At 34.1% G+C, this 144,179-nt stretch overlaps 2 protein-coding genes and 1 long non-coding RNA gene across 8 annotated transcripts; 1 reads left to right on the forward strand and 2 right to left on the reverse strand.

Moving 5' to 3' along the window:
- The first annotated feature begins 28,102 nt into the window (after nt 1–28,102).
- Nucleotides 28,103–34,930, forward strand: LOC139519957 (uncharacterized). The gene is made up of 5 exons (XR_011663773.1): nt 28,103–28,182; nt 30,822–30,927; nt 31,840–31,903; nt 32,412–34,023; nt 34,277–34,930. It is a non-coding gene; the product is annotated as an uncharacterized lncRNA (long non-coding RNA).
- A 2,689-nt stretch (nt 34,931–37,619) lies between these two features.
- LOC139519959 (coiled-coil domain-containing protein 186-like) lies at nt 37,620–116,314 on the reverse strand. Of its 6 annotated transcripts, XM_071312272.1 has the most exons (19): nt 115,906–116,314; nt 115,803–115,835; nt 113,299–113,436; nt 107,016–107,103; nt 90,166–90,263; nt 82,400–82,571; nt 76,587–76,661; nt 60,993–61,073; nt 58,835–59,038; nt 57,178–58,452; nt 56,474–56,572; nt 55,108–55,250; nt 51,521–51,910; nt 50,922–51,092; nt 50,310–50,394; nt 47,582–47,706; nt 45,330–45,489; nt 43,750–44,582; nt 37,620–39,332 (listed from the first exon to the last, which is right to left on the reverse strand). In XM_071312272.1, exons 3-8 carry the CDS (start codon nt 113,346–113,348, stop codon nt 61,026–61,028), a joined length of 531 nt encoding a protein of 176 aa, XP_071168373.1. In that variant the 5' UTR covers nt 113,349–113,436; nt 115,803–115,835; nt 115,906–116,314; the 3' UTR covers nt 37,620–39,332; nt 43,750–44,582; nt 45,330–45,489; nt 47,582–47,706; nt 50,310–50,394; nt 50,922–51,092; nt 51,521–51,910; nt 55,108–55,250; nt 56,474–56,572; nt 57,178–58,452; nt 58,835–59,038; nt 60,993–61,025. The 6 variants fall into 6 exon arrangements, with proteins under 6 accessions (XP_071168373.1, XP_071168372.1, XP_071168374.1 ...); XM_071312271.1 differs by having other exon boundaries at nt 115,803–116,314; XM_071312273.1 differs by lacking the exon at nt 115,803–115,835 and having other exon boundaries at nt 116,166–116,313.
- LOC139519958 (uncharacterized) lies at nt 65,699–75,608 on the reverse strand. Its single transcript, XM_071312268.1, has 7 exons — nt 74,860–75,608; nt 73,337–73,517; nt 72,668–72,753; nt 70,810–71,010; nt 69,223–69,362; nt 68,328–68,503; nt 65,699–67,691 (listed from the first exon to the last, which is right to left on the reverse strand). Exons 1-5 carry the CDS (start codon nt 75,299–75,301, stop codon nt 69,358–69,360), a joined length of 915 nt encoding a protein of 304 aa, XP_071168369.1. The 5' UTR covers nt 75,302–75,608; the 3' UTR covers nt 65,699–67,691; nt 68,328–68,503; nt 69,223–69,357.
- Nucleotides 116,315–144,179: the final 27,865 nt, after the last annotated feature.

Raw genomic sequence — 144,179 nt, forward strand, 5'->3', positions numbered from 1 at the left:
GGCCTTTTTTTTTTTTTTGCAGGGCGCGACGCAGATTGAGGATTCCCAGGTATGTTTTCTGTTAAGACCTTTGTGTATGTCTAATTGCGCCTTTTCTTTTTTTCTAGCAGGGCGCGACGCAGATTGAGGATTCCCAGGTATGTTTTCTGTTAAGACCTTTGTGTATGTCTAATTGCGCCTTTTCTTTTTTTCTAGCAGGGCGCGACGCAGATTGAGGATTCCCAGGTATGTTTTCTGTTAAGACCTTTGTGTATGTCTAATTGCGCCTTTTCTTTTTTTCTAGCAGGGCGCGACGCAGATTGAGGATTCCCAGGTATGTTTTCTGTTAAGACCTTTGTGTATGTCTAATTGCGCCTTTTCTTTTTTTCTAGCAGGGCGCGACGCAGATTGAGGATTCCCAGGTATGTTTTCTGTTAAGACCTTTGTGTATGTCTAATTGCGCCTTTTCTTTTTTTCTAGCAGGGCGCGACGCAGATTGAGGATTCCCAGGTATGTTTTCTGTTAAGACCTTTGTGTATGTCTAATTGCGCCTTTTCTTTTTTTCTAGCAGGGCGCGACGCAGATTGAGGATTCCCAGGTATGTTTTCTGTTAAGACCTTTGTGTATGTCTAATTGCGCCTTTTCTTTTTTTCTAGCAGGGCGCGACGCAGATTGAGGATTCCCAGGTATGTTTTCTGTTAAGACCTTTGTGTATGTCTAATTGCGCCTTTTCTTTTTTTCTAGCAGGGCGCGACGCAGATTGAGGATTCCCAGGTATGTTTTCTGTTAAGACCTTTGTGTATGTCTAATGTTTTCTTTTTTTTTTCCTTTAGGACTTGTGGCCTTTTTTTTTTGCAGGGCGCGACGCAGATTGAGGATTCCCAGGTATGTTTTCTGTTAAGACCTTTGTGTATGTCTAATTGCGCCTTTTCTTTTTTTCTAGCAGGGCGCGACGCAGATTGAGGATTCCCAGGTATGTTTTCTGTTAAGACCTTTGTGTATGTCTAATGGTTTCTTTTTTTTTCCTTTAGGTCGTGTGGCCTTTTTTTTTTTTGCAGGGCGCGACGCAGATTGAGGATTCCCAGGTATGTTTTCTGTTAAGACCTTTGTGTATGTCTAATTGCGCCTTTTCTTTTTTTCTAGCAGGGCTCGACGCAGATTGAGGATTCCCAGGTATGTTTTCTGTTAAGACCTTTGTGTATGTCTAATTGCGACTTTTCTTTTTTTCTAGCAGGGCGCGACGCAGATTGAGGATTCCCAGGTATGTTTTCTGTTAAGACCTTTGTGTATGTCTAATTGCGCCTTTTCTTTTTTTCTAGCAGGGCGCGACGCAGATTGAGGATTCCCAGGTATGTTTTCTGTTAAGACCTTTGTGTATGTCTAATTGCGCCTTTTCTTTTTTTCTAGCAGGGCGCGTTGCAGATTGAGGATTCCCAGGTATGTTTTCTGTTAAGACCTTTGTGTATGTCTAATTGCGCCTTTTCTTTTTTTCTAGCAGGGCGCGACGCAGATTGAGGATTCCCAGGTATGTTTTCTGTTAAGACCTTTGTGTATGTCTAATTGCGCCTTTTCTTTTTTTCTAGCAGGGCGCGACGCAGATTGAGGATTCCCAGGTATGTTTTCTGTTAAGACCTTTGTGTATGTCTAATTGCGCCTTTTCTTTTTTTCTAGCAGGGCGCGACGCAGATTGAGGATTCCCAGGTATGTTTTCTGTTAAGACCTTTGTGTATGTCTAATGTTTTCTTTTTTTTTTCCTTTAGGACTTGTGGCCTTTTTTTTTTTGCAGGGCGCGACGCAGATTGAGGATTCCTAGGTATGTTTTCTGTTAAGACCTTTGTGTATGTCTAATTGCGCCTTTTCTTTTTTTCTAGCAGGGCGCGACGCAGATTGAGGATTCCCAGGTATGTTTTCTGTTAAGACCTTTGTGTATGTCTAATTGCGCCTTTTCTTTTTTTCTAGCAGGGCGCGATGCAGATTGAGGATTCCCAGGTATGTTTTCTGTTAAGATCTTTGTGTATGTCTAACTGCGCCTTTTCTTTTTTTCTAGCAGGGCGCGACGCAGATTGAGGATTCCCAGGTATGTTTTCTGTTAAGACCTTTGTGTATGTCTAATTGCGCCTTTTCTTTTTTTCTAGCAGGGCGCGACGCAGATTGAGGATTCCCAGGTATGTTTTCTGTTAAGACCTTTGTGTATGTCTAATGTTTTCTTTTTTTTTTCCTTTAGGACTTGTGGCCTTTTTTTTTTGCAGGGCGCGACGCAGATTGAGGATTCCCAGGTATGTTTTCTGTTAAGACCTTTGTGTATGTCTAATTGCGCCTTTTCTTTTTTTCTAGCAGGGCGCGACGCAGATTGAGGATTCCCAGGTATGTTTTCTGTTAAGACCTTTGTGTATGTCTAATGGTTTCTTTTTTTTTCCTTTAGGTCGTGTGGCCTTTTTTTTTTTTGCAGGGCGCGACGCAGATTGAGGATTCCCAGGTATGTTTTCTGTTAAGACCTTTGTGTATGTCTAATTGCGCCTTTTCTTTTTTTCTAGCAGGGCGTGACGCAGATTGAGGATTCCCAGGTATGTTTTCTGTTAAGACCTTTGTGTATGTCTAATTGCGCCTTTTCTTTTTTTCTAGCAGGGCGCGACGCAGATTGAGGATTCCCAGGTATGTTTTCTGTTAAGACCTTTGTGTATGTCTAATTGCGCCTTTTCTTTTTTTCTAGCAGGGCGTGACGCAGATTGAGGATTCCCAGGTATGTTTTCTGTTAAGACCTTTGTGTATGTCTAATTGCGCCTTTTCTTTTTTTCTAGCAGGGCGCGACGCAGATTGAGGATTCCCAGGTATGTTTTCTGTTAAGACCTTTGTGTATGTCTAATTGCGCCTTTTCTTTTTTTCTAGCAGGGCGCGACGCAGATTGAGGATTCCCAGGTATGTTTTCTGTTAAGACCTTTGTGTATGTCTAATTGCGCCTTTTCTTTTTTTCTAGCAGGGCGCGACGCAGATTGAGGATTCCCAGGTATGTTTTCTGTTAAGACCTTTGTGTATGTCTAATTGCGCCTTTTCTTTTTTTCTAGCAGGGCGCGACGCAGATTGAGGATTCCCAGGTATGTTTTCTGTTAAGACCTTTGTGTATGTCTAATTGCGCCTTTTCTTTTTTTCTAGCAGGGCGCGACGCAGATTGAGGATTCCCAGGTATGTTTTCTGTTAAGACCTTTGTGTATGTCTAATGTTTTCTTTTTTTTTTCCTTTAGGACTTGTGGCCTTTTTTTTTTGCAGGGCGCGACGCAGATTGAGGATTCCCAGGTATGTTTTCTGTTAAGACCTTTGTGTATGTCTAATTGCGCCTTTTCTTTTTTTCTAGCAGGGCGCGACGCAGATTGAGGATTCCCAGGTATGTTTTCTGTTAAGACCTTTGTGTATGTCTAATGGTTTCTTTTTTTTTCCTTTAGGTCGTGTGGCCTTTTTTTTTTTTGCAGGGCGCGACGCAGATTGAGGATTCCCAGGTATGTTTTCTGTTAAGACCTTTGTGTATGTCTAATTGCGCCTTTTCTTTTTTTCTAGCAGGGCTCGACGCAGATTGAGGATTCCCAGGTATGTTTTCTGTTAAGACCTTTGTGTATGTCTAATTGCGCCTTTTCTTTTTTTCTAGCAGGGCGCGACGCAGATTGAGGATTCCCAGGTATGTTTTCTGTTAAGACCTTTGTGTATGTCTAATTGCGCCTTTTCTTTTTTTCTAGCAGGGCGCGACGCAGATTGAGGATTCCCAGGTATGTTTTCTGTTAAGACCTTTGTGTATGTCTAATTGCGCCTTTTCTTTTTTTCTAGCAGGGCGCGACGCAGATTGAGGATTCCCAGGTATGTTTTCTGTTAAGACCTTTGTGTATGTCTAATTGCGCCTTTTCTTTTTTTCTAGCAGGGCGCGACGCAGATTGAGGATTCCCAGGTATGTTTTCTGTTAAGACCTTTGTGTATGTCTAATTGCGCCTTTTCTTTTTTTCTAGCAGGGCGCGACGCAGATTGAGGATTCCCAGGTATGTTTTCTGTTAAGACCTTTGTGTATGTCTAATTGCGCCTTTTCTTTTTTTCTAGCAGGGCGCGACGCAGATTGAGGATTCCCAGGTATGTTTTCTGTTAAGACCTTTGTGTATGTCTAATGTTTTCTTTTTTTTTTCCTTTAGGACTTGTGGCCTTTTTTTTTTTGCAGGGCGCGACGCAGATTGAGGATTCCTAGGTATGTTTTCTGTTAAGACCTTTGTGTATGTCTAATTGCGCCTTTTCTTTTTTTCTAGCAGGGCGCGACGCAGATTGAGGATTCCCAGGTATGTTTTCTGTTAAGACTTTGTGTATGTCTAATTGCGCCTTTTCTTTTTTTCTAGCAGGGCGCGATGCAGATTGAGGATTCCCAGGTATGTTTTCTGTTAAGATCTTTGTGTATGTCTAATTGCGCCTTTTCTTTTTTTCTAGCAGGGCGCGACGCAGATTGAGGATTCCCAGGTATGTTTTCTGTTAAGACCTTTGTGTATGTCTAATTGCGCCTTTTCTTTTTTTCTAGCAGGGCGCGACGCAGATTGAGGATTGCCAGGTATGTTTTCTGTTAAGACCTTTGTGTATGTCTAATGTTTTCTTTTTTTTTTCCTTTAGGACTTGTGGCCTTTTTTTTTTGCAGGGCGCGACGCAGATTGAGGATTCCCAGGTATGTTTTCTGTTAAGACCTTTGTGTATGTCTAATTGCGCCTTTTCTTTTTTTCTAGCAGGGCGCGACGCAGATTGAGGATTCCCAGGTATGTTTTCTGTTAAGACCTTTGTGTATGTCTAATGGTTTCTTTTTTTTTCCTTTAGGTCGTGTGGCCTTTTTTTTTTTGCAGGGCGCGACGCAGATTGAGGATTCCCAGGTATGTTTTCTGTTAAGACCTTTGTGTATGTCTAATTGCGCCTTTTCTTTTTTTCTAGCAGGGCTCGACGCAGATTGAGGATTCCCAGGTATGTTTTCTGTTAAGACCTTTGTGTATGTCTAATTGCGACTTTTCTTTTTTTCTAGCAGGGCGCGACGCAGATTGAGGATTCCCAGGTATGTTTTCTGTTAAGACCTTTGTGTATGTCTAATTGCGCCTTTTCTTTTTTTCTAGCAGGGCGCGACGCAGATTGAGGATTCCCAGGTATGTTTTCTGTTAAGACCTTTGTGTATGTCTAATTGCGCCTTTTCTTTTTTTCTAGCAGGGCGCGACGCAGATTGAGGATTCCCAGGTATGTTTTCTGTTAAGACCTTTGTGTATGTCTAATTGCGCCTTTTCTTTTTTTCTAGCAGGGCGCGACGCAGATTGAGGATTCCCAGGTATGTTTTCTGTTAAGACCTTTGTGTATGTCTAATTGCGCCTTTTCTTTTTTTCTAGCAGGGCGCGACGCAGATTGAGGATTCCCAGGTATGTTTTCTGTTAAGACCTTTGTGTATGTCTAATTGCGCCTTTTCTTTTTTTCTAGCAGGGCGCGACGCAGATTGTGGATTCCCAGGTATGTTTTCTGTTAAGACCTTTGTGTATGTCTAATGTTTTCTTTTTTTTTTCCTTTAGGACTTGTGGCCTTTTTTTTTTTGCAGGGCGCGACGCAGATTGAGGATTCCTAGGTATGTTTTCTGTTAAGACCTTTGTGTATGTCTAATTGCGCCTTTTCTTTTTTTCTAGCAGGGCGCGACGCAGATTGAGGATTCCCAGGTATGTTTTCTGTTAAGACCTTTGTGTATGTCTAATTGCGCCTTTTCTTTTTTTCTAGCAGGGCGCGATGCAGATTGAGGATTCCCAGGTATGTTTTCTGTTAAGATCTTTGTGTATGTCTAATTGCGCCTTTTCTTTTTTTCTAGCAGGGCGCGACGCAGATTGAGGATTCCCAGGTATGTTTTCTGTTAAGACCTTTGTGTATGTCTAATGGTTTCTTTTTTTTTCCTTTAGGTCGTGTGGCCTTTTTTTTTTTGCAGGGCGCGACGCAGATTGAGGATTCCCAGGTATGTTTTCTGTTAAGACCTTTGTGTATGTCTAATTGCGCCTTTTCTTTTTTTCTAGCAGGGCGCGACGCAGATTGAGGATTCCCAGGTATGTTTTCTGTTAAGACCTTTGTGTATGTCTAATTGCGCCTTTTCTTTTTTTCTAGCAGGGCGCGACGCAGATTGAGGATTCCCAGGTATGTTTTCTGTTAAGACCTTTGTGTATGTCTAATTGCGCCTTTTCTTTTTTTCTAGCAGGGCTCGACGCAGATTGAGGATTCCCAGGTATGTTTTCTGTTAAGACCTTTGTGTATGTCTAATTGCGCCTTTTCTTTTTTTCTAGCAGGGCGCGACGCAGATTGAGGATTCCCAGGTATGTTTTCTGTTAAGACCTTTGTGTATGTCTAATTGCGCCTTTTCTTTTTTTCTAGCAGGGCGCGACGCAGATTGAGGATTCCCAGGTATGTTTTCTGTTAAGACCTTTGTGTATGTCTAATGTTTTCTTTTTTTTTTCCTTTAGGACTTGTGGCCTTTTTTTTTTTGCAGGGCGCGACGCAGATTGAGGATTCCTAGGTATGTTTTCTGTTAAGACCTTTGTGTATGTCTAATTGCGCCTTTTCTTTTTTTCTAGCAGGGCGCGACGCAGATTGAGGATTCCCAGGTATGTTTTCTGTTAAGACCTTTGTGTATGTCTAATGTTTTCTTTTTTTTTTCCTTTAGGACTTGTGGCCTTTTTTTTTTGCAGGGCGCGACGCAGATTGAGGATTCCCAGGTATGTTTTCTGTTAAGACCTTTGTGTATGTCTAATTGCGCCTTTTCTTTTTTTCTAGCAGGGCGCGACGCAGATTGAGGATTCCCAGGTATGTATTCTGTTAAGACCTTTGTGTATGTCTAATTGCGCCTTTTCTTTTTTTCTAGCAGGGCGCGACGCAGATTGAGGATTCCCAGGTATGTTTTCTGTTAAGACCTTTGTGTATGTCTAATTGCGCCTTTTCTTTTTTTCTAGCAGGGCGCGACGCAGATTGAGGATTCCCAGGTATGTTTTCTGTTAAGACCTTTGTGTATGTCTAATGGTTTCTTTTTTTTTCCTTTAGGTTGTGTGGCCTTTTTTTTTTTTGCAGGGCGCGACGCAGATTGAGGATTCCCAGGTATGTTTTCTGTTAAGACCTTTGTGTATGTCTAATTGCGCCTTTTCTTTTTTTCTAGCAGGGCGCGACGCAGATTGAGGATTCCCAGGTATGTTTTCTGTTAAGACCTTTGTGTATGTCTAATTGCGCCTTTTCTTTTTTTCTAGCAGGGCGCGACGCAGATTGAGGATTCCCAGGTATGTTTTCTGTTAAGACCTTTGTGTATGTCTAATGGTTTCTTTTTTTTTCCTTTAGGTCGTGTGGCCTTTTTTTTTTTGCAGGGCGCGACGCAGATTGAGGATTCCCAGGTATGTTTTCTGTTAAGACCTTTGTGTATGTCTAATGTTTTCTTTTTTTTTTCCTTTAGGACTTGTGGCCTTTTTTTTTTTGCAGGGCGCGACGCAGATTGAGGATTCCTAGGTATGTTTTCTGTTAAGACCTTTGTGTATGTCTAATTGCGCCTTTTCTTTTTTTCTAGCAGGGCGCGACGCAGATTGAGGATTCCCAGGTATGTTTTCTGTTAAGACCTTTGTGTATGTCTAATGTTTTCTTTTTTTTTTCCTTTAGGACTTGTGGCCTTTTTTTTTTGCAGGGCGCGACGCAGATTGAGGATTCCCAGGTATGTTTTCTGTTAAGACCTTTGTGTATGTCTAATTGCGCCTTTTCTTTTTTTCTAGCAGGGCGCGACGCAGATTAAGGATTCCCAGGTATGTTTTCTGTTAAGACCTTTGTGTATGTCTAATTGCGCCTTTTCTTTTTTCTAGCAGGGCGCGACGCAGATTGAGGATTCCCAGGTATGTTTTCTGTTAAGACCTTTGTGTATGTCTAATTGCGCCTTTTCTTTTTTTCTAGCAGGGCGCGACGCAGATTGAGGATTCCCAGGTATGTTTTCTGTTAAGACCTTTGTGTATGTCTAATGGTTTCTTTTTTTTTCCTTTAGGTCGTGTGGCCTTTTTTTTTTTTGCAGGGCGCGACGCAGATTGAGGATTCCCAGGTATGTTTTCTGTTAAGACCTTTGTGTATGTCTAATTGCGCCTTTTCTTTTTTTCTAGCAGGGCGCGACGCAGATTGAGGATTCCCAGGTATGTTTTCTGTTAAGACCTTTGTGTATGTCTAATTGCGCCTTTTCTTTTTTTCTAGCAGGGCGCGACGCAGATTGAGGATTCCCAGGTATGTTTTCTGTTAAGACCTTTGTGTATGTCTAATTGTGCCTTTTCTTTTTTTCTAGCAGGGCGCGACGCAGATTGAGGATTCCCAGGTATGTTTTCTGTTAAGACCTTTGTGTATGTCTAATTGCGCCTTTTCTTTTTTTCTAGCAGGGCGCGACGCAGATTGAGGATTCCCAGGTATGTTTTCTGTTAAGACCTTTGTGTATGTCTAATTGCGCCTTTTCTTTTTTTCTAGCAGGGCGCGACGCAGATTGAGGATTCCCAGGTATGTTTTCTGTTAAGACCTTTGTGTATGTCTAATTGCGCCTTTTCTTTTTTTCTAGCTGGGCGCGACGCAGATTGAGGATTCCCAGGTATGTTTTCTGTTAAGACCTTTGTGTATGTCTAATTGCGCCTTTTCTTTTTTTCTAGCAGGGCGCGACGCAGATTGAGGATTCCCAGGTATGTTTTCTGTTAAGACCTTTGTGTATGTCTAATTGCGCCTTTTCTTTTTTTCTAGCAGGGCGCGACGCAGATTGAGGATTCCCAGGTATGTTTTCTGTTAAGACCTTTGTGTATGTCTAATTGCGCCTTTTCTTTTTTTCTAGCAGGGCGCGACGCAGATTGAGGATTCCCAGGTATGTTTTCTGTTAAGACCTTTGTGTATGTCTAATTGCGCCTTTTCTTTTTTTCTAGCAGGGCGCGACGCAGATTGAGGATTCCCAGGTATGTTTTCTGTTAAGACCTTTGTGTATGTCTAATTGCGCCTTTTTTTTTTTTCTAGCAGGGCGCGACGCAGATTGAGGATTCCCAGGTATGTTTTCTGTTAAGACCTTTGTGTATGTCTAATTGCGCCTTTTCTTTTTTTCTAGCAGGGCGCGACGCAGATTGAGGATTCCCAGGTATGTTTTCTGTTAAGACCTTTGTGTATGTCTAATTGCGCCTTTTCTTTTTTTCTAGCAGGGCGCGACGCAGATTGAGGATTCCCAGGTATGTTTTCTGTTAAGACCTTTGTGTATGTCTAATTGCGCCTTTTCTTTTTTTCTAGCAGGGCGCGACGCAGATTGAGGATTCCCAGGTATGTTTTCTGTTAAGACCTTTGTGTATGTCTAATTGCGCCTTTTCTTTTTTTCTAGCAGGGCTCGACGCAGATTGAGGATTCCCAGGTATGTTTTCTGTTAAGACCTTTGTGTATGTCTAATTGCGCCTTTTCTTTTTTTCTAGCAGGGCGCGACGCAGATTGAGGATTCCCAGGTATGTTTTCTGTTAAGACCTTTGTGTATGTCTAATTGCGCCTTTTCTTTTTTTCTAGCAGGGCGCGACGCAGATTGAGGATTCCCAGGTATGTTTTCTGTTAAGACCTTTGTGTATGTCTAATGTTTTCTTTTTTTTTTCCTTTAGGACTTGTGGCCTTTTTTTTTTTGCAGGGCGCGACGCAGATTGAGGATTCCTAGGTATGTTTTCTGTTAAGACCTTTGTGTATGTCTAATTGCGCCTTTTCTTTTTTTCTAGCAGGGCGCGACGCAGATTGAGGATTCCCAGGTATGTTTTCTGTTAAGACCTTTGTGTATGTCTAATGTTTTCTTTTTTTTTTCCTTTAGGACTTGTGGCCTTTTTTTTTTGCAGGGCGCGACGCAGATTGAGGATTCCCAGGTATGTTTTCTGTTAAGACCTTTGTGTATGTCTAATTGCGCCTTTTCTTTTTTTCTAGCAGGGCGCGACGCAGATTGAGGATTCCCAGGTATGTATTCTGTTAAGACCTTTGTGTATGTCTAATTGCGCCTTTTCTTTTTTTCTAGCAGGGCGCGACGCAGATTGAGGATTCCCAGGTATGTTTTCTGTTAAGACCTTTGTGTATGTCTAATTGCGCCTTTTCTTTTTTTCTAGCAGGGCGCGACGCAGATTGAGGATTCCCAGGTATGTTTTCTGTTAAGACCTTTGTGTATGTCTAATGGTTTCTTTTTTTTTCCTTTAGGTTGTGTGGCCTTTTTTTTTTTTGCAGGGCGCGACGCAGATTGAGGATTCCCAGGTATGTTTTCTGTTAAGACCTTTGTGTATGTCTAATTGCGCCTTTTCTTTTTTTCTAGCAGGGCGCGACGCAGATTGAGGATTCCCAGGTATGTTTTCTGTTAAGACCTTTGTGTATGTCTAATTGCGCCTTTTCTTTTTTTCTAGCAGGGCGCGACGCAGATTGAGGATTCCCAGGTATGTTTTCTGTTAAGACCTTTGTGTATGTCTAATGGTTTCTTTTTTTTTCCTTTAGGTCGTGTGGCCTTTTTTTTTTTGCAGGGCGCGACGCAGATTGAGGATTCCCAGGTATGTTTTCTGTTAAGACCTTTGTGTATGTCTAATGTTTTCTTTTTTTTTTCCTTTAGGACTTGTGGCCTTTTTTTTTTTGCAGGGCGCGACGCAGATTGAGGATTCCTAGGTATGTTTTCTGTTAAGACCTTTGTGTATGTCTAATTGCGCCTTTTCTTTTTTTCTAGCAGGGCGCGACGCAGATTGAGGATTCCCAGGTATGTTTTCTGTTAAGACCTTTGTGTATGTCTAATGTTTTCTTTTTTTTTTCCTTTAGGACTTGTGGCCTTTTTTTTTTGCAGGGCGCGACGCAGATTGAGGATTCCCAGGTATGTTTTCTGTTAAGACCTTTGTGTATGTCTAATTGCGCCTTTTCTTTTTTTCTAGCAGGGCGCGACGCAGATTAAGGATTCCCAGGTATGTTTTCTGTTAAGACCTTTGTGTATGTCTAATTGCGCCTTTTCTTTTTTCTAGCAGGGCGCGACGCAGATTGAGGATTCCCAGGTATGTTTTCTGTTAAGACCTTTGTGTATGTCTAATTGCGCCTTTTCTTTTTTTCTAGCAGGGCGCGACGCAGATTGAGGATTCCCAGGTATGTTTTCTGTTAAGACCTTTGTGTATGTCTAATGGTTTCTTTTTTTTTCCTTTAGGTCGTGTGGCCTTTTTTTTTTTTGCAGGGCGCGACGCAGATTGAGGATTCCCAGGTATGTTTTCTGTTAAGACCTTTGTGTATGTCTAATTGCGCCTTTTCTTTTTTTCTAGCAGGGCGCGACGCAGATTGAGGATTCCCAGGTATGTTTTCTGTTAAGACCTTTGTGTATGTCTAATTGCGCCTTTTCTTTTTTTCTAGCAGGGCGCGACGCAGATTGAGGATTCCCAGGTATGTTTTCTGTTAAGACCTTTGTGTATGTCTAATTGCGCCTTTTCTTTTTTTCTAGCAGGGCGCGACGCAGATTGAGGATTCCCAGGTATGTTTTCTGTTAAGACCTTTGTGTATGTCTAATTGCGCCTTTTCTTTTTTTCTAGCAGGGCGCGACGCAGATTGAGGATTCCCAGGTATGTTTTCTGTTAAGACCTTTGTGCATGTCTAATTGCGCCTTTTCTTTTTTTCTAGCAGGGCGCGACGCAGATTGAGGATTCCCAGGTATGTTTTCTGTTAAGACCTTTGTGTATGTCTAATTGCGCCTTTTCTTTTTTTCTAGCAGGGTGCGACGCAGATTGAGGATTCCCAGGTATGTTTTCTGTTAAGACCTTTGTGTATGTCTAATTGCGCCTTTTCTTTTTTTCTAGCAGGGCGCGACGCAGATTGAGGATTCCCAGGTATGTTTTCTGTTAAGACCTTTGTGTATGTCTAATTGCGCCTTTTCTTTTTTTCTAGCAGGGTGCGACGCAGATTGAGGATTCCCAGGTATGTTTTCTGTTAAGACCTTTGTGTATGTCTAATTGCGCCTTTTCTTTTTTTCTAGCAGGGCGCGACGCAGATTGAGGATTCCCAGGTATGTTTTCTGTTAAGACCTTTGTGTATGTCTAATTGCGCCTTTTCTTTTTTTCTAGCAGGGCGCGACGCAGATTGAGGATTCCCAGGTATGTTTTCTGTTAAGACCTTTGTGTATGTCTAATTGCGCCTTTTCTTTTTTTCTAGCAGGGCGCGACGGAGATTGAGGATTCCCAGGTATGTTTTCTGTTAAGACCTTTGTGTATGTCTAATTGCGCCTTTTCTTTTTTTCTAGCAGGGCGCGAAGCAGATTGAGGATTCCCAGGTATGTTTTCTGTTAAGACCTTTGTGCATGTCTAATTGCGCCTTTTCTTTTTTTCTAGCAGGGCGCGACGCAGATTGAGGATTCCCAGGTATGTTTTCTGTTAAGACCTTTGTGTATGTCTAATTGCGCCTTTTCTTTTTTTCTAGCAGGGCGCGACGCAGATTGAGGATTCCCAGGTATGTTTTCTGTTAAGACCTTTGTGTATGTCTAATTGCGCCTTTTCTTTTTTTCTAGCAGGGCGCGACGCAGATTGAGGATTCCCAGGTATGTTTTCTGTTAAGACCTTTGTGTATGTCTAATTGCGCCTTTTCTTTTTTTCTAGCAGGGCGCGACGCAGATTGAGGATTCCCAGGTATGTTTTCTGTTAAGACCTTTGTGTATGTCTAATTGCGCCTTTTCTTTTTTTCAAGCAGGGCGCGACGCAAATTGAGGATTCCCAGGTATGTTTTCTGTTAAGACCTTTGTGTATGTCTAATTGCGCCTTTTCTTTTTTTCTAGCAGGGCGCGACGCAGATTGAGGATTCCCAGGTATGTTTTCTGTTAAGACCTTTGTGTATGTCTAATTGCGCCTTTTCTTTTTTTCTAGCAGGGCGCGACGCAGATTGAGGATTCCCAGGTATGTTTTCTGTTAAGACCTTTGTGTATGTCTAATGGTTTCTTTTTTTTTCCTTTAGGTCGTGTGGCCTTTTTTTTTTTTGCAGGGCGCGACGCAGATTGAGGATTCCCAGGTATGTTTTCTGTTAAGACCTTTGTGTATGTCTAATTGCGCCTTTTCTTTTTTTCTAGCAGGGCGCGACGCAGATTGAGGATTCCCAGGTATGTTTTCTGTTAAGACCTTTGTGTATGTCTAATTGCGCCTTTTCTTTTTTTCTAGCAGGGCGCGACGCAGATTGAGGATTCCCAGGTATGTTTTCTGTTAAGACCTTTGTGTATGTCTAATTGCGCCTTTTCTTTTTTTCTAGCAGGGCGCGACGCAGATTGAGGATTCCCAGGTATGTTTTCTGTTAAGACCTTTGTGTATGTCTAATTGCGCCTTTTCTTTTTTTCTAGCAGGGCGCGACACAGATTGAGGATTCCCAGGTATGTTTTCTGTTAAGACCTTTGTGTATGTCTAATTGCGCCTTTTCTTTTTTTCTAGCAGGGCGCGACGCAGATTGAGGATTCCCAGGTATGTTTTCTGTTAAGACCTTTGTGTATGTCTAATGGTTTCTTTTTTTTTCCTTTAGGTCGTGTGGCCTTTTTTTTTTTTGCAGGGCGCGACGCAGATTGAGGATTCCCAGGTATGTTTTCTGTTAAGACCTTTGTGTATGTCTAATTGCGCCTTTTCTTTTTTTCTAGCAGGGCGTGACGCAGATTGAGGATTCCCAGGTATGTTTTCTGTTAAGACCTTTGTGTATGTCTAATTGCGCCTTTTCTTTTTTTCTAGCAGGGCGCGACGCAGATTGAGGATTCCCAGGTATGTTTTCTGTTAAGACCTTTGTGTATGTCTAATTGCGCCTTTTCTTTTTTTCTAGCAGGGCGCGACGCAGATTGAGGATTCCCAGGTATGTTTTCTGTTAAGACCTTTGTTTATGTCTAATTGCGCCTTTTCTTTTTTTCTAGCAGGGCGCGACGCAGATTGAGGATTCCCAGGTATGTTTTCTGTTAAGACCTTTGTGTATGTCTAATTGCGCCTTTTCTTTTTTTCTAGCAGGGCGCGACGCAGATTGAGGATTCCCAGGTATGTTTTCTGTTAAGACCTTTGTTTATGTCTAATTGCGCCTTTTCTTTTTTTCTAGCAGGGCGCGACGCAGATTGAGGATTCCCAGGTATGTTTTCTGTTAAGACCTTTGTGTATGTCTAATTGCGCCTTTTCTTTTTTTCTAGCAGGGCGCGACGCAGATTGAGGATTCCCAGGTATGTTTTCTGTTAAGACCTTTGTGTATGTCTAATGGTTTCTTTTTTTTTCCTTTAGGTCGTGTGGCCTTTTTTTTTTTTTGCAGGGCGCGACGCAGATTGAGGATTCCCAGGTATGTTTTCTGTTAAGACCTTTGTGTATGTCTAATTGCGCCTTTTCTTTTTTTCTAGCAGGGCGCGACGCAGATTGAGGATTCCCAGGTATGTTTTCTGTTAAGACCTTTGTGTATGTCTAATTGCGCCTTTTCTTTTTTTCTAGCAGGGCGCGACGCAGATTGAGGATTCCCAAGTATGTTTTCTGTTAAGACCTTTGTGTATGTCTAATTGGGCCTTTTCTTTTTTTCTAGCAGGGCGCGACGCAGATTGAGGATTCCCAGGTATGTTTTCTGTTAAGACCTTTGTGTATGTCTAATGGTTTCTTTTTTTTCCTTTAGGTCGTGTCGCCTTTTTTTTTTTTGCAGGGCGCGATGCAGATTGAGGATTCCCAGGTATGTTTTCTGTTAAGACCTTTGAGTATGTCTAATTGGGCCTTTTCTTTTTTTCTAGCAGGGCGCGACGCAGATTGAGGATTCCCAGGTATGTTTTCTGCTAAGACCTTTGTGTAGGTCTAATGGTTTCTTTTTTTTCCTTTAGGTCGTGTCGCCTTTTTTTTTTTTGCAGGGCCCGACGCAGATTGAGGATTCCCAGGTATGTTTTCTGTTAAGACCTTTGTGTATGTCTAATTGCGCCTTTTCTTTTTTTCTAGCAGGGCGCGACGCAGATTGAGGATTCCCAGGTATGTTTTCTGTTAAGACCTTTGTGTATGTCTAATTGCGCCTTTTCTTTTTTTCTAGCAGGGCGCGACGCAGATTGAGGATTCCCAGGTATGTTTTCTGTTAAGACCTTTGTGTATGTCTAATTGCGCCTTTTCTTTTTTTCTAGCAGTGCGCGACGCAGATTGAGGATTCCCAGGTATGTTTTCTGTTAAGACCTTTGTGTATGTCTAATTGCGCCTTTTCTTTTTTTCTAGCAGGGCGCGACACAGATTTAGGATTCCCAGGTATGTTTTCTGTTAAGACCTTTGTGTATGTCTAATTGCGCCTTTTCTTTTTTTCTAGCAGGGCGCGACGCAGATTGAGGATTCCCAGGTATGTTTTCTGTTAAGACCTTTGTGTATGTCTAATGGTTTCTTTTTTTTTCCTTTAGGTCGTGTGGCCTTTTTTTTTTTTGCAGGGCGCGACGCAGATTGAGGATTCCCAGGTATGTTTTCTGTTAAGACCTTTGTGTATGTCTAATTGCGCCTTTTCTTTTTTTCTAGCAGGGCGCGACGCAGATTGAGGATTCCCAGGTATGTTTTCTGTTAAGACCTTTGTGTATGTCTAATTGCGCCTTTTCTTTTTTTCTAGCAGGGCGCGACGCAGATTGAGGATTCCCAGGTATGTTTTCTGTTAAGACCTTTGTGTATGTCTAATTGCGCCTTTTCTTTTTTTCTAGCAGGGCGCGACGCAGATTGAGGATTCCCAGGTATGTTTTCTGTTAAGACCTTTGTGTATGTCTAATTGCGCCTTTTCTTTTTTTCTAGCAGGGCGCGACACAGATTGAGGATTCCCAGGTATGTTTTCTGTTAAGACCTTTGTGTATGTCTAATTGCGCCTTTTCTTTTTTTCTAGCAGGGCGCGACGCAGATTGAGGATTCCCAGGTATGTTTTCTGTTAAGACCTTTGTGTATGTCTAATGGTTTCTTTTTTTTTCCTTTAGGTCGTGTGGCCTTTTTTTTTTTTGCAGGGCGCGACGCAGATTGAGGATTCCCAGGTATGTTTTCTGTTAAGACCTTTGTGTATGTCTAATTGCGCCTTTTCTTTTTTTCTAGCAGGGCGTGACGCAGATTGAGGATTCCCAGGTATGTTTTCTGTTAAGACCTTTGTGTATGTCTAATTGCGCCTTTTCTTTTTTTCTAGCAGGGCGCGACGCAGATTGAGGATTCCCAGGTATGTTTTCTGTTAAGACCTTTGTGTATGTCTAATTGCGCCTTTTCTTTTTTTCTAGCAGGGCGCGACGCAGATTGAGGATTCCCAGGTATGTTTTCTGTTAAGACCTTTGTTTATGTCTAATTGCGCCTTTTCTTTTTTTCTAGCAGGGCGCGACGCAGATTGAGGATTCCCAGGTATGTTTTCTGTTAAGACCTTTGTGTATGTCTAATTGCGCCTTTTCTTTTTTTCTAGCAGGGCGCGACGCAGATTGAGGATTCCCAGGTATGTTTTCTGTTAAGACCTTTGTTTATGTCTAATTGCGCCTTTTCTTTTTTTCTAGCAGGGCGCGACGCAGATTGAGGATTCCCAGGTATGTTTTCTGTTAAGACCTTTGTGTATGTCTAATTGCGCCTTTTCTTTTTTTCTAGCAGGGCGCGACGCAGATTGAGGATTCCCAGGTATGTTTTCTGTTAAGACCTTTGTGTATGTCTAATGGTTTCTTTTTTTTTCCTTTAGGTCGTGTGGCCTTTTTTTTTTTTTGCAGGGCGCGACGCAGATTGAGGATTCCCAGGTATGTTTTCTGTTAAGACCTTTGTGTATGTCTAATTGCGCCTTTTCTTTTTTTCTAGCAGGGCGCGACGCAGATTGAGGATTCCCAGGTATGTTTTCTGTTAAGACCTTTGTGTATGTCTAATTGCGCCTTTTCTTTTTTTCTAGCAGGGCGCGACGCAGATTGAGGATTCCCAAGTATGTTTTCTGTTAAGACCTTTGTGTATGTCTAATTGGGCCTTTTCTTTTTTTCTAGCAGGGCGCGACGCAGATTGAGGATTCCCAGGTATGTTTTCTGTTAAGACCTTTGTGTATGTCTAATGGTTTCTTTTTTTTCCTTTAGGTCGTGTCGCCTTTTTTTTTTTTGCAGGGCGCGATGCAGATTGAGGATTCCCAGGTATGTTTTCTGTTAAGACCTTTGAGTATGTCTAATTGGGCCTTTTCTTTTTTTCTAGCAGGGCGCGACGCAGATTGAGGATTCCCAGGTATGTTTTCTGCTAAGACCTTTGTGTAGGTCTAATGGTTTCTTTTTTTTCCTTTAGGTCGTGTCGCCTTTTTTTTTTTTGCAGGGCCTGACGCAGATTGAGGATTCCCAGGTATGTTTTCTGTTAAGACCTTTGTGTATGTCTAATTGCGCCTTTTCTTTTTTTCTAGCAGGGCGCGACGCAGATTGAGGATTCCCAGGTATGTTTTCTGTTAAGACCTTTGTGTATGTCTAATTGCGCCTTTTCTTTTTTTCTAGCAGGGCGCGACGCAGATTGAGGATTCCCAGGTATGTTTTCTGTTAAGACCTTTGTGTATGTCTAATTGCGCCTTTTCTTTTTTTCTAGCAGGGCGCGACGCAGATTGAGGATTCCCAGGTATGTTTTCTGTTAAGACCTTTGTGTATGTCTAATTGCGCCTTTTCTTTTTTTCTAGCAGGGCGCGACACAGATTGAGGATTCCCAGGTATGTTTTCTGTTAAGACCTTTGTGTATGTCTAATTGCGCCTTTTCTTTTTTTCTAGCAGGGCGCGACGCAGATTGAGGATTCCCAGGTATGTTTTCTGTTAAGACCTTTGTGTATGTCTGATGGTTTCTTTTTTTTTCCTTTAGGTCGTGTGGCCTTTTTTTTTTTTGCAGGGCGCGACGCAGATTGAGGATTCCCAGGTATGTTTTCTGTTAAGACCTTTGTGTATGTCTAATTGCGCCTTTTCTTTTTTTCTAGCAGGGCGCGACGCAGATTGAGGATTCCCAGGTATGTTTTCTGTTAAGACCTTTGTGTATGTCTAATTGCGCCTTTTCTTTTTTTCTAGCAGGGCGCGACGCAGATTGAGGATTCCCAGGTATGTTTTCTGTTAAGACCTTTGTGTATGTCTAATTGCGCCTTTTCTTTTTTTCTAGCAGGGCGCGACGCAGATTGAGGATTCCCAGGTATGTTTTCTGTTAAGACCTTTGTTTATGTCTAATTGTGCCTTTTCTTTTTTTCTAGCAGGGCGCGACACAGATTGAGGATTCCCAGGTATGTTTTCTGTTAAGACCTTTGTGTATGTCTAATTGCGCCTTTTCTTTTTTTCTAGCAGGGCGCGACGCAGATTGAGGATTCCCAGGTATGTTTTCTGTTAAGACCTTTGTGTATGTCTAATGGTTTCTTTTTTTTTCCTTTAGGTCGTGTGGCCTTTTTTTTTTTTTGCAGGGCGCGACGCAGATTGAGGATTCCCAGGTATGTTTTCTGTTAAGACCTTTGTGTATGTCTAATTGCGCCTTTTCTTTTTTTCTAGCAGGGCGCGACGCAGATTGAGGATTCCCAGGTATGTTTTCTGTTAAGACCTTTGTGTATGTCTAATTGCGCCTTTTCTTTTTTTCTAGCAGGGCGCGACGCAGATTGAGGATTCCCAGGTATGTTTTCTGTTAAGACCTTTGTGTATGTCTAATTGCGCCTTTTCTTTTTTTCTAGCAGGGCGCGACGCAGATTGAGGATTCCCAGGTATGTTTTCTGTTAAGACCTTTGTGTATGTCTAATTGCGCCTTTTCTTTTTTTCTAGCAGGGCGCGACACAGATTGAGGATTCCCAGGTATGTTTTCTGTTAAGACCTTTGTGTATGTCTAATTGCGCCTTTTCTTTTTTTCTAGCAGGGCGCGACGCAGATTGAGGATTCCCAGGTATGTTTTCTGTTAAGACCTTTGTGTATGTCTAATGGTTTCTTTTTTTTTCCTTTAGGTCGTGTGGCCTTTTTTTTTTTTGCAGGGCGCGACGCAGATTGAGGATTCCCAGGTATGTTTTCTGTTAAGACCTTTGTGTATGTCTAATTGCGCCTTTTCTTTTTTTCTAGCAGGGCGCGACACAGATTGAGGATTCCCAGGTATGTTTTCTGTTAAGACCTTTGTGTATGTCTAATTGCGCCTTTTCTTTTTTTCTAGCAGGGCGCGACGCAGATTGAGGATTCCCAGGTATGTTTTCTGTTAAGACCTTTGTGTATGTCTAATTGCGCCTTTTCTTTTTTTCTAGCAGGGCGCGACGCAGATTGAGGATTCCCAGGTATGTTTTCTGTTAAGACCTTTGTGTATGTCTAATTGCGCCTTTTCTTTTTTTCTAGCAGGGCGCGACGCAGATTGAGGATTCCCAGGTATGTTTTCTGTTAAGACCTTTGTGTATGTCTAATTGCGCCTTTTCTTTTTTTCTAGCAGGGCGGGACGCAGATTGAGGATTCCCAGGTATGTTTTCTGTTAAGACCTTTGTGTATGTCTAATTGCGCCTTTTCTTTTTTTCTAGCAGGGCGCAACGCAGATTGAGGATTCCCAGGTATGTTTTCTGTTAAGACCTTTGTGTATGTCTAATTGCGCCTTTTCTTTTTTTCTAGCAGGGCGCGACGCAGATTGAGGATTCCCAGGTATGTTTTCTGTTAAGACCTTTGTGTATGTCTAATTGCGCCTTTTCTTTTTTTCTAGCTGGGCGCGACGCAGATTGAGGATTTCCAGGAATGTTTTCTGTTAAGACCTTTGTTTATGTCTAATTGCGCCTTTTCTTTTTTTCTAGCAGGGCGCGACGCAGATTGAGGATTCCCAGGTATGTTTTCTGTTAAGACCTTTGTGTATGTCTAATTGCGCCTTTTCTTTTTTTCTAGCAGGGCGCGACGCAGATTGAGGATTCCCAGGTATGTTTTCTGTTAAGACCTTTGTGTATGTCTAATGGTTTCTTTTTTTTTTCCTTTAGGTCGTGTGGCCTTTTTTTTTTTTTGCAGGGCGCGACGCAGATTGAGGATTCCCAGGTATGTTTTCTGTTAAGACCTTTGTGTATGTCTAATTGCGCCTTTTCTTTTTTTCTAGCAGGGCGCGACGCAGATTGAGGATTCCCAGGTATGTTTTCTGTTAAGACCTTTGTGTATGTCTAATTGCGCCTTTTCTTTTTTTCTAGCAGGGCGCGACGCAGATTGAGGATTCCCAGGTATGTTTTCTGTTAAGACCTTTGTGTATGTCTAATTGCGCCTTTTCTTTTTTTCTAGCAGGGCGCGACGCAGATTGAGGATTCCCAGGTATGTTTTCTGTTAAGACCTTTGTGTATGTCTAATTGCGCCTTTTCTTTTTTTCTAGCAGGGCGCGACGCAGATTGAGGATTCCCAGGTATGTTTTCTGTTAAGACCTTTGTGTATGTCTAATTGCGCCTTTTCTTTTTTTCTAGCAGGGCGCGACGCAGATTGAGGATTCCCAGGTATGTTTTCTGTTAAGACCTTTGTGTATGTCTAATTGCGCCTTTTCTTTTTTTCTAGCAGGGCGCGACGCAGATTGAGGATTCCCAGGTATGTTTTCTGTTAAGACCTTTGTGTATGTCTAATTGCGCCTTTTCTTTTTTTCTAGCAGGGCGCGACGCAGATTGAGGATTCCCAGGTATGTTTTCTGTTAAGACCTTTGTGTATGTCTAATTGTGCCTTTTCTTTTTTTCTAGCAGGGCGCGACGCAGATTGAGGATTCCCAGGTATGTTTTCTGTTAAGACCTTTGTGTATGTCTAATTGCTCCTTTTCTTTTTTTCTAGCAGGGCGCGACGCAGATTGAGGATTCCCAGGTATGTTTTCTGTTAAGACCTTTGTGTATGTCTAATTGCGCCTTTTCTTTTTTTCTAGCAGGGCGCGACGCAGATTGAGGATTCCCAGGTATGTTTTCTGTTAAGACCTTTGTGTATGTCTAATTGCGCCTTTTCTTTTTTTCCAGCAGGGTGCGACGCAGATTGAGGATTCCCAGGTATGTTTTCTGTTAAGACCTTTGTGTATGTCTAATTGCGCCTTTTCTTTTTTTCTAGCAGGGCGCGACGCAGATTGAGGATTCCCAGGTATGTTTTCTGTTAAGACCTTTGTGTATGTCTAATGGTTTCTTTTTTTTCCTTTAGGTCGTGTTGCCTTTTTTTTTTTTGCAGGGCGCGACGCAGATTGAGGATTCCCAGGTATGTTTTCTGTTAAGACCTTTGTGTATGACTAATTGCGCCTTTTCTTTTTTTCTAGCAGGGCGCGACACAGATTGAGGATTCCCAGGTATGTTTTCTGTTAAGACCTTTGTGTATGTCTAATTGCGCCTTTTCTTTTTTTCTAGCAGAGCGCGACGCAGATTGAGGATTCCCAGGTATGTTTTCTGTTAAGACCTTTGTGTATGTCTAATTGCGCCTTTTCTTTTTTTCTAGCAGGGCGCGACGCAGATTGAGGATTCCCAGGTATGTTTTCTGTTAAGACCTTTGTGTATGTCTAATTGCGCCTTTTCTTTTTTTCTAGCAGGGCGCGACGCAGATTGAGGATTCCCAGGTATGTTTTTTGTTAAGACCTTTGTGTATGTCTAATTGCGACTTTTCTTTTTTTCTAGCAGGGCGCGACGCAGATTGAGGATTCCCAGGTATGTTTTCTGTTAAGACCTTTGTGTATGTCTAATGGTTTCATTTTTTTTCCTTTAGGTCGTGTGGCCTTTTTTTTTTTTGCAGGGCGTGACGCAGATTGAGGATTCCCAGGTATGTTTTCTGTTAAGACCTTTGTGTATGTCTAATTGCGCCTTTTCTTTTTTTCTAGCAGGGCGCGACGCAGATTGAGGATTCCCAGGTATGTTTTCTGTTAAGACCTTTGTTTATGTCTAATTGCGCCTTTTCTTTTTTTCTAGCAGGGCGCGACGCAGATTGAGGATTCCCAGGTATGTTTTCTGTTAAGACCTTTGTGTATGTCTAATTGCGCCTTTTCTTTTTTTCTAGAAGGGCGCGACGCAGATTGAGGATTCCCAGATATGTTTTCTGTTAAGACCTTTGTGTATGTCTAATTGTGCCTTTTCTTTTTTTCTAGCAGGGCGCGACGCAGATTGAGGATTCCCAGGTATGTTTTCTGTTAAGACCTTTGTGTATGTCTAATGGTTTCTTTTTTTTTCCTTTAGGTCGTGTGGCCTTTTTTTTCTTTGCAGGGCGCGACGCAGATTGAGGATTCCCAGGTATGTTTTCTGTTAAGACCTTTGTGTATGTCTAATTGGGCCTTTTCTTTTTTTCTAGCAGGGCGCGACGCAGATTGAGGATTCCCAGGTATGTTTTCTGTTAAGACCTTTGTGTATGTCTAATTGGGCCTTTTCTTTTTTTCTAGCAGGGCGCGACGCAGATTGAGGATTCCCAGGTATGTTTTCTGCTAAGACCTTTGTGTAGGTCTAATGGTTTCTTTTTTTTCCTTTAGGTCGTGTCGCCTTTTTTTTTTTTGCAGGGCGCGACGCAGATTGAGGATTCCCAGGTATGTTTTCTGTTAAGACCTTTGTGTATGTCTAATTGCGCCTTTTCTTTTTTTCTAGCAGGGCGCGACGCAGATTGAGGATTCCCAGGTATGTTTTCTGTTAAGACCTTTGTGTATGTCTAATTGCGCCTTTTCTTTTTTTCTAGCAGGGCGCGACGCAGATTGAGGATTCCCAGGTATGTTTTCTGTTAAGACCTTTGTGTATGTCTAATTGCACCTTTTCTTTTTTTCTAGCAGGGCGCGACGCAGATTGAGGATTCCCAGGTATGTTTTCTGTTAAGACCTTTGTGTATGTCGAATTGCGCCTTTTCTTTTTTTCTAGCAGGGCGCGACGCAGATTGAGGATTCCCAGGTATGTTTTCTGTTAAGACCTTTGTGTATGTCTAATTGCGCCTTTTCTTTTTTGCTAGCAGGGCACGACGCAGATTGAGGATTCCCAGGTATGTTTTCTGTTAAGACCTTTGTGTATGTCTAATTGCGCCTTTTTTTTTTTCCTTTAGGTCGTGTGGCCTTTTTTTTTTTGCAGGGCGCGACGCAGATTGAGGATTCCCAGGTATGTTTTCTGTTAAGACCTTTGTGTATGTCTAGTTGCGCCTTTTCTTTTTTTCTAGCAGGGCGCGACGCAGATTGAGGATTCCCAGGTATGTTTTCTGTTAAGACCTTTGTGTATGTCTAATTGCGCCTTTTCTTTTTTTCTAGCAGGGCGCGACGCAGATTGAGGATTCCCAGGTATGTTTTTTGTTAAGACCTTTGTGTATGTCTAATTGCGACTTTTCTTTTTTTCTAGCAGGGCGCGACGCAGATTGAGGATTCCCAGGTATGTTTTCTGTTAAGACCTTTGTGTATGTCTAATGGTTTCATTTTTTTTCCTTTAGGTCGTGTGGCCTTTTTTTTTTTTTGCAGGGCGTGACGCAGATTGAGGATTCCCAGGTATGTTTTCTGTTAAGACCTTTGTGTATGTCTAATTGCGCCTTTTCTTTTTTTCTAGCAGGGCACGACGCAGATTGAGGATTCCCAGGTATGTTTTCTGTTAAGACCTTTGTTTATGTCTAATTGCGCCTTTTCTTTTTTTCTAGCAGGGCGCGACGCAGATTGAGGATTCCCAGGTATGTTTTCTGTTAAGACCTTTGTGTATGTCTAATTGCGCCTTTTCTTTTTTTCTAGAAGGGCGCGACGCAGATTGAGGATTCCCAGATATGTTTTCTGTTAAGACCTTTGTGTATGTCTAATTGTGCCTTTTCTTTTTTTCTAGCAGGGCGCGACGCAGATTGAGGATTCCCAGGTATGTTTTCTGTTAAGACCTTTGTGTATGTCTAATGGTTTCTTTTTTTTTCCTTTAGGTCGTGTGGCCTTTTTTTTCTTTGCAGGGCGCGACGCAGATTGAGGATTCCCAGGTATGTTTTCTGTTAAGACCTTTGTGTATGTCTAATTGGGCCTTTTCTTTTTTTCTAGCAGGGCGCGACGCAGATTGAGGATTCCCAGGTATGTTTTCTGTTAAGACCTTTGTGTATGTCTAATTGGGCCTTTTCTTTTTTTCTAGCAGGGCGCGACGCAGATTGAGGATTCCCAGGTATGTTTTCTGCTAAGACCTTTGTGTAGGTCTAATGGTTTCTTTTTTTTCCTTTAGGTCGTGTCGCCTTTTTTTTTTTGCAGGGCGCGACGCAGATTGAGGATTCCCAGGTATGTTTTCTGTTAAGACCTTTGTGTATGTCTAATTGCGCCTTTTCTTTTTTTCTAGCAGGGCGCGATGCAGATTGAGGATTCCCAGGTATGTTTTCTGTTAAGACCTTTGTGTATGTCTAATTGCGCCTTTTCTTTTTTTCTAGCAGGGCGCGACGCAGATTGAGGATTCCCAGGTATGTTTTCTGTTAAGACCTTTGTGTATGTCTAATTGCACCTTTTCTTTTTTTCTAGCAGGGCGCGACGCAGATTGAGGATTCCCAGGTATGTTTTCTGTTAAGACCTTTGTGTATGTCGAATTGCGCCTTTTCTTTTTTTCTAGCAGGGCGCGACGCAGATTGAGGATTCCCAGGTATGTTTTCTGTTAAGACCTTTGTGTATGTCTAATTGCGCCTTTTCTTTTTTGCTAGCAGGGCACGACGCAGATTGAGGATTCCCAGGTATGTTTTCTGTTAAGACCTTTGTGTATGTCTAATTGCGCCGTTTCTTTTTTTCTAGCAGGGAGCGACCCAGATTGAGGATTCCCAGGTATGTTTTCTGTTAAGACCTTTGTGTATGTCTAATTGTGCCTTTTCTTTTTTTCTAGCAGGGCGCGACGCAGATTGAGGATTCCCAGGTATGTTTTCTGTTAAGACCTTTGTGTATGTCTAATTGCGCATTTTTTTTTTCCAGCAGGGCGCGACGCAGATTGAGGATTCCCAGGTATGTTTTCTGTTAAGACCTTTGTGTATGTCTAATTGCGCCTTTTCTTTTTTTCTAGCAGGGCGCGACGCAGATTGAGGATTCCCAGGTATGTTTTCTGTTAACACCTTTGTGTATGTCTAATTGCGCCTTTTCTTTTTTTCTAGCAGGGCGCGACGCAGATTGAGGATTCCAAGGTATGTTTTCTGTTAAGACCTTTGTGTATGTCTAATGGTTTCTTTTTTTTTCCTTTAGGTCGTGTGGCCTTTTTTTTTTTTTGCAGGGCGCGACGCAGATTGAGGATTCCCAGGTATGTTTTCTGTTAAGACCTTTGTGTATGTCTAATTGCGCCTTTTCTTTTTTTCTAGCAGGGCGCGATGCAGATTGAGGATTCCCAGGTATGTTTTCTGTTAAGACCTTTGTGTATATCTAATTGCGCCTTTTCTTTTTTTCTAGCAGGGCGCGACGCAGATTGAGGATTCCCAGGTATGTTTTCTGTTAAGACCTTTGTGTATGTCTAATTGCGCCTTTTCTTTTTTTCTAGCAGAAAAACAAAAAAAAGTAAAAAAGCAACACAATCTATCTATATGATTTATAAATATATTTTATAAATAAATTAAGAGTCCCCTGTCCTAAGTTCTAATGCCTGTTTAAAATAGGACCCTAAGCTTTCTACTTCTTTTGAGGTTGATGGGCAAAGAAGATATTTATTTTTTTCATTTTCTTGCCAAGACATAAAATCTGGCATATGTTTAATTACATTTCCTATAAAGTTATCTCTTAGCTTAGCATTTTTTTAGAAAGCTCTGTTCTCACAGCTATGTTTGATGAACAACAAATTGAAGTTTTTAACGACCTTGTCTGGCTATACAGCCCTTGCACGGTCAGTGTTTGATGAAGATTTTCTTGTTCCGAGGATATACTTACAGAAAGACAAATGTAATACAAGACTTGGCAAATTTTTGTACCAAAACCACTTAATTCATAATTCTCAGATTGGCTTTACAAAAAATGCCAGAACTTCAGATCATATATTTATTTTGAAAACACTGATAGACAAATACTGTCACAGTAAAGAGGGTAGACTATATACTTGTTTTGTAGACTTTCGCAAAGCATTCAACAGTGTAATTCATATAGGTCTTAAACTGAAGCTTATTAATATGAAAGTTGGTACTTTATTTTATAATATTATATCAGATATGTATAATAATAGTAAAGCATGTGTAAGAGTTGGAGCTTCTCTCACTGACCCTTTTAGCATTAAATTAGGTGTAAGACAAGGAGACAACTTGAGTCCTTCATTATTTAAAATTTTTATAAATGACTTCCCATCTTATCTTGACTCCTGTCTGGATGCAGTTTCCCTGCACTCAGAGAAATTAAATTGTTTGATGTATGCGGATGATATTGTGATTATGTCAACATCAGCCACAGGGCTTCAAAGTAGACTTGATCAGCTAGAAAAATATTGTGCTGACTGGTGCCTGAAAGTTAATATTAGAAAGACTAAAGTCATAATTTTTAATAAGGCTGGAAGGAAAATTCAGGCAAATTTTCGACTGCAGAATAACTTGATTGACTGTGTCGCTCATTACAAATATTTAGGTGTTCACTTTACTGCATCTGGAAGTTTTCATCTAGCTAAAACTGAACTTTATAATAAGGCTCTTAAGGCCTACTATAAACTTAGAAAGGATTTTATCAATTTGTCTCCTGGAATAAAATCTTGTGTTCATATTTTTGATCATACCCTTAAACCCATTCTGTTATATAATTCAGAGGTATGGGGAGGTTATAATGTCTCTTGTAATAAATTACAGTCTTCCTTATTTAATCTTGAAAATGTTTTTAAAAATCTTAAGTGTGAGAATCTCCATCTTAAATTTTCTAAATTTATACTTGGTGTACACAAAAGGAGTGTCAATTTTGCTGTATTATCAGAACTGGGACGTTTCCCTTTACATTATGATATTGTAAAGTCAATTGTAAAATACTGGTATAGATTTGAAAATCTTACAACTGATTTCAGTCTATTGAAAGATGCTTAGAGATGCAGCCAAGAGCTTCACAAATCTAACATAACTTCTTGGTTCTCATTTGTTAAAAAAGTATTAGAAGTTTTTGAAATTAAACAAGAAGTAAAACATTTCGGACAATATAAATTTTTGAACATATCTAGTAAATTAATTCACACTAAATATATTAGCAATTGGTATGCTAGCCAAAATAAAGCTTCTGATGGAAAACTGTTTAATTATGTAAAATTTAAGCAGAATTTTGGTTATGAAAATTATCTTTCTTTAATTAAGAACTTTGATTTTAGAAGATCTATATGCAAATTACGTATTTCTGCTCATAAGCTTCAAATTGAAGTTGGTCGTTTTTCAAATATTCCACGAAATGAAAGAATTTGCAAAAAATGCTCCTCTGGCTGTGTTGAAGATGAAATCCATTTTTTAACTAACTGTGAAAATTTTAAATCGGATAGAGATGCTCTCTTTGACTTTGTTTGCCAAAGAATTCCGAATTTTTCTACACTTGATAATCAGCATTAAATTTATTTATTTATTAAACTGTGAAGACAATCAGGTCCTTAGTGCTGTTGGTAAATTTATTAAAGTGAATATGAGTTAGTAATTGTATTGTAACTGTATGTAAAAAATTGTTTGTATCTATGTATCTATGCAAATCAATATTCTTTTGCCTTATTCATGTATGCTCTGTATGCCCCTTGTGGGCCCTTAATTGGAAATAAAATATGTTCTGTTCTGTTCTGTTCTATATTATTTTTATATTCCATCATTGAATCTTCGTGTGTTTTGGTGTCATTGTTTTGCCGATTTTTGCCATGCACTGTAGGTTGATTTACACAAATACAGTGATATACGGACATATAGTCTACATTATAAAAAAAAAGTTGGAACAAATTGTTAAGTCTGATTAATAATGATATAAATCAGTTAGAACAAATTGCTAAGTCTGATTAATAATAAACCAAATAAGTTGGAACGAATTGACAATTGACTTGGTACGAATTGTCCTAATCTGGAACGAACTGGCTTGGAACGAATCGGACTTGGAACGAATTGACTAGCATTCATTTTTCTACACTTGAATGATGTATCAGTAAAATTAAGGGGGTTTATATTTCTTACATTTTGACTATCCTGTAATGTTTTCTTTCTTATTTTTTTTTCCTTGACTTTTTTTTTTTTTTACTATTTGTTTGTATTTAGGTAAAAGATAAGACTTAAATATTTGTAATTCGTTGTGTCCATGTGTCCGGACACAAAATGCATGTCAACTTTTTGCACCGGAACCTTGCCCTTATGAAAATAAAGGTGGAATTTCCCCTTCTCGGAAGCTCTCCGGCTTTATCCATACCGGTGTCCTTATGTTTGAAAATGAGCAGCTTGAGTTTTCTGAATTTTTGGTATGTTTTGGGATAAAAGTCAAACTTTATGCACACCAAATCTTATCGGAAAAGAGCAGGTGGATTTTTTTTTTAATTGTCATTAGTATGTTTTGAAAGACAATTATTAAGGAAAATAACTGTGTTCTCCGGCCTAAGAAGACAATGGTCCACAGGCACTTGTTTCTATCCATACGAAGGTCGACTGTCCATATAAATAGATTCTATTTATATGGATAGTCGACCTTCGTATGGATAGAAACAAGTGCCTGTGCAATGGTCTCCTGATTTGCACCATTTGCTTCAAATTTGAAATGCAAAGATATTTTATTGTTAATTTATAGTAAATGATTGGGAAATACTTTTTGATGCCTATTTTACCATATTTTGGGTTTGTTATGTTTATATGTTGAAATTTTTGCGGCAAATCTCAAATCAGGGGCTCATAATTTTTCTGTTTTGAGCAAATTCCTACTCATTCTGATAAGAAATATTTCATTCAAAGGACTTATTCCAAAATATTGAGCAAAATTACAAGAAAAATATGCCCCTAAGTAATGTTAAATTAAATGTTTACTTTATTTAATTGGTGTAAACACCAAATTCACATATCTTTTTGAAGGATTTGGGTGGTCCTTAACGAGTTCTGTGCCATAGGGCCGATGATCGGCCCAAAGTCATACTCCTTTCAGTGCCAAGGGGCCGATTCATCGGCCGATTGAAATGATGTTATGAACTACGTAATGTACTATGACGTCGCCGTTTTTGTGATAAAATTAATTCCTCCGTCTTGAAACATTCGCACGTTTTTTTACCCAATATTAAAAGATATGAAAGGGGAGCTTTTTTATGAAATTTATGAAAATAAAATTATGTAAGGATGCGTTTATAAATATATATAAAATAATATAATATTTAGAACTATAGAGTTTCAAATCCACTCTTTTTTCCCGACGCTATTGCAGTAGGCCATTTAGTATATTTATATATTCTAGGCTTACTTTCCTAAACTGCCTAAAGTTTTTAAGCATTTACTTTCCAAAATTGTAAGAATATAATAAAAATAAAATTTTACATACATAAAATATAGAAGATAGAAGTTATTCAAATACCTTTACAAAGAATGGATTAGAAAAAGCGCAAAAAAATCAAAAACTTAGGACCTGTGGTTGAGTTGCTGGGTTGCTGTCTCATCTATGGTGCTGGTGGTAGTTTTCTCTTGCAGTTAGTACTATGGCTAAGAAAGGCAGGCACTGGGTCCAACTGTCCTTTTCTGTAAACATCTTGCTCTTTACTTTTTAGCTTGGCCTCTCCATGTTCCACTATTTTTTCCCCACTCTGTGTAACAATGTGTAAGACATCTATGTTTAACTTCAGTATTTTTTCCATAGTCTTGCTTGTAGGTCAACTTTTTGTCCATGCTTTGCTGAGGTTCCTGGCATGTTGTTGTTTCTGTGAATTCCAGATGCCAATCTGGCCTCCATGCCTCTTGAGAAGATTACATACATTCTTAGGTAAATTCACACTCAAAGACCTGTGCACAGCTTCATTCTTGTTGGTGGTGTTGTAAAGCTGCATACTACTAATTGCATCTTCGCTAAGCTTCATTCTCAAGATCTCTTGTAGTAACAACTTGTCTTTTTCATCCATTTGTAGCATTATTAGTAATGTTATTACAGCCAAGGATGCAGAAAACTGTAGGTTGAGTTTTGAACTTTTCATTGATTTTTCTCAAATATTCTGGGTAGGAATTTATGTGATTTGAAATGAATTTAGAAAAGTAACCTTAATTACACAATGATGTGTTCTTCTTTTGGAAAATTTTATTATTGATTTAAATTCATTAATGTTTCTACTTTAACAAACACTTTAGTTTTTCCAAAAACTTGCACTAATAAAAAAAGTTATGAGCATTTAAAAATAGAAGGTATTTTGAGGGAAATGAAAATTCCATTCCAGAAAAATGATAAAATTTTGGTGTGAAGGTTGTTCTAATTGTCTGCATTGGTCAAAGGCACTGGAAAGAAAACCTGTTGGGACTAATATTTATAACCTTTCCATCATTATTTAAAGCAAATTTGTGATATAATGAATACCTTGATGGATTACATATGAATATCCTGATGGAGAGCTTAGTCGATTCTGAAACTGAGGCACAGTCACTCGTCTCAGATTTTTCCCCGCTATATAAAGGTATATAGGAAAAAAAATTCTGAGATGAGTGCCTGTGAACTGAGGGGTACAACAGGTAATGGATAAAACCCAAAAGTTTACCTACTTGGTCGAATGAAAATGTCTTTTCTTAATAGTGTTGTTAATTATTATTGGAACATTATTAAGAATGGCATGCATGTATTAGATTGACTTGTTATAATATCACTTTTAACTTTTATAGGCAGGGTTTGTAAAATTGGGGCTTTTCATTATCAAGAATTTCCTGTTTGATCAAATATTGCTATTTAAAAAAAAACAAAAAAAACATAAAAATTGTAAACACATATATCATGTTATGGGGGTATTTGCGAAAAATATCAGTTATAACTTGAGGGACTGTAAATTTTTCCTAGTAAAGAAATGTTATATACTGTACATCATTATTGTAATGCTCAGTTACTTATTCTTTTGCATTAAATATTGTTTCAATTATTTTTCTCAAATAGTTTTTCCATATCGCAGCCAGCAGAGCATTATTCCATGGAAGATGGTTAAAGAAATCTTCAACCAAGTCAGAAATTAGTCTGCAGCTTTACCAAGATAATAAGAAAGGCAAGTTTATTTAAGCCTAACAATTTCTATACATTTATTTGATAAAAATTAAGAAACTTCTTATTCTTCTTCCGAATACCGGAGAAGACTCCTAGTGTAAAACTTACTGGGAAACAAGAAACAAAACTTTATTTTCTGCATGCAAAACACTGAATTATTTTACCTGTTAAATATTTAAAGATACGTGTACCAGGTATATCAACAAGATTTACTATTAAAATTATAATAAGTAAGCCTACAGATTGGAATATTACTCTCAAGGGGAGACAATTTCAACCAAGATTTGTTTATTCAATAAGAGATAACTCAGTAAATTATTGAGATTTTTGTGCAGTTGAAATCAAGTCATTATTCTTTTACTTCTTTTTTGTATTACATCTTTATAGGAATTTTACAAACTTAAGTGTTGATATAATACTAATCTGATTTATGTAGTAAGAAATCAAAACAATATTTAGTAAATGTTATCTTGACAAGTGAAATGGAGTCTCCCTTGACACCATCTGCGAGTATGGTCTTGAGGAAACGATGATAGTCCGTCGGAAGGGGACAATAAATGGCTGACCCGTGTTACGAGAGAGCCATATCTCTTGCACGTTAAAGACACCCTTGTAGATTTCGAAAAAGAGTAGGCTAATGCCGCTACAAGGCAGCACTCGCACCCGAAAGTGGAAAGGGATTAATATAAGTTGCAAAACTTGTTTCCCAATCCACTATAAATAAATATGTTTAAACTAAATGGAGTCTACTCTCATTTATCAGTACCATTATATGAGTAGATTAAAGGATATCTTCTAATTGCTTAAGTAATTGCTGTGTTGCTGGATAGCTGTCTAATTCATATATTCTCAACATGTATTACCTTTATATACTATAAAATAATTTTTGATGATAAAGCATTTTATATTTTAGGTTAGCATCACAGCTTGTCCATAAGGATTGAGGCTGGCAATAGCCATTGGAGCTGACCTTTATGGTGAGAAACAGGAGACAGATTTATGAACTATTTATCTAATAGCATGTCAATGTTGATTTTTACCACTATAATAAAATTAAGAGATGCAGTGTAATTGTCAATGCAATGAGTCAATTGACACATATGACAAGGATTTTAGCACCTCATATCACTTTACCACCTTCAACAATGAGAAAAAACCTATACTGTATTGTTAACTATAAAAGTCCACAACATGAAAAATGAGAAGCGTAATGGCCTGATGAATGATAAATCAATTATAAAGAAAAACATTATATTTAATGTCAGACATCAAATAACTTGTTGTTCATCCTATTTTGCTAATAAAGACTGGTGTTTTAACAATTAATAATTGCCACCAAACCATTTTAAAAAAAAGTAAAAGAAAGGTTATGTGTATATATTATTCTTATTGTTATTTTTAGATAATTATTCTCTTGCATTAAATAGTGTTTCAATTATATAGTTTTGACTAAGATATGTTTAAGAATCTATATTTCTTTTTCAGGTTACTTCTACTGTGGCTGCATAAAAGGTTTGTGTTGGATAACTATAACAAAAATACAATGTAATTCAGACAATTTTTGTGTATGCACAACAACAACAGACTTCATGGAGAAGACGGCAACTCTGACCTAAAGCCACAGCAGAACCAATAGCCAAATGGATTCCACCGGTAGAAGCTAGCACTAAACAGGAAATAACTCCAAAATTTAGAATCGTAGCAGCACCATCTAAATACACAGCCTCAACTCTGGTTAACACACAAAAGACACCAGAAAAATTAACCATAGATGTACTGACAGAGAATACTTAAACCTCAACAATCCTGAAGATTAAGATGACGATGTAATATGTGTTGAAACCGCAGGATCGCAGAAATACAGTACAAACCACTACTGCTATTTAGTGGAAGAATAACATACATACCAGACTACCAGTAGTTATAAAAAAATACGAGTAATAATTGATGGATAATTGAATGACACAAGTAACAGTATGAGGAATATATAACATCTTCACCAGTGGAAAACAATGGACAATAATATTTTAATTTCTAAATTATATTATTTTGAAAACTTTGCAACTTTATTACCATATTTTTTTTAACTAACTCAATACATTCAACACATAAGTAACCCATACTAAGAGAGACAATAGATAGAACATTATAATGTAAAAAACTTTAACCAAATTAGTGACATACAAAGAGTTGAATAAAACTACAGTTGATTACTATATTAAGGTGGTACCTAACACTACAGGGAGATAACTCTGTAAAATCAGCTAAACATTTAAATTACGTTGTGTTGTTTAGGGAATATTAAGCTTTAAAAATAAGATACAGGAAGAATTAAAATTTATAGAAAGAGACATGTCTGTAACTTTAGAAACTGATAAACCAATCACATGCGCTGAAATTAAAGAAGTCTTTATCAAAACTTAAGTAAGGTAAAGCCTCTGGTCCTGATAAAATAGTATATGAAGTCATTAAATACAGTAGTCCAGTTACATTAAAATCTTATGTTGAACTTTTTAATCTTATTTTAAAAACTGGTCATTATCCCAAACACTGGAACTCATCTTTTATTCAAATCTGGAGATAAATGCCATCCTGGCAACTACAGAGGTATTTCTTTAATCAACTGTCTGTATAAAATATTTAGTAGTGTTCTGAATAATAGACTAAAAATGTTTATGATAAATAAATTTTCTGCCTCTCAGTTTGATTTCAGGGAAAACCATAGGATATCCGACAGTTTGTTTATATTGAAAACTTTGATCAATGAATATCTGCATAAAAATAATAAAAAAATATATGCATGTTTTGTGGACTTAAAAGGAGCATTTGACTCTATTTGGAGAGATTGTCTTGTGTTCAAATTGGCTAAATTAGGGGTTGGCAAAAATTGATACCAAGTAATAAAAAAACATTTTTCAGGCACAGAATCTTCACTTAAATTTGATAATGCCTCAACTCCATTTTTTAATACGACTGCAAATTTTTTTGTTGTAGTATAATACAATCATGTCGTCTGCGTCGTCGTCCAAAGACGCATTTAGTGTCAGGACAATAACTTTAGTTTTAGTGAATGGATCTCTATAAATTTTTACAAGATGTCAATACCACTAAAGGAAGGGTTGGTATAAAACAAATATGGAACACATAAACAAAAACAACCACTGAATTACAGGCTCCTGACTTGGGACAGGCACATACATAAATAATGTGGCTGGATCTACTTTATTTGGCTAGGCTACACACTAAAGATACTAATCCTCTTTTTAAAGAATCATTTGAAATTTGTAAGATGTAAGATTCTTAAAATGTGTACTCCTGGTATACATATGCCAAAGATATTATCTTTAAAGAGATAGAGGATCCCAATAAGTTGTGTCTTCATGTAAAACTCCAAAGGAAGTCAAATCTCTAAAAAAATGTTATCAAGGAGGAATTTAAAATAAATATAAAAGCCTGTATAAAACTAGTATTGAAAATTTATGTGAACATAATAAACTTTTTCTTTACAAAGATCTCAAAACAGATACTGAGACAGAATTTTACTTGTTAAACTCAAACTTTGAATTTCGTAAACTTATTACCATCCTAGTCTGTAACTTAAATTAGGTAGACATAAAAAAAAGTACTACGAAATCTTAGATAATGTAATTTTTGCCCTATTAAAGATAATTGATGACAAATTTCACTTCTTTTGTTATAAAAAAGCTACAATATATACTTAATCCATCAAATTTTCAACATGTACAAAGTTTAGGTTCCTTTATAAAACAGTTAATGGAACTGAGGACAAGGGACTCTTAATATACCAGGGTTAAAAGTTTTGTGTTATATTATTATGTTGTAATTGGTATTTTGACTTGTCACTATATTTTATACTTGCAACAATTGATATATATATATATATATACTATATACATATGCATGAGTGTATGTTATTTTTGTTTTGTTTTAGTTTGTCACAAACATGTTTCATTTGTTTATATGGCAATAAAGATTGTTTATTATATTGTTTGATTTGTTTAAGCCTAAATATTTTAGGGGTAGAAGTTATAGTAACTAGATATAAAAAGATGTGGTATGAGTGCCAATGAGACAACTCTCCATCCAAGTCACAATTTGTAAAAGTAAACCATTATTATAGCTCAAAGTACAGCCTTCAACATAGAGCCTTGGCTGCTGAAATACCATTCAAACAGGAAAACCAACTGTCTAATTTATATAAAAAACGAGAAATGAGAAACACTTATGAACCACATCAACAAACAATGAACATCAGGTTCCTGACTATGGACAGGTGCAAACAAATGCAGCAACGCTATAATAGGCGCTTAAAAATACTGGTCAAGTCAGATTTTTTTACAATAATTGTTTAAGAGTTGTGGCTTGCCTTTGAAAATGGTATTTCATATATTTTTGGGCAATAGTTTTAGTCCCACTTGTGGTTTTTGTGATTTTACTTTTGACCCAATCCTTTGAAATTGTATACACTATTGTGGATCATCGAATGCAGTTTAAGGTCTATTTTTTATGGTTTTTGAAGACTTCTGTTGCAGAAAGCTCGACATAGGGATAGTGATCTGGGTAGCGTTAGTTAAATTATTAATAGCTTTATATTTTAGAAGGTGGAAGACCTAGATGCTTCATACTTTGTATATAGATGTCTTATGTTCCCTCTTTTACATGTCCATTGTCCTTGACCTCTTTTTAATGGTTCAGTGACTACTTGAAAAAAAAAGTTGAGTTTTTGTAATGTTAGTTTGTCTTTTATTAAGAGATATAGGATAACAATATTTGGTATGCCTGTCAAACTTTTTTCACTTGACCCGGACCTCAGTTCATGGGTCAGTGAAATAGGTTTAGTTTTGGTGGTCAAGTCCATATCTCAGATACTATAACCAATAGGTCTAGTATATTTGGTATATGAATGGATTGTAAGGTGTACATGTCAAACTGGCAGGTGTCATCTGAACTTGACCTCATTTTCTTGGTTCTGTGGTTATAGTTAAATTTTTGTGTTTTGGTCTGTTTTTCTTATACTTTATGCAATTATTATAGTGACTAAGTTCTATCATATTTGGTGCATGGAATGATTGCAAGGTGTATATATCTAGCTGGCTGGCAGGTGTCATTTGACCTTGACCTCATTTTCATGTTTCAGTGGTCAAAAGGTAGGTCCGGTAAGTGCTGATTTTGGCCTCAATTTCAGGTTCATCTGACAAAGATTTTGCACACTTTTTAAACACTTCAAAAGAGACCATTTCAATTGATTAAGTGAAAGATCTCAACTGATTTTTAAAATCATTAAAAGGGCTCCAATTCTAGCTGAAATATGAAAAATCTATAAAAATTATCACTTTTCAGATGTTTTTTGTCAAAAATGAAAGTGGACACAGGTTGGGATCCCGCTAACATGTTTAACCTGCCACATTATTTATGTATGTGCCTGTCCTAAGTCGGGAGCCTGTTATTCAGTGGTTGTCGTATGTTTATGTGTTACATATTTGTTTTTTGTTCATTTTTTTACATAAATAAGGCAGTTAGTTTTCTCGTTTGAATTGTTTTACATTATCTTATCGGGGCCTATTATAGCTGACTATGTGGTATGGGCTTTGTTCATTGTTGAAGGCCTTACGGTGACCTATAGTTGTTAATGTCTGTGTCATTTTTGGTCTTTTGTGGATAGTTGTCTCATTGGCAATCATACCACATCTTCTTTTTTATAGCATCTGTGCTCATCCTCAACCTTTATACATGTTATGTATTATCATCAAATACAACTTACATTTCAATATTAAGAATGAACACAAATGTGGCCACTATCATTTAAGACAGAAACCGTCTAAAATTCAGCTAAAATGCTTAAATTGTGAAAATTTCAGTAATTTGACATGACTCAATGATGCTAGTACACTAGAAATGTGCATTGAATTGTCAAAAATAGCCCATATTTATGTAGCAGAAGCATTCTACTTTCCAATAAATAACTGACAGGTTTCATTTTAATAATGTTGTAAAACTGCTATAATTTTGGACCTACTCCTTAAAGTTTTTGAGTTTTTTCTTATACTACTACTGTATATGCAATAGGTCAACTATATGTGGTCACTTTGGTGTATGGAAATATTTTATGATGTTCATGTCAGTATCACAGGTTTTATTTGACCTTGACCTCATTTTCATGGCTCATTGTTAGGTTTTTGTGGTTTGGTCTGTTTTTCTTAGACTTCAAGCAATAGGTCTGATATATTTGTTGCAAAGAAGGAATGTAAGCTGTACATGTCTGCCTGGCATGGTTCATCTGACCTTGACCTCATTTTCATGGTTCATTGGTCAATTTTCTTGGTTAAGCCTGTTTTTTAGAAACTATAGGTTGCAATTCTGTAAATATAGACAATGCAATTTGCCATAGGAACTTGGACCTTTGCAGCTAAAACTGTAACACTTTTACTAGGAAGTTTCTTGAAAAATAACATCACAGAAAGGAAAGTGTATATGCACTTCTACAGACATGTGACAGAGTTGTCCAGCCACAACAGTTTGGGTCTCATAACTGGGGATTTTTTATCAACTTTTTTTGGCGTACCCAATGTTTTTTGTGTGTTGAAACTGCATATCTTCCTTTTTTTGTAAAAAGAACTGATTCCATACCTTCAGACACCTGTATAGCCATTTTTACTTCATAATAATAGAAGATAAGGGGTTTTCAAAATTTTATTCATCATATATATTTTAAGATATGTATTAACAAGTTACAATAACAGAACAATATAAAATTTCAAACAATAGTCCCTATGTTGAATGTTTCTTATAATGTTTATACTAAAGCACTAAATCAATAAGTTATTTTACACAACAGTTAATAAAATTAACGGTACCAATTTTCTTGCACCAGATGCGCATTTCGACAATACATGTCTCTTCAGTGAAGCTCGTGGCCAAAATATTTGAAATCCAAAGCTTATATTAAAGATGAAGAGCTATAATCCAAAAGGTCCAAAAAGTATAGCCAAATCCGTGAAAGGAATTAAAGCACACTTGTTTAAATGTCACAAGAGAACATGATTTTAAATAAACATATAAAGCACAGTTTTTACAAGAGCAAGAGCACTAATCATTGTTAAACATTAGTTCAACCACAATTTAAGAAAGTGACTGTTTGTATAAGGCACAAGGTGACTTTGCGGCTTTGACTAGTTCTAGTAGTACTATTTTATCAAAGGCCAAAATATAGCGGTGTGTGGCATATTTTCAACATTAATACGTCCTGAACATCTAAAATTTTAAACTGACACTAAAATTCTATCTTTACCTTCATTTTTGGACCTTATTGGGTGAAATATTTTTGATGAACAATATGAAAAGAAATTAAATTCCAAAAATTAATATAGTCTTACTTAAAAGATCTTAATCTTTTAGTGTTGTTTTTTTTCGTTTTCAAAAGAGAACTTACTTGTACTGAAATGGACAACCAAAGTTTGAAATTTTGCCATTCACAGTTTCCAAAGATCTGTTTTATTGAATTTAAAAATTTTTGTCTTTTCATTTCTTAATCTTGATTATTAGTATTTAAGAAACAAAAAAATCTTGAATCTTTGCGGAATATAAATTTAAAACAGGAAAAACAAAGGTCATATACAAAATAATGTATCGTGTGTTTTCTTAAAATATTGTCGAGAGCTTTGATTACGAATACACTCACGATAAAATCTGAAGAGTTCCTAGTAAGGTCATTTGACCTTCGCCCATTGGTGTTTGTTGGCAATTGATATATCTTAAAAAACAGAATTTAAACAATTTTTCTAGATACTTTAGATGTCATAGTTTCCAAAGGTAACATATAATCACATATATTTAATTCTTTCAGTAATTTACAAATACAAATCGCCATTAGTAAATAAAATAGAAACTAAGACGCCAGAATAAAACTTTCTATGACTATAAATAATATGCAGTAAATAATTGGAAGAAATATGACTTTAGAAACATTTGAAACATGACTTTGGAAACATTTGTCCACTTAAATATCTAACTCTGATGGAGGTTCATGGTTTTCTGCATTGTGGAGAGTTGTCATGGTAGCAATGTAGTAAAAATGATCATCACAATTTTCAAAAATAGGGGGGCCATCACTCTTGGTGAATAAAGTACTGAAAGACATTGGTGTATCACAGGATAATTGAAAGACTGGTTTATTAAAGCTTCTGTTTCCCTGTCTTGGTAGCTGCGCAGGTGACACTAAAGTTTTGCCATGTACCCGATATTGAGTTTTTGGATATGTATCACTTGGTGTTGCATCACTATTAGTTGAGGAGTTATCTCCCTTTCTGTTATTTTGTTTATTTTCCATGATGCTCAATTGAGGATAATTTGTTGTATCAAGGCTTGTATCCAGGTCCAGTCTATTATCTACAAATATATAGACGTAAAGTGTATATTGTATGCTGTAACAAGAAAGTCTTCTAGTTTGCTATTGACCAAAATTCAATTAGTAAAAGAAAATCTTTAAGGCTGAAAGACTATCGCACATGATATAAACTTTTTTTTTGGAAAAGGGAATTCTAGCAATCATATCTGCTTAAGAAAAGTTTACAATAACGAAAATATATTCAGTTTATAGATTATTCACTAAATATTTGTTTTTACATTTAAGGTGGATAAGGATGTTTTGTTAAAAAAAAAATCCCCCAATAGATTTCTACAATATTTATAATTTTGTAAGATTGGGGTGTCCTCAGCAAAATATGAAAGTATTATGACCACTTTTTTGGTAAATAAGGGAGATAACCCACCATGAGTTACCCCCCCCCCCCCCCCCAATGATGATTTCCTCAATTTCCCAATAAAACACTAATTTCATGGCAATTTTTTAATTTTTACAGTAAAAACATTTTTTTTCTACATAATTATAAAAAATACATTGGTTTCATATAATAGTAATTGGATATGTGCTTTACTTTCAGTTACAATCTGTGAACGGGGAAAAAATAACACATTTTGATGAAAATAGGCACTTCTGTAGGAGCCAATTATGCAAATTAGGTCACCCTGTACAAAAAACCACCCAATAGATTTTTTTTTAAATACAAGCATTTTGAAGGTCTTTACCTAAGCATTGTTTCAGCATAATATGAACATACATTTCTTACCTCATTTATTGTCTATACCTTATACTGATAATTGAAGTAAAGTGGCAAAATTTGGAAAATTGACTTAAAATACCATTTAATAGATAAAATGTCATAAATCAGTAATAAAATTGATGAAAAATGTATGGTGAAAGGGAGTTTGTTCTGTCAGTCATTCAAAATAAACAAAACCTTATCATGGACCTGCCAAAAAAAAGAAGAAGATGCCTTTTGGGTATAGTCTGTCCGTAAGTCCATCTGTTCAGATCAGGTTCTGGTTGTAAAATTTTTGTCTTTTTATGTAGGCTATTGATATATGGTATAAAGGTAGCTCAGCTCAAAAGGTTGTGTTACTACCATGAATAGTAACTTTTGACCTTGAACTTTGACCTCAAGGTCAATTAAATGATTCTTTTTTTTCTAAAACTGTAACTTTTGTCTTTTGATATAGGCTTAACTGCCGCTTTGATATTTTGTATGAAGGTAAATCAATTCATGAAGATGTGTCATGCACCATAGTGACCATGGTATTGTTGACCTTGAACAAAGACTTCAAGGTGAAAATGATTTGATTTAAGACCGAACACCAATGAAGGAACACCAATGAATAAAAAATTTCACTAAATACAGTATGTGGACAACTGGAACAGACAAACAAACAAATTTTTGTTTACAGGTCTTATGGTGACAATACATTGCACACATGATAATGCTATGACTACCCCACATTTGTAAAATTCAAAGTATTGACAACAGGAAGAAGGTATTGGACAGACCCAAAATGTAACTACAGTACGCGTTTCAACTTATCACTTTCAGGGTGTTGGCCAATTATGAATACCGATAATGAAGTCATTAATTCTGCCAAGTATTTTCTGTAAGAAAAAATATTTGACCTTAATTGTTACAAGTACCAGCAATTAGGAAGTAGTTTTCAGACAGACCAAAAAGTGACAACATTACAACAGACAACTCATGACTGTTAACTTTAAGGTGGTGGCAAAATTGATATTTTTATTCTTAGTGGTTCTCACTTCTATAAGTTGAATGTAATTAACAATTAATTTCTCCATAGGCGAATACTTAGATGCTTTCCCTTTTTGGGCCCGAACCAAACGCTGAAAAGATACAGTGCAAATGAAGCATGTTTTACACTAATCAGAGATCAGTAAGGGGCCCAAGATATGTTAACCGGTTCTTAGTTAGAAGTGTTAACTGAACAAACACAGGTTTGAGACAAAGAACCACAGTTTAATATTTTCTTTGCATATCAATAAAGCAATACATGTAAACATAATTACAAACAAAGCAAATTCCAGTTGAAAATCTGTGGTACTCCTAACACAAAGTACATAGTAACTGTGAGTTTTTTTGAAAACATTACTACTCTACTTATTAACAATATATTTTAATAAAAGGCTGAAATGACATAGCAATAAGGTAATAAACAGCTGCGCCATGAGCGCATGATACGCCCGACGTCTTGTGTGGAAGTTTTATGCAATAATCATAAATAGTTTCTGAGAAAGTTTTAAGCAATAACCATATATTGTTTTTGAGACACGGCGGGACATGTGAAACCCCCAACCCTGTTTTTTTTTCTCGAAAAACTAAATATCACTAAAATAAAATTTTGAATCAAAACCAAAAAGTATACAGATCTTAAGATTAATATAACAAAGAAGTGTGTAAAGTTTTAAGCAATAATCATAAAATATTTTTGAGATACGGCGCGACATGTAAAAAAAAACCTCCCCTGTTTAACAAAATACTCAATAACTCCAAAATAAAGTTTTGAATCATCAACAAAAAGTATACAGATCTTTAGATTAATATAACAAAGAAGTGTGTAAAGTTTTAAGCAATAATCATAAATTGTTTTTGAGATACGGCACAACAAGTAAAAAAAACCCTCCCCCTTTTTTACAAAATACTCAATAACTCAAAAATGAAATTTTGAATCATCACCAAAAAGTATACAGATCTTTAGATTAATTAAACAAAGACATGTGTAAAGTTTTAAGCCATAATCAAGAATCATTTTTGAGATACGGTGCGACATGTGAAAAAAACACACCCCTGTTTTGGTTACAAAGTGCCGTAACTCAAAAAGTTTTAATCTTATTTTCACCAAAAAGTATACAGATCATGTGACCATCATAAGAAACAACTATGTTAAGTTTCATGAAATTTGGATAAGTCGTTCTCAAGTTACGGTGCGACATGTTTACACCGGACAGACAGACGGACAGACAGACGGACGGACGGACACCGGACATTTGTATACCATAATACGTCCCGTCAAAATTTTGACGGGCGTATAAAAACTATCCTCTAGGGAGCAGAGGGTGGGAAAAAATAATTTCCCAGAAAATTCAAATGTCTGCTCAAAGCAAACTGCTTTGAGAATAATTATGTGATTGTGCCTAAAACAAACACCCTGTTAATTAAGCACTGATTGGTTAATTCAATTGCAGTGTTAATTTTGATTGGTTAATTAGGATAATCTTGAAAAAGCAATTAGTAAACGGGATTTCACATGCAGCAGCAACTGGGAAAACCCAAAAGCTGATTGGACCAAATAGCAGACAGGGATTCCCAATTAAAATTATATGTACCGGCATTGCAAAAAACATATTGTGTATTAATAATCTATTTATACAAAAAAGTTCACTTTATAATGTAGTTTTTATTGACAAAACCTTGTTAGCATTAAAGAAAAGTTATTCTGAAAGTATCATTTGGTACAAATAATGTATGTTTGTGTTGCTTTTTTTAACGTTATTTGTACTTATCTCCCATGCCTATCAAATTTGCACTTAAAACCACTTTTCTCATTCTAGCATTGAAAAGATATCTCAGTTCCATTAATAGGGCTGAATAATATAATTTATTTGGCTTTTGGTATAATGCAGAGTGCACAAAGACTCTACTAATAAAAAATAACACGGACCCATCAGGATTAGCCATAATCTCAATTCTGAATACCATGTTATGTTCATAAAATGGCATAGGCGGATCTAGGGGGGGGGGGGGGGCCCTGGGGGCCCAGGCCCCCCTTTCGTGGGAAAAATTTGGTTGATTATATAGGGAATCACTGAAGCATGACCGGAGCGGGCCCCCTCTTAGGTCAGTCAGTGGGCCCCCCTTATGAAAAGTTATGGATCCGCCACTGAATGGCTGTGCCAATACAATTTGTTAACCTATAGATGCAATACCACCATTGAATTTTCCCCTAGTCTTTGTTAAATTTGCACTTTTCAAAGAATTGTACTAATTTAATTTTGCTTCAAATAAAATATACTTTCCCTGACACATTCTGTATGTATGTGCCTGTTCTAACTCAGGAGCCTGTAATTCAGTGGTTGACGTTTGTTTATGTATTACATGTACATATTGCTATTTCGATCATTTTTTGTAAATAAACTAGACCTTTAGTTTTCCCCTTTGAATTGTTTTACATTGACATTTTGGGGCCTTTTTATAGCTGACTATGCAGTATGGGATTTGCTCATTGTTGAAAGCAGTACAGTGACATATAGTTGTTAATTTTGTGTGTCATTTTGTTCTTTTGTGGAGAGTTGTGTCATACCACATCTTCTTTTTCCATATTTAGCATGAGTAAGGTTTTATCCTGTCCAGTACTAGTACTATAGAAAAAAAGTCACTGTACATTGCATTGCATATAAGAAACTAACCATCACTGGATATTAACCAATAAAATTTTCCTATGCAACTGGATGTAACTTTCTATGATTTGGTGGTATTACATCTATAACAAGCTATTCCTCAGTACATGTAAAATGTTTAGTAAAAGATGTGACTGTTTTGGCATTAAAGCCATGCTCTAACAAAATAGATTTGAGGCCATTTTCACTGTCTCTGTTAAATGCTAAATGTAGATGTTTCAGACAAAGTCCGCTGTGTGCTAATCATCTAGCTGTTAGCTTGGTGATGCGTGAGGCCCTTATCAATGGAATGTAAGAATCTGTTAGCAAAGCTGCGTTGAATGGAAAAACATCCTTTTCTGAATATTCAAAGTGCTCAAGAAGTTGATATAGACTTGTGACATCAGCACATGCATTGTGAGCATCATATTCTACGCCAAGTAATTTTGTGACCAATGTTTGTTGTTTATGATTTCCTATGTCTTTAGTTTTGAATTTCCTTCTTGCCAATTTTATTGTATCAATGCACCCATAGATATGTAACATGAATTCCGAAAGAAGACTGTGCTGACGCAGTTTGTTCATCAATATGGGAATGTCAAACGAAGCAATGTTATGACCGAAAAGAATGGGTTTCTTCTTTTTGCTGATAAAATCAATAAATTCCAGTAATACAATCTGAATATCTCTGCTTTTAACTGGTTTACCATGATGGTACATCTGGTCAAAAGAAAAATCAAAAGTCAATCCTGTTATTTCTGATGATTTGGGTGAAATAACCTCCCTAGGTGAAACATGCTCATTGAATACAGTGGTTCCATCAAATGCAGCCAGCTGAGTTATATCAGACTTCCTTGATAATCCTGGAACAAAAATAAACAAAAATTGCATTAATAATTAAAAGTTGATCCTTCCTGAAATGTGAGATGCCTTGTTCCATATCAAGTTTGGTTAAATTCTGCTTTAAATACTGTTTTTGTCGTATTCATTTTATAAATTTAAGCGGCAGCAAGTATTAATTGGTGGCTACTTTGAAAACTTATGGCTTCTTGAAAAGTGCATCCGAATTTATGGGAGTCAAAATTCTTGATTACAAGAAAAAATGTTTCATTTCAGCAGGTTCTAATTTTAGCAGTCCACCCTATTTTCACATGAACATTATATTGCGATTTAATTTTCATCTAACTTAATTTTACCTATCAAGTTCCTCAGGAATAAAGCAAAATTTAAATCATCGCCTATAGTGTATGCTGTCAAACAAACTGTAATCCATGTCAATTCTATTTTTTTCATTATGTAAGGGACATAACTTCCAACAAACATCAGTAATATATTACTTTATTCCAAGATTATCATTGAAGTATTCCCAATACAAAGGACATTTACTACGCTTTATGTTATGTCACTTTCATCTATTTCACTGAATTACAATTAAATTATAAGCTTATTTCACTTACTTACAATACCAATGTAAGTTTTAAGGTCATAGTAACCTTATTCCAAGCATCAATATTTGATTAAAGAATCACTAATGAGTAGGCAAATAATGTGTCTTGTGTGCCATTATTTTAGCCTGATATCTGTGATTCAATTTGTTTGTTTAAACTTACCTGTTGTTTCTAAATCAAAAACTACTACTGATTCTTCTCCTTCAAACTTCATCTTAGATGGAATAGTTTCTGTGTCAATATGTTCTTGCACTTCTATTTCTCCTCCAGAGGTGTCTCCCTCTTTTACTGATTCTAGCTGATTATCTTTCAATTTCTTGGACTAGAAACAATACAAAAAAATTTAAGAACAATTATGGAAGAAGTGATTCAGATCTATGCAAATGTACAGTGGGATCTTTAGAACAATTGCTATTCTATGTTGTAACAATTAATGTCTCCTTCCAATCAAAATTAAGAGCCAAAGAATTCTCCCTCTGTGGGTTTTCAACTAAAATGTTAATAAACTTAAAACTTGTGGCTAAGATTGATCAAATTTAGCCCAGTAGTTTCAGAGGAGAAGATTTTTGTAGAAGATTACAAAAATTTACGAAAAATTGGTAAAATACGACTATAAAGGGCAACAACTCCTTAAGGGGTCAACTGACCATTTTGGTCATGTTGACTTTTTTGTAGATCATACTTTGCTGAATATTATGATGTTGACAGTTTATCTTTATCTATAATAATATTCAAAATAATAACCAAAAACTGCAAAATTTTCTTAAAATTAACAGTTTATATCTCTATCTTTAATAATATTCAAAATAATAACCAAAAACTGCAAAATTTTAAAAAAGATTACAAAAATTTACGAAAAATTGGTAAAATACGACTATAAAGGGCAACAACTCCTTAAGGGGTCAACTGACCATTTTGGTCATGTTGACTTTTTTGTAGATCATACTTTGCTGAATATTATGATGTTTACAGTTTATCTCTATCTATAATAATATTCAAAATAATAACCAAAAACTACAAAATTTTCTTAAAATTAACAGTTTATCTCTATCTATAATAATATTCAAAATAATAACCAACAAGAGGCTGTCACAACGACAGCAAACCGGATTTATTAATATTTATTTGTGTCCTGGCAATATCACAACAACCATTACTGATGAATGGTGAAAGTGAAAATCGTCAATATCAAATTTGACCTCCATTTTGTCATCAGTATCAACATATTAAAATTTGAAAAGCTTCTAGATTGAATGGTTCATGAGTAAATGCAACAACGTGAATGGAAACGCCATTTTTCAATCTTTCAAGAACCATAACGCCTGAACGGTAAAAGTCAAAATCGTCGTTATTGAACTTGACCTCTATTTTGTCATCAGTAACAACATATAAAAATTTTAAAAGCTTTGGTTGAATGGTTCATGAGAAAATGCACGGACACGACTAGAAACACCATTTTTCAATCTTTCAAGAACCATAATTCCTGAACGGTAAAAGTCAAAATCGTCATTATTGAACTTGACCTCTATTTTGTCATCAGTAACAACATATTAAAATTTGGGAAGCTTTGGTAGAACAGTTCATGTGTAAATGCACGGACACAACTGGAAACTCCATTTTTCAATCTTTCAAGAACTATAACTCCTGAACGGTAAAAGTCAAAATCGTCATTATTGAACTTGACCTCCATTTTGTCATCATTACCCACATATTAAAATTTGGGAAGCTTTGGTAGAACAGTTCATGCGTAAATGCACGGACACGACTGGAAACTCCAATTTTCAATCTTTCAAGAACCATAACTCCTGAACAGTAAAAGTCAAAATCGCCATTATTAAACTTGACCTTCATTTAGTTGTCAGTAACAACATATTAAAATTTTAAAAGCTGTGGTTGAATGGTTCATGAGTTAATGCACGGACAACATTTGATTGCCGCCCGCCGACCGCCCGGCCGCCCGCCGTACTTCCCCAAATCAATAACCGACATTTTTGTCACAAAAATCCGGTTAAAAACTGCAAAATTTTCTTAAAATTAATTTAGTGGCAGCAACCCAACAACAGGTTCTCCAATTCATCTGAAAATTTCAGGGCAGATAGATCTTCACCTGATAAACAATTTTGTCCAGGTCAGATTTGCTCTAAATGCTTTAGTTTCAGAGATATAAGCCAAAATATACATTTTACCCCTATGTTCTATTATTAGCCATGGCGGCCATCTTGGTTGGTTGGCCGGGTCACCGGACACATTTTTTAAACAAGATACCCCAATGATGATTTTTGCCAAGTTTGGTTAAATTTGACCAGTAGTTTCAGAGGAGAAGATTTTTGTAAAAGTTAACAAACAACGACGACAGACTAAGGACGCAAAGTGATGAGAAAAGCTCACTGCCAGGTGAGCTGAAAAAGGCCTACCTTTATTGTGAGTCTTTTTCTTTTGAAATTAGTAGTTGACTGTGTTTTCCTAATCTGTTTACGCCTTCGATCCTTTCGAATTCCATGAAGTATGGTCAAGGAGAGAGTAGAGACTTCTTATTCACCTGAAAAGAATGAAGACATTTGAATATAATATATTAACTTGAACTATTTTGTATGATTCATTTACTTTATAGATATAAAATTTAGAATGTAGAGAAAACCAGGTGCTCCGCAGGGCGCAGCTTTATACGACCGCAGAGGTCGAACCCTGAACAGTTGGGGCAAGTATGGACAAAACATTCAAGCGTGATACAGCTCTGAATTTGGATTGTGATCAAATTTTTGACATTACATGGTTTTTTTTTACACAAAACAAATGTCAAGATTTTACAAATCAATTAAAGATTTCTTCTTCAAACTTTTTAAATCTAAAATTAAATAGTTGATCATGACACAGCATAGGTTTCTGACACAGAACGAATGTGGTCTAATGAACTTAAAAGTTTTTTTTTGCCTTTGAGCAATTCACTATGCTGTTGAATATTAATCCTCTCAAAAAAATGTTTGAAGAAATTTTCTTTTTATTTATGAAATCTGAAATGAGAAAAATTTAACCCCCCCCCCCTTTTTTTCACATCCCCGTTTCCTTTTTTCCAAAACTGATATCAATTCAAATTTCTAATGGAGTTTGCAACAATAACTACTCTTTTAAATACATCATAAAATATTAAAATGTAACATAAAGTGCTTGTTATCACTGAATGGTAAAGATTGGTTGGTAGTAAAAGTGAATATACATTGTTTATTGTATAAAACAATAAAAAAAACCTTCATCAGCAACATTTTATATTGGCAAATTTCCAATGAAGTTATTAACATAAAATTATTGGCAAATAAAAATAGAAAATGACATCATAGTCATGTCTGGCAAATGTCCAACATACATTATCTAAAAACATTTTAGATAAGAAAAGGAAAAAAAGCTTCATCAGCAACATTTTATATTGGCAAATTTCCAATGAAGTCATTTACATAAAGTTGTTGGCAAATAAAAATAGAAAATGACATCATAGTCATGTCTGGCAAATTTCCAACATATATTATCAACTTCTATTCTATAAAAAGAAAGATAACTCCAATTGAAAATTAATTGCTATTGCACAATATTGTGCAATTAGATATTTCTTGCTATTGTGCAATACTGTGCAATTGAAAATTTCTTGCTATTGCACAATACTTGATATGGAATCCTGATTTGGACCAACTTGAAAACTGGGCCCATAATCAAAAATCAAAGTACATATTTAGATAAAGCATATCAAATAAGCCCAAGAATTTAATTTTTGTTAAAATCAAACTTAGTTTAATTTTGGACCCTTTGGACCTTAATGTAGACCAATTTGAAAACTGGACCAAAAATTAAGAATCTACATACACAGTTAGATTTGGCATATCAAAGAACCCATTTATTCAATTTTTGATGAAATCAAACAAAGTTTAATTTTGGACCCCCATTTGGACCAACTTGAAAACTAGGCCAATAATTAAAAATCTAAGTACATTTTTAAATTCAGCATATCAAAGAACCCCAAGGATTCAATTTTTGTTAAAATCAAACTAAGTTTAATTTTGGACCCTTTGGACCTTAATGTAGACCAATTTGAAAACGGGACCAAAAATTAAAAATCTACATACATAGCTAGATTCGGCATATCAAAGAACCCCAATTATTCAATTTTTGATGAAATCACACAAAGTTTAATTTTGGACCCTTTGGGCCCCTTATTCCTAAACTGTTAGGACCAAAACTCCCAAAATCAAACCCAACCTTCCTTTTATGGTCATTAACCTTGTGTTTAAATTTCATAGATTTCTATTTACTTATACTAAAGTTATGGTGCAAAAACCAAGAAAATGCTTATTTGGGCCCTTTTTGGCCCCTAATTCCTAAAATGTTGGGACCAAAACTCCCAAAATCAATCCCAACCTTCCTTTTGTGGTCATAAACCTTGTGTTAAAATTTCATTGATTTCTATTCACTTTTACTAAAGTTAGAGTGCGAAAACTAAAAGTATTCGGACGACGACGACGACGCCAAAGTGATAGCAATATACGACCAAAAAATTAAAATTTTTGCGGTCGTATAAAAAGTACAGATCTGAAAGAAAAAAAAATATCTCAAAAAAAATCTAATTATAGAATAACTACACATCAATTCACCAATGTATACATGTAGTGTATGAGTTAATTATCAGTGTTGTTTGGTCATGAGTTAAACATTTTTCTCTATTTGAATTTTTGTATTAGTTATTCTTTTCATTACACTGGCAAATGGCATTTTTCTTCTGAAAATAAGGTAGAAAATGTAAGGAACTATATCTTTCACAATTTATTTGATCCAATGTCATGACAGAACCTATAGTTGTATGGTGTCAGGGGAGTGAAATAACCACATTTATTCACAGAATTATACGACTTTTAAAACTTTCTTTTTCTCTTTTTACTTTCTCTCCTCTTTTTACCAATGAAAGCTAGTATTATATTCTATAAACTGTTTGCTTTATATGCATTTCCATTATATTAAACTATTATTGTAATTTTATATTGTATTATGGAGAAGACTTCATAAGTTTGATTTACTTGTGTCTAATCCATTTTGCTTTAATTCAGCAAATAAAATAAGTTTAAACTAAGCATACATAATAAAGCCCCTAAATACATTTACCTTGCTTAACCAACCATAGCCTTCATTTTTTTGCATCACAGCTGAAGACACCCTAGCTTTTAATGATTTAGTTCCTCCATAAAACCTGAAAAAATCCCATAAATAAATGTTCAACATACAAACAAAATATTTTATGCTCCACAAAATTAAAACACATAAATTTGTCTCACTGTTGCAGCTAGTCCTGGAAAATGACAGTTAGTGGATTGTAACTGTTTGGCATATGCATATAATGGTAAAGGAACTAAGATGAGCTTGAATTCAGAGCTGTCACGGTCTTCAACATCAATGACATTTACATGATTTTACCAAAACATTATTTATGTTTTCCATTTTTAATGACAAAGTTAGACATTAAAGACCACAGATTGCATTGAAATCACAGTTACCACACATTATTGGAATACCAGAGAGTGTGTCACTGACAATTTTTATGTGTCTTACAAAAAATTCTGTTTAAAACTGGAATTGTTTTACTATGAATGTTTTAAATTACAACATTGAAGCTAAGGAAAATTTGTGCAAACAAAGACTTCTATTTCATTTTTTTTTTAACAGTTGCAGAGATTTTGACCTTAATCAAAAGAAATCCTAAAGTAATGTAAGGCATACCTGTTTTTTGGGGCAAAACTAGCAACACTGTTGTTGAAACTTTTGTTTGACTGTGTTGACCCTAGGTTTAACAGCCTATCTGCTCTTTCAATATAATTTTGTGCCAACTTGTCCAGATCTTCCCTCAGCTTGTCTCCAGAAAGGGCTTTCCCATTGGGTAAATGTTTGAATCTGTAATATAAACAAACAGAAAATGAGATTGCACTGCCACTGGTTTTTTTTACTACACTAATAGCAAAATTCTAAAAATGTTATTCAGTCTAATGATCTTTTTTGTTCTGAACACATCTAACTGTAGTAAATATTAATATGACATGTGATCAAATGTGAAAAATTAAATCCTTAACATTAAAGTTTATTTGCAATCCACACAGTACTTTTAGAAGAAAGAAGTTTTGAAAGTTATCAGATGGGCCAAGACAAAGATGGATACATGATTAATACATAATGATGACAATAGTTCACATAGCCCTACAATTGTGTTAATTATACATATACTTTACTGAACTCTAGGAAATTAGAACTTGTAAAAAAAATATTGCAGCCTTGAAACATTAAATGATCACTTCATCAGGGATCAATGTCATGGTATAAATTACCTAAATTTAGTTGGATCTTTAACAATGTACACCAAGTTGGACTGCACTGTTCATGGTGTCTAAAAATATGTGGCACTATAGTGGCGAGTTCTGTCTTCATTGATTGTTTACTATTTTGGTGTTTAGAAATAGTATACATAAAACACCTCACTATGTAGGGAATGACTTTTGCTGATTTTAACTGTTTGTAGTTTTTTGAAAGACCATAGAGACATTTGGACAGATTTTTCTTCACATGTGTTTTATCGTCTTTTTTTATTATTGAACGAGGTAGTCTTGATTGAGTAGTAGCATCATTATCAGCATGTAAAGTTCCAACTGTATATCCATCCTCAGCAAGCCTTTGGATCATTGAACATGCCATGTCTGGCTCCATACCTTTGCTTGATCCTGCAATACAAAATAAAAATAAAGTGAGTGTGTCCAATAATTTGTAATACTGTGAACAACTGTTGACAAATTAGAGGTACATTATACACATGCTATACATTATCATTATTGACTTTTCTTGAGGTGTACTCAAGGGCTATATACAGACATGGTCACTGGTTTCTTCTGTGGCCAAAGTCTGAAATGAGCCAATGTCTTTTCAGGTAAATTTAGTCCTTAGCATACCTCAGAATGAGTCAATTACAGATATATTAAATGATAAGGATTTGTTTACTTAATTTTGTTTACTATCATTATTTTATTAAAAAATAAATCAATTTTCTGTTTTCGAAAATGTTTCCTTCTTTTTCCAAGGTCAAGCAAAAAAAATTAATGAGGGTTCATGTGATTATATTGGCAAACTTTCTGTGAATTTATGATTACTTCGACACCCCCATGAGTGGCCTGTATTACAGTAAACATTAACAAAAAAGTTACATGGGGAACAGGAAAGTAATTAATATGTAACTGTTAACATCCCTATACCATATGTACACCTTTAATTACATGACCTTTTAGTCAGTTGAACACTTACAACAGGTCAAAGGTGTTGAATTTTTATACAAACAACTATCTAAATTCACGATTATACATCTTTTAAATCAAATAGCACTATTAATTCATCTTAAAAGGGTTACAAAGACATTTTTCAAAGTTGTCAACTCTTTCCACTACAAGGAAAAATTCAGAACGGGGAGGGAAACTATATGACAACTTGTTATTTTCGAAGGTGTCAATTCGTCCCTTTACATACTTCATCCCATAATTTTAAGTTACATTTCTATTAAAAAATATGACAGATGACGTTATCAGTGTGTTTAACCATGTTTGTTTACATTTCAGAAATACCAAACTATTTGAAAGGTTGTCTTTGATAAGAACAGTGTAACATTTCCATATACTGTTATTAAAATGTGAGCAAAACTCATTAAAACAAGAATGTGTCCAAAGTACACGGATGCCCCACTCCCACTATCATTTTCCATGTTCAATGGACCGTGAAATTGGATAAAAAATATAATTAGGCATTAAAATTAGAAAGATAATATCATAGGGAACATTTGTACTAAGTTTCAAGTTGATTGGACTTCAACTTCATCAAAAACTACCTTGACCAAAAACTTTAACCTGAAACATGCACTTTCATTTTCTATGTTCAGTGGACCGTGAAATTGGGGTCAAAAGTTTAATTTGGCTTTAATATTAGAAAGATCATATCATAAGGAACATGTGTACTAAGTTTCAAGTTGATTGGACTTCAACTTCATCAAAAACTACCTTGACCAAAAACTTTAACCTGAAGCGGGACAGACGGACGAACGAACGAACAGACGAACGAACGAACGGACACACAGACCAGAAAACATAATGCCCCTCTACTATCGTAGGTGGGGCATAAAAAACAAGAATGTGTCCATAGTACACAGATGCCCCACTCACACTATAATTTTCCATGTTCAGTGGACCGTGAAATTGGGGTAAAAACTTTAATTTGGAATTAAAATTAGAAAGATCATATCATAGGGAACATGTGTACTAAGTTTCAAGTAGTTGTGACTTTAACTTCATCAAAAACTACCTTGACCAAAAACTTTAACCTGAACTTCACACTTTCATTTTCTATGTTCAGTTGACCATGAAATTGGGGTCAAAACTATAATTTGGCATTAAAATTAGAAAGATCATATCATAGGGAACATGTGTACTAAGTTTCAAGTAGTTGTGACTTTAACTTCATCAAAAACTACCTTGACCAAAAACTTTAACCTGAACTTCGCACTTTCATTTTCTATGTTCAGTTGACCATGAAATTTGGGTCAAAACTATAATTTGGCATCAAAATTAGAAAGATCATATCATGGGGAACATGTGTACTAAGTTTCAAGTGGATTGGACTTCAACTTCATCAAAAACTACCTTGACCAAAAACTTTAACCTGAAGTCGGACGAACGAACAAACGAACGAACGGACGAACGAACGAACGAACGGAGGCACAGACCAGAAAACATAATGCCCCTCTACTATCGTAGGTGGGGCATAAAAAATGTGTCCATATTTTACGGATGCCCCACATGAATATACCACAAATAAAATCTGAGGATTTTTGTATTTTCGACCTTTTTTATCCTTTATCCTTATCTTCTGGAGTTTCGTTTAAACTTTCAATCTGGTAGAAAATGTGCTTTTCTATGCTCACTCACAATCAATGGTTAACATTAGAAAATTCAATCAGTCAACCTTGTTTTTAAATTGTTTTTTTTTTTCAAAAGAATGAAGCATTGTTGAACTCAATGAACTTGAAGGCTGTGCAGTGGTCTTTAGTTGTTTACATCCACTTATTTGAACTCTGATCAATAGCTGTCTCTTTGGCAATCATACCATATCTCCTTCAACATGGATGGTTGAGTACAGCACAATTGCCATTGATTGTATTCCACATACAATTTACAAGTATTTTCTTCTAAGTATATAATACTGTATATTATTTTTTTTCCTCGCTTTACTCCTGGCATCTAAAGAAACGCCAAAATTTGATTCCACATATATTTCCTTGCATATCCCATCATTTATGGTTGTTTAAAAGACTTTTAATTATTGTGTCTTTTGTGTTGTTTGAGAGATCACAAGAGTATATATACTTCATAAAAACATCTGATTTCATAATGTCAACACAGCAATCATTGACTGGTTAAAAATGTTTTTAATGGCGTTCCATTGATTATTGTCATCACCCTAACGTTTTGCATGTAATGTAAAAAAAAAATGACATTTACACAGATATTAGTATACCTTGTGTCTGTAGTTCAAAACCTTCAACTTTTATTATACATGTACTTCAATGTGAAAATTTTAATTTCCTTGAAAGTGTTTTTTTTTACGATTATACTTTATGGATCCTTAAAAAATGATAAAATCATGCACAGAATACTAAATTTATGATATGTACGTGAATTGGTTCAAGAATTGGATAAACATTATTTTTCACCAGTCACTCGTTTCATATGACTTTAACTAACAGTTAATCAATATCAAATAAATGAGTGCCACAAATGAAAAAACATTTTCAAGGAAATTAAAATTTTCACATTGAAGTACATGTATTCAAAATTTGTATTTGTTATCTAATTCAAATCTTAAAATTCAATAAATTTCTTACATCCTTTGTTACAGGTTCATACCGATCACTCAACAACTCTGCTTTACTCTTTAGATAATGGAAGCAATCTTTCTGGCCAGACAAATTATGAGGACATCCAGAGATCATGACTTTTGATTTCATCGTTTGCAAGTCATCCATTACTAAAATTATAAAACAGATACATTTGTGTACAGAAACTAACTCTGAACCTTGTTGTTAATCAAACCATAATCCATTCTAATGCAACAACATTGTAACATTCATTTTGATTAGATAACTTCAACAATTTTCATGGTGTGAATTGGCCCTTTGATAAATTACGCACAAGCACAGACGACGTATGACAGATTTAAAATGTATGATTTAACATTATTTTCTGTCAGTTTCATCAGAATGGAGATAACAATATTGTATTTTAAGTTCTGACAGCATCAACTGGTGTTTTGATGGTCGCAAATACCAGTTTACTGGCTTCACTAAAGCGTCACCATTAAACTCAATTTGAAACCATCAAATCACTAATTGATGCTGTTGCAGCTTAAACATACAATACAGTTATCTCCTAATTGATGATACTGTAGATTCATTATTATTCCTAGGTAGTGGAATACTAATTTTCAGAGATTTCCTGGATATAGGTGAACAATAATTTAAATATTCAATGAAATAAAATTTCAATAGGCTTATAAGCAAACTTCTGCAAAATCTCTAAATCAGAAAACCAAAAAAATAGTTTTTCTTCAAACCACAAAAATTGGTACACATGAAAATAAATAAACCCACAGTACCCCCACTCATAATTTAAAGTTTGGTATGGGCAAACAGACAAACAAGATGGATGGCATATAGTCCCACTTTTGGTATATAAAAAATACTAATAAATCACTGGATCCCCTTTAATGACAATCACTGAATTGTGCCAATTTATTAGAATTATAAATGACAAACTGGATTCTCTCTGATGTTAACCTGTCGGCTGTTCTGCTCCTGATAAGGTTGTAATATAACTTGTGTGTGTTTCCTCAGTCAACAAATGTACAACACAATGTAATGTAAATTAATATGTTTTTCTGTATACCTTTAATTGTTCAACTACAGTGATACCAAAATAATATGATATATATATACTACAACAAAAGACTCTCAGTGGCAATATTGTCATAGCTCAAATAGGTTTAATAGCGACTTTAGTCATAGCTTGATATTATAAACTTTAGAGCTAACAAAATGCAAGATGGAAAGAAAATGTTGAGGTTATGAATGTTTCATGATAGTTTGTAATGACATGCTTTACAAGTATTTTCCCCCTAATTTCTATTGGCTTTTAAAATAAACTGGTAGGTGGATTTTAATAAACTGGTAGATGAAGAGTAAAGATACTCACCAAGGAACCAGTCAACTTCCTTGCCTCACTATTTGTAGTTTCACGCAAGTCAAAACATAAAATGTTATTTGCATACAAGTGAAGAATGTTATTCATCAACTACAAAATAAATATTAATCCATACATGTTTTATAGCAAAAGTATTTGATGGAGATTTAAAAAAAAAAGAGAAGAAAAATGATTGTTAAAAGTATTTAGTCAACCTATTTTAGGACAACAATTTGCTATCAATAAATATTATAATTGAAAATTGAAAATAAATAACTAGTGAAGTTCATATCATTTAAGATAAAAAAAAATCTTCATCAAATAATAAACATTTATCTTTTAATATATCTTCTTTTGTGTTTTAAGACATCATTTATGTTTTGTGCAGGGAAAGGTTTTTTTTATGAACCAACAAATATTCATACTCAAAGTCATTTTTTTGTTGTTGTTATACAGGAATAAGACCTTCTTTTTTTTCTAACTCATTGCTGTATTTATTTACCCCTCTCCCCAACATTTTACATTTTGTACTATTGAAACTGACCTTTTATTCACTTTCCTTCTGGAATAATTATCTTTTTACTAGAAATTTTGAACCAAACCATTTTTAATTTTAATGAAAATTTGACCATCCTTCCCTCCCTATCCCCAAACAAAAAAAAAGATGAATGGTTGGTACCTAAACTATTCATACATATCTATATGAATCACTGTACCTTCATTTTTGTTTCATGTAATTTCCACACACTCTGCACAAATGACTGACATAATGTTTGACTGAATTCCACTAGTCTTTGTAAAATGACAACTATATCCAGAACTGAACACAGGTAGTACAGCTGTTTTCTTCACCTTTGAACTTGCATTGCTACAGAGGAGATTGACCTTACAGCCAGTTATGCTTTAAGTTTATGGGCAATTGGCTTAATAAGTTTTGGACTGGCAGTTTTTATGTTCCCAACATTTTCACTTTGGTCTGAATCTGAATATGGTACAGTTTTAATAGGTCGTGGTTCCTCATGTACGACATTTTTTTATCACAGTTTTGACAGGATCTTGGTAAAGACTAGGTTGGTCATCAGTTTGAGCAATTTCAGACAATGGAGGGAAGCTGAATTCATCTGAATAATCCGAATGATCTGAATCTGTATGATCCATTTCAACGTCATCTTCATTGATGTCATTTTCAACGTCATCTGCTTTCTCTCCCTTTTTATCATTGTGTGTTTTTATCATTTACATCACTTTCATTGTCATTAATTTTAACCTTATCTATTCCATAATCCTTTTCGACACATCCTATTTTTGTAACATCATCTATTTTGACGGTTGTTTCAAAGTTGTCTATTTTATTTTCATGTTCAACACTCTCTATCTACCATCACGAGTCTTTTGAAATCATTTTCAAAATTGTCTGTTTTGAAATACTGTTCAACACTCGCAACTGTTTTATCAGTAACTGCTTTATCACCATTTTCCATACTGCTTGATCTGTCAAGAATTTCAATATCATGTCCTTTTTTAATTTGTTTAATATCTTTCTCTCTCTTTTATCTTTTTATCCAATATAATAGTAATTTCTTTTTCTTCACTGTCATGTTCCCGTCTAAAATCCTCCATAGGAGATATCTCATACATTATCTTTTCAGCCAAAGTTCTACTTCTCTCTTCATTCTCATCAGACTGTCTATTCTGATTGGTGTCAATTTGACCTGAAAGACTGAGCACTTTTCAAGGAACGTTCAGATAATGATCGTAACTTTTACTGAGGTTATCTGGAAGTGAACTACATGACCTAAGTGAACTAAATGTCACAGCCTCTGCTTCTTCTATCAAATGACCTTCAGTGTCCTCTGTTCCGTCAAGTGATCTTGTCTCTGGGTTAGATCTATGATTGAAAGAGCTGGTTGTCTTTATTGATTCAGAAGTTTTTGGTTTGAAAGCTGAGGTTTGTACATTTGATTGGGATAGTTGTCACCAGGATGGCTCCACTGAAGTAAAACATATAACACAGGTAACATAGAACACTTATATTTGAGGAAAAAGAAATATGTATGAGTATTAAACATCTATTACTTTTATCTAAAATTGTAGGTCATACAATTAATGTTAATTTTTTTTTAAATTGTGTCTTTCTAAAATAAAAAGCAAATAAAAAATTAATTTTCGTAGATCTTTTTAAATCTATCGTTCTTGATAAAACGTCTGCGAACACGAAGGCGGTAGCAGTCATATGTCATTTTGCTTGTTTACCTTGTCTACTGATTACGTAAAAAAAGAATCAGAACCAATTTTAATTACGCAAAATGCACATGCTATATTAGGTCAGGTGATAACCGTCCATCTCTACCTTAATGATGATAAGGATCCTACCTTCTCTGGAGGACTGAACTGTCTATATGTATGAGTCGGCACTTGCTGAGAATGAGAAATTGGTCCATTACCATTTGTAAGAGTATTTAGGGAACCAGTGGAGCTTGTACGAGATCCAAGACTTGCATTGCCTTTTTCTCCATTGGCTTCAAAAGTTTCAAGCTTCCTTCTTGCTTGCTGTAATTATAACTGTCTTGTCAAATCCTTAAAGTAAAAGATGCAATGTTTAATGAATAGAATAAAGTTAATGCAAAATACATTCATCTTTTTCATTCAGTATGAATTCCACAGTATCTCAGCTTTGGTGTACCTGGTAATCTGTTAAAAAATCAATTCAGTAAATAATATAAGGGGAAAAAATATATGAAGTATATTGTATAAAATAAAGACCTCTCTTATAGTAAAGCTTGGTTTATACATAGCTCTTACTGTAAATCATGGTATATACTGGTTTGGTTGATTCTTAAAGTATAATCTGACAAGATTTGTATTATCATAGACGTCTCAATGTGCACTAGATAGCATTTCAAAGGCAACAGAATTGAGTTTATGTATTCACTTCAAGAATTCAACACTATTCCTTACATGTTGGTCTGTTCTAAACAAATTACAAAAAAGACAAATGTGAAGGATCACTACCTTCATGCTGTTCACATGCTTTCTCTTTAAGGTTTTAATCTCATCTCTTTCATCATCAATTCTTGTTGACAGTTCATCAAATGAAACAAACAAGTGAAACTGCGAGCTACTGCTCACTGATGATACCCCCGCCGCAAGTGGATAATATTAATAGTGTAAAAATATGCAAGTGTTAGGTAAACAGGAGGTTGTTGAGTGATGAACCTGAAAACGCATCACATGGTATAGCTGACTTATATAAACCCTGAAACCAATTTTCAGAAATCCTTGTATTGTGGTTTCTGAGAAAAATGTGACAAAAATTTTCAACTTGGCTATCATGTGTAAAATCATACAAGTGTTCGGTCAACAGGAAGTTGTCGAGTGATAAATCTGAAAATGCATCACACGGTATAGCTGACTTATATAAGAGGTAAAACAGTATTACCCCCCCCCCCCCCTTTTTTCAAAGCGGGGGTATAATAATGATACATATTTAGTCACAAACATCTACATCAAGACATACAAGAAGATTATAAAGACAAACATCAGTATTACAAATTGAACATATACAGCTGTGGATACAATTAAGACTGACTGACCTAAAGGCGGGAGGGGCACTCCAGTCATGCTTCAGTGATACCCTATCAGTATTACAAATTGAACATATACAGCTGAGGAGAAAATTGAGACTGACTGACCTAAGGGGGGCTCCAGTCATGCTTCAGTGATTCCCTATCAGTATTACAAATTGAACGTGTACAGCTGAGGAGTAAATTGAGAGGGGAGGTTGGAACTTTATTTGCCAAGTCATACAATTGTTAAAAGTCTTTACCGACTTCACCCTCCCCTTACAGAAAACACTTTCAGAATATGATGTTGAATCATCCCTTTCCCTCTTATCTACATTAATTTTGAACTTTAAATTTCCCTTAATCAGAATGTTGTTTTTACTTTAATAGACATGCATCAAAGTTATCATCAAAAGAAGCACAAAATTGTGCTTTCCAATTATCCCCCTTCAATGATTAAAACTGAAAAAGGTTAAAATTGATTTTTACTTAATGTGAAGATAACAGTTTAAAGTTTCTGTTCAAGTAATCTATAAGTTGTTTAATACTTATCACAAAATAAACACACATACAGAGTTTGTTGGGTAAAACTTTCTTTGTTTTAAATAACAAAGAAAATCATAAAATGTGTGGAAATTATTTAATCATAATATTTTCCTTTTCTTGAGCCTATATGGCCATTAGATTTTACAGAATCAACAAATAGATGTAGAATTTGATTGGTATAAAATTTCATGGTCTTTATAAACAAAGATAATCATGATATTTTGCAATATATACATGAACATTTTCTTGCATAAATATTTATAAATTTCCTTTTCTTGAGACTATATATATAAATGACCATCGAAATATGAAATAAAAAAGGGATGAATTAGTACCAGTTTCTATAATAAAATAGCAAAACGGAGCAAATTAAATCAACAAAAATCAAAAATACAATGTTCTGAGAATATTTTTCATTTTACCTTTCTTAGACTTTTCATTGAATTTGTCAGCTGTTAGATTTCTTGTTGACTTTTAGTTGTAATATCTGATAATCTGTGAGACTGAAATAGAAACAACTCTTTGAAAGCTAAGACTAATAAATGATTGACTGTTGACTCAACAATGAATGGCAAACATTTCATGCATAAGGCAACCATCATATAAAACTTGTTCAAATGAGAAGGGATGCAATTGGTAGGGTCTGCAGATTTAACATTTTTGAGCATAATATATTACAAATAGCATTAATTTTTCCACCTCAATGAAAGTGTGGCTTAATATAAACACAACCCAGCAAACATAGGAAGAGTGAGCGCTCATATTATCTATTACTGGTGACGTTTTGGGAAGCTTGTGGATTGATATTTGTCGATTAGCCATCAGAACTTAGGACAAAGCTCAATTTTATATAAATATTAAATCTCATGCTGAATAAGTTAAAGTGAATCCTTTGTTAACCCTCTTAATGCCAAAGCGACACATATGTCGTTCTAGTGTTGATGCCAAAGCGACATATACGTCGTTTGGGGGTTTGATGCCAAGGCGACATATATGTCGTTTCAACAATAGTATAACTATAAATCAAAATTTTGCAATCTTCACTTCAGTAAATAATTAAAGCTTTATAACATTGTTGACCATAGGTCATCTTAGTGTATTTTGAAGCAATGACGTAATATCCATGACGTCATTATGACGTTATGATTATGGCAAAAGTAAATTGAATTTTTTTTCTCAGGAAAAAAACACGTTAACCAGCGGCAAACGACAACGTTTGTTTTTATAGTTGCAGATCTTTGCAAGCTCATGACACTGGTGCTGAAATTTAGTGATTGACATAAGAGCTGGAAACACAAGAAAATTGAATAAAACCGGGTCACCCTTTTTTTTTTGCATCGTTACTTATTAGACTTACATAATTACAAACACTTTATTGACGCATTTCCGACATATTCGATAAACTGTGTGTTGAAAAATGACTTATAAAGTTTCGCACATTACGTATGTTCGAATATTAATGTTTATGTGTTTAGGGAGCTACCATTTGATTTTTATGGGGGGGGCTAGGATGAAATTTGAAAAAAATAGGCAGGACAGGAGTTTTGAGTAAAAAAAAAGGCAGGATGAGACACTTGCAAAAAAAAAAAAGTCAGGACGACAATTTAGGTAAAAAAAAGTCAGGATAAACTAAAAAAAAAAAGCAGGACCGAACAGAGTGAAAAATAAAAAGGCAGGACAGAGATTACAGCTTAAAAAAAATGCAGGACAAAATTTTTCATCCTAGCCCCCCCATAAAAATCAAATGGTAGCTCCCTTATCCTCTAAGACAGTCCGAAACAGGAAATCGGCCCGTCCTCTCATGACAGAATAATGGCACAAGAAAACTCGATTATTAAAACACTGAAAAGAATGTTAAGATTTGGAGTTATGAAAATTTAGGAAAACACTAATTTTCAGCATGGAACTAAACAAAATTCACCTTAAATGATCGATAAAACACACATTGTCAATGTTCACATTTTCCTATCTAAATTGAGTTCCTTTTATCCAAATGGTGTTTGATTGATAAGCGACAAATACTTGCAAGTTGACTTTAATTTGATAAACTTAATGTCATATTTATTAGTTTTCGCCCATTGGAATTACCCCTTTTGATGTTTAAAGTGTTCTTTATTATTGCTAGCTTAGTTCCTGCTATGAAGGCGGAAAGGGTTTATTCATTTTTTTACAAACATACGTTTCGTAAACTTGAGACTTTTATTTGTCTGAATCCCTTAGGAGAAATATTTATAAACATTTATTTTAGGACTGAAATCGTGTCACTATTAAACATTATATATATATGGTGCATTATTGATAGACGAAATATTTTAATTTTAAATTTTAACTAAAGCTATTTTAAAACTGAATTTACGATTAATTAATTGCGTGTCATTTAGTTCAGCGACAAATATTTCATACTTATAATTATAATATAAAAATAAGGGGATTTGGTTTAACTGCCAATGAACATGATGAGACAACAATCAAAGAACGTTGAAATGAAGTGGATGTTAGCAATTTTGCAGGCAACCGTACGGCCTTCAACAATGAGAAAAAACAGTACAAATAATCGCCTACAGAAGGCCCTGAAATGTAAAATGGGAAACAATTTAATCGAGAAAATGAATGGCCTAATTCATAATACTATATTTGGCTTATTCATACTCGTGTATAACAAATAAGTATTAATCATTTAATTGAGAGGGAAAAAATGAAAATTAACGAATTTTAACCTTAAATATTTGTAACGGGTTCTGTATTTCTATATCCAATATGATTTCTAGGAGACTGTATTGCTCAACGACTATTCATCTATATTAGCATCAGCTTAATTGAATTCCATATAGACACTTTACAGATCCTTATTTAAACATACAGGTTCATGACATTATTTTGGTATTTTTTAGCCATGCATGCATGCATGCACCATCTGTAACTAGCTTGAAATTGTAAAGGCACTAGTCTTTTTTATTTGAATTCGGACTTTTCCGGATTTAATAGAAGCTAGGGATTTGAATTTCACTAAACGGGAAACCAAAGACCTGGTCATGAAATATTCATAACCAAATTATAGAGAATAAATTGATGGAACAATATGTTCTCCGAGTATTTGGCATTCATTTTTGTAATTTAACTTAAAAGGATCTTGTCGATAAAATAATTCTCTATTTATCTGTGCGATGATTCACACTAAAAAATCCAAAATGAACACCCATTTTTTTGGAATTCGTTAGAAGACTTAGAAGAGAACACGAAAAGATATATGAGAGGAGACACCCTCTAATGGCACAATTTTGTTACACAAAACCAGCAGCGGTTTTTAGGCCTTTAAAATCTGGACCTATTTTTATCGGATTTGATTCGGATAATGATGTATCATATACAATTAAGAAATAATATAAGATGTTTTGCACGTGAGGAATACAAGGAGTATGAATACTAAAATTATTTTAGATAATAGTTACGGGCAATAGTTCCTTTCATACTGTTTTGTATTTGCTAGGTTTTTGAAATGTATGTGGTTCTTCGGAAATTTACACAAAAGGAATTTCGTGACCTTCATGTTATTTTTTTTTATATTGGCCAACATCAAAAGACACAATAAATTAAAACAAACATTCAATACGTAATCACATCTACAAAATGTATAAAACTTCATAAAGTAAATAGTCCCGTGTCGAGACGGGGATAAATTCAAGCCAGTCTTCTGAATTTATCCCTACACATTATATGCAAGAAAAAAATGTGAGATATAAAAAAAAGGCTTCTGCTCGCATGGTTCATGTGTTCAGACAGTACAGGACAATGATATGAGGCTAAAATATCCCGACATTATTCGCCTCCTTTTCTATCGGTAATTGTTATATCAAAATGTTACTTATAGAAAAATAAAAGTTCTTGGACATGGATAAAAAAAAACGATTATAACTGACGCTTTATTACCCTTTTAGAAGAAATGATGTACGAACCCCTTTCATACAGTGGCGAGAAGAATATTGTCACGAACAACTTTGTGCTATATATTGCATTTTTTGAATACATTTTATAAAGTTATTTCTTATGGGATGTCAATCAACCAAAAGATTTATTTGTTATCACATATCTATTTGTTTATCAGGTTTTATTATTATTGAACAACTATCTTTTACTGGAGATATTAACACTATTTTTTTATCCTGAAATTTGCCATATATTTTACCAAAATTGGTTTGAAAAATATTATTATAGATGTCCACATCAGTATAAAATAAAAACAATCAAAGATAAAATTATGACCATATAAACAAATGTATTTTCGGCAATTCCGTGTCTTTCAACATAAGGTTTGGTAAAAATCCGCCCATAAATACCCTAAAATATCCTTTTAAAAACTGTTATGATATGAAAATATGTAGCAAAAAATTGTAGGCGGCGCATAATACTTTAAAAAATTCTCTCTCAATTAAAAAAGATATTTTTATAATTGCACGAATTCAACAGCATTTTGAAAAAAATATCAGTTTACTTTACATTTGTGAATCTCCTTGGTCCATCAAGATGCAAATTTGTATAGAAAGATTTTAATCAGTCAATATAGAATTATCAAAATGTTCTCCTAGTCACCGCCCTTGTGAATGCCGTTCGTGTAGAAAAAACTACTTTATAAATCAATATGAAAAAAATAACGCCAAAAAGACGACGTCAAAAGAATTCGGCACTGGCGACGTCAAATTGTTATTGCCGATTGACAACGTCGAAACGTTGATTTTTTTAAATCTGGCATCAAGAGGGTTAAGGATGTTTGCTCCTCAAATTCAAAATAACAAGAAAGTTTTCCTGAGTGTTTTTTTTTTAAAGTTCATTCATAGGCAAGTCAAAAAATAAAAAAAAATATATAGGTCCGTGTGCTTATTTTTCCGTACCGCAGCTCTTTATTGTTCATGAAAATGGCTTTTGCATAAATATCTGCCTTTTCCAGAAATCTGTATATGTCCATTAGAAGAAACAAAAAACAATCATTTCAATAAGTATGAACTCTTTTTATTGAAATAATGCTGAAAAAAAATGTCATTGTTTCATTTTACACAAAAAAAATTGTAAACAAGTCATTTTTCACAGTTATTGACCTGTTTGAATTTATAAAAAACAAGAAAGTACGGGAAAACATATGACATTCAACAAAACTGTTTGAAACATGGTTTAAAAATAACAAGAAATTTACAATAATTTCTGAAATTTTTTATTTGGTTTTAACCTTGAAAAAAGTATAGGTCCGTGTGCAAAATTTTGAATTAGAGCCAAAAAATAACAAAAAGTACGGGAAAATGTCTAATTTTAAAATAAATTCTTTCTAAAGTACCTTTTTAACCAATAATAAATAAACAATTATTTCAGAAATTGTGTATTACATCATATTCTTGATATTTATAAAGAAAAAAGTATATATCTGTGTGCCTAATGTTGATTTTGAGCCAAAATTTTACAAAAAGTACGGGAAATTGTATATCATTGAACTAAATTCTTTAAAACGCACCTTTTATTCAAACAAGAAATTGAAACTTATTACAGAAATTGTGTATTAACTCTTATTCTCCAATTCTATGGAGAAAAAAAAAAGATTGGTATGGAAAATTTTGAATGATGCCTATCAAAACCTACAATATGAAATGAAAAAGTACGGGAAAATCATAAAATTGTGACTTTTTCTTCTTCAACTTTTATAAGAATAATCAAAACTCACTTTAGTGAGTAGTAATTCAGAATTCATCCTATATTATATATATATAATAATTAATGTGAACAAAATTTCTTTCAAGTATATTGCCTCATTTCATTATAATAATTCTACTATTATGGTGGTCATAGAGAATTTTTCATTTGATGCCAAATTTACAATTACACAAGTTATTAGTAGATTTCTTAGCATAACATATCAGTATGAGTTAATCTAGTAATTAAACACACCATTCATGTTAAAGCAAGAGTATAACATTGTTCTTCAATGACCATTTCTTGTCAGAAATGCAAATCATCAGGGTTTGTTCATAATAATGATTCAACAAATATCAAGAAAGATAACTCTTTGTCAAGTTTGATGTTATGAACAAGCAATAACAATTATCTATAGTTATACATATAATTAAGACCCAGCATAGATAACAGTATAAATAAAATCTTGACCCTGATTTAAAAAAAAAACATGTATGCACACATAATTTATGTGACATGGGTACAAACACCCTAACTAGGTTGCATAAAATTTTGAACTTGTTATTTTATAAAGAATTCATTACATTCTATTTTGATAACATGCATACTTTTATATTACAAACATGAATATTAATCAATCTGTAAAAATGGGAGATTTCAGAGTGTTTGTAAAAACTCTGAAACTTTGTTTATAATCTTCTGAGATTTTGTAACCCGTACACCTGATCCAGAGCTCTCTGTGAAAATATCTCGTATCCCTTTTGCTCCATTCCTTGTAAAGGCTAGCTTTAAATGCTTCAAGGAAAGACCACTCTTTGCAATAATTCTTGCCATACTAATAGACAGTATTTTATTGTCAACTAACAATTTCAATGAAGGCAGATTTTTCTGAAGCTCTTTCATAGATAAGTATTTTTCTAATATAATTTTTTTTGACAAGTATGTTTTTTCAAAATGACAATTATCTACAACAGTTTTATTTACAAGTGTATATAGTGCATCTACATCTTCATCAGCTCTGTGAGCATCATAAGTTTGACCCAATAATGTTTGAAATAAATTAGGCTGAGAATAGGAACTTAGGCCTGGATGAGATGATTTAAATAATAATAATGTATCTACAAAACCGGAAATACTGGTCATAAATTTATCAAGTAAGCTACAGTTTTCTAAAGCTGTGTATAATACCATGCAATCATAATTACATATATTATGGCCTATAATAACATTATTATGTGATTTATCAAGAAAGGAAATGAAATCGTTCAAACACTTTTTGATACCAACAGCTGGAATAACATTTCCTTTAAACAAGAGCTGACCATTCTCAAATGTAATTCCTGTGATTTCAGCGGCCTTCGGTGTCACTTGGCATGATGGTAATACAAATGAATTATACATCTCCTCATCCCTTTTGGCAGATAACTGTAATATGTGTGATGTTCTACCTGCAAAGATAAAATATGTTATCTTAAACATAGAAAAATTTGTGCTGCATAATAATAATAATGGTATTCAAGCAATAAATGAATGACATGAGATTATAACTTGTATAAATTACTTAGAACAAATCTTTGACATTGTTGACTGTTATAGCAGACCTAAATAATTTATTTCATCTTTCACAAGTTGTTGAAATGCAACAAGACTGATTATTGTTTTTGAGTGCTATCAACAAACAGACTTTCGAAAAGAGTCAACACTACAGAAAATTTGATCTTTGAAGTTGACTCACTAGCTGACCTTGATGGAAAAAAACCTATGGTATTCTATAATAATCTGATGCATATAGAATAATAAATATGGCAAAATCTGTATCACATGCTGTATCACCAGGAGGAACCAATATCAATACATAGGGCCAATGGTTATACAGCATGTGATACAGATTTTAACATGTATTGATCTGTTTATCCTACATTTTTATAGAATTGGATTCACGATTAATAACAGATCCATTTCATACATTTCAAACTTAGGGTTTATATTCCCTTTCAATTTGGAACAGGTAATATAGCCCTTAGCTGAAAATGCTACATTATAATCCCTGTCCAGACCTAAAAACATGTACTTATTACACTTACTAAGACCAGTAGCTTCTATGTCAAAATATATTCTACACAAATTTGGAGGCATGGACTGATTGGTCACTGTTTGAACTGGTGCAGGTATTTCTGTAATATCCTGTTCAATTCCTAGTGCCGTGCTCTCTTCATAACACACCCCTTCTCTTACTTCACAACTTGAAGTATTTTGGTGACTAAAATGAAAGAGATGAATAAATTTATAAAAAGTAATAAGATAAAATAGATTGATCATTCAAATATCAAATATCAAATATACAGCAACCATAAATTGGGTTTCAACTTTTATATGCAGAACCCTTATTTATATTACAAATGGAGAATGTGTCTTATCGATGGTCCAGAGATGTCACCGCTTGTAAATATGCATTAGTAAATGTACTAATTATTGACATTTTATATTTTTAAAAAGTTAATGAAACATATTTCTACATTTGGTCGAGGAAAACTAATTTAGTTGAGAATGAGGATGACATATTTATCAAATTTTCTATTTTTAACTATATAAATAAGCACTAAGCTCAAGAAAGGTATAAAAGAGACACCACACAATTTCTAACTTGATCTGTGTTTTGTGGTAATATATATATATATATTTTCATAAGCATAATGTGTAAAAATCTCTAACATTTGGATGAGGCAAACTAAAGTTTGAAAACAGTGGTTAAATTCAGCAATTTTTATGCTTATAAAGGGGCATAACTCATGAAGGGTAATATTCATGCCATTGTGTAGAAGTTTCACAACAGACTTGGTTGAGGCAAACAAAAGTTAGAGAGAAGTGTTGACCATTTTTTTAAGGACTGGTTATTTTGATTCAGCATCATGGCTGTCAAGTATAATGTGAGATTCTGTCTCCTGCATTTTTCATGAATTGTGAAATAAAATATTATACCGCTTTGACTTTAACTGGATTCTATGAAGTTTTGCTTTCTTTGTCACTGCTATTGCCTTTCTTTTCTTTGCCTGTAAGTCCCGTAATGTGAACAGTTTTTTTGTGTGGACTCCGGGTGATAGGCCTGCAGATACATTAGCCTGAAAAAAGAAATTTTTATATAAAAGAATATGTTTTATCTTCATTTTGTGTCATATAATTTTGTAAGTATTGCAATGCATATACGTATTTGTGTTAATTAATTCTTTTTCATTGAAGTTTATTGACCAACATTTCAAACACTAGTAAGACTAAGAGTAATAAACTGTCATAATAAATTATGAATGAACAGTTAAGAGAATGATCATAAAGAACTTTGATAAAGAAAAAAATATTCCATATCTTTCAACAAGTGATAATGCATGATTTTCAACACATTATAGTTTTAAGCAGTTTCATGTATTTTCAGTAAGAAAAAAAAGCATTTTCTCAAATGTATTGCTGTATTTAAACATTAGACAAGAACAAAAATATGAAAAAAAGAAGTAAACAATTTTCAAGAACCATGCACTCTTTCAAAGAATCATGCACTTTTGCGTTTGAATCCAATTAGAAATAATGCCAGGTTTTGGAGAGAAAAATGCAATTGAGTATATTCTGAAGAAGGGAAGAGAAGTTGAAAAAATATTTTACAATGAAATGCAATGTATCTTTAATACAGATCTATGACTGTCACAATAACCAATCTGGGGTACATCTAATAAACTTTTTTTTGAATTGTAAATAATTCTAACTTAGCCATCGGGACTGCATGAAACTTAGATAGAGTAACATTTAAATGTAACAATGCCCTTTCTTTCTTTTCTGGACAGTACAAGACTTTGAACAGATGCTAAGTAATGACAAAATGGCCTTATAATTTATGTCATTGAACAGAAGCCAGAAAGAAATTGTACTTCATTTTAATTTTGTAACCAACAGCATGCATTAAAAAAAATCAAAAACGGAATTTTCTTACATCAACTGTGTATATTTGACCTCTATTTTTTTGGACAACACTTGCAGCTATTCTGTAACCTAGGCTTCCTGAGCCACCATAATGTTTTGACTTTTGTGCCTTTGAAGCAACAGTTTTATTGAAACTCTCATTTCCTTGAGTACTTTCTAAATTAGCCAGTTTGTTTGAATGTTCAGCATAGCTTGAAAATATTTGTTGCAATGATGCCTGTAGTGACTTATCAGACAGCGGTTTACCATAAGGCAATGACCTGTACTTCATTCCAGTCTCCTCTATAAACCTACACCAATCAGTATGACAGTCACTGTGGTCTCCAAATGGATGCTTGGCCAATGCTGGAAGACTCTTACAAATTTTTTCTGGTTGACCTTTTCCTTGAGCCACCAAGAAGTTAAAACATTTAATGACATAATTTATCACTTTTGTTGATAATGATTGATGTTTGTTTTTTAAGTCGTAAAGCTTTTTGCCTAATGTTTTTTTCATGTGATTACTGTCGGACAGCTTTTTTATGTCTTTATCGACGTTAGATCTTATTCTAGCAATTGTGGTTGAGTCTTCATCACCAACAATAGAACAGATGTTAGTACCTTTTAATCTTGCTTCTCTGACTAGGTCTATTACCATATCAGGTTCCATGGCTTTTGCACTCCCACCAAAATTTTTCCTACACTGATGTAATTTTGGTATTTTTCCCTTTCGACTGGCTACCTCACATATCCTGCATGTTTTTGACCGCCATTTGTAACCAATTATCTTGCGGGACTTTGATCCTATCATTGAACAATGTCCTGTTAAACAAAGATATTCAAGCTTGATATTCATAACAAAGCCTCAGAAGCATTTTTTATATTAAGACAAGAGTGCACACACTGAAATGTCTCGCCTTCTTTACTAATCATTGATATTATGTTGATAGTCCTAAGTATAAAGCTTTATTACAATGGTCACATAAACTTAACATTAACAAAGATAGCTAAACATAGACCAATGAACCATGAAAATGAGGTCAAGGTCAGATGAACCATGCCAGGCAGACATGTACAGCTAACAAAGTTTCCATACAACAAATATAGTTGACCTATTACTTATAGTTTAAGAAAAATAGACCAAAACACAAAAACTTAACACTGTGGAATGAACCGTGCAATTGAGGTCATGGTCAAATAAAACCTGCCGGACTGACATGTAGATCATAATATATTTCCATACACCAAATATATTTGACCTTTGGCATATAATATTAGATAAAAAGACCAAAACTTAAAAACTTAACTTTGACCACTGAACCATGAAAATGAGGTCAAGGTCAGATGACATCTGCCCGCTAGACATGTACACCTTACAATCATTCCATACAACAAATATAGTAGACCTATTGCATAAGGTATGAGAAAAACAGACCAAAACACAAAAACTTAACTATAACCACTGAACCATGCAAATGAGGTCAAGGTCAGATGACACCTACCAGTTGGACATGTACACCTTCCAGTCCTTCCATGCACCAAATATACTACCCCTATTGCTTATAGTATCTGAGATATGGACTTGACCACCAAAACTTAACCTTGTTCACTGATCCATGAAATGAGGTCGAGGTAAATTGAAAACTGTCTGACGGGCATGAGGACCTTGCAAGGTACGCACATACCAAATATAGTTATCCTATTACTTATAATAAGAGATAATTCAACATTACAAAAATTCTGAACTTTTTTTTCAAGTGGTCACTGAACCATGAAAATGAGGTCAAGGACATGGGACATGTGACTGACTGAAACTTCGTAACATGAGGCATCTATATACAAAGTATGAAGCATCCAGGTCTTTCACCTTCTAAAATATAAACCTTTTAATAAGTTAGCTAACACTGCCGCCGCCGGATCACTATCCCTATGTAGAGCTTTCTGCAACAAAAGTTGCAGGCTCGACAAAAATCTTTCATTCATTTGAACATAAAATATCTTCTATAATATATCAATCACAAAAAAATTCCAAGTTCAAATATTTCTATCGAGCCAAGAAATATTTTGAATAAAAAATTTGGAAAATTTTAAGCAAGAAAACTTCAATTTAAATTCTGTTATGTGTTAACATTGGACCCAAAAATTTAAGAACTGGTATAACGGGGAAACTTTGAAGTAATATATCAATTAAGCTTTCTTTACAGAATATAATCTTCATATTTATGGACTATTCATGAACATCTAAAGGTTATTTTAGAAAACTTATATAAATATTATTATATTAAAACTAACAAACAATCAAGACTTATACTAAATCAAACCCACATCTGAAATATGAAAATGAGGGAGTTGTCTCTCTTTGTCCAAATCTAGCTTAATTGATATCACTGGAATGTAGGCATATAAGTTCCATTCATGTCTTTTCTTTAAATACTATACATTATATTTCAGGGATAATTTTTGTATATGTAAAAAGTACCTGTGAGGCTATCATATGCCCTGCCACTTCCTCTTTTCTGCCAACCTGCATCTACACATACTGTTATGTTTTCATCTCCACCACATCTAAAATTGAATTAAATTTGTAAATTAAACACTAATCATAATTTGTAGCAATGAATAATTTAATTGATAAGTCCAACATGAAAGTTGACTTTTTGTTATTGTATGTGTTTTTCTAGAAATAAAATGATATGCCCTTCTGAAAAAAACCAAATTGCATAGATAAGGGTTTAAATTTACCTTAAAGGGGAAGGCGGGAAATTCAAAATTGCCTACTTTAATCTGACCATTTGACCATTCTATAAGATATATTAAAAAAAAGAAACGCTTACACTACTTTTTTTAAACTATTCTTTGATATAAACACATATTTTATTTTGGATTTCCTTCTCCTTTAAGTTAGCCACCATATTGAATCCTTAACTTTTTTTTAGTAGATGAGTCCATTTTACAGTGATAATAATTATATTACAATTGATGACAATGATAATTAGCCAATATTATATCCAAATTTTTAAATTCAAAATTCATTAATGCATGTCTTAGTTTTACTTTAAAATGTCAATAATTAATAAAATAGTTCATTTTTTTTTTCTTGGTCACTCTTTAAAAAAAAAATCATAAATCAATAATAACATGTACACACTCTTTAGTCAAAGTCTTTTCCTTTTCTGTCCATTCTACCATTGACTCTTCTGCAAGTGATTCTAACACTTCTCCAACCTCTTTTGATCTTTGGTCAAACATCTTGTGGCTAACTGTTGGCATATTCAAAATGGATAAAAATGCATTCAGTTGATGTTCTCCAAGTCCAATATGTATGGCAGCTAAAAGATACAAAAAATGTTTATTATGATTTAATGATTGCTTACACATTTTTTTACATCAGTTAAAATATATATACATGTAAGTCCAAAATTGTATTCAACTAAAATTTAATAATAATTTATGCACCAATGTGAAATAAGAATTTGTTGTAAAGCAATTAGTTTTAGTATAATATACACCCTTTGTCAATAACTAGTCTGTGAAACACAAGATAACAATATGCATGGCCTTTTATAGAAGAGATGTCAGTGTCATAATTGATAATTTATTGCACACAAATATAAATGGTTAAAATTAGACAATTTTTTTTCAAATATCCAATTATCCTCACAGAAATTTTTCAAATGTATGCCTTTCTGAATAGTGATGCAATTAATTAAACATATATATGCATATGTTGTACACGAGTAAATAAACAAATGAAATAGAATTAGGTAGATGGTCATTTACATTCTTTATTCTTTTTATGCTGATCAATTATAAAGTTTGTGTCCTTTTATTAAAAATAGTTACAAACTTGATGTCATTTAACTTATATAACTTTCAGAACTTTCCTGTTTGAATGGTTTTACACTAGTAATTTGGTGTGAGCAAAAGCTCCTTGTTGAAGGCCGTACATTGATCCAATAATGGTTTACTTTTATACATGTACATTGATACTTGGATGAAGAGTTGTCTCATTGGCACTCATACCACATATTCCTATATTCAATTAGGTTTGATGTACATACATGTACATGTATACCCTGCTAACCAGTAAACTGGACCCCTTTTGTGTTCACTTATAGCTACAGTTTAGTGTGTAGATTAATTAGATGAAATAGTGGGCCAGTTTACTGACATTTACTCTGCAATGCCATTATTTAAAGCCCGGTTGAATGGCAAATTAAACAATCTTTGAAGATGTGTATGTGCAAAGTGCAGATTTATAAGTCCCAGAAAATACATTATATAAATATGATAAACCAAGTGATTGGTTAGTCCAAATAACTAAGACGTCTGGCAAGGCTATTTTTTTTTTCTGGGACGCCTTCCTGTCCTTCCTGTCGTAGGAAGGCGTCCCAGAAAATACATTATATAAATATGATAAACCAAGTGATTGGTTAGTCCAAATAACATAGACGTCTGGCAAGGCTATTTTTTTTTCTGGGACGCCTTCCTGTCGTAGGAAGGTGTCCCAGAAAAAATAAAATAGCCTTGCCAGACGTCAAAATAATTTGGACTTTGGTCAGAAATTAGTCTGAAATTAGTCTGGTACATGTGCATGTATGCCCCAATAATTATCAAGATTTAACTGTACATTTGAAGTTTTTTTTCATGAAGTACTAATCATAATATTACCTAGCGCAACTTTACTGTTAATATCCCAAATTCTTCCATGTCTCTTGCCAGTTGGTACATTGTTTAGATGGTTACAATTTCGATTCATACACATAATTTTCAGAATGGATCCCAAACCACACTCATTTATCTTTACTGCATGTTTTAAATGTAAAGGAAGGCCACACAATTTACAATCAAGATTGTCAGCTAAAACCCCCAACTCAATTACTCTCCTGCCTTTTCTCCACTCATCCGTATCTGGTGTTATATTTATATCATCTTCGTCAATTACTTCTTCATGAATCACGTTTGATATGTCTGGTGTTGTACGAAAATTGGAGGCAAACGGATGGTCCAACTCTAAATTCCGACAAAATGTCCGTCTGAGTTGCCCTTTTCTGATAGCTTTAAGTTTCATTTTGTTCCTTGACGAATTAAACCCAGACTTGAGCTTCCCCATTCTTAAAACGATATAAAATTCAAGTATGTAAAATAGTTCTAAAACATGTATAAAAGATAGAAAAAGGATCAAAACGCTATAGAAAGTACGAGTGGCAATCGTCTGCAAAGTGCAACTCCCGTCGGCAATGTAAACAGAAATACCGGAAGTTGCGGAAATGTACGTTTCATTGTCGATTATTTACTTATTTGTCAAAGAAACATTAAGGACAAATCTGAAAACTAAAATAAAGCATTTATTTCTTTTTTATTATTGAAAAACTATTAATCTTTTTACGACATACTATTTTGCATTTACGGTGCGCCAACTATGCCAAAACCGTGACTAGCGAACATCCTTAATAGTAATTTTGCTATTTAAGGGGGCTTGCGGGTATAAATCAATATTTTTTTTTAATATAGGATTTCGCTATATTTTTCTATAAATGAACTTTATCATATACTTAATAGATAAATGAAAGGGAGATAAAAAAGATGGAGTCACTGTTCAGTTAAGCTCACAATCTGCCTCCGAAAGTAGCATAAATTTTTGTTAATGTCCTTTTTTTTCTGTTGAACTAACAGGAGAAATAGAGGTAATATCGAAATAAAAAAAGAAATAAATTACAGAAATCTCTCAAAAACTTATAATTATTTAGTTTATGTACAGCTTATTTGAAAACAATAATAAAAAATATAGGTCACCGATGAGTTAAAAAAGATATTTCAATCTTAATGCCAAAAGGGAGATAATTTGGAGCTGTTTCAATGATATCAACATTTTTAAAGTCATCTGGGAGTCATTTATAGAACCTTGCAAATAGCAAAAATCGATATTTTTGATTGATTTTTGTACCAGATCATAAAGTATTAACTAATAGTGTAATAAATAAAATGTGTAATGAAAAAACAAATCTTTAATTTTTTGCTGAAATTTTTGTACCCGCAAGCCTCTTAACTCCTCTATTACTTCAAAAATAGATGTGCTGGATTACATTGACTTCTTTTTTATACAATGTATTACAATCCACAATGTGACATTGTGGATTCGTAAATTTTTCGTGGCTATCAATTTTCACTGTTAAGGTAAAATTATATTTTCATCAGTATATCATTTCTTGGTATTACAACAGTCTGTATATCCTCATATAAAAACATTGTACTTTGTTAAACATATAAACTTGTGGTTTTGTGTGCTGAATAAATTCCATTAAAATTGCTATCCCACTAATATTATATCTGCAAGAAAGTTATTTAGTTATCAATAATTTCTGAATTTTTTTGAACAGCTAATCTTAGTCACCTACCAGTTCATCCAAGTTGCTTTCTTTGGACTGGAGACCCATCTTTTGACTTTGTACTTCAACTGATAAAGCCATCATCTATCAAATAAAACAATATCTAGTCACCATAGTGTCATAAATTATACTGATGAACAAATTTATAGAACCTTGCAAATAGCAAAATGTGGCAGTTGAATCTAAAACAGGATTGACTCTGACAAATATGTGTTAAACTAAAAGTAAAACATGACATTGGGGTTAATAATTATGTGAATTAGCTCAAACCACTATTTCTTCAACACATTAATTTGGATCAAGTTTATCTGCATTATCTCAAGTGTGACTGCAAAGATATATAGTTTCTACCACTGCATGATTTTCTAACATTATGCAGGCAAACATATTCCTTCTTTTCGAATGATCTGCAAAAAGATGTGTTCTTTCTATGTGACGTCATCAGACATGGTCGGCTTTTTTCATGCCTTCACAATAGGAAATTGAGAGGAAAGCAAGAAAAATCTACGTCATAATCGGATTTTAAGCAATGAAGTACTGAGATCAAATGAACCACACATTGATTAATTTTTTTTTATACAATAGGTGCAGAAAGGGATAAATTGACGAAGAATTAGAGAAACAGTGTACGTCACAGGGCCATAACTAGGGTTCGAATTCCTGGGGTTTTTTTTCTCAGTAAAATGGCTAACAAGAGGCTGTCACAACGACAGCAAACCGGATTTATTAATATTTATTTGTGTCCTGGCAATATCACAAGAACCATTACTGATGAATGGTGAAAGTGAAAATCGTCAATATCAAATTTGACCTCCATTTTGTCATCAGTATCAACATCTTAAAATTTGAAAAGCTTAGATTGAATGGTTCATGAGTAAATGCAACAACGTGAATGGAAACGCCATTTCACAATCTTTCAAGAACCATAACTCCTGAACGGTAAAAGTCAAAATCGTCATTATTGAACTTGACCTCTAATTTGCCATCAGTAACAACATATAAAAATTTCAAAAGCTTTGGTTGAATGGTTCATGAGAAAATGCACGGACACGACTGGAAACACCATTTTTCAATCTTTCAAGAACCATAACTCCTGAACGGTAAAAGTCAAAATCGTCATTATTGAACTTGACCTCTATTTTGTCATCAGTAACAACATATTAAAATTTGGGAAGCTTAGGTAGAACAGTTCATGCGTAAATGCACGGACACGACTGGAAACTCCATTTTTCAATCTTTCAAGAACCATAACTCCTGAACGGTAAAAGTCAAAATCGCCATTATTGGACTTGATCTCCATTTTGTCATCAGTAACAACATATTAAAATTTGGAAAGCTTAGGTAGAACAGTTCATGCGTAAATGCAGGGACACGACTGGAAACTCCATTTTTCAATCTTTCAAGAACCATAACTCCTGAACGGTAAAAGTCAAAATCGCCATTAATGAACTTGACCTTCATTTAGTTGTCAGTAACAACATATTAAAATTTTAAAAGCTTTGGTTGAACGGTTCATGAGTTAATGCACGGACAACATTTGATTCCCGCCCGCCCGCCCGACCGACCGACCGCCCGCCCGCCCAACCGCCCGCCCGACCGCCGTACATCCCCAAATCAATAACCGACATTTTTGTCACAAAAATCCGGTTAAAAATTACCTGTTTTCCTTCAATTTACCTACTAACGGATTTCCGATATCATAAAAGATTCACAATACAAAGGGATCTTCCTCTGCTTAATTAAGTCCCTAAATAAACGTGCATAGTTAAGTTTCATATGTGTTCTCGTAGGAATACTGAATAACAGACGGACAGCCACACGAAAACACTAGAGGCTCTCAACAGCCTGTGTCGCTCACCTTGGTCTATGTGCATATTAAACAATGGACACAGATAAATTCATGACAAAATTGTGTTTTGGTGATCATGATGTGTTTGTAGATCTTACTTTACTGAACATTCTTGTTGCTACAATTATCTCTATCTATAATGAAGTTGGCCCAGTAATTAAAGTGGAAAATATTTTCTAAAAATTTACAATTATTTACAAAAATTTATGAAAATTAATTGTTAAACAAGAATGTGTCCAAAGTACACGAATGCCCCACTCGCACTATCCTTTTCCATGTTCCATGGACCGTGAAATTGGGTAATAATCTAATTTGGTATTAAAATTAGAAAGATTATACTATAGGGAACATATGTACTAAGTTTCAAGTTGATTGGACTTCAATTTTATCAAAAACTACCTTGACCAAAAACTTTAACCTGAAACTCCCACTTTCATTTTCTATGTTTAGTGGACTGTGAAATTGGGGTCAAAAGTCTAATTTGGCTTCAAAATTAAAAAGATTATATCATAAGCAACAAGTTTACTAAGTTTCAAGTTGATTGGACTTCAGCTTCACCAAAAACTACCTTGACCAAAAACTTTAACCTGAAACTCCCACTTTCATTTTCTATGTTCAGTGGACCGTGAAATTGGGGTCAAAAGTCTAATTTGGCTTTAAAATTAGAAAGATCATATCATAAGCAACAAGTCTACTAAGTTTCAAGTTGATTGGACTTCGGCTTCATCAAAAACTACCTTGACCAAAAACTTTAACCTGAACGGACAGACGCACGAACAGAGCCACAGACCAGAAAACATAATGCCCCTCTACTATCGTAGGTGTGGCATAAAAATAACTATAAAGGGCAATAACTCCTTAAGGGGTAAACTAAAAACTTTGGTCATGTCAACTTATTTGTAGATCTTTCTTTGCTTCACATTATTGCTGTTTACAGTTTATCTCTATCTATAATAATATTCAAGATAATAACCAACTAGAGGCTCTAAAGAGCCTGTGTCGCTCACCTTGGTCTATGTGCATATTAAACAAAGGACACAAATGGATTCATGACAAAATTGTATTTTGGTGATGGTGATGTGTTTGAAGTTCTTACTTTACTGAACGATTTTGCTTCTTACAATTATATCTATCATGAACTTTGCCCATTAGTAACAGAGAACTATATTTGGTAAAAATTTACATAAATTTACCAAATTAATGAAAATTGTTAAAAATTGACTATAAAGGGCAATAACTCCTTAAGGGGTCAATTGACCATTTAGGTCATGTTGACTTATTTGTAGATCTTACTTTGCTGAACATTATTGCTGTTTACAGTTTATCTCTAACTATAATAGTATTCAAGATAATAACCAAAAACAGCAAAATTTCTTCAAAATTACCAATTCAGGGGCAGCAACCCAACAACCGATTGACCGATTCATCTGAAAATTTCAGGGCAGATAGTTCTTGACCTGATAAACATTTTTATCCCCTGTCAGATTTCCTCAAAATGCTTTGGTTTTTGAGTTATAAGCCAAAAACTGCATTTTACCCCTATGTTCTATTTTTAGTGGTGGCGGCCATCTTGGTTGGTTGACCAGGTCACGCCACACATTTTTTAAACTAGATACCCCAAAGATGATTGTGGCCAAGTTTGGATTAATTTGGCCAAGTAGTTTCAGAGGAGAAGATTTTTGTAAAAGATTACTTTAATTTACGAAAAATGGTTAAAAATTGACTATAAAGGGCAATAACTCATAAACGGGTCAACTGACCATTTTGGTCATGTTGACTTATTTGTAGATCTTACTTTGCTGAACATTATTGCTGTTTACAGTTTATCTCTATCTATAATAATATTCAAGATAATAACCAAAAACAGCAAAATTTCCTCAAAATTACCAATTCAGGGGCAGCAACCCAACAACCGATTGACCAATTCATCTGAAAATTTTAGGGCAGATAGATCTTGACCTGATAAACATTTTTACCCCATGTCAGATTTCCTCAAAATGCTTTGGTTTTTGAGTTATAAGCCAAAAACTGCATTTTACCCCTTTGTTCTATTTTTAGCCGTGGCGGCCATCTTGGTTGGTTGACCAGGTCACGCCACACATTTTTTAAACTAGATACCCCAAAGATGATTGTGGCCAAGTTTGGATTAATTTGGCCAAGTAGTTTCAGAGGATAAGATTTTTGTAAAAGATTACTTTAATTAACGAAAAATGGTTAAAAATTGACTATAAAGGGCAATAACTCCTAAACGGGTCAACTGACCATTTTGGTCATGTTGACTTATTTGTAGATCTTACTTTGCTGAACATTATTGCTGTTTACAGTTTATCTCTAACTATAATAATATTCAAGATAATAACCAAAAACAGCAAAATTTCTTCAAAATTACCAATTCAGGGGCAGCAACCCAACAACCGATTGACCGATTCATCTGAAAATTTCAGGGCAGATAGATCTTCACCTGATAAACATTTTTACCCCATGTCAGATTTGCTCTAAATGCTTTGGTTTTTGAGTTATAAGCCAAAAACTGCATTTTACCCCTATGTTCTATTTTTAGCCGTGGCGGCCATCTTGGTTGGTTGACCGGGTCACGCCACACATTTTTTAAACTAGATACCCCAATGATGATTGTGGCCAAGTTTGGTTTGATTTGGCCCAGTAGTTTCAGAGGAGAAGATTTTTGTAAAAGTTAACGACGACGGACGACGACGGACGACGGACGCCAAGTGATGAGAAAAGCTCACTTGGCCCTTCGGGCCAGGTGAGCTAAAAACTGCAAAATGTCCTTAAAATTACTAATTCTGGGGCAGCAACCCAACAACAGGTTGTCTGTTTTGTCTGAAAATTTTAGAGCAGATAGAAATTGACCTGATAAACAAACTTACTCCGGTCTGATTTGCTCTAAATGCTTTGGTTTCAGAGATACAAGTCAAAATCTACATTTCGCCCCTATGTACTATTTTTAGCCATGGCACCAATCTTGGTTGGTTCGCAGGGTCACGCCACATAATTTTAAAACTAGATACCTGCATGATGATTGTAGCCAAGTTTGGTTTAATTTGGCCCAGTAGTTTCAGAGGAGAAGATTTTTTAAAAGAATACTAAAATTTAAGAAAAAATGGTTAAAAATTGTCTATAAAAGGGCAATTACTCCTTAATGGGTCAACTGACAATTTTGGTTATGTTGACTTATTTGTAGATCTTACTTTGCTACACATTATTGCTGTGTACAGTTTATCTCTATCTATAATAATATTCAAGATAATAACAAAAAACGGCAAAAATTCCTTAAAATTACTAATTCAAGGGCAGCAACCCAACAATGAATTGTCCGACTTGTCTGAAAATTTCAGGGCAGATAGATCTTGACCTATTAGACAATTTTAACACATGTCAGATTTGATCTAAATGCTTTGGTTTCAGAGATACAAGCCAAAATCTACATTTCGCCCCTATGTACTATTTTTAGCCATGGCGGCCATCTTGGTTGGTTTGCAGGGTCACGCCACATAATTAATAACTATATACCCAAATGATGATTATGGCCAATTTTGGTTAAATTTGGTCCAGTAGTTTCAGAGGAGGAGATTTTTGTAAAAGTTTACAGACGACAGACGCCAAGTAATGAGAAAAGCTCACTTGACCTTTCAGGTCAGGTGAGCTAAAAAATTAAACCAAATACTGAAACAGTTCACTACTATCAATAAAAAAAAATCTGGAAAATGACAGATATATCACGTATCATGATAACAATCTTAAAACTGTAAACTTGTGTTGTTTATAATATAAATTCAAGTTCTTCGTGTACATATAACATATATATTGTCAATATTTCCATTTCATTACTTCAAAAACAAATTTGGTGTAGAAAATTCAGGGGAGGCAGTTGCCTCCCCTGCCTCATAGGTAGTTACAGCCCTGCATCAAGTTAAATCTTATAATAACCAACTACATTTTCTATTGTTCTTACCTTATCATTCAGAGCAGAGTTTTCTGATTGAAGTTCAGCATTTTTAGTGGCAAGTTTCTCCGTTAATTCTAATTTCTCAGATTCTCTCCTTTGACACCCTTCCATTTCTATGCTTAAATCTTTATTGTTAATTTTGAGTTTTGCATCCAATGAAGCTATTGTATTTTGTGCTCTGAATAAAAAGAGAAATTTTTTTTAATATCATCTACAAAAGATTTTCTGGTTTCCAAAATAAAGAGTATTATTTATTGCCTAAAAAATATTGTCTTGTTTAAAAACAAAACCTGGAAAACCTTTAAATTTTCTCAGTATATAAATTAAGTTTTGTGGAAAATTGTATGACTGGCATTGTACCTTAGAGACACCTTTTAAATATTTTTCCTGGTTATTTTTTATGATGTGATAATAGGTGCAGATCTACATTTAAAATGAGTGCATCAAAAGAAGCACCTGGTAGAAACTTAACTGATCTTTTCCCTACTTTTACCCAAAATAACCATATTTTGGTGTCATTTTGGTCTCTTGTGGACAGTTGTCTCATTGGCAATCATACCACATCTTCTTTTTTATATATTATATATACCTTTTGAAATCTGATTGTAATTCATGTGTTCAGTTTTATCTTGAACTGTTTTATTTTCAATTTTCTGTTTCTGTAACATATGTTTATAAATTTATTCAAAGTTTCTTCATCTGTTTTGTGTTCCTCTTTCAAGCAAATGGTTTTATTTTGGTATGTATGAAGTTCTGAAAGTGTCTCACGATGTTTCATTCTTAACTGTTCAAGTTCCTTCATGGCTGTTGTATATGGAAGCAAGTAATTTTGAACCCTGTCATTTCGTACCCGAATCTGCCATTTTGTACCAAACATTTACCATTTCATACCCACGATAATATCCATTTCATACCCAATGGGCCAAATGCATCTACCATTTCGTACCTCATGGACTTAATACATGTAAGCTATTTTTGTATAGTTTTTCATGATTTTAATGGTTTTTTTTATAAAATAAAACATGTTAAATAAAATTGTGCATCTAGACGTAACAATTTTATAAAGACCGATGAATAGTTTGATTAAGCAGCATTTGGAAACTTCAATAGTTATAATTACAATTTGTTTGTTTGCAGGATTTGTTCCAACCTTGTTGTTCTTGAAACAATATTTACTTGTATACTTGTAAGTTTTCTGATGTATAAGTGCCATTGAGGATGAGTTCTAGAGGTTCTTTCTACCAGACAAAGCAGACTAGTAGCATTTCGTTAATTTGATTGTTTGGACAGACAAGACCAACCACTTGTATACAGATAAACAGAATTACCATATAAGCTTATGTTGTCAACACTATCAGAGAAGAGTTCCCATAGTCGAATGTGGTACAAGAAGGCTTCCAATAATGTACAAGTGATATGTCTGACTCAAACAGTTAGTAAACGGACTTAACAGTGACCTATAGACATAGACCGCTAATTGTTCTTGATTTTTGAAACTGCATGCACATATACGTTTTTGAGAGAGATTATTTATCTTGTGTCTGATGAAAACTAAATGCCTGCATGGTTATATTTTGCCATACGTTCGTGTTGGTTTGGTGAGTGTTCTCTCAAAATAGTAATTCAAAAATTGATTTAGTGAGATGTAGATTTACACCAATACCGAATTTCGTCTATATATTTCACAAGTATATACCACGGAGAAGCTCTGAAGGTATTTTAACTACTTTCATTTTGTTTGGGTGTTAAACATCGATGTTTACAGCAATATTTAATGAATAAAATGATGATGGTAGAAACAAATATGAGCGTCATGTGGCAAATATTACATGATCTCAGACCATGAGTTGTCAATCTCAGAATCTGTATTCCAATACAACCATATTGAGTTGCTAGTAATTTACAGGGTTCTTATGTCGTTTGACTCCGACACACATCTTTTACTTTAAGATGTATGAAAGGGTCTCTCTCTCTATATATATATGATATGTATAACAATAATCAAACTGGTATGAAGATTTTTTTAAACAGTTTACACAATCATTAATAAAGAATCACAGCAACACTTTGATATAACAAATGGAAAACTTAATTATTTTTAAGTTATAACCATGCTATGCAGACATCAAGTAAGTGCACGTGAACATCAATTAGGAACATGATGTGTGATTTTGTATAACTAAAATTATCAAAGCGAGCAATAACTTTGTCATGCAAACATTTCTTTCCCAATGTGCCTCTCTTTTTATCTCCCCTCCTTTGCAATAACTATTTCCCTTTTTCGTCGATCATTTAAAATTAGGGATGGCAACAAGTACTCAAGTACTCAGGTACTCGGTTGGAAGGTCGAGTACTCGAGTACAGTTTTAGTACTTGGGTACTCGTTTGCCTGTTATACATCTTGAGATATTTCTCTTCACATTTCCACTGTCTTTAGTTCCGTTGAAATAGTTGAAATATCCCCCTCGTTATACTAAATAAAATCAATTAACAACATAATTATGTTTATCTGAGGCTACTATTTGTTATAGTAGTGTCAGTAACGTCCCTTCCTACCAAGGGAATATTTACACGTGCACAACTTGAAACAAAAAATAAAGTCAAACAGTCTTTCGTCTGAAATTGTTGACCAGATCACATATATCTAAACAAGAACAAAATCAAAGTGACCTGCGGTGAACCCTACGCAACTGATTAGAGACATTTTTAACGGTGTTTGTACACGGATCAACACTTTCATGGATTAATTATCAATGCATCACATGCCGTAAAAACTTACCTCTGTTTGTTAATCAAGACTTCTATGTAAATGTGATTGGTATAAGATGTACAATTAAATTAATTTAATTACTCTGTATTTGAAACTATAATTGTTTAATTTACAATTTAAAGATAGGCGAAAGTACGACAGTGACATTCAAACCCTAAATAAACTGACAACGTCATTGCTAAAAAATAAGAAACTCAGAAAGACGATAGTGCAAAAAACACACAGAAAAAGTAAGACTGAGGAAAATGCACAAGTAATTTGAAGTCCAATATTGTTGCTGACAAATTAATGGAGAAGTCGTATTATAAAAAATACCAACTCCTCAGGAACAGATGGTACTTATATTGTCTACTTTGTCGGACTTTATTGCAATTTGGTTCATAAACACGTACACAAACAATAATTGCTATTATGATAGGTTATTTGTAGAAACGGCAGTCGGTAATTCATTGTTTATTGACACAAAAAACAGAGGACCAACCTATGTTTGTAGTACGTTTGACTTTCGTTTATATGTTTATGAAAGGTAGTAACAAAAACACTGCATCAAACCTAAAATATTAACTTTTGATTGAATAGACGTTTAAGATTCATCCGAGTACTCGCGAGTACTCGAGTATCTTGACCGAGTATCCGAGTATTAGATTTCGGATCTTTTGACATCCCTATTTATAATAGATAAAAAAAAATGAAGAAACTATACTAATTCAAGAAATCCACTTCAAGGATTATTTTTTTTTAAGAATGATAAATAACGACATTTGTATTATTATATGTACATGTAATAGATGAATACATAATGAAGGTGTTAATGGGTGTACATTCATGACGAATAATGGTTAGTTAGTAATTAGTAATTTGAGACCTCTGACAAATCACGGTAAAATTTAAATCAATTTGATGCTGACGGTAACTGAAAATGACCGCTTGTCGCCTGACAGTAAAGGATATTATTACCCTCAATAATGCTACATGTAATTGTTTTGTCTTTCTTTGTACCATGCATGCATGAAAAGGGTTTATTTTCACTTGACGGCTTGTTCATAATTTTGTCATTTTTTTCAGCGTCAGCGACCAAATGGTTCAATATATTGGTGGTGCTCTGGACGTTCAAACAAATCTAGATGTCCAGCAACAGTTATCCAGTCTGGTTCAAATTTCAGACCAGGTTCTCATCAACACAACCATGACTCAGCTCCTGGAGCAATTATCAAACTGAAGATAGTTTCACAGGTATTTACCTATTAATTTTTATAACATACCTATGTAAATATCATTACCGAGGAACATAATTTAAAATAACAGTTTACATTTCCATGTTATCAACATTTAGAATTATTTGAAAGATATACAAAAAAGGCGATGTGGTATGATTTCAAAGTAGACAACTATCAACCAGAGTTCAACTGACATAGATAGAAAGAAACTATTTATATAAATTAATATTTGTTCCAGTAAATTTTACTAAATTGATCTTGTCATATGAAATCAAACTTAACATATTTTTCCATTCACAGTCTAAGCAAGAAGCCACAACCAATGCCTTCAAGCCAGCAGCACACATAGTCAATGATGCCATGGTTAGTCATTCCGACCATACAGCCCCAGCAGGTAGCAGACCTAATGTATACAACCTTCAGACGTCCACTAACCGTCTACGTGAGAAAAGCAGACCAAAAGATCCAACAGATTTAAACTTTGAGGTATGATTTGAACTAGGTGAATGGTTTCTTCCAGTATTATCAGAATATTTACAATAATTATATGATATGTAATTCATTATCCGAAAATATAAACAAAATTGATATAAGATGTGGTATGAGTGCCAATGAGACATAATTGAAGTGTAAAAACACAGCTCAGCAACATGAAGATTAGTGCGTCCTTCAACAGTGTGCAATTATTTATCCGAAAATATAATAAAATTGAAATAAGAAGATGTGGTATGAGTGCCAATGAGACATAATTGAAGTGTAAAAACAACATTGTGCAAAACCCAACCTCACAGCAAATATAAAACATTTTATAGCATTATACATTGTACTAATTTGTTTATTACAATAAATATACATTGTACTAATTTGTTTATTACAATAAATATACATTGTAATATAATAGTATTTATTCCCTATTTTAGATCAACTATGACTTTCTACCAGAGAACTTTTTCAAGAAATATGTTGTTGTTGACAGCAATTGACACCTCGTTTTTGCCACTGATAGCCAGTTAGACGCCTTATCCTCAGCCAAAGTGTGGTACATGAATGCAACTTTCAAGATCATCAGTAAACCCGATGATTTTCTACCAGATGTTTTCGATACACCCATTCATTCGTACTGTTGAAGATAACTAACAATTATGTCATAGGAAAGATTTTGAAGTTGAAGCAAAGGAAAAAAAAATATGAAACAAGTATAACATTTTAAACTTAATAAAAATAAATTAAATAGTCCCGAGTCTGAATCCGAGACAGGTTTTTTTTTATCACTTTCCTATTTTCTTGTGTTAAGATGACTAATTGGTAAATTTTAAAAAGCTCAAACAGGTGCAATATTTTAAGCACGTACACACTAAATTAATTAAAATGCTTCATAGATAAGACATTTACATATGTAGTGCAGAAGATCTCATGTTTTTATCTCATGTTTTATCTCATGTTTTTGTGCTCGTTTGCCATTTGGGCATTATGATTGTTTTTATTAGTGCTTTCTGTTTATATTGTTTTGTATATGCATACCAACAGTACAATAAAATATTTATTAAGTCTGTTTTTTTTTTAATTATTCATGATTGAGTAATTGTTTATTATGCACATGTGGACTAAGCGTCTTTGAAACAGTCTCACCAAGACACACAACACATAAAAATGAAATGCCATACATAATAATCTTCCATGAGGTACAAAAAGCATACATAGCAGGCGCGTAGCTACGTTTACGTCAAAACGCCCGGGCGTACACTTGAATTTTGATTAAAAAAAAAAAATCAATCTAAAGAAAATAAAAAGAACTTGTTAGACACACATCAGTTTTATAATTCTTTCTTCATTTGCTTGTATTTGGGGATCAAATAGATGAAATTTACTTTTCAGCCAAATGGTATCATATATATTATCTATTTGTTCATTTTCTGTCAAGTCTGAATCTATACTGTGAGTTCTATACTCACTTCTCATTTGTTTAAAGCAATTTATTATCTGCTGAGATTCGTTTTGTGGTTTACAGTTTAGTGGCCCCGGACGGTGACATATTATTTATGACTCAAAATCATGACATGGCGATCCTAGATTTCGTTGGCGGCGTCAATATTTAGGTTCAGTATCTTGTTCAACTGTTTTTTTTTAAATAACAATAACTTTGCCAAACCTTTGTGAAATTTTACGATAGTTGAACAGAAACTGCTTATGGCCAAAAGAGTAAACTGACTGAGAGCATAGTATTGAAATTATATGGAGTTAATTTTCCAGTGTTTTACAGACAAAAATTAACAGGTACTAATAGATAATAGTCTGCATGGGGCTTACATTTTTTACACAATTTCTTTGTCAACATTTCATCGAATTAAATGAAACTTTAGCAGAATCCAAGCATTTTTTACATTTTTTGTTTAAAGCAAAGTTTTGAAAGTAAAATTTAGAATGCAAATAGGGAATTTGTTAAAGAGACAACAACCCGACCAAAGAATAGACAACAACCAAAGGCCACCAATGGCAATGGGTCTTCAATGCAGCGAGAAACTCTCACACCCGGAGGCGTGCTTCAGCTGGCCCCTAAACATGCTAAACAAAAATGTACTAGTTCAGTGATAATGAACGTTCAATGTTTATTCATTTTTCAGTATTATACTGAGAGACTGCATGGCTTTTAAAAAAATAATAAATGTATATTAACCTTCATAGATTGTCATGAAACTTGGGCCGAAACTAATATTCCAGATCAAGAAAAATATTTAAAGAAAATGTTTTTTGTATAAATCCTGTAATGGAATGATAAATGGATACACTTCGTGCAGAGAAAATCTCAGAAGAGGAGTTTTTGTTGGTTCAATGCCCCTTCGGCTCTCTTTAAACATATTTTAAAGTTACTGGTTTTGACATTTTCTCTAAATCCAACGACCATTATATTTCAAATTAACAAAATGAATATAAATTTAACATAACAAATACACCATTTAGATTCTAAAGTATGTTGCAACTGGTGATTTTTTAATGACAGGAATGGTATCCATTCTCGATTAATCGTTATCCTCTGGGGGCTTCGCTCCTTAGCTCTAACCCACTACCAGCAAGTGTTTGACATGGACCCGTTTGGGGTCCGCCGACCCCTCACCAAGGTTCGGGCGTACACATAAAAATGACCTAGCTACGCCACTGCATAGTTATCTTCCATGCGGTACGAAATGGTATTACATATAAATATTCGATGAGGTACGAAATGGCATACATATTAATCTTCCATGAGGTACGAATTGTTATTACATGTTAATATTTGAAATGGTCAAGGTACAAAATGGTCAGGGTATGAAATTGTTTTTGCAAAGTACGAAATGTGGGGTACGAAATGACTGTAATTCTTGTATATATCTGTAAACAAATAAAAATAAATATATTGGTTATTAAAAGTTTTATTAAATTTCTGCAAGCTGCATCAAATTTTAATGAATTGGTACAGCACGGCTGATACCAATAAATACTTTTTTCAACAGTCTAAATATTTGGTTAATTGGTTATATTTGTATGGAATATGCAATGGTAATCTTTAAAATTTATGTGCTCTTTTGTGTTTTTTTTATGATTTATAATACATGTCAATTCCAATGCACTGACTCCTGAGCTGATGATACTCTCGGAGACTAGGAGTCCACAAGCAGTGGCAGTATCTCTTCAGGGCTAGAAAATGAAAATCATATTTTATAAATTTGGTGTATTAGAGGGGCTTCTGAGATTCACCTTTGTCAGGAATACTCAATGTAAATTAAGACAGACAATAAACATTTATCTACCTCTTCTTTGTCTTTATTTTCTGTCTTCTGAAGTAAAAGTTCAGTCTGTTTTTCTTCACTTGTTGATTCGGACTGTTGGATTTTATCTCCTCAGATTCCTATAATAAAACACACTGTTATTTTGCAATTACAATAATGAATTTCAGCAACCTTATTTAAACTTTTTCTGAACACTTAAATATGTGAGTATTTACATTATCAAGGGCAAAATACATTACAGCTATTTTTATACAACCACAAAACAATTTTTGGAATCATATAATGGTATGATGTCGTAGTCGTCTGCGTCCTTTGAAGACACATTGGTTTCCGGACAATAACTTTAGTTTACATGAATGGATATTTGAAATTTTATAACAATGTATAAGAAGCCTCAATACCACAAAAAGAAGGTTGGGATTGATTTTCAGGATGATGGTTCCAACTGTTTATAACTGGAATAAGGGCCCCAAAAGAGGTCCTAAACAAGCATTTTTCTACTTTCAGGATAATCACTTGTGTATAAGTATTTCAATTGCTCTGAAATTATTCCACAATGTTTAATACCACAAGTAGAAGGTATGGTTTCAATTTGGGGGTTATGGCGCCAACAGTTTTGGAATTAAGGACCAAAAACACATTTTTGTAGTTTCTGGACAATAGCTTGTATGTAAGAGTATGGATCTATCTGACATTGTACCACAAGGTTTCATATCACAAAAGGAAGGCTTGGATTGAGTTTGGGGGTTGATACCCCATTCATGCAGGAATTGGATCCAAAAACTAAAGGCTCTAAAGAGCCTGTGTCGCTCACCTTGGTCTATGTGAATATTAAACAATGGACAGATGGATTCATGACAAAATTGTGTTTTGGTGATGGTGATGTGTTTGTAAATCTTACTTTACTAAACATTCTTGCTGCTAACAATTATCTCTATCTATAACAGTACTTTCTGTGGAAAATGTTATTGAAAATCTTCAAATTTTAAGAAAATTGTTAAAAATTGACTATGAAGGGCAATAACTTCTTAGGGGGTCAATTGACTATTTTGGTCATACTGACTTATTTTTAGTTCTTACTTTGCTGTACATTATTGATGTTTACAGTTTACCTCTATCTATAATAATATTCAAGATAATAACAAAAAAACAACAAAATTTCTCAAAATTACCAATTCAGGGGCAGCAACCTAACAACCGATTATCCGATTCATCTGAAAATTCCAGGGCAGATAGATCGTGACCTGATCAATAATTTTGCTTCCTGTCAGATTTGCTCTTAATGCTTTGGTTTTTGAGTTATACTGCATTTTACCCCCATGTTCAATTTTTAGCCATGGCGGCCATCTTGGTTTGTTGGCCGAGTTACTGGACACATTTTTTAAACTAGATACCCCAATGATGATAATGGCTAAGTTTGGTTAAATTTGGCCCAGTAGTTTCAGAGGAGAAGATTTTTCTAAAAGATTACTAAGATTTACGAAAAATGGTTAAAAATTGACTATAAAGGGCAATAACTCCTAAAGTGGTCAACTGACCATTTTGGTCATGTTGACTTATTTGTAGATCTTACTTTGCTGAACATTTTGCTGTTTACAGTTTATCTCTATCTATAATAATATTCAAGATAATAACCAAACTAGAGGCTCTCAAGAGCCTGTGTCGCTCACCTGTTAATGTGTTTACTGATGTCGGCCATCTTCGTTGGTAGGCGGGGTCATTAGACACTTTTTTTTTAAATAGATACCCTAGTATTATGATTGTAGCCAAGTTTGGTTAAATTTGGCCAAGTCGTTTTAGAAAAGATTTTTATACAAGTTACAAAAATGACGAAAAGTTGTTCAATATTGACTATAAAGGGCAATAACTCCTTAAGGGGTCCTCTAACAATTTTGATCATGCTGACTTATTTGTAGATCTTACTTTGCTGAACATTATTGCTGTTTACAGTTTATCTCTATCTATAATAGTATTCAAGATAATAACCAAAAACTGCAAAATTTCCTTAAAATCACCAATTTTAGGGCAGCAACCAAACAACAGGTTGTCCGATTCAACTCAAAATTTGTGAGGGGATATATCTTATTCTGATGGACATTTAAATCTTGAAAGATTTGCCCTAAATGTCTTAGTTTCAAAGATATAAAGCAATAACTGCATTTTACCACTATGTTCTAATTTTAGCCATGTCGGCCATTTTGTTTGGTAGGCTGGGTCATCGGACACATTTTTTACAACTATAAACCACAATGATAATTGTGGCCAAGTTTGGTTAAATTTGGCAAAGTAGTTTTGGAGAAGAAGATTTTTAGAAAAGTTACAAAAAATGACAAAAAGTTGTTAAAAATTGACTATAAAGGGCAATAACTCCTTAAGGGGTCAACTGACAATTTTGGTCATGTTGACTTATTTGTAGGTCTTACTTTGCTGAACATTATTGCTGTTTACAGTTTATCTCTATCTATAATAGTATTCAAGATAATAACCAAAAACTGCAAAATTTCCTTAAAATAACCATTTCACAGGCAGCAACCCAACAACAGGTTGTCCTATTCGTCTGAAAATTTCAGGGCAGATAGATCTTCACCTGATCAACCATTTTACCCCATGTCAGATTTGCTCTAAATGCTTTGGTTTTTGAGTTATAAGCCAAAAACTGCATTTTACCCCTATGTTCTATTTTTAGCCATGGCGGCCATCTTGGTTGGTTTGATGGGTCACGCCACACATTTTTTAAACTAGATACCCCAAGGATGATTGTGGCCAAGTTTGGTAGAATTTGGCCCAGTAGTTTCAGAGGAGAAGATTTTTGTAAAAGTTTACAGACGACGGACGACGGACGACGGACGACGGACGACGGACGCAGGACGACGGACGACGGACGCCAAGTGATGAGAAAAGCTCACTTGACCTTTCAGGTCAGGTGAGCTAAAAACAGCAAAATTTCCTTAAAACAAGAAGTAATTGTAACAGGATGCTGTTACGAAGTCTCCCAAACAAAGCTCCCATAACTCACCATTCATATGTTCATTTGATTTGATTTTTTGTCCCAAGAATATATATGGCTTACGAGTAGGGATCTCCACCATTTACAAGTATTCAAACAGGAGGGGGTGGTGGTGACCCCCCAGGGAAGTTACCTACATTTCATTTGATTTGTTTTATTGTCCCCTACAAGAATATATATGGTTTTAGGGTGGGGATCTGGACCGTTTACAAGATAATAGCACATTCTCAAATTGAACAGGGTGGGGCGACCCCCAGCAACTTCCCTTTAATTTCATTTCATTTGTTTTATTGTCCCCTACAAGAATATATATGGTTTAGGGGTGGGGATGTTGACCGTTCACAAGTTTTCAAACAAGAGGGGGTGGGGTGACCCCCTCCAGACTTCCTTTTTATTTCATTTCATTTGTTTTATTGTCCCCTACAAGAATATATATGGTTTAGGGGTGGGGATCTGGACCGCTTAAAAGATAATAGTACATTCTCAAATTGAACGGGGTGGGGGTGACCCCCAGGAACTTCCATTTAATTTCATGTGATTTGTTTTATTGTCCCATACAAGAATATGTATGGTTTAGGGGTGGGGATGTTGACCGTTTACAAGTTTTCAAACAAGAGGGGGTGGGGTGACCCCCTAGGGACTTCCCTCTTATTTCATTTCATTTGTTTTATTGTCCCCTACAAGAATATATATGGTTTAGGGGTGGGGATGTTGACCGTTTACAAGTTTTCAAACAAGAGGGGGTGGGGTGACCCCCCAGGGACTTCCCTTTAACTTCATTTCATTTGTTTTATTGTCCCCTACAAGAATATATATGGTTTAGGGGTGGGGATCTGGACCATTTACAAGATAATAGCACATTATGAAATTGAACGGGGTGGGGATGACCACCGGGGACCTCCCTTTAATTGCATTTGATTTGTTTTATTGTCCCAATCAGGAATATATATGGTTTAGGGGTGGGGATCTGGATCGGTTACAAGATATAAGCATATTCTCAAATTGAAGGGGGTGGGGATGAACTCCCAGGGACTCCCACTATATTTCATGTGATTTGTTTTCTTGTCCTATAATCATTTCTGAAGACTGCATGTATCTACCACTTACAGTTTTCAAGTTATATTCATTTGAAATTTTTAGAAAATAAAATCCCATAGGGTTCTATAGTAAAACCCTCCCTTCTTTCTACCCCCCAAAATAGCCCTTAATAGACCCCAATGCACAAACGAAAGATTGATGGCTCACCTAGACATATTAGTCTACCATTTTACGAAATCCTAAGTCAATCTGACAAGCGGTTTTGGAGAAAGGCTGCGGACAAGTTCATTTTTTAAAGTGGCGGAAGAGGAAGAGGAAGAGGAAGAAGAAGAATAATAAAAATAATAAGAACTGACCAAAAACAATAAGTCTCCAAACTTTGTTTGGGAGACTTAATTACCTATTCAGGGGCAGCAACCTATCAACGGGTTGTCCGATTCATCTCAAAATTTCAGGGCAGATAGATCTTGACCTGATAAACAATTTTACCCCATGTCAGATTTGCTCTAAATGCTTTGGTTTTTGAGTTATAAGCCAAAAACTGCATTTTACCCCTATGTTCTATTTTTAGCCATGGCGGCCATCTTGGTTGGTTTGGCTGGTCACCGGACACAATTTTTAAACTAGATACCCTAATAATGATTTTGGCCATGTTTGGTTAAATTTGGCCCAGCAGTTTCAGAGGAGAAGATTTTTGTAAAAGTTAACAACGACGGACGCAGGACGACGACGGACGCCGGACGCCAAGTGATGAGAAAAGCTCACTTGGCCCTTCGGGCCAGGTGAGCTAAACACAAGAATGTGTCTCTAGTACACAGATGCCCCATCCACACTTTCATTTTATATGTTCAGTGGACCGTGAGAATGGGGTAAAAACTCTAATTTGGCATTAAAATTAGAAAGATCATATCAGAGGGAAAATGTGTACTAAGTTTCACGTTGATTGGACTTCAACTTCATCAAAAACTACCTCGACTGAACACTTTAACCTGAAGCGGGACAGACGGACGAACGAACGAACGGACGCAGACCAGAAAACAATGCCCATAAATGGGACATAAAAATTGATTTTAATTTCCTGTCAATATGCACATCTACATAATATTTTTTTATTATCTACAAAGTTTCATGAAATTCTATTGTGTAGTTTCAGAGGAGTTGTAGTACATTAATGTAAATAAGTTCAAAGGGACGTAACTCCAAGTAAAAAAATTGAATCCTAATTTCCCGTCGATATGCACAACTACATTGTATGTCCTTATTATCTAAAAAGGTTTTGTGAATCCTGTTGTGTGGTTTGAGAGGAGTTGTGATGACAAGAAACAGGATGGACGGACGGAGAGGGCAAAAACCCTCCGCAACTTCAATGCATGGGGTTTAATAATGCTTCTTTGTGCCCTTTTTTATGCTCTTAATTCGTTAACTATTGGGACCATAATCCTCAACCTTCCTTTTATGGTTTCAAACTTTGCGTTAAAATTACAGGAAACTAAATATCTTCAGACGTCGCTGACGACAACAACATGATACCAATATACCACCTCAAATTTTGTTTACGGTTGTATAAAAAGTAAATACATGTGTAGATTACACAAAGTATCACAAGAAATCAATTTTGGTTAAAATCGAACTAAGTTTGAGTTGGAATCCTTTGAACCTTTATGTAGACCAATTTAAAAAAGCAAACAAAAAATCTTTAAAATTAAGAAATAATTGATGCCAGCTATACTTTATTGTAGTTTTAACATGGGTAGGCATTATATTTGTGATTATTTTTGCCAGAGCGATAGTGAGGGCTAAAATAACACGAATATAATGCCTACCCATGTTAAAACTAAAATAAAGTATAGCTGGCATCAATTATTTCGATTCTGATTAGGACAATTACGGTAATTTCTATGTTCGCTGTGTACAAGGGTACAATATTTGTGTAGGCTCTTCCATCAACCTCCCTGTCGATTTTTATCCAACTAGTTTAAACCAGTTTAATTTCACAAAGTTGTGTATTTCTAAAATTTAAAATTGAAACAGAAATTAACAAATTTATTAACTTAAACAATATTTGTGTCACAAAATAACAGAAAAGTTATAATACAACGTCTTTTTCTTTGAGGTCAATTTCTGACACGCACATTTTCAAGCCAGTTGTCAATGGCGGTGGACGCACAAGGAGAATCGGGTAGGTCGATCTTTATTTACTAAATTAATTTTGTAAATGTTCCGCCGGTTATTGTAGCATTGGTAAATATGTTCATATCTGATAGAGGATTCCTTGATAAAGTTGTGCTGGCATTCGAGACTTGGCAGGAGGGGCCCTTTGACAGAGATTCATTTATACTTGAGGTAGTCCAAATAATTACGACGTTGCGGTAGCTACACCCTGTAAAGTTGATAAAAGGGCATGTACGTCTTTGTCATCTGACAATTTCAAATGCTGTATTACATGATGATTAAAATTAATACTGAGAGACAATCTTGTTGCATTTGTAAAATGGATTGGAAACCTTGGTGGTATATTGGTAATTACGCCTATTTTTTTTATAGGAGAATGCAAGGCCGTAGCTACCATTGAGGCAAGTGAGGCAATTGCCTCACTAAAATTTCGACACTGACTAATTTTTTTTATACATAAATATAAATATAATAGTCATCTGTTGTTCTGTCTCAACCTTGATTTCTATAACTTGTCATCATTCCTTTTAAACTACTCTTCCTGGATATAACTCAGCATCTCAACGGCACTGGGGTAAAGCTGATGACCGTAACTGCATTCACGGTCATCCCAAGATGTCGGATGAAAAATTAGGTCAGTTTCTGTATTGTCTGTTAAAGTGTTTCTATATCATTTTCTTTACAAATCATACATTGAAACGATGTAAATTTATAAAAGAATCACTCGGAAATCACTAATTACTTCCGAGAAATGTGCATGAAACGGGAAATTCGATTTGAAAAAATCGCCAAGATGACCGTAAATCACAATCGAGATGACCGTAACAGAATCAGCGATTCATAACAAGGCTGACCGTAACTGCTATTAAGATGACCGTAATTTGTAAATGATGACCGTAACTTTTAAAGGATGACCCTCAATTCTAAGAAATATCCGTAATTATATAACTATCTTTTTGTATCAAATGATTGCCAAAAGACATGCAAATCAACAGGAAGGGAAAACATGCCACAAAAGCGCGATAAAATGACACCTTTCAAGCATAATAACAAAAAATGGGGTGCACAGCCTTCAACTGCTCGACAAAAGATTTTTGTTTGTTTCTGGGATTCCTTTTAATGACATATAATAAATACACATTTTTTAAAATGCCAAAAAAATGCATGTACACCCATTGATATTATATCGTCTTTCATTTTGTCGTGCAAATAAAATAACAGAAATATTTTGAAAATATCATTCGAATAAACTAGTGAAGGTGAGCTCCAACAAAGTAGATCCTTAAAATAGTATTGTAAGAAAAGCGTATCACAAGGCGGAACGTTGTCAATTTGTATATATACAGAAATGTTATTCATACAGTCAGGATTCTACTTCTTCAAAATTATCTCCCCATTACGTCAGTTCATGCTCACAATCGTAGAAATGGAAGCCATTGTAGGGATGACGCTCTGCCAATTTTGCTCTTGAAAACTGATAAATTTATCCACATAGCACCATTACGATCGATCGTTATATGTCAGTTATATTTTAAAAGACAAATGTATCTACTAGCTAATGAGCATTAGTTAATGATCTTGTCTGCATTGATTCAACTTAAAAATATTGTCTGTTCGGATGTCAGATGGAATTTTTGAAAATTCTTAAGCATTTAAAAAAATTCTAATTAAATATTTCGTGGAAAGGCAGACTAAACATTTTCAGTGGTTGAAGATTATAAACCCTAGTTATCACACACAAGAAAATCCGATTTTTTCGAAGATATCCATTTTCATCATCCAAATTAAAAGACTGTCGTCAAGTACTTTTAGAAAAAATAGCTATTCGAACACACCTACTCTGTTTTTGTGATTCATTAGATAGGTATCTCACTTGACCCATATATTTCATCTTTTCGTACTGTCATTTTTTTACGTTATAAAGTCAACCTGTAGCTTTGATATATAATAATGATAGAATCTGAAGTGAGATGCTCTATAAAATACTCTTGCTTTGTACGTTTTAAGGACAAAATATACACCCCAAACATGCCCTAACATAAAAAGGTGCACTCGATTTTTCTCTTTTCGATACAATCGTTACCTGTTTTGGGGAATTGTTTCATGATTCACATAATGGAAGGGCAGACACGAAAATTTCTGAACTAAAAGATTGATATGTTCTCCGTCCGTGATAAATAAAAATCTATCAAGAACCATAACTCCTGAACGGTAAAAGTAAAAATCGTCATTATTGAACTTGACCTCTAATTTGCCATCAGTAACAACATATAAAAATTTCAAAAGCTTTGGTTGAATGGTTCATGAGAAAATGCACGGACACGACTGGAAACACCATTTTTTCAATCTTTCAAGAACCATAACTCCTGAACGGTAAAAGTCAAAATCGTCATTATTGAACTTGACCTCCATTTTGTCATCAGTAACAACATATTAAAATTTGGGAAGCTTAGGTAGAACATTTCATGCGTAAATGCACGGACACGACTGGAAACTCCATTTTTCAATCTTTCAAGAACCATAACTCCTGAACGGTAAAAGTCAAAATCGCCACTATTGAACTTGACCTCCATTTTGTCATCAGTAACAACATATTAAAATTTTAAAAGCTTTGGTTGAACGGTTCATGAGTTAATGCACGGACAACATTTGATTGCCGCCCGCCATACATCCCCAAATCAATAACCGACATTTTTGTCACAAAAATCCGGTTAAAAAGAAATTTATGAATCATATTTATATCCGCTAACCGAGCCCTTATTGAGATCGACAAACTCAACAAAAAAGCTTTGAATACAATACGGATATTTCTTAGAATTGATGGTCATCCTATAAAAGTTACGGTCGTCCTATATAAATTACAGTCAGTCTTTACAAATTACGGTCATCCTTTACAAGTTACGGTCATCTTTTTACCAATCACGGTCATCCTTGTTTTATGTTACGGTCATCTTGAAAATATTTTGATTATGATTTACGGTCATCTTAACGATTTTTCAAATCGAATTTCCCGTTTCATGCACATTTCTCGGAAGTAATTAGTGATATTCGAGTGATTCTTTTATAAATTTACATCGTTTCAATGTATGATTTGTAAAGAAAATGATATAGAAACACTTTAACAGACAATACAGAAACTGACCTAATTTTTCATCCGACATCTTGGGATGACCGTGAATGCAGTTACGGTCATCAGCTTTACCCCAGTGAATGGGTGATGTTTCTCAATTACATTAACCTAGTAACGATAATCATCATGGATCTCTAATTAAAAACAGGCCCTTGCAGAAAAAGGAAAAACGACACTGAAGGTAAAGAAGGAATAATTCTAGTAAACTATTTTTGTGAACAGAGTATGAGTATTGCATATAACTTCATTAGTACGATCCAAAAACGATAAGTAGACTGACAAATCAAGTACTGGTCTTCGGAAGAGGGCAGTCTTGTCTGCGTATTCATTTCTCCGTTTCACCAACTTTTGACAAATCAAGTACTGGGCATCGCAAAGGGGCAGTCCTGTCTGCGTATTCATTTCGCGAACTTTAATCTTTCTCTTTACAGATAAATAAAATATAAATAATATGAAACATGCATGGATTAGTTTTTTTCCATGTTTCTTTAACCTTAAAAATTGAAAGAATATCCCATATTCCAATTTGATATTATTGAGGAATGGTAGAACCTTTAACATTTTATTATTTATTATTCATAATAGAAACCCAAACTCACGAAAAAAGATTGAAGAAATAGTAGAAAGTCTTGAGTTATTAGATCCTTGGCGGACCTGTTATCCAAACGATAGAAAATATACATGGCGTCAATGCTCACCCATAAAACAAAGTCGGCTTGATTTTTTTCTAGTCACAGAGGATCTGTTTTCACTCATGAAAAATACTAACATTATTCCTGGGTATAAGACAGATCATTCTGCTATAACTTTCACCTTTTCTGCCAGTTTAGCAAAGCGGGGAAAGGGATATTGGAAATTTAACTCCCAACTGTTGCGAGATTTAGACTATATCAAAAAAGTTAAAACATGTATAAATGAGAGTATTTTAGAATATTATGAATCAGGCAACATAGATGATCTGTTAAATGTTAAACTCTCATGCAATGATCAAGTATTTTTTGAGTTGATAAAAATGAAAATTAGATCTTTGTCTATTGGTTACAGTATTCAAAAAGCTAGAGAGGAAAAAGCTGCAACACTTTTACTGGAAAATGACATTCAAAGTTTGGAAAATCATATGAACATATCTCCTGATGGTCAAATTCATGCAGCTTTAAACCAGAAAAAGTTAGAATTAGAAAATATAAGAGAAAGAAAAATTGAAGGTGTTTTTTTAAGATCCCACGCTAACTGGCAAGAGAATGGGGAAAAGTGTTCAGAGTTTTTTTGTAAATTGGAAAAGAAAAATTTTATTAAAAAAACGATAACTGAGCTCATAGATGAAAATGGAAAACATATATCAGATCAATCTAGAGTTTTACAAGAAGAAATGAATTTTTATAAAACATTATACTCAAGTAAAAATCTGGAATGTGATGATGATTCCTTTTTCAAGCACAATGTTAAACTCACAGAAGAAGAGAAGGATTTGTGTGAGGGTAATATTTCTTTTAAAGAATGTGCAGAATCTCTAAAATCTATGTCAAATGGAAAGAGTCCAGGCTCAGATGGGTATACTGTAGAATTTTACAAAGTCTTTTGGCGAGATATTGGACCTTTTCTTTTTAGATCATTATATTTTGGCTATGAAAATGGGGAATTTTCTAAATTTCAGTATCAAAGTGTCATTACGTGTATTCCAAAAGAAGATAAAGATAGACGTTATCTAGCTAATTGGCGCCCAATTAGCCTTATGAATACTGACACCAAGATTGCTTCTGCCGTTATTGCTAATAGAATAAAACCTGTTTTACCATCTATTATCAGTGACTGTCAGAAAGGCTTTATTAAAGATAGATTTATGGGTGAGAATACACGTCTATTGTATGATTTGATGCACTATTTGGAAAAGCATAACAAAACTGGTCTTTTACTACTAGTAGATTTTGAAAAGGCTTTTGACTCTATTGAATGGTCTTTTTTGAAAAAAGCATTGAAGAGTTTCAATTTTGGGCCATCTATATGCAGATGGTTTGAAGTATTTTATTTGAAAGCATCAAGTTGTGTTATAAATAATGGCCATCTTTCAAGCTTCTTTAATTTGGAGAGAAGCTGTAGACAAGGTGACCCCCTCTCCCCTTATCTTTTTATTATAGGTGTTGAGTTACTTTCTATGAAAATAAGGTCAAACCCCAAAATAAAGGGAACTTTTGTTCATGAAAATGAATCCCTTTTGAGTCAATATGCTGATGACACTTTCCTTGTTTTGGATGGAACTGAAACATCTTTGAGGGAGACTTTAAATTGTTTCGACTCATTCCAAAAAGTATCTGGGTTAAAAATTAATTCTTCTAAAACTAAAGCTGTGTGGGTTGGGAATAAAAAGTATTCAGATCTGATTCTCTGTCCTGATTTAAAACTTCAGTGGTGCTATTCAAATTTTAAACTTTTGGGAATTGAATTCTCTTTAGATCTTGATAGTATGCCAGAAATTAATTTCTCCAAAAAGATAAAGGAAGTGTCAGGCATTCTTAAGAGTTGGCAACATAGAAAATTAACCCTAATGGGAAAGATTACTGTTATCAAGACTTTGGCACTTCCAAAATTAATTCACCTGTTGACTGCACTACCCAACTTGCCAGAATCAAAATTAAATGAGTTGAATACTTTATTCTTTCAATTCATATGGAATGGAAAACCTGATCGAATTAGACGAAGGACTTTAATCGGAGATATTCCACAAGGAGGTTTAAATATGATTAATATACATTATTTTAATATATACCTTAAGATTGGCTGGATAAAGAGGTTTTCATCCAATTTATATGGTAGTTGGCAATCATTATTATTAAAAAACCTTGAACAGTATGGTGGAGAAAGGGTATTGCATTTTCAAAAGGAGAAACTCAGAGAAATCTCTGATAGTCTTAGCAATCCTTTTTGGAAGGATGTATTTTTTAGCTTTCATGTAGCAAGGCCTGCTACCAATATTTCTGTTCAAGATATTTTGTCATTAGATATTTTAAATTTTGCACCTCTAGTAGATTTTCCGTATTTTATTCAGTGGCATAGAAGGGGAGTGCAGTCTTTGTTTGACCTTATTAACTTAGAGACTAAGGACTTTTGTAATTTTGATCAGATAGGACCAAGACTTCAAACAAATAATTTTTTAAAGTATTATGGTCTCATTGCTAACATTCCAAAGTATATGAGAGAATATATTAAAGAAAAGATTGCTCATGTAAATTTTGAAACTTTTAACTGTATTGATATTTTTTTGGAAAGATTATTGTGTAACAAAAAGGCAAAGTTTGTATACAAAGATCTTGTTGACAGAAATGTGCAACTGCCAACAGAAAAGTTCTTACAATGGGAGGAATTACTAGGTATTGAAATTGCAGATTGGTCAGAATATTATGTTATTTTAAGAAAATCATGTAAAGACACTTATTTAAGAACTTTTCAATATAAATTTTTACATAGAATAATTGCAACTAACACTTTCTTATATAAAGTTAAACTTAAAGATTCAAAGCTTTGTACTTTTTGTAAGGTTTCTGATGAAACCATGGAGCATTTATTCTATGAATGTCCAATAACACATTTTATATGGCAAACTTTTTCACAAAAACTGAAAAGATATTTTGTGAACTTTACATTATCTAAGAAGCACATTTTTCTTGGTCTTCAAAATGAGAGTTTACTGTTGAATTTGATTATTATTATTGCAAAGAACTATATATACAAATGTAAATTGTATGAAAAGAAACCAAGTATTATAGGGTTATTAGCAAAAATAAGAAAATATCAGGAAAATGAACATTATATAGCAAAGAAAAATGGTACCACACCTTATTTTCAAAAATTCTGGGCCCCATTAGATTACATTTTTACTGATTAGTCACCATTACTTTTGATTCAAATCATATAAAATAAAAAAGGAAACTTACAGTTCATAAAGAGCAGATCTTTACAAAGATAACATTTTTCTTTGCAATACACAAGTTGATTTATGTTATGTTAATGCAAGTGCGAGAGTGTGTGTATGTGTGTGTGATTGTTTCTTTTCCACTTTTTAGTATAATGTTAATATTTAAATAATATATATTCACATTAGAAGAAAAAAATGTAGTCAATTTTTTGTTGTATATATATATATCAAACCTCTTAACACCATAGTCAGGTGGTGATGTAAAGGGATTGTAAAAGCCTGACTACTGAAAAACAAATAAAAAAAAAAAAAAAGAACCTTTAACACAGGATTTTGTCTTTACTTATTTGGGACTACGGAATTTCGTTTCTTTATATTCAGGGTTTCGGAATCGGACACCCACAACCCCTAACCCCTAAATTTATAGATTCTGGAACTAAAATACCACCAAGCTATTTCCAGGAATAATTGGAAATTACGGACCTACATGTAAACGTCAAAAAACTCAATTCCAATTTCCCCTGTACCAATATCAGATATACTCTATAGATAGAATCATATACCTGTATCTTATCTCATTCTATCCCTAGTTTGTCTACTCTTTGTCAGCATAAAAGCGAGTTTAATATTTTGTAACTGCGACTGTATGATGGTGCTTACAGGAAAGCTTAATTCTTTTTTGCAAACAAAACTGTGACTACCGATGCTGCTAACGAATTGTTGATGGAGAAGGAATTGGAAGAAGACTTTGATCATTGTGTTGATGATAATGTGCTACCTTTAGAAACACAGACTGCCCTGAAACGACTGAAAACTTAGAAGAGAGCATGCATGAGTGGCGAGAGATTGTGCGGTCTTGCCATGCTCCATGTTCATCGCGATAAGGATATCAGCAGACCAAATTATGATTCTGAAACGATTTGACTGAACCGGCAATAGAAAAATTTGGCAAACTCTACTGAATCGATGTTTGTTCTATGTTCTGGCAGCAGACTCAAATCAGTGATATTTAGATGATTATCTTACATATAAATTGAAATAAAGTTGTTAAAAATTTGGTGTTAGTAAAAGTCTAAAAATATGAAAAATTTATATAAAAAGTTTCCAAATTCAAAACATTATCAAACTCTCTAAAAATGCCTAGAATGCAGGATTTTGCACCATTCATTTCATACCCTCCAAAAAAAAATTTTCGCCTCGCTTCGCTCCGCTCAATTATTTTGCCTCACTAAAATAAGATGCCTAGCTACAGCCTTGGAATGGGGTTCGATTCCCTGCTAGGGTCAATCCATTTTATCATAAATATGAAACAATTTTGTCATTTCAGTACAACAGTTATAATTAACCTATACTTTATTTTATATTTTATCGTCAGATCATATGTTTCAATGAAATTATTATATACATGCCTTTTAACAAGATAGATGAAACGTGTTTTTCAGTGGGAGGGGTTTTGAAGTTAGAACAGCCAACATGAACGTTGCGGTATCTAGGTCAAATATGTCAATTTCGAATTGTAACACATTGTTGTCATTGTAAAAGTATTAGTAACAAAATGTGTATCATATTTTAGTGTTTGAAAGTGTCCCAAGTTAATGAAATACATTAAATGCGTATACCAATTTAATAAAATTCATTTTTCTGCCGTAGTCAATATACGCATGTGTAAACTAATTTTATTGGATAATAAAGTATGGTTTCTTTACAAAGCTAAAGAAGCATGTCATATTAGAATTTAGATTATTTTTTTCAATTAAGCACATCTAGGTCCCCTAGAAATAATTTTTTGTTGAGGTCAAATAAAGTTTAATTTTGGACCTTTTAGACATAAACAGTGACCCTATTTGAAAATTAGGCACAAAAGCAAGGGTCCGGAAACGGTCATATATGCCAGTCTTGACCTAAATTGAAAGTAGTTTGTCCTAATTGAGTAATTGGGATTTAGGACAAATTTTATTTTTTTACAGAAATAATTTCGGTCATTCAATGTCATTTCATTGAGATCGAGTTTCTAACATTGTCTACATCGCCATTTTGAACTTATTTTTTGTTATTATCCTTTTCCTGTAATAAAACTGCCACTCCAACGTTCATGTTGGCTGTTCTAACTTCAAAACCCCTCCCACTGAAAAACACGTTTCATCTATCTTGTTAAAAGGCATGTATATAATAATTTCATTGAAACATATGATCTGACGATAAAATATAAAATAAAGTATAGCTTTTTAACTGTTTTACCTTTAATAGTGTTTGAATATTAATTATAATAGTTGGACTTGTTTAATTTAGCATGAAATCATTTTTAATTTACGATTTAGTGTCTAATTTGCGGAAGAAAATTTCAAGCATGCGTATTAGTAAACAAAGCACGTGTGTTTGTAGTGAAACAATATTTTGTTCTACGTAAATTAATTTAATTTTAATTTAATTTTAAATCAAGTCCAACTATTATAATTAATATTCAAACACTATTAAAGGTAAAACAGTTAAAAAGCCGACGATTTTCTGTGAATTTGATAAACAAAACTAATCCCGGAATTGAGTCCAGAATTGGTCGTTTTACTATTGTCGTAAAACATCCGGTTATAATTTTGTCTACAAAATCGAAACAAACGTAAGCGAAGTTTGAGAAATTTATCGTTTTGAGCCATTAAAATCATTTCATTTTTAAACTGGTGCCTTCCTTTTATTGCTCAAGATCGATTTTAAGGAACATCGTAGGGAAATTTCTGAAGTAAATGCGATGCAACAGTTAAACAAGTTCGTTGATCTACGAGTATGACTGTATGAGCATACACACAATCTTTGTTTAAAAAGGGCACCAACTTTTAAGTTATCCCAAAATGACCGAAATTAGGTGAAAAAATTTCCGGATCCTTGCACAAAAGGTATTGACAAGCTTATACAGAGATATTTCTTGCATTATGAAATTTTGACATGGTTAAATGAATATTTTGAAATTAAAAGTGCAATATTTTGAACATGTTTACAACATATAATAAATATCAAGTCAAAATCTTCAGTCATGACGAAAAAAATCTGGGAAACTGATCAAACTGATTATGCAAGTGAATTTTTTGAAGTTCAATTATAATTCTGCACAAAATTATCAGATCAGAACAAAAATCAAAATTGATCTGTAACTTGTCATGATAAAACAATATACCAAATATCAAATCAATATCTTCAAGCATGCAGGAAAAAGTGTGGAAAACTGATTTGCCGTACTGACAGAATGGACATGCAGATCGAGGGTCTGAGGAAACACAGTTATTTCGTGGTGCATTTCCTCAAGACAATAAATGGAAATAAAAAAATCCCACCTGCAGTTTCTCAATAAAATTCTTACAGTGTGTTGTTCTACTTTTGGGACAAATTATATCAAAATTATAGAAAACTTTATCGGCTCTAACTCACAATACGGACACATGTACACTAGGGAACATAATTGTGGACAACAAATATTCAAGGGACAATAACTGTGTACTCAGCCCAGAGTGCAAACCTTAAGTTCACTTCGCCTTCAACAGTAGGGGACTAATAAATTGTTTGCAAACTAGAGAATCCTTGTATTTTGGCCATTAAAGTTAGGACAGTTAAGGTTTTCATTTTACCTGTGTTACAGCTTGCAGCATCTTCTTCCTGATATTCATCATTTTTGTTCTGTTGGAAATCACAGGAAATATTGTCTGGGCTTGCTCTCTGTATCATAATAAAAGAAATAGATTGTATACATCAAATGAACTTAGGGCAATATTATATATATGAATTTACTATATTTTACATACATGTAATATTGACCTCATGTGACTTATTTTGTAATTTACACAAAGCTTATTTATAGCTAAAACAAATATAAAGGGATGTAAAAATTGGTCAAATACTTGAAATTGGTTAACAGATTTATCTTTTGCAAAATCCTGTTTATATTTTCATCAGAAAATATTACTTTCCTAATTATGCTAATGCGTGTTACAATTTTTTTTCTCAATATTTTAAATCTTGCTATTTTTTTCTGGAGTTCAGAAGAAAAATGAAGAAGCTAAGTATTGGAGGCTTTTCTTAAATAGCTTTAAAGGAAGGATCATCTTCATCAACATCTTACATGCATGATGATGCATATTATTGGCAGTTTAGTGTATTTGCATGATAGTCATTTACGAACCAATAATTTGTTGCAATGTTAGAAAAATATGCAATTTTGATGATGTCAGTACATACATGTAACTGCTCCATTCTACTGTTTTACTTGGAGAAAAAAACTAGAGGCTCTAAAGAGCCTGTGTTTTAGAGCCTGTGTCGCTCACCTTGGTCTATGTGAATATTAAACAAAGGAAGCAGATGGATTCATGACAAAATTGTGTTTTGGTGATGGTGATGTGTTTGTACATCTAACTTTACTAAACAGTCTTGCTGCTTACAATTATCTCTATCTATAATGAACTTGGCCCAGTAGTTTCAGTGGAAAATATTCATAAAAATTTACAAATTTTATGAAAATTGTTAAAAATTTACTATAAAGGACAATAACTGCTTAGGGGGTCAATTGACCATTTCAGTCATGTTGACTTATTTGTAAATCTTACTTTGCTGAACATTATTGCTGTTTACAGTTTATCTCTATCTATAATAATATTCAAGATAATAACCCAAAACAGCAAAATTTCCTTAAAATTACCATTTCAGGGGCAGCAACCCAACAACGAAATGTACGATTCATCTGAAAATTTCAGGGCAGATAGATCTTGACCTGATGAACAATTTTACCCCCGTGTCAGATTTGATCTAAATGCTTTGGTTTTTAAGTTATAAGCCAAAAACAGCATTTTACCCCTATGTTCTATTTTTAGCCATGGCTGCCATCTTGGTTGGTTGGCCGGGTCACGCCACACATTTTTAAACTAGATACCCAATGATGATTATGGCCAAGTTTGGTTTAATTTGGCCCAGTAGTTTCAGAGGAGAAGATTTTTGTAAAAGTTAACGACGACGGACGACGACACCAGACGCCAGATGAGCTAAAAAGTTGTTTTGATACTTTTTTTATAAATCAATAGCATCTTACAATTACAGTTTCTAAGAAATATCGTAGATACTTTGTACTACTTATTTTAAAACACAATTTGTGCTGACTTTCCCAAAAGTAAATTCTTACATTAGGCCACACCAATTTGATTCCTTGTTCGACGGACCCGCCCGCACCTATTTTTTCAAAACAGAATTTTTTTATTTTTTTTATATTCCCGCTTCCCGCATCCGAAAATGTAATCATATCCATTTCCCGCACAGTTTTTTTTTTTGTAAATATTATAAAAAGATATCAACATTTGTTTTTAAAATCACAGTCTTATAACCTGTATATACCATTTTAAACATAAAAGCACCCCACCACACTGTGTAAATATGTGTGAGAATTTTTGTTTCAGCATGAAACCTATCTATCTAAAGTGGGAGTGCTCCGAAATAAATTTATAACAGCAGAAATACCTATAAAGAACAAAATATTGGTTTCTTTCCCCCTTACTTATATTCCCTATCAAAAACTTTTGAAGGATTTGCCTTCAACTGCAATTATATTGTATGCTGGCGAAACAAAACTATCCATAGCCGCTGCATGTTTATGCACCTGTCCTGATTGATTCAGGGGCCTGTCGTTCAGCAGTTATCGTTTGTTGATGTTTTTTCCTGTGTGGATATATAAATTAGATCGTTGGTTTTCCTGTTCGAATTGTGTAGCTTGCTGTTTGGTCTGTATCAAAGCCCTGTGTAAAAGGCCGTACTTTGACCTGTGTTTCTTAATACAAGGGGTCATTTTACTGATGTAGAAAAGAAAATAGAAATACCAAGGATTTGTATAGTTTTTCTATACAAAACCTTTGAAAACATAGAATTTTGTACTCAAAAAGAGGAGAGTTACATCATATTTTAAACAACTTTTTCTAAAAGAGGGGTCCACTTATTTTGAATAAAATTTTGCAATTTTATGCCAATTTTCACCGTACCTTTAAAGCCTTCTAACAAAATAACTGACCATCAAACAGAGGTACTCCAAAACAAAAACCTAGTTTTCTGGAAATCTAAAATTAGGGAGCTATAGCTACCATTTGATTTTTATGGGGGGGCTAGGATGAAATTTGAAAAAAATAGGCAGGACAGGAGTTTTGAGTAAAAAAAAAGGCAGGATGTGACACTTGCAAAAAAAAAAAGTCAGGACAACAATTTAGGTAAAAAAAAGTCAGGATAAACTTTAAAAAAAAAGGCATGACCGATTAAAGTGAAAAATAAAAAGGCAGGACAGAGATTACAGCTAAAAAAAAAGCAGGACAAAATTTTTCATCCTAGCCACCGCCCCCCCTATAGTATACTATGGAGCGCATTAATCCTCAATTTTTAATGCAAACTCATAGACAAGTAAATTTTGGCTCATAATGATCCAGATATATTTCACTTTCACCAAAAGTTTCATTTCTGCAAATTTGTTGGTTAGTTTAAGTAAACAAGGACATCAAAAGCACTATTTTGTGTCAGAGTAGGGCTACTTTTACATACGTTTTAAATTGGAGGGAGTAATTAGTGGTCTGACACCTAAAGAGCAAAAAAAGTTCATCAGAAATCTTTTTTTTTGTTTATTTTTAATCCTTAGTCAATTTGAAGTTAAAAACATCCTTTCTGAGCATAATGCAACTCATATAACAAATTTCACAGCTCAATTTAAACTGACTGTAATGTAAGCCTTTGATAGAAAATACTTGAAAATCACATTTTGGACTAGAGAAACATAAACTTTCAATATCAAGATCAGCTTTTGTTGATTTTTCCTTGTTTGTTCTACTGCTTTAAAGACTTTCCACAATTTTTACAATGAGTTTAATAAAAAATCCAAGGTATTGAAGAGTCAAGGAATATTGACCCCCCTTTTTTACACCTGGTGTCAGTAATGGGACTATTAACTGATCAAAAGTGCAGTCATGGTCATTTAACTGTTTTATTTACTATCAGTCAATAAAATTTAAAGTATAAAACTTTCATTTGGGATAATAAATGAGATTTTTGTGAGTTTATGCAGTCTTTATATCAGGCTATGTTAACTGCCATATACATGGTATGCCGCAATGATATAAGGGGTAAAAATCAAATAATTTCATCAAATCTTCATGACAACAATTTTTTTGGGGTAGCAATCAACCTATGTTTAAATGATTAACACCACAGAAACAACTTACTGTGCATTTATAACAATTTATAACATTTTTTATATGAAAGCATATTGTCAGGGTGGGAAAATCTAAAAATAGCACACATTCAGGTTTAAGGATCTAAATTTGCAATATGTGACTTTTTGCTCAAAAAAAGATTAAAATGTGGCTACTATTATTATTCAAATGGTCAGTTAAGACCAAATAAAGGGCTGCGCTTTAGCGCATGATACGCCTGTTGCTCTTTTAACTCGTCTTTTATGCTTTAAATGAATTTATATGATCAACTAGAAATATATATACAAATCAAAAGGGATGTTACATTAATATATTCACCAAAGTTTCATAAAATCCCCTTTTTTTAAGTAAAAAAATGTATTACTTAAGAAAACGTAAAATCTAAAATTGATAAAAATGGAAAGGGAGCTTATGTCAATTGATATAAACAATTTATCAAAGTTGCATAAAATTTTGTGAAAGTGTTCGTTATTGTCCCAAAATTGGAAAATCCCCCCTTTTTTGGGCATAAAAATTCATAACACGGAAATGTAAAATCTGAAATTTATAAAAATTGAAAGGGAGCTTACATCAATAGATATAAACAATTCACCAAAGTTTCATGGACATTGGTGAAAGCCTTTTTGAGTTATTGTCCGAAGTGTTGAAAATCCCCCTTTTTTTTATGAATAAAGCCCCATAAATCCAAAACTTAAAATCTGAAATTTATAAAAATTGAAAGGGAGCTTACATCAATAGATATAAACAATTCACCAAAGTTCATGGACATTGGTGAAAGCCTTTTTGAGTTATTGTCGGAAGTGTTGAAAATCCCCCTTTTTTTATGAATAAAGCCCCATAAATCCAAAACTTAAAATCTGAAATTTATAAAAATTGAAAGGGAGCTTACATCAATAGATATAAACAATTCACCAAAGTTTCATGGACATTGGTGAAAGCCTTTTTGAGTTATTGTCCGAAGTGTTGAAAATCCCCCTTTTTTTTATGAATAAAGCCCCATAAATCCAAAACTTAAAATCTGAAATTTATAAAAATTGAAAGGGAGCTTACATCAATAGATATAAACAATTCACCAAAGTTCATGGACATTGGTGAAAGCCTTTTTGAGTTATTGTCAGAAGTGTTGAAAATCCCCCTTTTTTTATGAATAAAGCCCCATAAATCCAAAACTTAAAATCTGAAATTTATAAAAATTAAAAGGGAACTTACATCAATAGATATAAACAATTCACCAAAGTTTCATGGACATTGGTGAAAGCCTTTTTGAGTTATTGTCCGAAGTGTTGAAAATCCCCCCTTTTTTATGAATAAAGCCCCATAAATCCAAAACTTAAAATCTGAAATTAAAAAAAAACGAAAGGGAGCTAACATCAATAGATATAAACAATTCACTCAAGTTTCATGGAAATTGGTGAAAGTGTTTTTGAGTTATTGTCCGAAGTGTGGACGACGGACGGACCGACAGAGGGATAGACTGACAACGGTACATTTTGTATACCATAATACGTCCCGTCTAAAAGACGACAGGCGTATAAAAATCAATTGTTTGCGGAATTTTGGGTTTCACCGCATTTCTCTTAAAGGTGTCAGACCACCAATTAAAAATCCCTATCTGTTCAACCAAATTTTGCAATTTTCACAGCTTTCTAAATATTTTACCTTAAGTTTAACTTCATAGAAACCAGGTATATCCTTAATTGTACATGTATCAGCTTTCTACATGCCAATTTTCACCATACCTTTAAAGCCTTCTAACAAAATAACTGACCATCAAACAGAGGTACTCCAAAACAAAAACCTGGTTTTCTGGAAATCTAAAATTAGTATACTATGGAGCGCATTAATCCTCAATTTTTAATGCAAACTCATAGACAAGTAAATTTTGGCTCAAAATGATCTAAATATATTTCTCTTTCACCAAAAGTTTCATTTCTGCAAATTTGTTGGTTAGTTTAAGTAAACAAGGACATCAAAAGCACTATATTTTGTCAGAGTAGGGCTACTTTTACATACGTTCTAAATTGGAGGGAGTAATTGGTGGTCTGACACCTTAAACTGTTAAAGTAAATGTGTTAACATGGTTCAAGTCCAGGAATATTACAAAATTCTTGGACATGTTTTGACCATTTAATACCAGATAGATATATAGTTCTTTGAGAAAATATGATCTCTTTTGTACAAACAAATATATTATAACTTATATTGATCCCTCATAAAACATGTAAAAGGGATATTTATAACATTAAGGGGTTGCCCCCAAACTGATTATGACTTGGATGGAGAATTGTCTCATTGTCAGTCACACATACATAGACCAGATTTAAGTATTTCTTGGTGAACAGGGAAAAAATACTTCAGAAATTGAAGAAATGTCAAAGTACAAGTGCTAAATCAAGTTTTAATATTGTCAAAACCTACTATTTTATGTTTACAAACAAAAATTATAATCGCTCTCCTTTACTTTTCAAGCTTCGCCTAAAAAATTTGCAAATTAAATATTTTTTTATTAAAATTTTCAAATCACTCGCTTGCCCCAAATTTTAATAATTTGGAGTCCAAAAATCCGTAGAACAAGAAATAATTGGTGTGGCCTTATATATCATATATATTTTCACCCTAACAAACATCTCACAGTAATATTTTTATCATATCTGTTATCATGGTTATTGTATAGAATTCCTACCTCCTCTGAGACAGTAGTAATGGTGGTACATGTATCTTCAGAATTTGCATTTACAGGTGCATATATATAGGCTTTCTGTAGGATTATCTTTGTCCAGGATGGCATGCACCATGTCACTTCTACATTTTCGACAGACTTCTGTGATGACAAACAAAAAATACAATTTTATCACCAGATTATAGACATTTTTAATATAATGTACATATATATATTAATTGGAGAAAAGAATGAGCTACATGTACTCAAGTATTGATACAATGGTCTTCCTCTAGATTATATAAATATAGGAATGACTGTAACCATACATTAATTCATCCTGCAACAAACCAACTATTCAACTATTGTACAAATTGCAGGGGTACACAAATACATGCATTGACAGGTATAATTAAAGCTCCACCTTTTTTGCAGGACTACTTTATGTGAAATTGATCTTGTACTGCGTGCATGCCCTCCTTTATCAAGGTTAATGTTGCAAAGGTTTTATTATGTCTATATATATATATATATGACTAAAATAACATATAAAATTGAGAATGGAAATGTGGAATGTATCAAAGAGACAACTACCCGACCAAATAAAAAACAACAGCAGAGGGTCACCAACAGGTCTTCAATGTAGCGAGAAATTCCCGCACCCGGAGGCGTCCTTCAGCTGGCCCCTAAACAAATATATACTAGTCCAGTGATAATGAACGCCATACTAATTTCCAAATTGTACACAAGAAACTAAAATTAAAATAATACAAGACTAACAAAGGCCAGAGGCTCCTGACTTGGGACAGGCGCAAAAATGCGGCGGGGTTAAACATGTTTGTGAGATCTCAACCCTCCCCATATACCTCTAACCAATGTAGTAAAGTAAACATTGATGTACAGATAATAACACAACTGTAAAATAAAGTACAAAATTCCAACATTTCAGTTCTTATGATTTGAGTTTGCTTTTCAACTGACAATGCAACAAGAATGTGTCCCTGGTACATGGATGCCCCATTGGCACTATCATTTTCTATGTTCAATGGACCGTGAAAATTGGGGAAAATCTCTAATTTGGCATTAAAATTAGAAAGATCATATGAAAAGGAACATGTGTACTCCATCAAAAACTACCTTGACCAAAAACTTTAACCTGAAGCAGGACAGACGGAGGGACGAACAGACGAATGAACGTACGATGGAGGGACGCACAGACCAGAAAACATAATGCTCATAAATGGGGCATACAAATCTTTCAAGGGCCTTAAATGCCGACCGGCATGAAGAGAATAGGTGAGGTGAGCTGACAAATCTTTCCATGACGGTTGAAAATAAAATAACAAGAGTGCACACGCTGAAATGTCTCTCCTTTACTAATCATTGATATTATGTTGATACCGGTAGTCCTAAATATTAAGCTTAATTACAATTTAAACATAAACTTAACACTGAGCAATGAACCATGAAAATGAGGTCAAGGTCAAATTCAATCTGAGCGACCGACATATAGTCATCAAATATTTCCATACACCAAATATAGTCGACTTATTGCATATAGTATTGGATAAAAAGACCAAACTCAAAAACTTAACTATAACCCCTGAACCATGAAAATGAGGTCAAGGTCAATTGACACCTACCAGTTGGACATGTACACCTTACAGTCCTTCCATACACTGATTACAGTAGACATATTGCTTATAGTACATGTACATGAATCTGAGATATGGACTTGACCACCAAAACTTAACCTTGTTCACTGATCCATGAAATGAGGTTGAGGTCAAGTGAAAAATGTATGATCGGTATGAGGACCTTGCAAGGTATGCACATACCAAAATATATAGTATCCTGTTACTTACAATAAGAGAGTATTTCATATTACAAAAAATCTTAACTTTTTTCAAGTAGTCACTGAACCATGAAAATGAGGTCAAGGAAATTGGACATGTGACTGACAGAAACTTGGTAACATGAGGCATCTATATACAATTAAAGTATGAAGCATCCAGGTCTTCCACCTTCTAAAATATAAAGCTTTTAAGAAGTTAGCTAGCACCGCCGCCGGAACACTATCCCTACATGTATGTCCAGCTTTCTGCAACAAAAGTTGCAGGCTCAACAAAAATGATAGTCAAATATTACACACTAGGAAAAAACATGCTTATACATGTAAATAACAAAAAAAAGAAATAATTGTTTACAAAAGCTTACAAAACTGGTCTACATGTACATTGTATGTACGTTAGCATAACTTGTTGCATTCCTTAATACCAGTAAACTGAGATACATGCATGTTTCAAATAAGACTTTTTTAAGTAACACAAATGTCATGTACACCGTATGTTGAGTTGATTTTTTTCTAAATCAAGAAGTGGGAGATACAAAGTTAAATAATCATGGCTTAAGTCAGGGTATTTGTAATTTACATGTAACATGTAAAAAATGTTCAATGATCATATTAAGTTGAAGAATTTAATGTTATCTTATATATACATGTACAATTGTACATGTTGTATATTTACCTTAACTTTGGGACCAGGGCCAGGGGACTGATTCTGTGAGTCTGAGTGTGAGTTCTTGGAATGGGTGTAGAGAACTGCAGTCTCTTTCTGTTGCCATTAGGACTCTCTGGGTGGGCTGGATTTCTTTCCTTTTGGTGTTAGAAGGGGTTAAACAGTCCCTGTTTCGCCTTACACTACGTACATATTCTAACTTGATGGTGAGATTCTTAAAGTTGTTTACGCCTTCGCTCCGTTTTTAAATTGTTCACATCAAAAATTACAAAATAATGTTGACCAAGGATTTGTAAGACTAAATTAATACAAATCCTTGTGTTGACAATGCAAACACGTGTTGTCAAATTCCATTGTTATTAAGGTGTTTACTTTTAATCATGCTCCGCCTTCTTTTCCAAGTATTTGCGAACAGGTAAATAGGTAATATAACCTAAGGAGTTTACTGTAATCGTATCATCTGTTTATGCTCCGCCTTTTTCTCCCGCCAAATCTGTAATTGTAAACAATTGCCCATAATTCACCGCGTCAATCAATTTCCGCTTCCAAATGACGCGTTCTAACTGTGTATTCAGTATTATATAGTGTATATAGTTTATACGGCAATTAATATTTGAATTGAAAGAATAAGAATATTTTATTATCAGAGGCGGATTTAGGGGGGGGGCCAGGGGGCCCGGGCCCCCCCTTTTTGGGAAAAAATTTGGTTGCTTATATAGGGAATCACTGAAGCGTGACTGGAGCGGGCCATCTCCTCTTAGGTCAGTCAGTGGGCCCCCACTTATGAAAATTCCTGGATCCGCCACTGATTATTCCAATCAAGGGCCCTTGATGGGCAGCATAACATGTACACATAGAACAATACATCATGATTTGTAACAGAAAAACATTTTTATATAATAAAATGAAACATTAAAAAAAAGTTCAGACAGGTGTTATTATCTTCATTCTATAAAAATCAAATACATTTAGTTCCAGGCAGGATCAGAACCTTAAAATCATTACATTATCATTGTTATTACATACATTAATTAACATTTCTAGACATGTAATAATATAGCTCCCTAAATATTTAAGTACAGACACATTTTCATTAGTAAATAACCAAACAAACAAAACATGTCAGAAAAGGAGCAATTTAACGCGTCAATGTCATTGAAAAAAGGGCAATTATATTTATAACATATTTATATACTGTCACCATGAGACATCTCTCATTGGTGAGAAGTTTTCTATATACAGAGTTGTTAGTAGTTATCTAAGAATGATTGTTATCAGAGCCGTGTTTACATCATTGTTTACAGGTACCCCTCTTTTCGCCCCTTTTCTATTTTAATCAAAAATTTAAAAAATCAAACTTTCAAAAAGTGAAATAATCAAAATTGCACGTTAGGTTTAGTATTTTAAAAGTTTGATCAAATTCCTAAACTATAAAATTTATAAACGATATTTAGAATTTTAATATTTTAATGATTTGGTTAAAATTTCAAAATTTCAAAACTTTTACACAATTTGAAATTTTGATATTTTAAAACTTTGATAAAAATTCCAAAAATCTTAAAGGAGTAGGTCCAGTAAGACCCCTTTTTGGCCCCAAAATATAGCAGTTTTACAATATTGTTAAAATGTAAACTTTTAGTTATTCATTGGACAGTAGAATGCTTCTGCTACATAAATTTGGGCTGATTTTAACAATACAATGCACATATATCGGGTACTAGCACCATTAAGTCATGCTAAATTACTGAAATCTTCACAATTCTAGCATTTTAGTTAAATTTTAGACGGTTTTCGTGTAAAACGAAAGTGGCCGCATTCGTGTTCATCCTTAATATTGAAATGTAAGTTGTATTTTATGATAATACATAACATATATAAAGGTTGAGGATGAACACGGATGCGGCCACTTTCATTTTTGACAAAAACCATCTGATAAATTGCATTTTTCGGCATGTTTGGTAGATTTTTCATATTTCAGCTTGAATCGGTGCGTTTTTTATGACTAAATCAGTTAAAATCTTTCACATAAAGTAATTGATTCAAATAAAATAGACACTTTTAAAAGTGTTTAAAAAGTGGTCAAAATCTTTCGTCAGATGAACATGAAATTTGAGGCCAAAATCGGTCCTTACCGGACCTACTCCTTTCAAAACTTTTTAAAACTTTGAATTGATATGTGTTACACGGACCGTTATCCTCCTACATTAGTAAAAAATAAAATACATCTAGATGATACACGTTTAAAAGTTAAAAAAATATATAGTATACATGTCACTATTTATTTTATGGTGAGTCATTTTTCAAAACAGTGTATATAGATTAACGGTGGACAAATTCAATACACGTTATATATTGAAAGCGAGACAACTCCTAAATATTTTCAAAAGTCAAACACACCTAGGTGCGATCGATAATTTTACATTGGAATGTGATCTTTTGTTCTAACAACCAATCAAATTGAAGTAATTGTCTAGACAAACAAAACTCTGTTTTTTTTAATATTCAATAAAGTGTTATTGTGTAAACAATATTTGTAGAATAATTGTCTTTGTTGTTTTTATAATACATGTATGTGTATTCAATGTACTTTTTAATTGTGTATTTGAATAGACGAAGTGCATCTATTTCAGTGAGTATGGTAAAGAAAGCATACAATGAAAACTTAAACTTTCTTAATGGTTTTTGTAATATCTGCATGTTTGTGAAAATCAAAATACTATGTCAAAGACAAAATTACTTTTTTTCATTTCAAAAGAAATTAGAAGAGGAATTCATAAAATCCTGGATACGATATAAAAAAGAAGATGTGGTATGATTGCCAATGAGACATTGTCACAACTGTCCACAAGAGACCAAAATGACACAGACATTAACAACTATAGGTCACCGTACGGCCTTCAACAATGAGCAAAGCCCATACCGCATGGTAAGCTATAAAAGGCCCCGATAAGACACTGTAAAACGAGAAAACTAATACAAGCTCTTTTTGTGACTCTAATAAAGATAGTCATGGTAATAAACTAAGAACATATCACAAAGTTAAAAAAAAAATGAATTAGAAAAACAACTTCTACTGGACGTTCACAAAGGTGTTGCTTCTAAAATGGTAATAGCAAATTACTAATAGAAGTTGGTAGATATACTAGAACACCTTCAGAACAGAGAATTTGTTCAATTTGCAAGGATGGAATTGAAGATGATTTCCATTTCTTCATTGAATGTAAAGCGTTAAAATTTAATAGAAATGCACTCTTTTGTAATTTAAGGGATATAGTTCCACTTTTTGTTAATATGTCTGAACAAGATAAGTTTAGTTTCATTTTGAAAAGTAATGATACGGACATTAGTACTGTTTGTGTAGCTGAATAAGCAATATGTATGATTTGACTGAACATTCATTTAAAGCAAACATAATGTTGCTAAGAACTTTTATAGTATTAAAGCTTATTGTAATAGCTTAAATTAATAATAAAGGAGGAATAACACCTCCACGCAATGTAGATCTAAAATATGTATCTCTAATCATTGAGAAAATATGTTAGTTTTTTTTGTTTTTTTTTGTTTATTTTTGTATTTGTACTTTGTAAATGTCAGCTGGTATCATTTCTGTATAGGAATTTACACCAATAAAATTATTGGATTTGGATTTGATTTCAGAATCTATTCAATGTCATGAAAAACATACAAATTCCGTGTTTTAAATATGCAAAGTCGGGTTACACTAATGAAAAAGTTAAGAAAAAAAGTATTAATAACTCGAACGTTTCAAAAACCCAAGTAAAAAAACTGTTCATAATCAATGGAATTAACCATATCAGGCGGGTAATAATATTACACAACATTTTTATCAATTAGTAAAATTAGCGCCAATGAGGCTATTTTGCCGGAGCCGGTAAAATAGAACACAAGAAGCAGTTTTGCCGTAGCCGGCAAATGATAGCCACAGCCTAAAAAAAAATAGAAAGATATTAATTAACAAAATTTTAACCTGCTAACCGAGTCCATGTGGTTCATTCTGCTCGAGAGTATGTTAGCCTGCAAGATTATAATATTAAAACAACATATAAATGAAAATAAAGATGCATGTAACAACGAGTCATAAGCCAATTTTATGTATACCATTACATTATAAACTGATATTGATACCATAAACTTATACATCAATATTATTCTAAATGCTAAATAGATAAAAGTCAAGATTGCAGCTAGGCTAGCTACACGTTCAGTGGTCAAAAATCTATGTAGCAGCTGATACTATATTGAACCTGTTGAATAGTTAAATACATAAAATTGAGAATGGAAATAGGGAATGTGCCAAAGAGACAACAACCCGACCATAGAAAAAAACAACAGCAGAAGGTCACCAACAGGTCTTCAATGTAGCGAAAAATTCCCGCACCCGGAGGCGTCCTTCAGCTGGCCCCTAAACAAATATATACTAGTTCAGTGATAATGAACGCCATACTAATTTCCAAATTGTACACAAGAAACTAAAATTAAAATAATACAAGACTAACAAAGGCCAGAGGCTCCTGACTTGGGACAGGCGCAAAAATGCGGCGGGGTTAAACATGTTTGTGAGATCTCAACCCTCCCCCTATACCTCTAGCCAATGTAGAAAAGTAAACGCATAACAATACGCACATTAAAATTCAGTTCAAGAGAAGTCCGAGTCTGATGTCAGAAGATGTAACCAAAGAAAATAAAGAAAATGACAATAATACATAAATAACAACAGACTACTAGCAGTTAACTGACATGCCAGCTCCAGACTTCAATTAAACTGACTGAAAGATTATGATTTCATCATATGAACATCAGGCACAATCCTTCCCGTTAGGGGTTTAGTATCATACCATCATAACATATATGAGAAGAACATAACCCGTGTCATGCCAACAACTGGTTTTTGAATAAATGTGTTTAGTTCCGATGCAAAGACCCTATAAGTGAATCAATATTAACGCCAAAATATGCAATCTTTAATGACCTGACAACAGTATCGTAACTATATCCCTTCTTAATAAGTCTATTCAAAGGTTTTGTTAGTTTTTGAGGTGAATACTGACACCTTTGTGCTTTATAAAGAATATTTCCATAAAAAATTGGATGTGAAATACATGAACGTATAAGAAGTCTGCATGTTGAGCTATATTTACGAATGATGTCCTTATATCGATGATAAAATTTAGTAAATGTTTTGACTAGTTTGTGATATCGAAAACCCTGGTGTAATATTTTTTCAGTAATACATAAATTTCTCTCGTTAAAATCTAAAACATTGTTACATACACGAGCGAATCGTACAAGTTGAGATATATAAACACCGTAAGATGGTGACAAGGGAACGTCACCATCTAAAAATGGATAATTAACGATAGGAAATGAAAAATCATCTCTTTTATCATAAATTTTAGTATTCAGCTTTCCGTTAGTGATATAGATATCAAGATGGAGGAAAGGGCAGTGGTCATTGTTAGTATTAGCTTTATTTAAAGTAAGTTCGACAGGATAAATTTCTTTAATATACATACTGAAGTCATCATTATTGAGAGCCAAAATATCATCCAAATATCTAAAAGTATTATTAAATTTGTTAATCAGATGTTGTTTCGATGGGTCTTTGCTTATTTTTGTCATAAATTGTAACTCATAGCAATACAAAAACAGGTTCGCAATAAGTGGTGCACAGTTAGTCCCCATTGGAATTCCGATAATCTGACGATATACGGAATCCCCAAAGCGAACAAAAATGTTATCTAGTAAAAATTCAAGGGCATATATAGTATCAAAGCATGTCCAATTGACATAGTTTTTTTGTTTATTGCTACTAAAAAATGACCTAAAAGAGTTTGAACATATATATTCACATTCTGATTTTTTAAATGCCCATTTAATTAGGTGTGTAAATTTTTTCTTAATGAGAATGTCAGGCAATGTGGTATACAGGGTAGAAAAATCAAAACTTTGAACAGATTCAAAATCACCAATATAAGCATGCAATTTATCAAGTACTTCCAACGAGTTCTTGACACTCCAAAAGTAATTAATTCCACTATTTTCGAAGGCCTTATTTGAACAATTTATTATCAGGTTTTTAATGGTACCAAGTGTGCTGGTAAGAAGAATACACAATTTAGTAGTGGAACAATGGCTTGAAGACGAAATAAATCTATATGAATACTTAGTTTTGATTTTTTTTATATGGAACTTCTTTGCGAATGTAATCTATTTTTTTTTCTTCAGAAATTACGTTCAGCATAATAATTTGTAACTGTACATGACTTTGTCCTATGTCTTTGAGAGCTGCTAGTTACAATCCCAGTTCTTACAAATGTAGACATTTGACACAATTGTAAACCATGACGATATGGGTCACTGACATTTTTCTCTGATTTTAATATCTAACCATTTAATAATTTCTGAATTATCTGTATTGACAATATCTTTGTATTTCATGTGTTATCATGAACAGATCTTCAATTTGTTCAAGTAAATACACAATACATTGCTAATTCTGAGTATGCTCATATTAAGATTAGATGGCGATATACAATATTAGGTCAATGTCAGGAAAATATAAACTTTTTGGTATGAGGCTGAGAAACTGGGGAAGGGCGGGGTTCTACCGAGCCCTTCCCTAGTTTTTCGCCGAGTACTAAAAAAAAATATATTTTTCTGACATTGACCTAATATTGTTTTTTTTTACTGCAACTAAAATTGATAAATTGATAGGTTTTTTTAAATCTTAACACAAATGTCAAACTTATTTTCATCCCTTAAATGGACCGGCCTGATTGTGGAGAAAGTGTTCCATGATGAAATTGACATTATACAAAATATAGCTTTGTTACTATATTTAGGAAATAGTTTTGAACTAATATGCCCATGAAACGTAGTACTATAGTCTGCACGAAGCAACACATTGAAAATATAATTTCCACAAACATGATGTTCAATGGAAAAAAAAATACATGCAATGAAATCTTTTGGTTAAAATACATATGTTTAATATATATTTGGTTGCATATGATTTCTGTAATGCTTTTTCCCTTCATAATAGTATTACAAAATGTACTTGTCCGCGATTACTTTCACTTCCAAGGCCACGGCCCCAGCTTGTCTGACAAAACAGCGAATGTACGTGTATGACAGTATGTACTACATTTATTTTTTAAATGTTTTTCCAAAATAATGAGTATTATGTTTGTAAAACTCAGAAACGAGATGTTGATCCCTCAAACCGTCCTTTTTATGATTATGAATACTAAAACGCTCCCTATGAAGCCAAAAAATGTCTTGCTTTATAGTTTTATGAATGCTAAATCATGCCCATTGTTTTAGATAATGAATTATAAATTCACTAACAACTTGACTTATTTTTTGGCAGTCACCATTACACATTAACAATGACAGCTGCAATTGTAGGTGAAAAAAGAGATAAAAAGTCACTTAAATATACTGAATATTTTTGGCAAAGTTGAAATAGATTTACAAAACATGGTTTCGTAAGTGTTGGGGTATAATACAGTTGGAAACACTTTTGTTCAGATAAATGAACATGTATATTTCAATGGGAAAATGACAGACTAAGGAGTTGATTCTTTCTATATTTGCGTAAAAAAATTAATTCATGCATTTAGCAACAAAAATATATCATCTGAACACATAATTTCTTAAAGAAATCAAACTGGGATAGGATCTTCTTAATTTTCAACTTTTATTTCGGAGACATCCATTACCACTGAACTATAGTACACAGTTTTATTTAACCAGTCAAGCAAATTTAAGATATTTTGGGGGCATTTCAAAGACTTGTTTCATCGCCATCTGCTGACGTACAGATGTGGTTAAGGGCTCAAATTAATCCTCAGATAACCAGCAATGTGATTTTCTGTGCATCAAACTTCTATCATTATCGGTTTAGAGTCAAGTCGACTCTAATGACTTTTCTGTTGAAACCATTTGTTTTTCTTTGATTTTTGAAGAATATTTTCAAAAAGAAGGGCTTAGAAAACTGTGCTTTTTAGGGGAATAATAACTTTTTTCAATAATTGTGCAGTGAGATTTTGAAGAATAGTATCAAATTAATAGTTATAACATGTACACTAGTTAAAAATATATATTTTTTGTGTGTACCAGCGCAATCGCAAACTTGAAATGCGCTAAAAATCCGAAGTCATTTCTTAAAGATGTATTATGGTAAAAGAGACAAAAAGTCACTAAAATATCCTGAATATTTTTGGCAAAGTTGAAATAGATGTAACAAAACATGGTTTCGTCAGTGTTGGGGTGTAATACAGTTGAAAACACTTTTGTTCAGATAAATGAACATGTATATTTCAATTGGAAAATGACAGACTAGGGAGTTGATTCTTCCTATATTTGCGTAAAAATCATGCATTTAGCAACAAAAATATATCATCTGAACACATAATTTCTTAAAAGAAATCAAACTGGAATAGGATCTTCTTAATTAATTTTTTTTCGATTATGAGTAGTAGAGTTAAGTACTTAAATTTTATAATTTTCGAGACGTTGCCAGTGGTACAGGGGTATGCTGAACTCTCCCAAGGAAGAAAGGTCGCGTGTTCGAATCTCGCTGCCGGGGGTGCAAAAATCATCTCCTATATTAAATGTAACTTTTATTTCGGAGACATCCATTACCACTGAACTATAGTACACAGTTTTGTTTAACCAGTCAAGCAAATTTTAAGATATTTTGGGGGCATTTCAAAGACTTGTTTCATCGCCATCTGCTGACGTACAGATGTGGTTAAGGGCTCAAATTAATCCTCAGATAACCAGCAATGTGATTTTCTGTGCATCAAACTTCTATCATTATCGGTTTAGAGTCAAGTCGACTCTAATGACTTTTCTGTTGAAACCATTTGTTTTTCTTTGATTTTTGAAGAATATTTTCAAAAAGAAGGGCTTAGAAAACTGTTCCTTTTCAGGGAATTATTTAGTTAAAAATATCATTTTTAGTGTAGCAGCGCAATTGCAAACTTGAAATGCGCTAAAAATCCGAAGTCATTTCTTAAAGATGTTATGGTAAAAGAGACAAAAATCACTAAAATATCCTGAATATTTTTTGCAATGTTGAAATAGATGTAACAAAACAATGTTTGTCAGTGTTTGGGTATGATAAAGTTGAAAACACTTTTGTTCAGATAAAGGAACATGTATATTTCTCTTCTTTGCGTAAATCTCTCCAGCATTGGAGCACACTTATTTACAGCTGTGTTCCCTTATAAGCAATGTCTAGCTAAATAAAATCTTTGGACGGTCAGCACTGATTTAAAGTAGTGCCTCCTACATGACAGTCTTGATTTTGTTCCTGATAATGGTTTACTTTTAGAAAATTCGACTTGGATGGAGAGTTGTGTCATTGGCACTCATACCACATCTTGTTATATATACTGAACAGTAAAACGCAAATTTGAATATAAGACAGATATGTTCAGTGTTTGGTACAAGTTGACTGTCACCTGTTTCATAAAGGTGACCTCAGGTAATCTATTATGCAGATTTAATAAATAAAGGTGACCTCAGGTAATCTGTTCTGTTTGAAGACTGGTTATATTAAGGGGACCTCAGGTAATCTGTAGTGTACGAAGACTGGTTTTATTAAGGGGACCTTAGGTAATCTGTAGAATATGAAGACTGGTTTGATAAACCCCTGATGTTATCCGTTGTGAATGAAAACTGGTTAAATAAAGTCCTCAAGTATATATGCAGATTTAATAAATAAAGGTGACCTAAGGTAATCTGTTCTGTATAAAGACTGGTTATATTAAAGGGACCTCAGGTAATCTTTAGTGTATGAAGACTGGTTGAAAGAAGGTGAAATGAAATAATCTGAAGTATATGAAGACTGGTTTGATAAACCCCTCATGTTATTCGCTGTGAATGAAAACTGAATAAATAAAGTAATCTGTAGTGTATTCAGATTTGTTTTATATAGGTGACCTCAGGTAATCTGTCTATTAAGAATGGTTTATTAAAGGTGACCTCAGGTAATCTGTTGTGAATGAAAACTAGTTTAATAAAGATGACCTTTGGTAATCTGTAGTGCATTGATATTTGTTTTATTAAGGTGACCTCAGGTAATCTGTCTATGAAGACTAGTTGAATAAAGGTGACCTCAGGTTATCTCTGTATGCAGCCTGGTTTAGTAAAGGTGACATCAGGTTATATGTAGTGTATGAAGACTGGTTGAAAGAACGTGAAATGAGATAATCTGAAGTATATGATGACTGGTTTGATAAACTCCTGATGTTTTTCATTGTGAATGAAAACTGGTTAAATAAAGTCCTCAAGTAATCTGTATTGTATTCAAATTTGTTTCAGAAAGGTGACCTCAGGTAATCTGTCTGTAAAGAATGGTTTATTAAAGGTGACCTCAGGTAATCTCTGTATGCAGACTGATTTAATAAAGGTGACCTCAGGTAATCTGTTGTGAATGAAAACTGGTTTAATAAAGATGATCTTTGGTAATCTGTAGTGTATTTAGATTTGTTTCATAAAGGTGACCTCAGGTTCTCTGTCTATGAAGACTAGTTGAATAAAGGTGACCTTGGGTTATCTCTGTATGCAGCCTGGTTTAATAAAGGTGACATCAGGTAATGTGTTGTGAATGTAGTCTTGTTTTATAAAGGTGACCGCAGGTAATCTGTGTACACAGACTGGTTTAACAATGATGACCTCAGATAATCTGTTCTGTATGAAGACTAGTTAAATTAAGGTGACCTCAGATAATCTGTAATGTATGAAAACTCGTTGAATACAAATTAGATCAAGTAATATGAAGCTTAATAAGCCCTATTGTAACCTGTTGTGAAAGAAAACTAGTTTATAAATTTCTCAGGTAATCTGTCACATTTTAACAAGTTGCCATGCACACAGATTATCTGAGGTCACCTTTATCAAACTAATCTCCATGCACAATCGATAACCTAAAGTTACCTTTATTAAACCATTCTTCTTACTTAAAAGAGGGACGAAAGATACCAGAGGGAAAGTCAAACTCATCAATCGAAAATAAACTGACAACTCCATGGCTAAAAATGAAAAAGCCAAACAAACAAACAATAGTACACATGACACAACATAGAAAACTAAAGAATAAGCAACACCCCAAAAACTAGGGGTGATCTCAGGTGCTCCGGAAGGGTAGGCAGATCCTGCTCCACATGTGGCACCCGTTGTGTTGCTTAAGTGATAACAAATCCGGTAAATAGTCTTGTAGGGCACATTCATGAAGGGGAAGGGATTGTAGTTTCGACGTAAGACACATATCCGGTATCATTTATGAAATAGTTATTCCATAACGGTCAACCAACTCGTGGTGGCGTCCGTAAAATTTACGAAGGAATAATTTCAACTTCACCATTTGGAACTCTTGGTTTAAAAGCTTCCTTGTGAGCAGCAACTCTTTATCAAGAAAGTCATGATGGGAAATGCAAGCACAGGAATATCGTATCAATTGGGAGATATAATATACCCCGTATGCAGGTGCTGCTGGAATGTTGCTGCTTAAAATGGAAAGTTCACAATTGGAAAGCTGAAATCATCTCTTTTGTCTTAAAGTTTTGATTTCAACCGACCCTCATTGTCAATTTCTAGATGTAGATCAAGATATGAGGCCGACTTAACTGTATTCGTAGTATCCTTTATCTCTAGTTCGCTTGGATAGATGCGTTCAACATAGTCACCACATTATGAATTGTCTAGTGACAAGAACATCATCTATATAGCGAAAAGTAGAGTTAAAGGATATTGCTAACTTCTAATCTTTCTTCCTAAGAAGTTTCTGTATGAAGTCAGCCTCATAATGATAAAGGAACAAATCGACAAGAGGGGCACAATTTGTTCCCATTGGAATGCCGACAGTCTGTTGAAAAACACTTCGAATGTAACAAATATGTTGTCAATCAAGAAAGCAAGCATATTAATAATGTCAGATTCAGATAATGTTTTGTTTGAATCAGAGTGATCCTTTACAAAGTAGGATTTATCCCTCCCTAAGACAAGATACTTGTATCTACGTTGGCCATTCTTTCTTATGAAACAAAGCAATACCAACTCTTTCAATTGTCTTTTAGTTTGGAATGTGGAATACTTGTGTAAAGTGCAGAAAAGTCAAATGTTTTAATACTATTACAAGATGAAAGAGAGTAAGATTGTATGTACTCTAAAAAATCTTTGGAATTTTTAAGTATCACATCTGCTTCACGCCACCTCTAGAATAGGCAGTTTCACAATAGCCCGTTTTTGATTGCTGATAAAATAGATCTTAATAATTTAGAAAGAGATTTCGTTGAGCACTTGGAAGACCCAGCAATATACCGTTGTTTGTAAGGACACCTATGTAGTATAAGTATCCAATACAGTGGTGGAAGATCCCGTTCTTCATCTTTGGTTCAAAAGGAACATAGAATAGACCTATGGTTATCCAGGATTTCCACTTTGGTAAGTGTCGTCAGGGTATATGTTGAGTTTCCAAGTAAATTGTCAATACCTAATTCGTTGATCAAGCAGTTAATGTAATGATTTTTACTCACACAAACGATGTTGTTTGGGGTTTTAGCTGCGGAGACAACAACATATTTTTAATGGAGGTAGGATACGTGTTTTGCAGTTTTCGTACTCAACAGATACCTGAGGTAACCTTTATTTATCTACTTTTTACCTGAGATCACCTTTACAAAACAAATCTGAATATACTACAGATTACCTGAGGACATTAAGATATAAAGGGCCCCAAAAATTACTAGTGTAAAACCACTCAAACGGGAAAACCAGCGGTCTAATCTATATAAAAAACGAGAAACACTTATGAACCACATCAACAAACGACAACTAATGAACATCAGATTCCTGACTTAATTAGGACAGGTGCAAACAATTGCAGCGGGTTTAAACGTTTTAATGGTACCAAACATTCACCCTTATGAAACAATAGGGTAACATTGTATTTATAATACCCCGTTCTAGATAGTCAAATCTGACCCCTTCAAATGCAAGGAGAAAAAAACATAATAACCCAATTTCAAACAATTTAGCTGAAAATGCAACCCCGTGTGTCGGAACATACCCGCCCCGGTATCATAAATATAGTGAGTATCCCCCGGGTAGATGTAGAATGGCCATTGGGGAAGTGTCACACAAAACAACCATTTCATGTATAGATTTACTTACCGTTTTTGGTTGTTTCAAAAGGTGTCCCAGTCACCCATCGGATAGGGGAATCAGTATAAAAAGAAATCAGAGTATGTGTTTAAGTAATAAATATGACAAATTGCCATATTCAATACAATATAAGCTAATGACGATAGTTTTTTTTTTTTATTTTACGTGGACCCGGTCCTGTGCAATGTACCAAATGATCAACATTAGTTAATTTAACGGCCGAAGCAATTTCTTTGCATGTATAAAGGCAAAAATAAGTAATTGCACTTTTTCTATAGAATGAAGGGTAGACCATTTTTTTCTCCTAATTTTGCCATACTGTTACATGATCTTACATGGGCAATAAAAAAAACAGTTTTGCACCTTTCGACAACCTGTGCCCAACAGGTACTTGTTTTTGTCTTGGATAGTCAGGATTTTGCCCGAACTCTCCCCTAATCACAGGAATGTTGGATGTAACTGTGCCAGAGAGTACAAGAAGCTCACTCTCTGAATAGTGTGGCTTTCTTTTTGTTATTTCCATCAGATCTACGTGGAAAGTATTCCGTCCCGTTTTGTTTACATAGGGAGACACCGCTGCGCATGCTTCGATGAAACGAAAGTACGTTGCTAAGGTATTTATATTTTAAGAGTGGTCGTAAGATAAGACTTAAGATTTAATCGTAAGAGTGGTCCTAAGTGTAGGATTAAAACTTACGATATGCTTTGTGAAATTGTCTTAGGATTGCACTTAGGAAAGTCTTAAGTATAACACTTAAGACTTAAACTTACGATGTTTTGTGAAATTGATTCCAGATTAGTCCTTTTCACAAAAAATCTTAAGATATATTTTACTCTTAAGAGTAATCTTAAGATTTTTAGGTTTTTCACAAAAAAAAAATCTTAAGTAAATCTTAAGAGTAAAAACTATCGTAACTTTAAGAGTGCTATTACCCACTCTTAAGTATATATTTTACACTTAAGAGAAATCTTAAGAGAAATATAGGAAATTAAAATGGCTGCTATATTTCTTTTTAAAATTATAAACAGAAGAGCTTTAAGAAGAGATCACGTTTTTCGAGACCTGACCGACGACCTTGATTTGTTAAATAATGGCCATTCAATTGCACGGTATCGTTTCCCAAAGCAGTCTATTTGGATTTAACAGACACGCTCAGAGATGCCTTTAAAAGAACTCCCAACAAATCAAAGGCAATCCCTCCTTATATTCAAGAAGTATAACAACACAAATCAAACTTTTAAATGTGCAAATTTGGTGCTCTCTATCACGTCCGCTATGAAGTGAAACATTGCAAATTATGTTACGCCAATCCCGAACACTTACACACAAGCATGACCCAAGGTTGTAGAGTGGGGTGCTCATTTTCGCCGGGGACACAATTTCGCCGTTTAAGGATTTTGAGGTGTAAAAACTTCAAAGGATGGCTGAAATGGAAGAAATGTACACGTAAATTATATTTTTATAACAAATATAATATTTTTTTAAACTAAGACAAAATTGCGGCTCCTATCGAAAATGACCGAAAAACGGACAACGATTTTCGGACAATTTCCTGAATAAAAAACACGATTTCAAAGAAGTATTTCTAAGTAAATATTTGACTGAATGCCCTAATTTTGAATTCTTTATACCTTTGAAATGTCTGCTATTCATCTATAATGCAATTGATTTGATAAAAATTGTTAAAAACTGCGGTTATTTGGTTTTAAATAGATGTGTAAAAACGGCGAATATGTGCCCCCCATTGACAAAACATCCGGAAATTTCAAACACCCTTTAATCTAACTTTTCAGATGATTTTCTTAAAGCAAACCGGTTTTCAAGCTTAAGTATATTTTGCATTTGAAGTTATCTTCATATAGAAATATCAGTATACTTCAAAAACATTTAGACCTGAACATAAACTGTAGAAAACATGGAAAGATGTGGCGAAAATGAGCACCCCACTCTACATATATTAAGAACGTTTAAGATCAATAAACCTATTTTCCAAAGCCTAAAATTTGTCAGTTTGATTATTGTGCACAGTTTCAGAAATGGTCACATTTGGAAGAGATATGAGGGTACTCGAATAAAGGAGGAATTGTACGATGACCTGTTTTCAACCTAACTTTAATATTCAATCCACTTCAACTACACATCTGCATACAAATGATTTCATGTTCGGGTTTTATTAATTAGAACAACAGTGCATGCTTTTCCAACTTAGAAATGTAGTAGATGCGTTCAAAGCCGGACATTATAATTTATTATTACAAATTTAATACAATGTTACTGTTTCAGTCATGTTTTAAAGGTAATACATTGCTTCTTAAATGTTTGCTTACAGTTAAAAGACATAATGGGTTTCATGAAAACACTTGGTTTTCTGCATATCTTACATTAATTTCCATATACAACTAATACAAGGTACATTATATATGTACGTCCCGTGTCCTTGCTTCAGTAGAGCTGCAGAATAATTTGTCAAAAATAGGGTCAGACATGTTGGTGACGAGTGAAAATTACAATAATAATCGACAACATTAAAAAAAAAAAACAGGTAGAAAACCTATAATAAATCATCTAAAATTTAACAAAGCTTCCACTGACTAAAGTTTCTTTTTTTCAATAAATATTATTATAGAACGATATATATATATATACTGTTTCATCATAGGAACATATTTAAAAAAGGCAAAAGATGCAAACGGGTCAATTAAGCACAAAGGTCGAAAACAAAACAATAATACTGTAACGAGTAATAAAAAAAATCACAGGTCTCCACTTACCCCAACATAAAAAAAAACTTAAAAACTAATCATAAGCAACACCCCTCTCCCCCCCCCCCAAAAAAAAACCACGGGTGATCTCAGGTGCTTGTTTATAAGCAATGATGGCTTTCATTATACGGCATGCATTGAAGGCCTATTGGTGACTCAGTGGCGGATCCAGAAATTTTCATAAGTGGGGGCCCACTGACTGACCTAAGAGGGGCCCCGCTCCAGTCACGCTTCAGTGATTCCCTATATAAGCAACCAATTTTTTTCCCAAAAAGGGGGGGGGGCCGGGCCCCCTGGGACCCCCTCTAAATCCGCCTCTGCACTGACCGTCTGCTGTTGTCTGTTCTATGGTCGAGTTGTTGTCTCTTTCACACATTCCCTATTTCCATTCTCAATTTTTTTTTAGTATGTATAGTTGTTTTATCAAAATTCACGCTAAATCAACACATTTTTTTTTTAAAGTATATAGATTTTGTCCAGTGTCCCATCGTGATACATGATCATTCACGGCGCAGGTATATATATGATTTATCCGTTTAAATCAATGTTTCCATTCACGTTAGCTTTCGCAATTTCCAGTGCTGAGTACACGACTTTCAATATCCCGTGTACAAATTGTTAATCACATACAGTCATACAGATGTTCAATCCGTCCAAGCAAATATATCCTAAGTTGACAAAATCTTTGAAAAATCTCGCAAGTTTCAGGGCGTAATTTCTGCGACAGTTATGTTCTGAATAGGCAGTGGCTATTTTGCCGGAACCTAGGCCTCTTAGGGGCTATTTTGCCGGCTCCGGCAAAACAGCCTCCTTGGCACTATTTTGCCGGCTCCGGCAAAATAGTGATTTACATAGAGTTTTGCTATTTTGCCGGTCTTAATTAAGATTTTAATAGAAGTATAGACATTAAGAATTAAAAAAAATTAGAAACATCTATACCAAAATGTCTTCTTGAAAAAATTATCTAAATTGATATTCTTTACTTTTAGAATAAGTAGTCTCTTAAAATGTGTATTTTTTAAATATCTAAAAAGAAAAGCATAAACATTAAAATTGATACTACATGTAGTACTTTTTTCTTTGATAGGAAGACTAAAATAGTAACACCCAACAACTTCAAACTGCTTGACGAGCGTTACAAAACCAGTGCCTTGCTTTGTTTGAAATTTTCTGTCGAGTCTAGCTGCAGACATGAACTAAACACACCACTTGTTTCTTTTGCATCTGCATCACTTTTGCAGACTGAAATTCATAATTCACTTGCCCTAAAAATGTATAAAGCAACTGCAAAAAATAACTCTAAATCCTATTGATATTAAAATGTATTTAAAACCATTCAAGAGAGAATCAACGATATACCTTCCAGAAGCAAGAGACTGACATAAATCAAACTAAACAAATTAAACTTTTTTAATATACTATATAAACCTAGTAGAAGACCCTCGTATGTTGATCAATGCAATTCCAAATGTGATAGATCAACATTATGTAGATTAAGGTTAAGTGCTCATACTTTATCTATTGAAAGAGGGCGATATATAAAAATACCAAAGCAGAGAAGGGTATGTCTTTGCTGCAACAATGGAGACATTGAAGATGAACTACACATTCTTTTAAAATGTTCATCCTATTACTATGTGAGAGATAACCTCATAAAAAGGTTAAATAATGTTCTATTGATCAACAAATTACCTTCTTTATCATATACTTGATTTCTGTAATAATGTATTACGCTTCTCTTTTATTTTTATATAATTTCTCTCATAATTATCCACTGTCACTTCTTCATTGTATATATTTCGGACCATATGAGTATTTGGAGCGTACGCGTATGATCATGACCATATGCATATACTCATATGGTCCGACCACACCCGTATGGTCAGACCGTCCGCGTATGGTCAGACCATATGAGTATTATATACTCGTTTGGTTATTAACGGCCCGGACCATATGAGTATTTCGACCATATATGTATTTTTTTTCAAATATGCAATAAAAACATTTAAATAATACAATAAACTGTATCTTAAAAATGATGGGTACATATAAAAAATGTATTAATTTTACAATTCACAGGCTACATAAACATTAAATATAGATGCCACAGTCAGCTGATCTTAGTTTTCATCGCTAATTGTATTCTTGCATGTATGCTTAAAATGACATTTACTTCCACACGGTACCATAGCTTTTTTGCATTTGCACGTCTTGTTTGTTCGTGAACCTTTTTCGTTATACCACCTTTTACTTGCCGCAGTAACAAGCTAACACATTTATAATATTGTTTTCCGGTTTACCCACTCATTACATATTTAATCGTACATCGGAATTTGCCGGTGGTGTACTACATATTGATGCAGCGTGTAATATATATTATATATATTGTTTTCTTTTTCGTAGGTTTTGACAACATTGTATTGTAATTTGAGAATATTGGAAAAGGGGTGACTATAAGTGATAATCGGAAGTCGTCATTGCGCATGTGAAACGAAAGTGAAACAAGGTTGCTATGCAATTGTTTATCTTACGATTAGTCGTAAGTTTTTACTTAAGATAAAAACTTAAGAATACTCTTAAGATAAAAAATAATCTTACGACCGCCTTTGTGAAAATGACTTAAGATTTCTCTTACGATACTCGTAAGATTAAATCTTAAGATTTATCTTAAGATTTTTTGTGAAAAGGGCTACAGGGGTTTATCAAACCAGTCTTTATATTGATTTCACCTTCTTTCAACCAGTCTTCATATACTACAGATTACCTGAAGTCCCTTTAATAAAACCAGCCTTCTTACACAACAGATTACCTGAGGTCACCTTTATTTATTGAATCTGCATATACGGATTACCTGAGGTCACCTTTATGAAACAAATCTGAATACACTACAGTTTACTTGAGGACTTTATTTAACCAGTTTTCATTCACAACAGATAACATCAGGGGTTTACCAAACCAGTCTTCATATTAATTTCACCTTCTTTCAACCTGTGTTCATACACTACAGATTACCCGATGTCCCCTTAATAAAACCAGCCTCCTTACACAACAGATTACCTGAGGTCCCCTTTATTTATTGAATCTGCATATAAGGATTACCTAGGGTCACCTTTATAAAACAAATCTGAATACACTACAGTTTACTTGAGGACTTTATTTAACCAGTTTTCATTCACAACAGATAACATCAAGGGTTTATCAAACCAGTCTTTATATTGAGTTCACCTTCTTTCAACCAGTCTTCAAACACTACAGATTACCTGAGGTCCCCTTAATAAAACAAGACTTTTTACATAACAGATTACCTGAGGTCACCTTTATTTATTGAATCTGCATATACGGATTACCTGAGGTCACCTTTATAAAAAAAATCTGAATACACTACAGTTTACTTGAGGACTTTATTTAACCAGTTTTCATTCACAACGGATAACATCAGGAGTTTATCAAACCAGTCTTCATATATTCCAGATTGTCTGATTTTACCTTCTTTCATCCAGTCTTCGTACCCTTAAGATTACTTGAGGTCCTCTTAATTAAACCTGTCTTCATACACAACACATCACCTGAGGTAACGTTTATTAAACAAATCTCTATGCACTACAGATTACCTGATGTCAGCTTTATTAAGCCAGTCTTCATACACAACAGTTAACCTGATGTCACCTTTATTTAACCTGTCTGTATACACAGATTACCTGAAGTCACCCTTATTAAACAAGTCTCCATAGACAGATAACCTGAGGTAACCTTTATAAAACAAATCTAAATACAGTGTAGTGTATAAAGACTGGTTGAATGAAGGTGAAATCAGGTAATCTTTATTGTATGAAGACTTGTTTAATAAAGCCCTCATGTTATCTGTTGTAAGGTATTACAGCATAATATATACTCTAGAATGATATATATATATATCTTTCATTACAGGGGGTACCTGAGGTCACCTCCTCACTAAAAAACAAATATAACCCATTTTAATCAAATTAACTCAGTTCATCTGAAGAAAAAAATTACACAAACAATACAACGTCCACGAAGTCCTACATTTTAAAGTGAAAAAAATGATTTATTACAGAATTATAAACCCTAGCATTGTATCTATTATTTATTCATTACAAGTGGTACCTATGGTAACCCTCCGAAAAAAAAACATAAATCTTACCAATTAAGCTCAAGTTAACTTAACAAATATTGACATAAACTATGCAATGTTCATCATGTCCATGAAGTCCTACATTTAAAATGAAGAAAGTAGTTTATTACAGCATAATAATATACGCTAGCATTGTATCTATTATTCTTTCATTACAGGGGGTACCTTAGTTCACCCCAAAAATAAAACCCGAGTGTAACCCATTTAACTCAAAATTAACTCTTAAACCTTAAAGAATATATTACACAAACAATACAACGTCCATGAAGTCCTACATTTTGAAATGAAGAAATTGATTTATTACAGAATAATCATATACCCTAGCATTGTATCTATTACTATTTTATTACATGGATAACTGAGGTAACCCCCCCCCCCCCCCCCCAAAAAAATTAAAAAAAAAAACCTCAAGAAATATAACCAATCTAACTCAATTCTCCTCTTAACAAATATATGACATAAGCTATGCAGTGTCCATGAAGTTCTACATTCAGAATGAAAAAAATAGTTTATTGCAGCATAAAATATATCATAGCATAGTATTTACTATTTTTTAATTACGGTTGTTACCTGAGGTCACCCCCCAAAAAAACAACCTTAAAATTCAACCAATTCATCTCCAATGAACTCAGTTCACATGAACACATTCATAACATAAACAATACAACGTCCATGAATGAAGTTCTGTAATGAGAATGAAGACATTATTTAATTACATTGGTTTTGGTATTAAGTCATATTACAATTTGGTAGTTAGATTTATCTACATAGGGAACTATATTTTCGTGCGAAATGATCGATGACCAATTTCCCCGGTTACCTCAGGGCACCGATTACCTCAGGGCATACAGCAGCGGACCTATCTTCCACCTGCACATAAGTCAGGAAGTTTGATAAAATAAAATTAATAATTCCCAATTTTCTTCTTTATTACTTTTCATATCGAAATAAAACTTGGTGAATATGTTTTTTAAGGTATTATGAACATAATTAGATGAAAAGTGAAAAATCGCGAATTATCCCTTTAAGCCTTTTCAACTGATTTTTATAGTTCGTTCTTATGTTGTACTGTTATACCACTGTCCCAGGTTAGGGGAGGGTTGGGATCCCACTAACATGTTTAACCCCGCCACATTATTTATGTATGTGCCTGTCTCAAGTCAGGAGCCTTTAATTCAGTGGTTGTCGTTTGTATATGTGTTACATATTTGTTTTTCGTTCAGTTTTTTATATAAATAAGGCTGTTAGTTTTCTCGTTTGAACTGTTTTACATTGTCTTATTGGGGCATTATAAAGCTGACAATGCGGTATTGGCTCTTCTCATTATTGAAGGCCGCACGTTGACCTATAGTTGTTAATGTCTGTGTCATTTTGGTCTCTTGTGGACAGTTATCTCATTGGCAATCATACCACATCTTCTTTTTTATATATAGCGACATCTGGTATATCAAAAAAGAACAGGAAAATCAAATGTCACTCTGTTAAGTTCTGACAAAGATGAATTTCATTAACTACTGTGACTTATGAATTATACCCTTAAATAATGTTATCTGCAAAAATAATCGGATGAAGGTCGTCTTAAATTAAGATTGGTAGATTTAGTCATATATATATATTAATACAACTTGCGTCAAATTGTATTATATTGGCATTTTCTGAACACGTATCATATAATTATATTCTGATAAATAAGGAAAATATTATGACTGTAAATATTTTCAAGGTAAAATGTGACTTTGACAGTGTAGAGTTACTGCATTGCGACCTCCATTAAGGACCGCCTCATTAATTTATCTTGAACATATTATAACGAATCGTTCAAGTTTTGAAATGTAGACACCATTATATGCCATACTGTTTTGCGGATCATGAATAACAAATTTCTTGTCCCACAAGCATGCAACAGTTGTTACCTTAGTTACAACAAAATGTAAATTACCTTCAGATTCAGTCAAAAAACTATTTACAGGAAAAACGTGTAATTATGAAGTTACAATTATCTTTACGGCGGTGTTACGAACGTCATCATTGTTTTTAATATCTGAAATGAATGACAAGAGAGAAAACAGCAATATGGTTATCGATCATCATAAATCTAAAAACAGACAATGCAATGATTAAAAATGAAAACTAAGAACAGACAAACCACAATATACAAAACATTACAAAGAAAACCAAAGACAAAACTGGTGGTGACCTCATGCAGGTGCTCTGAAAACGTAATCAATTCTTGCTATACATCCGCCGTGTTGCTCAAGCAGTAACAAATCGGGAATATATCGCTTTCGACAATATTACATTTGAGGAAAAGAGGACGGAATTATTAGATCGACAGGTTGAATATATCCTTGGTCATTATGACACAGATATTTCATTGCGGTCAACCAAATCATGATGGTGATGCGTTCGTAAAACTTTCGAGTGGATGGTTCAAATTATTCACAAGGAACCCTTTTATGCAATAGCTTCCTTATAAGCAGTAACTCACTCTGAAGGAAACCATGGCATGATACACTAGCACTTGAATTATTGTGTCAATTAGGATATTTAAGCCCTAAATTCACGCACTGCTGAAATGTTGCTGTGCACAAATGTGCCAATTGTCCTCTGAGTTGATCCCAAGGATTCTGTGAGGTCCATGTTGCTGGTATTAAATTTTTTGCACATTTCAACGTACAAATTAATATTCATCAAATTGATCTGGAAGATATCCCTTGCAATTCTACTACACTTAGGTAAATTAATGTCATTTTAATACAATTTTCACCTACACTTCAAGATTAAGCTATTGACGAAAAAAGAAAAAAAAAGGGTCACTGTATGAGCCTGAACATTACACTATGATAGATGATAAATTCAGCTTTTAAAGTTCAGAAAACTGTTCGGTCTGCAAAATCATCGGACCAATTTTCCTGAAGTGATCTTTTGATCTTTTCTATACAGGTTAAGGCTCTTCTTAAAGTTATTGTGGACATTTGGTATCTTATTACATGGCATATATTTTATTTATTTCTTTTATAATTCAGTGGTATCTTTGATGTTGATTTACAACCACTGGGTCGATGCCTCTCCCAGAAGACGTTTCGTCACAGAGTGTATCTCTAGGCCAACAGTGGTCATAAAATATTAACATATTAATTTCATGTAAAGTTAAAATATATGACATTTTGAATTAATCGTAACCCTAAGGGTTTTCTAACCCCAGGTTTAGATTGTCTTAGCCGTCTTGTCTTTTAACACGAATTGTCGGAAATTTTAGGTTTTTATAGGTCTCCAACTTCCTATATCGATTTAATCGTCCCAAGAATATACAAATCCTTGGCCGTCCGACTGTTTCAATTCGAACTCCACTCCGATCAGTCTTCTGTAGACGGAACACGCATCTGGCGTTTTAAATTTTAAGCCTGGCAAATTATAGGTGAGTTTTCAACCATCAGATAATATGTAAGTAGTTTTTTTGTTTATAAAAAATGTAAATAGCAAAATTAAAATATCAAATTCCATATAAGATTCAAATTAGAAAATCCCTTCTCAAATGGCAAAATCAAAAGCTCAAATACATAAAACGAATGGAATACAATTGTCATTTTCATTACTTTGTACAGACATTTCCTGATATAGAAAATCATGTAAATCGGTGTTGCCATCAACCAGAAGTATATATGTTACAGTGAATTTGTATAATCAGTGATTATGTAGAATCCCTGAATATTTTAGGGATTATGTAGAATCACTGGCTAGTTTAGGAATTATATATAATCACTAAAAATTTCAGGGATTATGTATAATCACTAGAAAAAACGTCAGGGATTATACATAATAACTGAAATGAAGAAATAGTTTTATTACGGATGTCAAGTTGGTTCAATATTCAACATTCAACATTCAACGTTCAAATTTTTTTTTTTCATTTTTTTTTTCTTGTATCCATTTTCAACATTCAACATTCGATTTCAATATTCAACATTCGTTTTCAACATTCGATTTTCAACTTTCAACATTTAATTTTTTTTTTTTTTTTGCATCCATATCAACATTCAACATTCGTTTTCAACATTCAACATTTGTTTTCAACATTCGATTTTCAACTTTCAACATTCGTTTTCAACATTCAGCATTCGTTTTCAATATTCGATTTTCAACTTTCAACATTCGTTTTCAACATTCAACATTCGTTTTCAATATTCGATTTTCAACTTTCAACATTCATTTTCAATATTCAGCATTCGTTTTCAACATTCAACATTCGTTTTCAACATTCAACATTCGTTTTCAATATTCGATTTTCAACTTTCAACATTCATTTTCAATATTCGATTTTCAACTTTCAACATTCGTTTTCAACATTCAACATTCGTTTTCAATATTCGATTTTCAACTTTCAACATTCGTTTTCAACATTCAACATTTGTTTTCAACATTCGATTTTCAACATTCAACATTCGTTTTTACAGTTTTGAATTTACAGTAGTTTTATTTTTGGAATCTACTTACTTAGTCATTGAAATGAATTTGAAAAACAATATGAAATCATTAATGTCCGTTCTCATTAATTGATAGCATACCTCAACTAGTTCAAGTATATCAATTGGTTGAAGAAATATTGCTTTCTGACTATAAAGTTTGTCCGTCTATGGACATTTACGCTTTTTGATTTGTACTTTTTAGTGGTTATGTGCACTTAGGAGAAGACATTTGGATTGTGATCAATTTTTGACATAATCTAAGAGTCCTTCACAAAATGAATGTTGTGAAAGATCTTAAAAAGAAATAGGTTGAAATATTTGTATTCATTTTCAATTGAAGATTTACTGCTATTGTGCAATACTGTGCAAATGTCGAGAAGCGATCGAATTGATGAACTGACGAATTTGCTTCCCAATCAAAACGACTAATATTATATTGAATCCTACCAGACAAATTTGACCAATAACTTATTACATTGTACTATTTGGTCGAATTCGACGATTTTTCTACATTTTACTCTGTTATACACGAGTATACATGACTACTACACGTTTCTTTAAAAGAAAACGTTTCAGATCTAAAACATCATAACTTGCTTCTGCAAGAATAAATTGTCCTTGTTATTCCCCTCCTGCATGAATGTTGTGGGGCATACTAATTTACCCTGCTGCGTCCGTCCGTTTGTCCATCGTCAGTCCGGGCTAGAATACATAGTTTGTCAAGCTATCTTCTACTACAGTTTCAAGGATGCTTATACACGTGCAGCATAAACGTTTGCATAGTATACATATTTTTTAAGGGGCCAGCTAAAAGACGCCTATGGGTACGGGAGTTTCTCGCTACATTGAAGACCCATTGGTGGCCTTCGGTTGTTGTCTGCTCTATGGTCGGGTTGTTGTTGCTTTGACACATTCCACCTTTCCTTTCTCAATTTTATTGCATGGTCACAGGATTATGATTTCTTTCAAATATTCTGAAAATGACTAGTATTTTTGAATATTGAAAACGAATGTTGAATGTTGAAAACCAATGTTGAAAGTAGAAAATCGAATGTTGAAAACAACTGTTCAATATTGAAAACGAATGTTGAAAATTGAAAATCGAATGTTGAAAATTGAAAATCGAATGTTGAAAATTGAAAATCGAATGTTGAAAACGAATGTTGAATATAGAAAACCAATGTTGAATGTCGAAAACCAATGTTGAATGTTGGAAACGAATGTTGAATGTTGAAAAACGAATGTTGAAAGTTGAAAATTGAATGTTGAAAACGACTGTTGAATGTTGAAAACGAATGTTGAATATTGAAAACGAATGTTGAATGTTGAAAACGAATGTTGAATGTTGAAAACGAATGTTGAAAGTTGAAAATCGAATGTTGAATGTTGAAAACGAATGTTGAATGTTGAAAACGAATGTTGAAAGTTGAAAATTGAATGTTGAAAACGACTGTTGAATGTTGAAAATTGAAAACGAATGTTGAATGTTGAAAACGAATGTTGAACATTGAAAATGAATGTAGAATGTTGAAAACGAATTTTGAAAGTTCAAAATCGAATGTTGAATGTTGAAAACGAATGGTGAATGTTGAAAACGAATGTTGAATGTTGAAAACGAATGTTGAAAGTTGAAAATCGAATGTTGAATGTTGAAAACGAATGTTGAATGTTGAAAACGAATGTTGAAAGTTGAAAATTGAATGTTGAAAACGAATGTTGAATGTTGAAAACGAATGTTGAAAGTTGAAAATCGAATGTTGAAAACGATTGTTGAATGTTGCAAACGAATGTTGAATGTTGAAAAACGAATGTTGAATGTTTAAAACGAATGTTGAAAGTTGAAAATCGAATGTTGAAAACGAATGTTGAATGTTGAAAACGAATGTTGAAAGTTGAAAATCGAATGTTGAAAACGAATGTTGAATGTTGAAAACGATTGTTGAAAGTTGAAAACGAATGTTGAAAACGAATGTTGAATGTTGAAAACGAATGTTGAATGTTGAAAACGAATGTTGAAAGTTGAAAATCTAATGTTGAAAGTTGAAAATCGAATGTTGAAAACGAATGTTGAATGTTGAAAACGAATGTTGAATGTTGAAAACGAATGGTGAATGTTGAAAACGAATGTTGAATGTTGAAAACCAATGTTGAATGTTGAAAACGAATGTTGAAAGTTGAAAATCGAATGTGAAAACGAATGTTGAATGTTGAAAACGAATGTTAAAAGTTGAAAACGAATGTTGAAAGTTGAAAATCGAATGTTGAAAACGAATGTTGAATGTTGAAAATGGATACAAGAAAAATAAAAAAAAAATTTGAATGTTGAATGTTGAATGTTGAATATTGAACCAACTTGACATCCGTAGTTTTATTTATAAAGTAAATGAATTAAAGTCAAATACTGTGTTGTATAAAAACATATTAAAACATCATTATAAACACAAATTGTAAATAATAAGCACAATTTATCAAAATGATAACTCCCAATTTTTAAAATGTTAGGCACAATATATTAAAATAATATGCTTCACATTTGATTTTACCACAAAATCCAAATTTAACAAGACCTTTTCCTTCACATATCGAATCAGATTTTTATCGTTACGCCTAAGAGAAATAAAGTGTCAGTGAACACATACCCCCCCCCCAAAAAAAAAAGGGGGGGAATTAGCAACCTTGAACTGTTTCGATCAAGATACCATGTTTCGTTGCCAGGCGATATCGTTTTTCAGACTTTTTGTGAACAATTACACCAAATTCCATCTTCCTCTAAAATTTTGTTATATTTGTCAATCCTTAGTTCTGCCTGTTTTTTATATACATTTAGATGCGCAAGTTCTCTCAGTATGAATTTCTCGTTCATTTGAACAACAACAAAAAAAAAAGAAAAAAAAGATGTTCCATAATCTTTTAAATTATTTGTTTTACATGTACCACAAATAACATGCTCTGTGGATGTACAAATAATACACCCATTTGACACCCGCTTTTAATTAACATTACAAACACAGTACATGTAAAGTTAGCGCTATGAACATGATGAAGGGAATGTTGATATCATTAATTTTGAAGTCTTCAACTTTATCTCGAAACCCTCTGTTGGTTATATCTTTAAGATCATCCTGTGTTTAAAAGCAATATTATTTCATCTGGCAAAGGAGCATGAAAGAAAAAAATGATAATTTGTATATATTCATTATTTTTATCAAACAAAGGATCTTTAAATTATTGATAATCCCTGAAATCATATTAGGGAATTTGTAGAATAATTATTAAAATGTTCAGTGATTATGTAAAATCACTGGTCATTTTCAGGGATTATATATAATTACTAATGATTTTAGTGATTCTACATATTCTCTGAAAAATCAGGGATTCTACATAATCCCTGATTATACAAATTCACTGTAACATATACACTTCATTGTTCGAATAATTTTTAGAATACAGACAGTCATTCACAATTTTGAATTCATGGTCACAGGTGAATTAAAAAGTAAAATAACTAAAATACGTAACTCAAAAGAAAATTAAAAACGAAAGTTCCTTCAAAATGACAAAAGCTCAAATAAAGGGAACAGTAGTATACCGCTGTTCGAAAGTCATAAACTAATAGGGAGAAAACAAATCGGGGTTACAAACTGAAAGTAAGATAAACCACATCAACTATAAGAGGAAAACAATGAAACAACAAACACTGTAGTGCAACAAAACACCAAACCGACAATGTAACAAACACAGAAACGAACTATAAGATAACAACTACCATTTTCCTGACTTGGTACGGGACATTTTAAGAAAGAAAAAAAG

Source organism: Mytilus edulis, chromosome 4 (genome assembly GCF_963676685.1).
Source record: "Mytilus edulis chromosome 4, xbMytEdul2.2, whole genome shotgun sequence".
Taxonomy (NCBI): Eukaryota; Metazoa; Mollusca; class Bivalvia; order Mytilida; family Mytilidae; genus Mytilus; species Mytilus edulis.

Bases quoted from the DNA above. Each gene is read 5' to 3' on its own strand.
- LOC139519959 (XM_071312269.1), bottom strand. From the start codon at position 45,381: ATGAAGTTTGAAGGAGAAGAATCAGTAGTAGTTTTTGATTTAGAAACA. The intron at 44,583-45,329 runs GTAAGTTTAAAC...TTTTTGTTCCAG, and splicing joins TTTTGATTTAGAAACAACAG to GATTATCAAGGAAGTCTGAT.
- LOC139519958 (XM_071312268.1), bottom strand. From the start codon at position 75,301: ATGGGGAAGCTCAAGTCTGGGTTTAATTCGTCAAGGAACAAAATGAAA. The intron at 72,754-73,336 runs GTGTGTACATGT...ATTCAATTTTAG, and splicing joins GAAAAGACTTTGACTAAAGA to ATGTGGTGGAGATGAAAACA. The intron at 71,011-72,667 runs GTACTTTTTACA...TTTGTTTAACAG, and splicing joins GGCATATGATAGCCTCACAG to GACATTGTTCAATGATAGGA.